Source organism: Zootoca vivipara, chromosome 2, assembly GCF_965207765.1.
Source record: "Zootoca vivipara chromosome 2, rZooViv2.hap1.1, whole genome shotgun sequence".
Taxonomy (NCBI): Eukaryota; Metazoa; Chordata; class Lepidosauria; order Squamata; family Lacertidae; genus Zootoca; species Zootoca vivipara.
This window is the reverse complement of record NC_142584.1, coordinates 112751263-112867211: the sequence shown is the minus strand read 5'-3', so window position 1 is coordinate 112867211 and position 115949 is coordinate 112751263. Positions and strand designations below refer to the sequence as shown.

Here is a 115949-nt window from a genome sequence, read left to right as displayed (position 1 = left end):
GCCATTATAAGAGAACAAGGGACATGTTCATGGTGAGTTATGGCACCTCTTTTTCCATAAAAATAGCACTGTCGTGTGTGATCTTAAAACATTATGGAGACTCAACATAACACTTAAATTCGCAGAGATAATTTTTAAAATAAAAGCTACACACACCCCCAACCCAATCCAGTAAGGACTCAGTGGTCGCAGCATTTTGACCGAGAGAGAAAAAGCCTCGGCAATTGCCTGGGAGCAGTTGGAGAAGCAAGGCAGAGGAAGATGTTGTCGTTTAGTCGTGTCCGACTCTTTGTGACCCCATGGACCATAGCACGCCAGGCACTCCTGTCTTCCACTGCCTCCCGCAGTTTGGTCAAATTCATGTTCGTAGCTTCGAAAACACTGTCCAACCATCTCGTCCTCTGTCGTCCCCTTCTCCTAGTGCCTTCATATCTTTCCCAACATCAGGGTCTTTTCCAGGGAGTCTTCTCTTCTCATGAGGTGGCCAAAGTATTGGAGCCACCTCATTGTGGAAGATACAGATATAAAAACATGTTGGTATAAAAACCACGTCCTCTGTTGGATGGATCATCTCGAGTTTCGCAGACTAAAAACTGGAGGAGCGATGGGAGTGTGTCTGGATCACCAGAGAAGCACCCCACATCACAACATTTTGTTGCAGGGCCCGCTCACTAGTTGCAACAAGTGTTTCAACATTTAAAACCCAGCTGCTGCCCAGCAGCATTTAAAGACCAAAGTGAAGATGTATAGCATGATCAGTGACCACAGTTGCAAGTGAGAGCCGGGAATCGGACTGTCTGAATGACCTGGTGAGGAAAAGCATGGTCCCCTGGCAATGGGGAAAGCCAGTACTTACCTGCCTCTGGTTGCTAGGCAGCCTGCGCCAGGCGCAAAACTGCATCAGCAACATCTAGAAGCAAGTTGGGAAACCTGTTTCTCTCAGATAAAGATCTGGCGGTTTCCCTACCCATGCTCTTGACTCATGTCACAACAAATAACCCATCTATCAACTGGCGCCACCTGTTGAGAAGGGTGGGTGAACTTTTGCAAAAACTGCTGAAGTATTACCAATGCTCCATAACAATAACAGCCACCCCTATGTCAGACATCTGAAGGCAGCCCTGTTTAGGGAAGTTTTTAGTGTTTTATCGTGTTTTTAATAATCTGTTGGAAGCCACCCAGAGTGGCTATTATTATTAATAAGTTGGCAGCTTGTTGATTTGGCTTCTGGTGACATCACAGGCTAATAGTCTTCCTCTTTTAACATGTAACCGATTTCATTATTGTCATGATATTTTTTGCAAATGTGAGGCCAGATCGTCCTCTGAATGTCAGAGTGGTGCCAGAACAATCAAAAGCACCCTAATCAATCCTAGAAGGGGTTAGAAGCCAGACCAATAATATTTATTTGTTTATTTATTTATATTTTCTATATACATATATAAATCTTAGGCAGCTCTTGTTTTATTTCATTTTCAAAACCGCTCCAAGTTGCGTAGAAAATAGTGTAACAACCAGGAACAGTTTAAAAACTTTTAAGTGAAAAGCCAAACAATAAGGAAAATGTACACATGCACTCTCGCACGATAATATTAGTAAATCGCCAAAACAGGGAAGAAGAAAGAGGTAGGAGAAACCGATCAATCGTGAAGCAGCCTTTATAATGTTTTCCTATGAAATGGTGTACATGGTATTGCTGTTGAAATCAGAGAGAGAGAGAAAGAGAGACTGCAGCCTTCATGAATTAAAAGTTGTCATCTGCTGGAGAAAGGTATATAGTGATGGCCAGTGTTCATGAAAACAGGTGTTTACCAGTAATAGTAATAACTGATCTTTCTAAAATTGTAGACTTGGAAGGGATACAAAGGGTCCCTTAGTCCAACTGCAGGAATCTCAGCAAAAGCATCCTTGACAGGTGGCCCTCCAACCTCTGCTTATAAACCTCCAAGCAAAGAGAGTCCACCAGCTTCTGAGGGAGACCGTTCGACTGTCCAACAGCTCTTACAGTCAGAAAGTGCTTAGTCGGAATCTCCTTTCTTGTGATTTGAAGCCATTGGTTCTGGTCCTTCCCTCCAGAGCAGGAAAAAGCAAAGTGCTGTCACATGGAAGATGGAGCAAGTTCGTTTTCTCCTGCTCCAGAGGGTAAGACCCAAACAAATGGCTTCAAGTTAGAAGAAAGGAGATTCCAATTAAACATCAGGAAGAACTTTCTGGCAGTAAGAACTGTTTGACAGTGGAACGGACTCCCTCAGGAGGTGGTGCTCTCCTTCCTTGGAGGTTTATAAGCAGAGGTTGGAGGACCATCTGTCATGGATGCTTTAGCTGAGATTCCTGTCTTGCAGGGGGTTGGACTAGATGACCCTGCGAGTTGTTGGATCCCTTTTCTTGTGGGCTATAAAATATTGTAAACCACCTGTGGACCTTGGATGAAGGGCGCTCTACAAATACAAACAAATACAGTAAGTTGGAAGGGAAAATTCTTGCATTGCAGGGGGTTGGACTAAGTGACCCTTTGTATTACTTCCAAGTCCACAATTCTACGATTCTATCATTAATGGCTTCTCCCAAAAGGGGTGTGGCCAGAAAGAGAATTCTCAGTTGGCACTGCCCACCTCTTCTAGTACCCAGTGAGGTGGCTCTTGTCTGAGGACATCCATAATTCAGGAACCAGCGACAGGCTCACAGCTCTTGAGCTATTGTTCCAAATAGCTCTGAAAACAAAGGCATTATCTGCAGCTTACAAAAAGGTCTGTCTCTCTCAAAACACACACACACACACACACTACACAAAAGGCCAGCGCATCTTTGAGAGCCACATTCTCAGAGTATTAATAAGGCCTTTTCCCCCAGATGGGTTTTCTCATGTCTGTTCAGTATGGCTCTCTGGGTGAAGCTTTCCCCGCAGGCCTGGCACCCGTATGGCTTCTCTCCTGTGTGGATCCTCTGGTGCCTGAGTAGCACCTCTTTCTGGTTGAAGCTCTTCCCACACACAGGACACTCATACGGCTTCTCCCCTGTGTGGATCTTCTGGTGCCTTACTAGCGAGTCCCTCCGGCAGAACTTCTTCTCGCACTCAGGACACTCGTACGGCTTCTTCCCCGTGTGGATCTTCTCGTGTCTGATCAGGCTCTCCCTCTGGCTGAAGCACTTCCCGCACTGAGGGCACTCGTGTGGCTTCTCCCCTGTGTGTGTTCCTCGGTGCCGGACGAACCCTTCTCGCCCGTTGAAGCTCTGCCCGCACTCGGAGCACTGGTACACTTTGGGCCTCGCGTGGATCCTCTGGTGTTTCGCCAGGTAATTCTTCTTCTGGAAACGCTTCCCGCACGCGAGGCACTCGTAAGGCATGGCTGCGGAGTGGACACTCTGGTTTGCAACCAGTCCAGATTTGCATCGGTACCATTTCCCGCCCTTCGAGTACAGAAATTTATTCACCCGTGCATGTCTCAAGGTTTCCTTTACTGCCCTGTGACTTTCTGCCACCTCGTTTAGTGCACCCCATCCCTCCATAGGCTTTGCCCCACATCGCTCATCAGATTCGCATCCGTGTTCGTGAATTTCGGCCACCAGAGAAGCCTTCCCTTGGGATATTTCCAGCGACATGCTGTATATTTCGTCTGGCTCTCTGCCTCCTTGTGGGGGACTCTCCTCCTTGATTTGAACTTCATCATCTGCAGAGAGAGAAAGAGAGATAACGGAGACAATAATTCGTTCAAACTGACAGTCCATAAAAAACCCCAAAGCCTTTTTGCTAGGAATACAGTAATGGGGATGGAGATCCTGAGAAAGCTGACTAATTTATTTATGTACGTGACAACAGCAGCTAGAACTTCATATGCGCAGGGGTGGAAATAGGAAGGATTTCCAATGAAGAAGGAATTGCTTACGAAACTGATGGACTATGCTGAAATGGCAAAATTAACTGCCAGATTAAGAGGACATAATGATGAAGTGTTTAAGGAGGATTGGAGACCATTGATACATTATCTATCAGAGTGTCACCCATACATAGTCTCTGGCAGGATTTGAAATATAAGCAGTGGATTAATGAAAGAACTGGAATTTTGATAGTAAAAACGTGTTGTAAAACAGCTCAGAAAATGGAGTCAAAAACAAGCATCAGGAAAGGGTGGGTGGGAAGTCAATTGGAAACTTTATGGGGTTTTTTTGTATAATGTTTTTGAATATTTTTGGAGTTTTAATTACATATATATATATATGTATGTATAAAATAAAAAATCAAGAATTCCTGTCATTATAATAATAATTTATTTATATATTTATGAAGCATTGGGGAAAAGTTTGCCTATACATATAGTAAATGTAGTAAGTTTAGGATCCTTGCAAATAGTAAACCAGCACACCAGGCAAAGGAGGTTTTTTTCTCTTTGATGTGCTAGATTTCTTCCTGCAGGGAGGTGCTGGCTCACTCATTTTATACAGGGAAGTTTTTAGTGGTTTGATGCTTTTGCTATTCTGCTAGGAGCCGGCCAGAGTGGCTGGGGAAACACAGCCAGATGTGTGGGGTATAAATAAATAAAATAAATATAATAACTATTATTATTATTATTATTATTATTATTATTATTATTATTACACGGGACCTTTAAAAAATGACATTTCCCCACCCAGTCTGAAGTGGTACAGTCTGTTCAACCACCTCAGAATTCTCCCACCTCATTCACATGTGGATTGGCTGAAGAAGCCATGTGGGTGTGGTCAACCATGTGGAACTTTCCCACCCAATCAGCACCCAGGACAAGAAAAGCAGGAAGTGGCACATGGAAAAACAGGCACAATGAAAGCAATACGAGGGTGTGTGATGCACCCCTCTGTAACTACCCCCTCCCAACTAAGCCCTGCCCTGCCTTTAATACCCCTCCCCTTTACCTGAGATGCTTTCTGCAAATACTTCGCCATCCTCAGAGTCCTGGATGAAACCCATGTCTCCTTTTTCCATTTGGGATACAGCCTCCGGTTTGGGAATCACAAACCCTCCTTAGAATAGAGAAAGAGACAGAGAAAAGGAACACTGAGAGAAATAGTCATTGACTGAACGTTTTGCGGGACAAAGAGTATTGGTGGATTACAACCTAAAAAGTTTCAAAATAAGCTGTCTTATGAAACTGATGGACTCTGATGAAATGGCAAAATTAACTGCCGGACTAAGAGGAGATAATGATGAAGTGTTTAAAGAAGAATGGAGGCCATTGATGGATTATCTATCAAAATATCACCTATACATGAAGTCGCGGGCAGGATTTGAAATGTAAGCAGTGGGTTACTGATATAACTAATGGTAGTGAAGTTTAGATAATAAAAACAAATGTATTGCAAAACAGCTAATAAAAAGCAAAAAACAAACACCAGGAAAGGAGCAGTGGGAAGTCAAGAAGTTATTTATGTTGAAAAATATGTTTTTTTGTATATAGGATGATAAATGGTTTGGAATATTTTTGGAGATTCAATAAAATGCAGTTTTAAAAATAAGCATAGAACACTTTCTACTTAGCCTGCTGGTTGGGGATTAAGCAGATGCGGTCACAGAATGAAATCCTCAGCCAGCCAAACCCTGTTCCATAGTACTCCATTTCATTCATCCTCCAGTTTTCCTCCTTCACAAATAGCCACCCAGCATTCCATGACCAATGAACATGGTCAATCTTCATTAGATTGGCTTTTGGGGGGGTGTTCTTCTGAGGGGCTCCCCCCACCCACAAAGATGTTTCGTGCTTGGCAAATCTTGGGGCATTACCCTAAGTTTACCGATGCCTCTCTCGTCTGTGTGGATGGGGCTGTTTCAGTTGCATTAGGATCCCAACTCAAACTATGAGCTTGCCATTAGGATATAGGATGAGGGCAGGGAGAAGGGTGCATCAGAGTCTGCCAACCCAAGCCCAGTTCCAACAGCCTTGCTGGGCTCAAGAATGTGTGTTCCTGCCGAACACACATTCTGGCTGTTGGGTCTCAGGCACAGCATCAAACTCCTTGTTTGGGCTGTTCTTCTCATGGAGGGATCGTTTTATTGATTGTTGTAGAAACTGCTTTGTGACCATCTATGGTGAAAATCGGTCCGTAAAGGATTGGAAATAAATAAAATGTATTTGTTCTCTCCCCCCCCCCCCCGCTTCTTTTCTACGGGGCGAGGACTTCCTTACCTAGAGAGCTGATGTCCTCAGAGTCCTCCTGCATGACTTCCCAATGCATGGTTCCTTGACTGGTGTTCAGCACAGCCCACTCAGCACTGCCCAAAGCCACAGTCACCTCGTTTAAATTCACACTTCCCTGGAACGATAAAAGTATCCCCTCCATTCTGCATTGTCCTGGGTTGGACTAGATGACCCTTAAGTATCCCTTCCAATTCTACAACTCTATGATTCTAATAGCTGTATAATTTTGGAGACTGGCCCTTTCCTCCTCTCCATTATCTCTCACCACTGTCAACGCTGTAGGCTCATTGAGGTAGAGGTCCACCTGGTTTGCCTTGTTCTGCCTCGAATTAGATCATGGCTGCAAAACATCAAGCTCAGGGGCCAAATGCAGCTCCCAGGCCATTACCTGGCCCTCGGACATTTCCCCTCACCAGCCCTGCTTCATACCTTCCCTCAGGTGTTTTTGGTTGCTTAGAATGTGCCCTTGAACTCTTAATAATGCTTCTTTGCTTGCCTGGATGAAAGACCGGGGATGTATGTGTGCACATAGAGAAATAGTCCTACTCTCCAAATGGCAAAATTCACGTTTGTTGGTCCATTCACTTTTGCCTCTGGCCCTGCCCACTACTGCTATGTGGCTCCTGGAAAGTTCCCCAGAAGGAAATGTGGCCCTCTGGTCAAAACGTATTTCACACCCCAGAACCTCACATACCTCAGAAAGTTCAGTGTCAACTATTTCTTGTTCTTCGGGAGGAAGCACCGGACTGGGATGACTTGGGGACATTATTCCGCTGGCTGTAAAGAAGGGGAATGTTTCAGATACCAATAATAGTGATTGAGTCAATTTCTTAACTGCCCTTCCCAATAAGGTCCTGGGCAGGTTGTAGTGATTTAAAACCCACTCTCCAGCTCTGGCCTTGCTTCATGTCGCCTGTCAGAAATGCTGCAAACGTCCCTGACTTCTGGACCCTGTCCAAATTTCTCACAGGACAAACTTTCCACTGCTTCGACCTCAGCAGTGCCACCTGCTGGTTGCAGTGATGCTTGGGATGACGCGGCATTCATCTCCCCTTGTTCCTCTTTCCGGTCTGGAGAGTCTTCCCCCAGAACAGGAATCTTCCTCCAAAACGCCTCCAAACATGACTGGAGCTTCTGGTGTCAGGAACCATTGCCTCCCACTCCATGTGGATGTCAGAGAGAGCAAAGTCCAGCCCTGTGAACATCTCCGGTATCCTAGACAGCCTGTCGCCATCTTGGAATGTCCAAGTGTGTCGCAGAGGAAATTCCTGCCGAACACACATTCTGGCTGTTGGGTCTCAGGCACAGCATCAAACTCCTTTTGCAGCTTTGGGAACAAAAGCACTGCTCCCCCACGTTCCCAAATTCACAGGGAATGTGTCAGGGAACTCCCAGCAGGTCCGTGGGAGGCAGGGCCATCTTAAGCCAATCCAGCGCCCTGGCGCTAGGTCCCTCCAGCGCCCCCCTCCATTGCCTCTCCAAGGGCCCGGGAGTGCCAAGCAGACCGCGGCAGCCTCCTCGTTTCCCCAGCGCTGGGTTCCGCTCAGTCAAGCTTCGCCACCCCCGCACGCACCACGGGACCAGCAAGAGCTGTTTGGGCGCTATGCACGCTCTGGTGGCGAAGCTCGACTGAACGGAACCCAGCGCTGGGGAAACGAGGAGGAGGCACAGCACGGAGTTCTTGGAGAAGGAGCGCAGTCCTGGCCAGATCGCCGGAACCCTGCGCTCACTTGGCACCCTTCCAGCGCCCGGCGTCGTGGTTCTCCGTGCCACTAGCCTCTATGGGTAGGACGGGCCTGGTGGGAGGAGAGGGAGGACAGATCGAGTTACAGGGAGCCTCAGCCCCTCCTCTCCAGCACCACCTCTTCCAGCTGGGATAGTAGCGAGTCATCCAATGGGGTGGAAGGAGGGATGGTCAGAAGGGTGGAGAGAGGGCTCGGAGATGATAGCAAAGAGCCCTTGCACTGCCTGCAACAGGAGTTTTCAGAAGGGGAGACGTTGCTTCCAGCGCCCTGTTTGCGCAGAGGGGTCAAGCGCAAAGAGGGTAGGAGGTGCTTGGGGGCCTCCCAAGTTCTTATGCTGGGGGAGGAGCAGGAAGGGGGTACTCCCGGATTCTGGAAGTGACTGAAATGGACGTGTTTTAGTTAGCTCTGCACTGTATATGGTATGCACAATAAACCTGTAAAAAGCCAGGTTGGAGTCCAGCGTTGTTACTCATGAGTAACCAACCACCTCACGCCCGTACTGAATGAATCAGAAGAATCCTATCTTCTTCTTAAAGTCCATATCTGCTACTTCTACGCAGCATCGGGGGAAATCGTTCCCTCCCCCAGTACAGTCTTGGCAAAGTCTTGCCTCCAGCGGCATGTCACATCTCCCTAACTCAGGGAATGGGACTTCCTCCCAGTTCCCTCCACATAAACTTAGGGAATGGGATCTTTAGACTTCCAAAAGGTCCATTCTGCAGTTTAGCTCAAGCTGGAATAACCTTTTATAGTCCTTATCAGACGGCCACTGCCTCTTCTGCTGGCCAAAATTGCCTGGCAAGAACTTAAAAGGCATCTTGCCTTTCTCTGTGCACAAGCTGCTGGCTACGGCACAAAAATACAGTCTAGCCTGTTTTACTTTCACTTTTAGGCATTCACTGTACTCACACAGTCTCCACGCAGCTTTCTTTTCTCTTCTGTCTCTGAAGAGGCCTGCTTCACGCTGCCAGTTCCAGGAGACTCCAACTGGGACAAAATCAGCCCCTGGTCCTTCCTCTGCTGGCACTGGGTCTTTGGCCCCAATCCCTGGGCCCATAACCGATGTTAGGAGTTGTCCTATACACTAGTAGGACCCTGGCAGAGACACATGCCTGACTGGCATGTTCTCTCCCTCCTGGTCAATCGTTTGTAAGCTTCAAAAGCTTTCTGCTGCTCGAACATCACAGCAACTGATGCCAACAGACATCAGCACACTCAGGGATCCGCAGAGTGCTCGCAATTCGCATAACAGACCTCAGCAACTCAGCATTTGGCTAATCTACTTTGTTTACATATAAACACACACACACGGAGCACTGCAACATGGCTCCCTCTCTCTCTAGCATCAGACAGCAAAGGGGGAAAAAACAAAGGACAACAATCCCATTTCACGGAACACAGTAACAAAAAAATCCTGTCTCCATCACTTTCCACTCTGTGGAATGTAAACATACACTGTTATGTGATAGAAAACAATCCCATGACTGCAGACACGGGGAATGAATCTCCAACATACCCCACCCTGAACTTCTGGGGTGAGCAGAACTACCAAGAGGGCCCCCTCTGCTTATCTTAACACCCGGGAGGGTCTGTAGGGAAAGAGATCATCTTAGATATTTGGGGCCTAAGTCATGACTAATGTGACATGTGAGCAAGCTCCTTGAAACAAACTGGCAACCGGTGCATCTGTTTTACAAGGCAGGATGCCACACTTTAAGCCCATAAATAACCAGCACAGATGTCATAGGAGTGCCAAATGGAACCCCAGCCATCTTTGTTTGTCCCCTAAAATAGCCTTCTCCAACCTGGTGGGCCTCCAGAAGTTGCTGGACTCTATCTCCCATCATCCATAGCCAGCATGGCCAGCAGTGAGGGATAATGGGACTTGTAGTCCTTCAATATTTGGGGGAAGCCACGACTATCTTTCAGCCGTTGCTAGTTTTCTCATCGTGAGTCCCTCTGAAAAGTCGCAGAGGGATCCCAGGAATCCAGTTTGAATAAATGCTGCGCTAGCCCAATGAATCCTCACCCAGCAAACAGAGGTCTTTGTTTGCTTTCTCATTGGCCTCTATGTAGATTTGCCTCCGATGTGCCCCCTTGGTTTCTGAGGGGCCCGTGGGCACTTTCTCCACCGGCATCTGAAAAAGAACAACACAGATCCCACTCAGGATGGGGAAGATGCAGGAGGGCTTGAGAGGAGGGCAGGAGGTGGACAAAGCAAATAACTGATGGGGGCAGGGGGGAGCTTCTTACAAAAGTAAGAAAAGCGCCTGGGCATTCTGTGTCACATCTATCGTCTGCTTGGCGCATATTGAAAGCCTTCCTTGTTCAAACATCCTTTCAAGTGCAGATTTTTACCCCAGCCTATACCCATATTGGATTTGAAATTGTTTTTATATTCCTGCTGCTGGAAGACAATGGAAGAGTGTGCCTTGGTGGGTGAAGTAAAACTGATGGAGAGTTACAGCATCTACTGCAGTATGGAATTGTTCTTAATTGCTTTTGCACGTGGAATTGTTTTAAAATTATTTTTATAATTGAGATATTTTTGGGAAAGCAATTCATAAATGGCATTAAAAATGGAGCAAAAGATGAGCTTGCCAAAGCCTCTATGACACACAGGGTAATAGATATACAGTGGTGCCTCGCTAGATGAATTTAATTCGTTCCATGGGTCTTTTCTTATAACGAAAAAATTCGTCTAGCAAGTCCCATAGGAATGTATTGATTTTTTTTGAATTTTTTTTTTTGCCTATAGGAACGCATTAATTGAATTTCAATGCATTCCTATGGGAAACCGCGATTCGCTAGACGAAAACGCATTCGTCTAGCGAGGCAACCTCCGCTCGAAAAATCCTTTCATTAAGCGGAAATTTCGTTAAGCAGGGCGTTCGTTAAGCGAGGCACCACTGTAGGACATAATATAGATTTTAATCTCTGGGGAAACCTTTGGAAAAGCCATTTGAAGTTCATAGCATGTTATTCTTTGAAGGAGAACTACTCAAAAATGATTTACAGATGGTATTTAACTCTGAGTAGGCTAGTTAAGATACCGTATATAAGACTGAATCAGATAAGTGCTGGAGATGCAAGGAGAACATTCTTTCATATGTGATGGACTTGTAAAAGGGTAAAAGAGCATTGGGAAATAATCCTAAATGAATGGGGAAAAAATGCTTAAAAGTACTTTACCCCCCCCCCCAAAAAAAGTCCTTTTTGATGGGGATAATTCAGACAGAAATCCCCAGGTGTCAAAAAAGATTATTTATGTATGCCACTACTGCGGCCCGTGTTTTGTTAGCCCGAAAATTGAAAAGGAGCTAGGTCCCAACCAAAGAAGAATGGCAACTTGACAGATTATGTGCAGTTTGCAGACTTAGCATATAGAATAAGACAACAAGACAAACATACCTTTAGAGCAGATTGGGAAAAGGTTTATTGAATATATGGGGGGAATTGTGTTCACTTGAAAACGTTGGCAGCATTAAGATAAATTCAACAGTGTAAATAAGTTTCGATGGATGTAATAATGGAATACTGAATGGTTTAGTTTATATAAACTATGCAGGGATTTATGGTATGAAAAATGAACCATGGAAAGAGAAGAAGGGAAGTCACTGATAATTTAAATTGTAAAACAGAAAATGTAATAAAAAATTATAGATAGATGATAGATAGATAGATGGCATTCACAAAACCTTTCTCTGTTCTTTTTAGTTGAAAACTGGGAACCAGGGAATTATGGTTTGTTTTGGGGGGGGGGAAGTGGCTGTTCTCCTCCCTGCTACTTCCACCTCTCCTGTCATGGATGCCCCATGTGCCGGCGCAAGTTATTTTGCTGCCTGAGGTGAAAGACTAGAAGAGACTTCTGTATGCAAAAGCAGGCCTGACTAGCCATTGAATTTTAGTTGAACACTGGCAATTGAATGTTACTGAAGCAGGAAAAGTTGTTTGAAGACCCCGCTATTCCCCTCATGCATCTACAATTTCCAGGTGACTTTAACTGTCAGGCTCTCTTCCCATGGAATGCTGGGAATTATTTATTATTATTATTATTATTATTATTATTATTATTATTATTATTATAATATTATTATTTATACCCCACCCATCTGGCTGGGTTTCCCCAGCCACTCTGGGCGGCTTCCAACAAAAATAAAACACAGTAATCTATTAAACATTTAAAGCCTCCCTAAACAGGGCTGCCTTCAGATGTCTTCTAAAAGTCTGGTAGTTGTTTTCCTCTTTGACATCTGTTGGGAGGGCGTTCCACAGGGTAGGCGCCACCACCGAGAAGGCCCTCCGCCTAGTTCCCTGCAACTTGGCTTCTCGCAACGAGGGAACCGCCAGAAGGCCCTCGGTGCTGGACCTCAGTGTCCGGGCAGAATGATGGAGGTGGAGACGCTCCTTCAGGTATACTAGACCAAGGCCAACTGTCGCTCCGTGAGGGGAATAGGGTCAGCGCCCTCAACAAACTGTTCCCAGGGTTCACTGGGGGGGGAGCCATGATGGCTTAAAGTGGTACAAGACTGCTTTAAAAGTACAGTGCAGATGGGGCCTCATTCAATTATTTTAAAACCCAGGAGCCGTCCAAGTAGCGCAGGGGTGGGGAGCCTGTGGTCCTTCAGCTGCCATTGGACTCCAACTCCCATCATGGCCGATGGCCGGAGACGATGGGAGTTGCACTTCAGAAGCATCTAGAAGGCTAACAGTTTCCCCACACATGAACTAAACGGTGACATGCATTAAAACCTCACCTGCCATTTCCAAGCCTTGGCCTCTTGAGAACTCCTCATCAGGAACTCCTCTGCCACCGTCTGGGTGCTGGTCTCCGGGTCCCAGGCCCTGATCCTACTCTGCATTTCCTGGGGCAAGATGGCCAGGAACTGCTCCAGGATCAGCAGCTCCAGGATCTGCTCCTTGCTACGCCTCTCCGGCTTCAGCCACTGGTGGCAGAGCTCCTGGAGCTGCCCATAGACCCTTCGCGGGTCCTCGACTTCTTGGTAGCGGAACTGCCTGAAGTGCTGCCGCAGCGCCTCCATTCTGCTGGCTTCCCCTCGCAAGATGGCCGCCTTCACCTTCCCATAGTCCTCCCTCTCGGCAGCTTCTAGGCCGCTAAAGGCCTGCTTGGCTTCTCCGCTGAGAGCAGGCAGGAGACGCGCCGCCCACTCTTCTCGAGGCCATTGGCAAGCTTCAGCCACTTGCTCAAAAGAAGCCAGAAAGGCCTTGGCATCGTCCCACGGCCCAAGCTTTGACCGTGGTGGGCTTCCCCATCCTAGGCGATGAGAGTCCAGGGCCTTCAGGAACTCCTGACACTGGGTTGCCCATTCCTGGGGTAGCCCATCCTCAAGCTGCTGCTTGCCATTTTGCAGCACTGCCTGGCCCGGTAACTCCTTCAGGCATGCCATCGTGACAACATGCGGTGGTGCTTGGCCTGCGGGTTCTAACCTCTCCTCCATCTTGGATTTTTGGTGTCCTCTGTGTGGGGGGGATTGGGACAAATATCCCACACTCGTAATGTCAAATTTTTGTTTCGGGTCTGTGGCTATACAGACAGGTTCTGTTCAAGGAGGAGACCCTACAGCATTTTGCAGAGACTGTCTCTGACGGTACCCCTGGGTGTCTTTCTGAACGGCAAGTGGGACCGGTCCCTGCGGAGAAGAAAAAGAACAAAACACCAAAGGGCATAAAGAAGGAGCCATTTTGGCAAATTGTGGAACCATAAAATTTAAAACACCACAATTGCCATAGTGGTTGAACTATCAATCCCTCTTTCCAGGGAACTCTAAGAATTGTAGGTCTGTGAGGGGAATTGGGGTCTCTCTGAACCGCTCCCAGCTCCTTCAACAAACTACAGCTCCCAGGATTCTCTGGGAAGGGAAGCCATGGCAGTTTAAAGTGATCATCATAGTGCTTTGAATTTATAGTGCCATTTACAACATGCACTCGAGTCCCAGAAGCTGGGGAAACAGAAGCCTGCTCAGTCTCAGACTCAAATTCCCCCTCCCTGATGTTGATGGACTACAACTCCCATACATTTATATTGGTTATTCCAACCACCTTTTCCCACAAACAGTGCCTGTTTTTGTCTTTCCCCCATCTCCTACAACCGGCATATGGCCCTCCGAAGGCTGCCTGGAAGGGAATGCGGGCCACGGGCTGGGAAAAGGTTCCCCACCCCTGCTGTACACTCTTTCCCCTGGAGTAGCAGCGGTTAGAGCAGGCACCCCCAAACTCGGCCCTCCAGATGTTTTGGGACTACAATTCCCATCATTCCTGACCATTGGTCCTGTTGGCTAGGGATGATGGGAGTTGTAGTCCCAAAACATCTGGAGGGCCGAGTTTGGGGGTGCCTGTGTTACAGTGTCGGACTAGGGAGATCAGGGTTCGAATCCCCACTCAGTCATGAAGCTCACTGGGGTGACCCTGGGCCAATCTCTCATCCTAACCTACCTCACAAGGTTGTTGTGGGGATGAAATGAAGAGGGACGAACCATGTGCAGCGCCTTGCATTCCTTGAAGGAAAAGGAGGGACAATAATGTTGGTGTGGCCTTTTGAACCACAGAGAGAGGAGCCCCCACTTCAATGATGATTTTTTTGGGGGGGAGGGGGTAACAGCTTCTAAATCATAAGACGGTGTTCCCAAATCAGACCCTGCCACGCCACTCTGCGTATGTTGTTGTTTCCAAACCTGCAAATCGACCATTGCCACAAGTTCAAAAGGTGCGGGCATGCAGTGGGGGCTTCCTACGCACCCACCCACCCCCGAACCTAGTTGGAAGCCCAACTTTCCCAGTCGCTCCGCACGCAGCCCGGACGAGGAATGCAAGCAACTCTTCCTTGCTCCATTTTCTCTGATCTGCACCAGCTCCCACCACATTTCGCCCAAATCTGCCCCTTTAAAACTCACCTCTCTCTCGCAGCCATTCAAAAGCAGGCATCCGTCCCTCTCAACAAAGCAGGAAAGAGAAGGGGAGGGAGCAAGAGAGTGAGAACTATTACACCACTTCCAGTTCCACCTCCCTTCTCAAATTTCCCAGTTCCTCCAGGAATCTGAGTTTAACCCTTTCCAGCAATACTTTCTCTCTCCATCACTCTGGGACAGGAGGAGGTTGCAGACCGGATCAGGCCAAACCTTAGCGGGGGTGGTTGGGGTTTGCAAGCTTTACTTTCCCGGGAAAGCTGCATTTAAGGCCGGATCGGGTTGCCACGCTTTTTAAGGAGGAGGGAGGCAAGAGGCAGGGAGGAGGCTGCAACAAACACGCGCCTCTTCCTCTATTTCCGGTCCCTTTTTGAACGGAGGGAGGAGGGGAAATCGCGTCCCCACCGCCGGTTCAGATGAAGCTGATTAAATGTCTCTCTGTGTCTTTTTGATTAAATTGCAAGATGGGAAGGTGCCTTCATCCATTGGACCCATCCAGCCCACTATTGCATGCACTGATTGGCAGCAGAGGTTCTCCAGAATTTCAGGCGAGAGAGTTTCCTTGACCTCCCTTTCCTGGAGATGCCAGGAACAGAAACAGACCTTCTGCATGCAAAGCAGATGCTCTGGCCACTGAACAACACAGCCCCATCGCAAATAGCAATTTGCATTTGATGATGTGGTCTACAGAAGCTTCTGTCCTTAAAATGAATTATTATTATTATTATTATTATTATTATTATTATTATTATTAAGCTGTTAAGCCCTAAAGGTGCTGGAATACCCCTTTTTGCAGTTTTAGGCTTGCAGGCAAGGGAAGACAAGTTAAGAGTTCCTCACAGTTCCACCAGTAGTTTCTTATTTATTTCGTAAAATTCATGCACTGCTTGATTGTAAAACAAACAAGCAAACCTAAAAACAGATTAAAACTTTCTAAATATTTTGGTAGGCTTGCCTAACAAATCTGTTTTTAGCAGGCACTGAAGGGAGCACAGTGAAGCCACCTGCTTGGTCTCAATAGGCAGGGAGTTCCAAAGTGTAGGTGGAACAGGTATTTTGTGGCACATGGAAGTGCCCATTCCGCTGACTGAAGTGGTAAGAGTGGGTGTAAATTGGGTAAGGAGATTTTGTAGGTTAACCAGTCCCAAGTTAAGGGGTTTATATACTAACAACACATTCAATTTGGCCCATTAGCAAATTCCCAGCCAGTGCAGATCTCTGAGTGCAGGTGCTATATGCTGACAAAGAATACTGTTTGAAAGCATAATCATTCCATCACTGTTACATAGCTAAAACGTCAGAAAAGGGGAGGTCTACACAACATTAGCATAAGGGTAAACAAGGTTAACGCTCAGGGCAGAAGCAAAATGTGGGATAAGTACCGGGAGGAACTTCTTGAGCACCCACAGAGAAAGAACAATAAGGTCCGGGTTTACATAGTCTTTCACCTGGGCGATTCCGGAGGGAAGCATTTGGCCAGTGATCTCTCAAATCGCCCAGCTATTACCTGCTGGGGTCCCTTCCTGCCTTCGTGACCTGTCTGAGTGTGCAGACGTGACTTCTCGCTTGCCATTTCATGGCAGGGAACTGAGTGATTTGAGAGTCCTTGACCAGAGTTACCAGAGTCCCTTTTTCAAGGGGGAAAAAAGGGTTGGAATGGAGGGAACTGGCAAAGGAGTTGATTTTATATGATTTTTAAGCTAGGTAACTTCCCTGAGCTGTCACGTCAAAATGATACACACATGCATAATATTTATAACATTTAACAACTACAAAGATGTGCCCCCCCCCGGTAATTTCCATAACAGAAGGAAGCTGCATTGAAACAAAACACCAGTCAAGTCAATAAGGAAAGGCATTGTGATTCAAAAACTATATGTCAAATTACCAGCAGAATGGATGGAAGAGATTGCTGCAATTGTAAGATGAAGTCCCAACATAGAGCGTGATAGGGAAAAGGACGGGGGGGGGGACTTTAGGGATTGAGAAGTTCCCGCTAAACAGAACTTTAGGGATTGAGAATGGTATAAATGCCCTCAAGGGGACCCGTCCGACCCTGCACCCTTATTCCAGTATTACGCAAACACAAACACCCTAGAGCCCCACCAGAACAAACCCCGTTAAATAAAGGTGGGCTTCCCTTCCTTTTCATCTGCATTCGACTCTGTGTAGCCATATTTCTAAATGAGCGATACCCTGTATCCATGAATGAACCCTAGTTACAGGTAGGCAGCCGTGTTGGTCTGAGTCGAAGCAAAATAAAAAAATTCCTTCACTAGCACCTTAAAGACCAACTAAGTTTTTATTTTGGTATGAGCTTTCGTGTGCATGCACACTTCTTCAGATACATGAATGAACCCTGTATTCGAATAAGGCTCCGTCTTAACCATGTCTTCCAGTTGCCTCCAGACTCTCCCAAGCGATAAACTGTCCACACCTGGGCCTCATTGTTCTTCCCCTGCGGGGTGCTCAAGGGTCCCCTCTCAATACTTTCCTGTACTTGCCTATCAATACCTTGGGTCGTTATATGTCATTGCCTTATGTTAATCCTGTTTACCTATATGTAAATGTCTCCTGTACCTCCCCTTTCCCTGACGTCCTAGCTGACCCGGCCACATGTTGCTGTGGTTCTTTCCTGTGATTCCCCCCCCCCCCGAATCCATGACATATTCTGCCTCTCCTCCCTCCACCCCGGCTCATCCAAGTCCCCCTGTGTTGTCCCTGGGGAGTGTTGGCCCCTCCCCCCTGTATCTCCATACCTTGGCCCCCACCCTTCGAAAAGGAACTGTCAGCTTATAGGTTCTATTTCCCAGCATGCACTTTTGTCTGAGCCTTCTGTTGTCCCTGGGGATTGTTGGCCCCTCCCCTATGTATCTCCATACCTTGGCCCCCACCCTTGGAGAAGGAACTGTTAGGTTCTGGGTTCTATTTCCCAGCATGCACTTTTGTTTGAGCCCTCTGTTGTCCCTGGGGAGTGTTGGCCCCTACCCCCGGTATCTTCCTACATTGGCCGCCACCCTTGGAGAAGGAACTGTCAGTTTCTGGGTTCCATTTCCCAGTATTTACTTTTGACTGAGCCCTTTGTTGTCCCCTCCCCCCTGTATCTCCATACATTGGCCCCTGCGCATGCATCGTGAACATTTCTATATATTTCGATTAAGGATTGGGGGTGATGATGCGCCCTGGGACCCAGAGAACCACTTTAAAAATCCCGACCGGGGGGGGTCAAATAGTGAAGCCCACAGCCCCGTAGCAACAGACAGGCCCAGACAGAAGGAGGGGGGGTCATATCAGCCACTTGGCGCGGGCCTCCGAATTCAAAGGGGGCCTCGGTTAGCATATTCACAATCAGTAAAATGAAAAAAGTAACAAAAGGGTTAAAAACAGGGCCACATTATCTACCTGGCCCGGGCGCAAGGGCCTGGCAACAGAAGGCGCGTTCTGAAGCACCCGAGTTGTTGAGTTCCATAAAAAAACCCAGGAAGTGGCAAGGGGAAGGTAAAAGGTAAAGGTAAAGGGACCCCTGACCATTAGGTCAAAGAGCACCACAGATCCTGGGGGCCAAAACAGAAAAGTTCCTGCTTGTTGCTGAGACCAGTCTGACTTATAGAAGTTGAAAAGTCTCACTTGTTGTTTTGTAGGAATTGATTTAGCCGAGTTTCATATGGGCATCCTAACTAAGACCTAGAACGTTTTAAGGCTTAACTAGTAAAAACTGGCACCTTGGATTGCAAACCTAAGCATGTCTTTACTGAAAAATATAAGTCACATTACGATCAGTGGGGCTTCAGAATTAGCTTGTAAGTATAAGAGGTTAAGTAAAAGAAGTCACGCCACTGATTTTGAAACTTCAAAGCCATTTTTAATAGACAAAAAGTAATTCAACAATTCCTCCTTGGCCTCCAGCTGTCACGTTTTAACAGAGCACACATAACTTTGCATATCTATCTGCACATGTATCAGAATAGGGTATTATAGAGCCTCTCTATTGACTCTTCTGGGTGTGTAACAAGATCTATTTTCCTTTTTGGTTAGAGCAGGGATAGCAAAGTGGTGCCTTCCACTTTTTGTTGAACTACAACTTCCATCATCCCTGCCCATTGGCCATGTCTGTTGGCTGTGGCTGATGAGACTTGGAGTCCCACGCTATTTTGATGACGCCAGCTTGACTATTCATAGATTCAAATGTCAATTACAGTACCATATGTATCTTGCTCACAAATTGGAGGATTTCACCCTTGTGCAGTTGAAATCCATCCAGTTGAAATTGCCCAAATTAATTGCATGTGAAGAGAAGAGCTTTAAAGCTCGTTTTGTGCTGGGCTTTCCTGGCGTGAAGAAGCTTTTAAGCTTTGTCTTGCTTACCAGGCTCTGGGAGGCTCTTGCAGGAACTCAGACAGACCCATCGGATCCCCAAGCTTGCTCACTGGGTTGGTAAGCAAGCTGGAGAGCTTAAAAGCTCTCTGCCCTTCCTTGGAAGGTAAGGATGGTCTCACGGGGGCAGTTCCAAGAGGGTGGTTTGCGTATGCGTGTTTTTGTATACATGCACCACCCCCAGAATGTAGCCCTTCTGCAAGAGGAAAGTTCTACAAAACGTTCTTCAGAGAAACAACCAGCAAGAAAGAGAAAATGGGTGAAAAGCAATATGTCTTCATATAGAAGTACAGGTCTGGGTTTACAGATTACAAGCCTCCACACCCAAGCAACCCATCACTCTCACCATTGCAAGAAGTGAAGTCAGATTCAGGTAGGGGGAAATGACAGAGTGGTGTTGGGGAAACAAGCGATGCTCTCTATCTCTCCTGCACCCATCAAATTTTACAGTCAGAGGTTTAATATCTACAACTTCCCACTATAAGCTTTTTCCTCACTCAAAGCATTCATAGGCTTTCTTTCCTGTGTGGAATCTCTGATGGCCAATGAAACAATGAAAGCAGGAGTAGGGAACCACCAGGCCAGTAGGGAACCATCAGACCTCCCTAATTTGGCTCACAAGGCCATTTTGGCACAGCCATGCCCATAGACCCTACACCCGATACCATGTTCAATCTAAATCAAGTTTAGTTTTGAACAATTCCTTGTGCGAGTGCGGTGTGTTCTCAACCCGGTTTTCCAACGAAAGCTTTTACCCCACACTCAGTACATGTGAACGTTTTCTCCCCACTATGGATCCACAAATGTTTGAACACACAGATTCTCCAGTGAAACTTTCCCCCACACAGTGGGCATCCATAAGTCATCTCCTATATGGACCCTATGATGATCTTCAAGACGGACCTTGTTCATGAAGGTTTTGCCACACGAGGGACATTGATAGGGTGCCTTCTCTGTAGGAGGAGTTTCCTGGATTACAAATCCTGGTGTGCTGGGGCACACAGTCCCAGGCTGGGAGGAGTACGACAATTTTTGCACCCACATGTGTGCCACTGTTTCCTTTGTGGACTTGCGGCCTTCTAAGAGCTTGATGGGCTCATTTTGTGTTTTCACCATCTTCTTTCCCTGCTGCCCTTCAGGTTCCCATTCTGGTTCTTGAGCCAGTGTCATCTTACTTTGAGGAAATTCTGCTCTCCTTCCATTAGATACACCCTCTCTCTCATTCCTTTCCTGCTGAGGAGTCTCCACCCTGAACTTACTTAGCCCCTCATTTCCTACAGGGATGGAGAGAAAGTTGAATTAGTTTGATTAATTCTTCAACACAGAGAATGAAACTTACATAGATGTGTTGTGCTGGGTGGGGCAAATCCATTATTATAACTTCCTGGCAGGTGGATTGCTGTTGCTTACCAGGAGGGAGAGGGGAAAGGTCAGTGTGGTGGAAAGGCACTGGCAGGAGCACTGGTCTGGCTCTCTCTGCTGGTGTGTTTGCACCATGCCAACCTCTTCATTCATCTATCGTCTGGTAAGCAGCAGTAACCCACATGCTGGGAAGCTGGCATAGCAACTCTGCCCCACCTACCAAGTCGCTTCTGAAAGGGCATAATAGGGGAAACATTTTACCGTTCCGTGTACTGTTTCATAAAATTAAAGAGTAACTTAACAAATGTATATAATACAAGGAAAACTGGGCAACTGGATTTGCCTCATTAGTGGTCAAATCTTAAATCAAAGTTGCAATTAAGTCCCCAGCAGCTGTTCTGAGGAAGCATTGTTTTGCACTCAGCTCCAGTTGCTGGACGCGGGTGGCGCTGTGGGTTAAACCACAGAGCCTAGGGCTTGCCGATCAGAAGGTTGGCAGTTTGAATCCCCACAATGGGGTGAGCTCCCGTTGCTCGGTCCCAGCTCCTGCCAACCTAGCAGTTCGAAAGCACGTCAAAGTGCAAGTAGATAAATAGGTCTACAGCGGGAAGGTCAACAGCGTTTCCGTGTGCTGCTCTGGTTCGCCAGAAGCGGCTTTGTCATGCTGGCCACATGCCCTGGAAGCTGTACGCCGGCTCCCTCAGCTAATAACGTGAGATGAGCGCCGCAACCCCAGAGTCAGTCACGACTGGACCTAATGGTCAGGGGTCCCTTTACTTTTACCTTTACCAGTTGCTGGACCCCCCCCCCCAGCAAAAAACCCCAACAAAGCAGGTTTCCACGAGTCTATTGTCTGGTCATAGCTGCAGCCTCAAAGTAATCTCTGACCTTTGGTGAGAGATGCCCTGGCAAGCAGTCGCTTCTTGCCTCTGGGATCCATCTTGGTCTTGTGGATTCTCAGGTGGCCAGAAAGGGCATGTACCCCACAGAAGGTTTTCTTGCACTCAAAGCACTGGTAAGGTCTTTCCTGCGTGTGAATCTCCCTTTGCTGAGCGAGGTTTGAGGAGCAAGTTCTGTACCCGCGCCGGAGTTTTTTCTCTTGTGGTAGATCTGCGATTCCTTCTGCAAACTCCTGGCTCATACCATGCAGAGTTGGCTCCCCCTGCTTCGTCCCTCGGCCACTCATTTGATGCCACATCACTCCAGGACTCAGGGAAACACCAGGACTCAAAGGAACAGTGTCCTGGGGTTCTCCTGATCGGATCACAGATGGGCCTTGTTGCTTGGGGCTTCCTTGCTGATAATTTTCAGTTTCCTTCCTGTTCATGCTCATGCCTGTCATGAAGGTGAGAAAACACAGGGGGGGATCATTGCTATTTTATACAAGAGCCAGTCCTGCACTGTAAAGAGAATTGAGCTTAGAAGCAGGAGGGCGAGAGTTCATTCTTAACTCTCTGGCACAGACCTACTGCCTGGCCTTGGGCAAACCCTGAACAGCCAGCCTCAATATCTGCTGTCCAGAGAAAATATGCCAGTTGGTCAGGTCCCGCTCATGGGATTCTCATGGGCATCTGCTTGGCCACTGCCAGAAAAATAGACTGGACTAGATGGTTCTTACGGTAGGCCTAATCTAGCAGAACTGTTCTTATATCTAGTCATGATGGTAATGTCAATATCAGCAGCAGTGTTGCATCTGGGTATCAGTTGCTGGGAATCATATGAGGTGGTTTCCTCTGCTCATGGTCCTGCTTGTAATTTTCCAAGAGACATAGTGGGGGAAATAAGGTGCTGGGCTAGGGTGCAGGATTTGATCATGCAGGGCTCTCTTTCTTACATTCTTCTCCTGTAATATGGGAATAATAGGGTCCACTATCCCCCTAACAAGATTACTGGAAGTACAAACACAGCCAATATCTCCATCTCAGACTCTGCTCTCTCTAACTACGGTAATAAAGGATCTCGAGAAGCAGGGGGATGGGAAAGGACCTTCTCTGTGTTTTAGACGCTGAAGACCTGCTGCAAGTCAGAGCAGATAGTATTGGATTAGATGGGGGCAAGACACTAATGTGGTTTCAGGCTGTTGCCTATGTACCGGGTACTCATCGCCACCAGGATGTAACTATGAAGTCTCTGTGATAACCCTTACCTGAGAGAGTCTTACCTGGGAATGTATCTTTATGCTCAGAGTTTGGAACAAATACTACTTTTTCTTGTCCAACCAGGCTGGGGAAGACCACTGGTCCTCCTACAGGTTGGAGACACAATTGATGAATGGGGAGAAAAGAGGAGTTTGTCTCACAACTGGGAGAAATATGGATGTCAGACAAATCCAATCCGCTTGTGGTGTGACAGCAGTGTACATATGCTTGATATATTTACCTGAGAAAGCAGCGGTCTCATCCTCCTCCTCCAAAACTTTCCAGTACAGAGTGCTCTGAATGGAATTGAGCACAGCCTTCTCTGCTGTATCCAACAAGACAGTTGCACTCATCAAATCAACTGTACCCTGAAACTACAAGAGGGTTTCCTGCTCTGAATACAGAACTGTAGACAGGTCACGTTCATGCCATACATTTAAAGCTAATTCCTTCCCTCCAAAGAAACCTGGACACACTGTTGTTTGTTATGGGTGCTGGGAATTGTAACTGTATGAGGAGTAAGCAGCAGTTCCCAGGATTCCTTGGCAGGTGCTTTTAAATGTATGGTGTCAAGAATGTGCTCCCTCCCCGCCCGGAGCACAGCAGAAGAGTTGGCCTCAGAAACTGAGCTAAAGGAACAACGGGCCGACTCTGCAGATGAGAGCTGTTTGTCAGAGTTTAGAGAGGACAGCCCAGCCCCGCTCCTTCCCAGGGAAGAAGTTGTTAGCTCCCAACTAGAGGAAGAGGAAGAGTTGGAAGTCAGCCAGAGCGTTGCCAGGCAACCATCAGATAAGCCAGAGTCTGAGTCTTTGTCTTCTGGGATTGGGGAGGAGACAAGCCAGCCGTTCAGTCCCCATACTAAAAGATGGGAGAAGCTCAGAGAACAACGGAAGGGAAGAAGAAGAATGGCTCGATCTTGGCGTTCTTGTTGGGGAAGGGACGATGAGACAGATTGAGCAACTACTGTTAATGAGAGCAGTCAGGAAGACCAGGCTCTGGATGTGTTTCTTCTTGTAAATAAACTTACATAAAACTGACGGGGAGTCGTTGCTGCTTGTTAGGCTGCTTGATTGCCAGAGATCATTATATATGGCATGAATGTGACCAGGAAAAGACCTTCTTAGCCAACCAGTCTAATTTCCTGCTCGATGCAGGAGATTCAGAGCTAGAGTTCTCAAGTTTCGGACTGAAGATCTCCAGCAATTCTTACCATCAAAATGTTTCTCCTCATGTCCAACCAAAATCTCCCTTCCTGCCACTTAAATCCCTTAAATCTAGCCCCTTAGGTCCCTCACTATCACATACGCATCTGCTTCCTACAGAAACTAAGGTTTTTAGCAAAGTGGCACCAGTACTTTAAAACACAGTTTGGAGAAACAAACTGTTGTTTGCAGGACAACCAATAGTTTGTTGAACAACCCAGTGGCGAAGCATCATGCTCTGGCACCCGGGGGGGGGGGAGCAGGCAGGGGAGGGGCTAGGGGTGTGTCCACCGGAATCGCGCTGCCAGGGGCAGTGCACTCCCCCCGCCCCCTCTTCCTCCTTGGGTTAGTGCAGCATTGGCAAACCTCAGCCCATGGGCTTCATTAGGCTGGGCAGGCCTCCATGGTCATTTTGGGCAAATCGGTAAGGAATAGGATAAACTAAAATGAGAAAGATGGCAGCTTCTGAATTTGGCAGCAAGGTGACAGAAAAAAGCTGCCCATTTCAAAAAACACACAGACTTCTTGATGCAAAGGAAGATTCAGGAGCCCGCAGGAAGAGGGGAGACATCAGGACACCTAACACATGAACCCACCTCATCCAAGACACCTTCTGCCAACTCTGATCCATCAGGGCAATGCAAGGGAACAGAGACACTTTGCGATGTTGTTCTGCTGGCTGTAAGAGACAAGAACAGGTTATGTTTTCAGAAGCAACATTTGTATCATCATTTTTTTCCCAGTCATTTCCATGATCCATCCCTTCTCAAAACATAATCAAAGCGGTGTACAAGTATCAGAGAGTTTGGACACACACAGGAGGAGATCCACTTGTGGTAGCCACAGATCACAACAGCCATTCCACTAGTGGACGCCCTGCACAACAGCCAAATCTAATGGGCTGCTTGGACCGGCAGAGGAGTTGTGTTAGCACTACCTATTTTGTCCTCTTCTGCACAACAAAAAGAGCTCGCTCAGCAACATCAAAAATTCCAGACCACCGGCCAACTCCCTGCCCCATTACCAATCCCCTCCCCTCATATTTCACCCCAAACTCCTCCCTCCCCTCCCAGTTTGTCCAGTCCCAAGATCCCTCAATTGCTGCTCATGTTTCTCCCCTTCACCCCCTCCCTTTCTGTCTGCACGCTTACTTCTATCAGCAGTGGCAGCTGTTGGGGTCAAAGGGGGGTGAGGCAGGCATAGAAAGGCCTGCCTCAGCCACCTGCCTGCCCCACTGCTCAGCTGGCCTCTGGCAAGTCACTTAACCCTTACACAGAAGCGTGGCACCACCATCCCCCTGCTGCTTGGCTTCCTTGCAGATCTCTCTCTCAGGGGAGTGGGCCGCCATCTTCTCTGCTCTCAATAAACTCTGGGTCATCTTCTGCAACGGCTCCTGAAACAGCAAGGAAAATTGCATCCCATAAAGTGGAATGAAACAGAAACATTAGGGACGGAGGCCATACTCAACTTCTGAACTCCTGTTTCCTTGGGGACGCCGCTCTGGAAGTGGCTTAATGTTGAGGGGAGTGCAGTTCAGTGGGAGGACAGGTGCTCTGCATGCAGAAGATCCCAAGCTAGGTCTCCATTTTAGTTTTGTTCTTTAAAAGGATCAGGTAGCGGGAAAGGGCTGCTGCTGGCCAGAGCAGGAGACAATGGCCTGACTCACTTGAAGTGAGCTGTATATCACTTTTGAAACTATTTATTTACTTTATTGTTTCCTTCCTTCAATTTAAATCCTGCCCTTCTTCCTAAAGGAGCCCAGAGGGGGAAACATATAAAGAGAAAACTACTGTATTTCAAAAAAATCCTAAAAACAGTTAAAACATTTGTGGCACAATGGGTCAGTGCACCTGGCTGTTAACCGGAAGGCTGGTGGTTCAAGCCCACCCAGGGACAGCTTTGGGCAGGAACCCTGCATTACAGGGGGTTGGACTAGATGACCCTTGGTGTCCCTTCTACAAATCTACAATTCTATGATTCTACAATTTCAAAACAGTGATCTCAGGTGTGCCAGGAACAGTGGTTTTCACCCACCAAATACCTAGGTAAACAGGAATGTTTTCAAGATTTCACCCGAATGAAGGACACAGACATACCTCGCAAGAAGGGAGGGAATTCTACAAAAAGGATACTTTATCATAGCCTTTCTCTGCACCATCTTAACAGTACCAACTTTGCAGCCCCCAGTGGTGGCACCAGCAAAATGGCCTTGATCTTATTTTGTTTAATTTCTAGCCTCCCCCGCCCCACAAAAGAAGTCAGCATTGGGCTATTGTGAGATTTTCCCCCTCCCTAACCCCCCCCCCCTTATTAAGATGCAGTTCCCTTCTACGATTGGATTGAAGATTTATTATACAAACTTGCAACATGTGAACAATCTGCATATAAATGCAGACTTGCCATGGACAAATTCAATGATGTTTGGAATTCATTCTTACAGCTACTGTAATAGGTTAAGAATTGGTGAAGTACAATAACCTTGCAAAATACACAGTTTTGGGTTCCCCCTCCCCCTCTTTTATTTTACCTTCTACACAGGTTCTGTTTCTCTTTTTCGCTTTCTCTCTTTTATTTACGTCTCACCATGTTTAGTGCACGTATAATTATGTACTTTTGAACTTTCAATAAAAATGTTTAATTTTTATTTTTTAAAAAAACATGTTTTGCATTCCCATGAGGTTTCTCCATTCCTATTGTGCCTGAACGAAGCTTATGGAGACTGGTGGTCCATGGACCAGTTTGGGAACCTCTGCTGTAGATCAAGCCTATATTAACAGCACAAGAGCAAGGCAGGCCTCTTTTCTCAGCAGTTGGCAACCCGCATCACCCCTCTGCGCTGGCTTCAAACAGACAGGCCATTAAGTTTTCACATCATGCAAATCTCACCTCCAGACTCCACATCTTGGCCTCTTGATGGTTCCTCAGGAGGTCTTCTGCCAGGGCCAATGCCTGGGCACAGGCTTTTGGGCTACATTTCTCCATCCTCTTCTGGGTTTCCTGGGGCAGGATGGCCAGGAACTGCTCCAGGACCACCAGATCCAGGATCTGCTCCTTTGTGCGTTTCTCTGGCTTCAACCACTGATGACAAAGCTCATGGAGCCGGCCATATGCCCACTGCGGGTCTTCCACCTCCTGGAAGCGGAACTGCCTGAAGCGCTGGCGCTGGACCTCCATTTTGATCGCATCCCCTTGCAAGATGGCAGCCTTCACTTTCCCATAGTCCTCTCTGTCGCCAGCAGCCAGCTTTCTAAAGGCTCTTGCTGCTTCTCCGCTAAGGGCCGGCACCAGCCGGGCTGCCCACTCTTCTCTCGGCCATCGACAAGCTTCGGCAACTTTCTCAAAGGAGACCAGGAACCCTTCAGGATCATCGTCCCACAATATGGGCTCTGTCAATCCTGGATTCTCCAGAATCAGCTTTGGGGGCTGGAGGTTCTTCAGGAATTCTTCAGATTGGCTCACCCTCTGCTGTGGCGGCCACTCCTGGGTTTGCCAGTTAACATTTTGTGGTGCTGCCCCTCTTGAAAACTCTTCAAAGTGGGCAATGCCTGGACCCTTTCCCAGGTCTTCACAGCTTATCTCCATTTTTGACCCTCAGTTCCCCCCCCCCCTTATTCTCTTGGAAAATCCTGTTAGTTACAACAGGTAGGTAGTTTTAAGTGCAGTTCTGAGGCCTTGAGCTCTTGAGAACATTCCCCAAGAGGGTAGTCTTGGATGGTGGGGATACTCCCTACAGGAAAGATATAAGAGTAGAAAATAAGTATCTGTTTAGTCACATGATATATACTTGAGGAAGAAGTCAACTTTTGTTGTTCTTTATTTCTACCAACTCTCCCCCCCCCAAAAAAAATAATAATTAAGAAACAGCTTGGACAGTGTCTTGCCAAAGGCAAGGGGCTTCTTTCTCTTGGATACAGAGAGAATACAAGACACAAGTGATGATAATGCTAAGGTTGCAGGTTCAATCCCTGTATGGGACAGCTGCATATTCCTGCATTGCAGGAGGTTGGACTAGATGATTGTCAGGATACCTTACAACTCTACAGTTCTAAGAAGTCTCAAGATTTATTAAACAGCAGGCAAATCATACATAAGAATATACCATACCAAGCAAGCAATGTCTTCTTTCAGCTGCTGGGAACCCCCACTGTAGCCTCGAATCCCAGGGGCCTTATAGGTTTTTCGAGGCTTGGTTGCTTAATTGCTTAATTACTTGCCACACACACACACACACACACACACAAACAGAGAGAGAGAGAGAGAGAGAAATTGAAATTCCTCACACCTGGGGTGGACTACATAATCTGGGCTGCAGCTGCCAAGAAAAAGCCTAACAGCACTCCAAGGTCATTAATCATGGGATGGGATACTCCCAACGTAATATCTCTTGCACGTATTAAACTGGCAGGTGGGGTGGACAAACTACACAATCTAGCAAAATTATGCTAACTGCCCACCTAGGAGAGCGGTGAAGGACCATATACTGCAGATGTTTCCCATGCAGACGGATTTTTTTTTTTAAAAAAAACCACAACTCTCCTCCCATTTTGAGATAACCTGTTTATTGCAGGGTTAATTAGATGGCATCAGCTCTTTTATGAACATACATTCATTGTTTGCATCGAGGAGAGATGCTGCTGCATCGGAACAAGTGCGTTTTCCTGTCACTTTCCTTATTGAAAAAAGCTTGGTCTTTTAGAAAATCAGGTTTCTTGTTAAAGACCTCCCGCTCTGGAAAAAAAACCTAGAATCTATTCTAGACTACCCTCAGTCAACAGAGCATAGGGCAAATCCACAGCATACATTTAAAGCAAATTCAATGCAGAGGGCCTTCTCGGTAGTGGCGCCCACCCTGTGGAACACCCTCCCATCAGATGCCAAGGAGATAAATAGCTTAACAGACCTGTATAGGGAGGTCTTTAATGTTTGATGTTTTATTAAGCTTTTATATTTGTTGGAAGCTGCCCAGAGTGGCTGGGACAACCCAGTTAGATGGGTGGAGTATAAACAAAACAGCAGCAGCAGCAGCAACAACAACAACAGGTACATCTGAAGGCAGCCCTGTTTAGGGAAGCTTTTAATGTTTAATAGATTGTTGCATTTTAATATCCTTCTGGAAGCCACCAGAAGGATATTAATGAAGGGGTATAACTAATGAATTACTACTACTACTACTACTACTACTACTACTATTGTGCAGGGCTTGCCTCAAAGATTCTTAGAAATAGGCGCTTCACCCTCACAGAGCTACAATTCCCAGCACCCTTAAACAACTTGTCCCATAATTCATTGGGGTAAGTCATGTGCTTTGAAAGTATAATGTTCACCTGCCATCAGTATTCAGGTGTGAGGAAAGACTGACCTGTTTTGTTGCTGTGGGACAATATATTCCACACAGGAATAGGGTTGCCAGACTCAATAGAGGACAGGACTTCTGTGCCTTTAATTGCCCTGCTCTCTTTTGAGTTTGGAAACCTTAAAGAGAAACCAGCAGACCCTTTGCTTGGAAATTAAACAAAGGGTCTGCTGGTTTCTCTTTAAGGTTTCCAGACTCAAAAGAGAGCAGGGCAATTAAAGGCACAGAAATCCTGTCCTCTATTGAGTCTGGCAACCCTACTTGGGTCCTTAGATGTCGAGGGACCTTTTTCTCCAAGAAGCTCAATCTGCCATACATGGTTCTCCTCTTTCTCATTTAATCGCCATAACAGGTCCCTGTGAGGTAGGTTAAGCTGAGAGAAACAGGGACTGGCTCAGGACTGAGGGGGGATTTGAACTCTAATCCCCCAGGTCCTAGTGCGATCCTTTTAACAACTACACCACACAGGCTAAGCTTTGAGGCTTTCTTTTTTTAAAAAAATAGGTTCAACACGAAAGGAAAAGTGCAGGAAAGAAAGAGCAAAATAAGCAGATTCTGGCACCCCTTTTCACATAATATTACATTATTCTTACAGTGGCCAAGTGGGGCAATTTGTGGAAGGGGCGAGCAGAAATGGCAACCTTCTGGTTCTGTTCAATTCCTGGGGTCGGGGGCAGCGTGCGTGCATGGCTTCATGCGCATGGTGCGTGTGGGTTCGCTGTGGCCCCAGGTAGGCCCTGAGAGGCCAGTTGCAGCTGCAGGAGAGCCCCTGCTTCAACATTTTGGGGGGCCTTCCCCTCCTCCATGGCACGCCTGCTGAACTACAACTCCCATCAGCCCCACTTGGCATGGTTAGGAATCAGGGATGGTGGGAGATGTAGTCCAACAATATGTAGGGGGTACAGGTACTACACTTTTTATTTTTTAATACAATGTTTTTTAATTAAAAAAATGGGCTAAAACTAAAACAGTATGGCCATTTGTTAACAAAATTAGATTTGAAACAATGCAGCCCAATTTGCTGGGCGTAACCTAAGCCAGAGTCATAGTTATTCCTGCCCCACTGTTCTCTCTCTCTCTCTCTCCCTCTGATGTTGGATTCAGGCAGGGAATTTGTTGATGAATTACCTCTGAGCACCTGCAGAATGCTAGGTCCAGAGCCGCCTCAGTAAATCAGCCAGTTTCCATGAGTCAAGGATAAGGAGCAAAGCTCATGGCTGGTTGCCAGGAAGTCTGTTGCTAAGCGCCCAGAGGGAGAAGGCCTAAGCCAGGGGTCAGCAAACTTTTTCAGCAGGTGGCCGGTCCACTGTCCCTCAGACCTTGTGGGGGGCCGGACTATATATATTTTTGTGGGGGGGGGATGAATGAATTCCTATGCCCCACAAATAACCCAGAGATGCATTTTAAATAAAAGCACACATCTTACTCATGTAAAAACATGCTGGTTCCTGGACCATCCGCGTGCAGATTTAGAAGGTGATTGGGCCAGATCCGGACCCTGGGCCTTAGTTTGCCTACCCATGACCAAAGCCAACTATCTGCAATGCCTTCTTTCTCCTTATTGGATCATTTCTAATTTCTGTTTGCCTGTTGCAATTGCATAGTGTAATTTTTATTTTCTTTGTTTTTAATTGCAAACTTTATAACCTAATATTCTTTCCCAATGGGTTTTGATTCTTTCTCAATATCCCATTGCCAACTTACATTTCCACCACATGTGTAAAAAATACCCCCCCCCCAGGCATTTGGCTGAGGGGAGAGAATAATTTTAATTTTTATCAGGGTTATATATCACTTAATCATTATTTCATAACAATTTTCTGTGATACCAGAGAACTTACTGTGCTGATGTCCAAAAATTCTTGCAGATCTCCATTGGAATATTTCCCCCCATATTCTATGCCCATTTTACCATGAAGTATTGAACGTAAGGAAGTAATAAATTTTACATGCTTGCCAGCCGGTTTTTTGTTTAATATACTATTCCCCCCACTAAAAAGAAAATCAGTCAATTTGCTAATTAGACCAGGGATTTCTAGACTATTCTTGTACTTGGGATAATGGGATATCCATTTCAAAACATTCAAACCACAGTTATCAAACTGCCAATATCATAATGCCATTACAGTATACAGATCTGTGGCACAACCCACACTCTAGGTAATACTCTGACTCAAAAAGGATATTGTAAAAAAGAAAAGAAAAGGATATTGTAGAGCAGGAAAAGGGCAACTAAAATGATCAAGGGGGTTGGAGCGACTCCGCTATGCAGAAGAGTTAACCAAAGTTTGGGGCCTTTTAGTTTAGAGATAAGGCAAGTAAAAGGAGATGTGCTAAGATGTGCAAAAGAGGTGCTGGATCTAAACCTTAAACACCTCCCTTGTTCTCTTACATTGGCAATGGCGCCCACCTGATAGATGCCGGAACAGAGTCCTGGCGAGACCTGGCTGAAAAAAGCCCTGGACGTAATAACAGCCAACTCAGATGCCTTTAAAAGGGAATTAGACAAAATTGTGGATAATAGGGCAATTAATGGTTACTAGGCATGGTTACTACTGCCCTCCAATATCGGGCAGCAGGCTCCTGCAGTGCAGGGCCGTCTGAAGGGTATCCAGCGCCCTGGCGCAAAAAAAATTTCGCTGCCCCCCCACTTTCCCTCCGGCCTGCACGGCTCTCAGGGATAGGAACTCACCTCCGGAAGGGAAAAGGTGCCAGTTAGGTAGGTGTTGATCTGGTGGCTCCGGATGCTCCCCTCCTGGTGCCGCTGCTTGGCGGCATTCAGCTCTAGGCGTGTGGGCCAGCCCAGCTCACCCAGCTCTGCTTCCCTACCCAGTGGAGGCTTGAGGCCTACGGAGGAGCCGCCGGGCGAGCTCGGGAGGCTGCTGCGAGGGGAGCACGACTCCGCCGGCCTCCCCGAGCTCCGAGTCCAGCAGACCCCGTCGCCCCAGGAACAGCCAGCCCAGTGCCCCCAGCGCTGCTACCAGCAGGGCCGCCGCCGCCAAAGCCAGAGGCCCTCCAGCTCAGGACACCTGCGAACGCCGGCCCTGCCGCATCTCTGCTGCGCCGCCGCCCGAAGCCGACGGGGGCCTCGCTTGAGGAGCGCGGGGTAGGACCCAAGGAGGAAGGGTTGCCCTGCCGCCGCCAGGCCCGGAGCGAGGAAGTGGCCTTATTTGCAGGATGAGGCGGCGCTGAGGGAAGGAGCAGCCGAGGTGCCTCAGAGGCCGCGCGGCTCCTGGCCTCGGAAATTTGACAGCCTTCCCGCCAACAGGGATGACCCTGGTGCTGAGTTTCATTGGTAGAGCTGCTGCCATGTGGCGTCGCCTCTACCAATGAAACACAGCGCCGGGGTGAGGGATTACCCTGACGCTGCAGAGCAGAACAGGGTCCTAGAGCCCCTGCTCCGCTCGCTTACCTCCCTGCTCTCCCCTGAGCGGCGCGGCTGGCGGAGGGAAAAGGGAGGCCGCCGCGCAGCTCCCCCACTTGCTGGGGCGCCCCTCAGCGCCCAGGCGCCGTGGTGCCCCGCGCCACTAGAGCCAATGGGCGAGCCGGCCCTGCTGCAGTGGTGCCCTTCAAGGCTGGCGTCTCAGTCCCAGGAAATAGAAGCTTTTTAGCAAAGCACTTAACCAAGACAGCACAGTTCTAGGGAGAGCAGTCTCCACAAACGAAGCACAAGGAATCTGGAAAGCTGTGTTGTTTCCAGAAGGCGCAAGAGGGATACCCTATATCCTGCAACCTCCCAGACCCCACCATGTACACCTGCAAGGCTTCATGTGGCAACAGCTCCCCAGCACCAATCCACCCAAAAAACAATTGAAATAAAAACACTTTTTAAAAAATCAACAACCAAATTTTTATATACCATTTTTTACAATAAAAGACCCCTTTATTTATTGCTTTCTCAAGTATACAGTTCCCAAGGCACCAATCAAAAGAAATAAAAACTCACAAAATCGAAAACACTTAAAAGCAACCATCTAAACACTCTTTTTCCCTAGTCTCTCCATCCCATGAATAACTTGTTAGAGAAAAGCATGCGTGTCTTAGTTTAAGCACAAGGGCACTATTTGTGTAGCAATCCAGAGAGCACTTGTTTGTAGCTCTCTGTTAACTCCACCCTTAAAAGCTAAACCATTTGTTTGTTATTCTTTCTCAGCTTGTTGAGTCAACATGTCTGATACTTCCACTCCTCCTGTAAATAAATAGTACCTGCATGAATAAACTCCAGAAACTGTAAATGATTATTCCAATCTATTTCATCCAAGCTGCAGGGTCTGCTAACAAAATGCATGGGCCTGCTTTTGGTTTTTGTTCAAAAAGTTGGCACAAAAACACATTCCCTCTCACTATTGATCAAGGAGTTGAACAATTATTTCCTTGGGATGGAAATATTATTTTCTGTTTTGTAAATATGTGTGGAATGTGTTTGCTCTCTATAGGTTTGGGAACAAGATTAATTTTTTAAAAATCTTTCAGCATTAACTGTTCTATATCCAAGATGAATTGTCTGGTGTCTATGTAATGTCTTCTTAACCCTAAAGCTTTTGCCACACTCCGGGCATTCATATGGTTTCTCCCCAGTATGAATTATCTGGTGCTGAAGCAACGCATCTCTCCGATAGAACTTTTTCCCACACTTGGGGCATTCATGCACTTTCTCGCCCGTATGGATCGTCTGGTGTCTCGAAAGGTTTGTTCTCCGATTAAAGCTTTTCCCACACTCAAGGCATTCAAAGGGACTCTCCCTGGTGTGGATTTTCTGATGTCTAAGAAATATAGATCTTGTATGGAAGCTTTTCCCACATTCAGAGCAGCTGTACAATTTCTTCCCAGGCTGGATTCCCTGGTGTGCCAGAAGGCATGTTTTTTGCTGGATGCTTTCCCCTGATGTGGGAGAGTGATAGTGTTTCTCTCCAGCCTGTTTCATGACACATCCTAATCGGTAGTTGCACTTTTGGCTGTACTTGGAGACTGAGGGCTTCTTGGGCCTCAAGTGCACCATGGAGATTTCATTACCAGAAGCTGTAGGACCTTCTGGGAACTTCCTGGCTTCATCCTCCTGCTCTTCTGGCTTCCTCCCCTGGTCCCTGTTGGACTCACATCTTTCCTCATCAATAGCTGCTGTCACTGGCATGTTCCATTGAGAAATTTCTGTTAATGTGTTATGCACCTCGTCCTGCTGAGAGTTCTCCATCTTGATCACACTCCTCCTCTTGTCACCTGAAGGGACAGAGAGAGGAATTTTTCCATGGTCCGGTCACCTCTTATTTACAGTCATGCAACTACCTTCTTGTTGGCCTGCCCCAACCCATCCCATCCCATCCCTCCTTTTCCAGATGATTCGGGATATCTCTGCTACATTCATCTCTCTCCTGTCTAATTATATTTTCACCTTCATCCTTAAGAAGACCCCTGAAGTTGGACCAGGCCAAAGGCAGCTACTGAGAGTGGACACCGAGACCACATACTGGTAACACTGATCCTAAAGACCTACCATGTTTCTCCAAAAATAAGACACCGTCTTATATTTATTCCCCCCCCCCCAAAAAAAAAACCCACTATGGTTTATTTTCAGGGGATGTCTTATTTTTTTCCTCCTCCTCCTGCCGCGGCCAGCATTGCTGCTGCACCTATCACTATGTCTTATTTTCAGGGTATGGCTTATATTCCTTGAATGCTTAAAAATCCTGCTATGCCTTATTTTATGACTAAGTCTTAAAATAGGGGAAACAAGGTACATTGACTCCCAGTACATTTCTGAGCACAATTCAAAGTGTTGGTGCTGACCTTTAAAGCCCTAAATGGCCTCGGCCCATTATACCTGAAGGAGCATCTCCACCCCCATCGTTCAGCCCGGACACTGAGGTCCAGCTCCGAGGGCCTTCTGGCGGTTCCCTCCTTGCGAGAAGTGAGGTTACAGGGAACCAGGCAGAGGGCCTTCTCGGTAGTGGCGCCCGCCCTGTGGAACGCCCTTCCATCAGATGTCAAGGAAATAACAACTACAGTGGTACCTCTGGTTAAGAACTTAATTTGTTCCGGAGGTCCGTTCTTAACCTGAAACTGTTCCTAACCTGAAGCACCACTTTAGGGGCCTCCTCCTGCTGCACCGCCGAAGCACAATTTCTGTTCTCACCCTGAAGCAAAGTTCTTAACCTGAGGTACTATTTCTGGGTTAGCGGAGTTTGTAACCTGAAGTGGTTGTAACCCGAGGTACCACTGTATCTGACTTTTAGAAGACATCTGAAGGCAGCCCTGTTTAGGGAAGTTTTTAATGTTTGATGTTTTATTGTATTTTTAATATTCTGTTGGGAACCGCTCAGAGTGGCTGGCGAAACCCAGCCAGATGGGCAGGGTATAAATAATGTTGTTGTTGTTGTCGCCACCATCATCATCATCATCATCTTCTCACAATGACCAACCAGATGCCTGTTATGAGAAGCTCTTTAAATCCAGAGTGGTGGTTGAGCTACAAAGTGGAAAACTGAATTCTGCAGAAACACAGATGCTACTGTCCTTTCTTTGAGTCTTCTCCGTTCCCCTGCTCCCTGTTGAGAGTTTTCCATCTTGAGCTGATGTCTCTTCTTATCACCTGATGAGGCAGAGAGGGGAACCTGGTCCACACTCTGATCTTATTTTATCCAGTTACTAGATTTCTTTTTTTTCTTTTTTAAGTTTAAAAATCCTTTATATATGTCATAGACAATTGTTCTGAATAACCATACATCAATTTTCATGAAGAAGAAAGAAGAGAAAGAAAGAGAAGAAAGAAAAGAAAAGAAAAGAAAAGAAAAGAAAAGGAGAGAGTTGGAAACGATGCCTTATGAGCAAAGGCCTGGAAACGATGCCTTATGAGGAACGGCTTAGGGAGCTGGGTATGTTTAGCCTGGAGAAGAGAAGGTTAAGGGGTGATATGATAGCCATGTTCAAATATATAAAAGGATGTCATATAGAGAAGGGAGAAAGGTTGTTTTCTGCTGCTCAAGATAAGCGGACATGGAGCAATAGATTCAAACTTCAAGAAAGAAGATTCCACCTAAACATTAGGAAGAACTTCCTGACAGTAAGAGCTGTTCGGCAGTGGAATTTGCTACCAATGAGTGTGGTGGAGTCTCCTTCTTTGGAGGTCTTTAAGCAGAGGCTTGACAGGCATATGTCAAGAATGCTTTGATGGTGTTTCCTGCTTGGCAGGGTTGGACAGCGTTCTCGAAGCTACGAACATGAGTTTGACCAAACTGTGGGAAGCAGTGGAAGACAGGAGTGCCTGGCGTGCTCTGGTCCATTTAAATACATGGAGTGTGGAAAGAGAGAGGATAAACAATTTGAAAGTATGGAGTGTGGAAAGAACTTCAGTCAGAGTGGAAACCTTAGAATTCATAAAAGGATTCACACAGGAGAGAAACCATTTAAATGTATGGAGTGTGGAAAGTGCTTCAGTTGGAGTGGACTTCTTACAAAACACCAACAAACTCATACAGGGGAGGAAACCATATTAGTGCTAGGGAAGTAGTTAGTATGGACTGCTTTTCCAAAACATCTACCAAATTCCATGCACCATTTAGAGTGCAGAACATGTTTCTCTCTTAATTGACACTTTTCAGTAACAGGAAATCAATCTTAGATGCAGGCAGCATACATGAGCTTTTGTTGTTTGTATGTAACATTGTTTAGACATGTATTTAAAGTAATGAAGGTAACATTTCACAATAGTAAGCATAATATAATATTTAGATAGGGAGAGGGAGTGTGTACCGTGTTTCCCCTATTTTAAGACGTAGCCATAAAAGAAGCCGTGGCAGGCTTTTTAAGCATTTGTGAAATATAAGACACCCCCTGAAAATAAGTCATACCTCCGCGCTGCGCAGAGGGAGACCGCAAGCACCCAGCCAGCCACCAGCAGCAGGAGGTCTGCCGGGTCAGTGCCCGGAACCGGCCGCGGCAGGAGGAAGCAGGCGCCTGGAACCGGTGGCTGCTGCAGCCCCGACAAAGCGTGCGGCAGCACTGCTCGCCCCGAGGCAGCGGGACCCAGCAGCAGCGTCGTCCTCGTCCTCCCGCTGCCTGTTGCTGCTGCTGCCGGGCCAGGCAGAGGCAAGGCCGCTGCTCGCCCCTGGGGGCCGCGGAGGAGGCTAGGCGAGGACAGCCGGAGCCCAGTCGGGCAGCAGCAGCGGGAGGACGAGGACAGCGCTGCTGCTGGGTCCCGCTGCCTCGGGGCGAGCAGTGCTGCCGCACGCTTTGTCGGGGCTGCAGCAGCCGCCAGTTTCGCGTGTCTGCCGTGGTCAGCAGCAGCGCCGTTCTTGTCCTCCCGCTACTGCTGCTGCCCGGCTGGGTTCCGGCTGTCCCCGCTTTCCCACCACCACCACCCGCAATGCCGGGGCTGCCCAACTGGGTTTCAGCTGCCTCCGCTTTCCCACCACCACCACCCACAATGCCAGGGCTGTCAATCGCACCCCGAGGGACCGGCTCCAAATGTCCAAATGTAGATTGCTTAATTACAAAAAAAGACACCCCCCAAGTAAAATAAATCTAAGACTGTGTCTTAAAATATGGGAAACACGGTAGTTATCATTTTGGGTTCTCTATCCCCTTACCTGAATCTTGACTTGGGAATCCTTCACTTTCCACAGGAAACCGGACAAAGATCTCCTCTTCTTTTTCAGGGTGGGAGGCAGGGTCAGGTTTAGGAATCAAGAGTCCCTCTTAAGTTTGAGAGAGAGAAATAATAATAATTATTATTATTTCTGTCACAAAGAACATGCATTGATTATTCCTGGCAGTTTTTGGCTTTAAAAAAAACACCAATTGACAACAAAAAGGATCTATTGATAAGAAAATCAATTTGAACTCAAAACGGTTTAATGAAAAGCAGTGAGGGCTTGGCGCTGCCTGAGTATTTTTAGAAACCAACAAATATTGTGGTTTGCATTGAATTGTATGTTTGGACCCATCATGCAAAAAATCGATATATCAGGGCTTTAATGGAGCAGAGACTTACCCAAAGATTCTGTATCTCTATCTTCTTCCTGCATGACTTGCCAAAACATGGTCCTCTGGCCTGTCTGGGTTGGAGGGGGCTCGTCCATGTGTGAAGTTTCCTCGAGATTCATTGGCCCCTGAGAACGGGAGATGGACAAGACTGCTTATAGGGCGACATCAATATGCACGGACCTGGCAAGAGCTCCCTATCCAGAGGTGCGTCACAATTTAGGATTTGACAGAGAGGAAAAACGCAATGATGTGCGGCTATATTCTTTGGGATGGTTATACAGTAATAAATCACTTAGAAGCTATCCTGGCAAGTAACCCGCATATACATAAATTAAATAGTTTAAACGACTGAGAAAAATACAACCTAGGTATTGCTCCTTAAAAGTGAACGTACCTTAGCCTGACACAACATGGACGTTTGGAGTCCTTCAGGAGGAAGCAAGTTGCTGTGATCCCTTGGGCCTTGGCTTCCACTGCCTGCGAAGTACAGAAGGGAGATATTTTTTTATCCTCCTCCTCCTCATTTTATGAATTGCCTTTTACTTATGTGTCAGTGGGATTTACAAATGCATCAGAAGGACAGCCAAAAAAAAATAGTACAGAAAACAAACTGAAGACGGGTTTAAGAACGATGCAAAATGGACGCTAATGGCAGAGGGAAATTTACCCATCTGGGGCAGCTTGTTGGAACAAAAACATCTCCTGCTGTTTCCAGGCAGTGCAGACAGTGACAGGAATGCTGTTCCACAGAACAGCTGCAGCCACACTGCAAGCCCTACTCTGAACTACCGTGGAGCAGATTTCTGACATTTTGGGGGGCTGAAGGGGAAACTCTCCTGCAGAAGGCACTTACCGGGTGGTGGCGCTGTTTCTTTCAAACACAGGGCCTTCAAAACTTTAATCTTCCTTCTGTCATCTCTCAGGTGGCACATCCCCCTTTTCTGAATTTGCAGCTCCTTCTGCATATGCTTCTGTAGGGCAAACTCTGAAGAAGCATGTGTAAGGGGATCATAGCCTTAATGCCAAAGGGGAAGCCTTACCCAGCAAACAGAGACCGTTGCTACTGCTTTGCTCTTCTGTTTCCTCAGCCTTCAGGGAACCCTCCTGCAGTGGCTTCTGGAAAAAAAATTGATCTGATTGGTGAAGAATTTAAAGATAGCCTTATTATCCATAGGACTTGAAGGTTCTCGTAAACGTAGAAGGTGCCCTTTCTGCATTTGAACTTATCTCTTATAATCATCAACCTTGTTTGGGTATCTCTTTCAGCATATAGACTGCTTATATTAATTCATCTATTTAAGTCAGGACTGGTGGATTACTTTAACCCTTAATGTGAGCAGATTGTGTTTCTCTCTTTTTTTCTTTTTGTTACATTTGCAAAACAAAAAGGCATCTAAAAAGCGAAGGTTACATTGGACATTTGCAGTCATTTCAGCCTCTGAAAAACAGGGCTGCCAGCTTTTCCGTCAGCCTCTTCCTGGGCTTAGCAGCAGCTTGATTTTACTGACACTGGCAGGCAATTGCTGCTTTTCTCCCTCCGTGCCTATCCCTGCATTTCAAGCAGCTGCTTAAAAGCACAAGAGCAGGGCAAAGCTGGTTAGCTGACAACCCTCTGTGTGTGTGTTCCCAATAGGGGTACTAATATTTTACTAAGAGTTACCTCCTTGAATTCAGAAAACAGCTCTACCGCCACATTCACACTATACATTAAAGTGGTGTGACACTGCTTTAATCAGTCATGGCTTCTCCCAAAGAATTCTGGGAACTGTAGTATGTTAAGTATGCTGAGAGTTGTAAGGACCTACAATTCCCAGGGTTAACTGACTGGGAAACCACTTTGAGAATTGTAGCGGAGTGAAGGGAACAACCCTTGATGAACTACAGCTCCCATAACTATTTGGGGGAAATCCAGGAGTGTTGAAAGTTGTGTCGCAGTGTTTAAGTGGATGACATGAATGTGGCCGAAGGCTGAACCAGTCAACGTTGAGCACCCTGGATGATTTTGTTCCCATATCCTAGTCTTCCCCAATCTGCTGCTTTGCAGGTGGTTGAAAATAGAAACACCTTATCAGCCCCAGGGAGCATGGCCAATACTCAGGGATCACGTGAGTTGTAGTTTGAAACTTCTGGAAAGAAACTACTTGGGAAAGGTAGCGTTATCCTCTTCAAAATTCTGGATATGAAACCTCAAACCCTCACCTGCCATTCTGCAGCCTCGTCCAAGTCTTGCTGGCCGGCCATCAGGAACTCCTCTGCTAGGGCCACAGCCTGCGAACACGACTCTGGTCCTCCTGCTCGGATCCAGCTCTGCAGTTCTGGCGGGAGGCTGGCCAGGAACTGCTCCAGGACCAGCAGCTCCAGGATCTGCTCCTTGCTGCATCTCTCTGGCTTCAGCCACCGGTGGCAGAGATCCTGCAGCTGGAGCTGGATCCTCCGGGGGTCCTCTACCTGCTGGCAGCGGAACTTCCTGAAGTGCTGGCGCTGCACCTCCATCTTGATAGCATCGCCTCGCAAGATGGCCGCCTTCACCTTCCCAAAGTCTTCCGTCTCCGGCTTCTAGGGCGACGAAGGCCTGTTTGGCTTCCCCGCTCAGAGCAGGCAGGAGCCGGGCTGCCCATTCTTCCCTAGGCCACTGGCAAGCTCTGGCCACTTGCTCAAAGGAGGCCAGGAAGGCCTTGGCGTCGTCCCATGGGGTGGCCTCCAGTGACAATGGGTTCTCCGTCGTGTGAGGAGACTGCAATGTTGTCAGGAACTCCTGCCACTGGGCCTCCCAGCGCTGTTGAATCCCGTTGCAGGGCTCCTGCTTGGTCTCTCGAGATGCTCTCCATCCTGGCTGCTCCCTCACACAGTCTGATTGAACCACACTGGAGGGCTTGTTATCCCCTCCCAGCCCTCCTTCTCGTTCTGGGCTCACAGTTTGAGGCTCCATTTCCCCACCCAGCCTGCGAAGCCCTGAATCTGGAATCAGGAGGTGGAGGAGTGGGCTTGTTGGCAGACTAATCCCAGTAGAGGCCTCTTTCTCCACCACTCTCAAATTTCTGTTCTCACAAGAGACTTTCTGAACTTTAGGCGGTTGTTATCTCATCGCGTGAGGCTGAGGGTGTATAACAAAGGACCCGATGCAAAAAAAATGAATTTGCGACAGAAATTGACACGCCCAAGTGAGACCAATAAGGATCGCAGGCAGATCGCTGGTGCCTTTTCACATTGTCTGGCAGAAGTTTATTTCGTTTAGAAATCGACCTGACATAGATTATCCTCCATAAGCAGCAGTAAAAATAGGGACTGTTGGTGGTTAAGAAAGGTCTTTTGGTGGTTGTTTTCTTTTATTATGCCTTGTTGGTGGCTTGTTGGTTTCTGACCCCACGTGGCACCTGAAAGACAAAAATATTTACCATTGACAAATGATGGCTGTTACAAACATCCAAGGTGATGATGGTTCTACTATTGGATTTTTGAAATGTGCCCAAGGACCGCAGGGTTCAAACCTCTCCCCATTTTTAAATTAAAAACCCCACACACACATTGATTTGAGTGTTGCATCACCTTTGAATATAAACAAACTTTTAAAAGAAAATGAGAAAGAGCAGAATTCTGGTCAAGAGGCCTCTGCTCTGGGGAAGAGCTATCGCTCAGTGTTAGAGGAATCACTTTGCAAGCAGAAATCATAGTAAGATCATCTAGTCCAACCTCCTGCAATGCAAGAATATGCAGCTGTCCCATACAATGATTGAACCTGTGACCTTGGCATTATCAGCACCACACTCTAACCAACTGAGCTATCCAGGAGGATCTCAGGTTCAATCCCTCAGCATCTACAGGTAGGCCTTGGAGGCAAAGACCAGGATGCCTATGGTCTTTTGTTGGAGGCTTCACTCCAGGTTTTCAAACAAGTCACATCCTTGACCTTGGGTACTGGCTAAAATTAAAAAGGGGGATAGGGCCCATTTTAATACTTTCAGCTTTCAAGGACGTGCTGAATCTTAACGCTGGAGCAACCCCATCTTGGAATCAGGAAATGCTACAAGTTACTGAGAATTACGGCCTTTCTTTGGACAATTCTGAGTTCCTTAGACTTTGAGGTGGCATCTTGCCTCGTCAAATCTGCCGTTTTGAAGCGTTATTTTTGTGGTGGCCTCACGCCTAAGCTTGTCTGTCCAAAATTTGCCCCTTGGTATGCCAAGCTACCCATTCAGACGCCCTGCCCTCACTTATGTGACCACCACCAGTAGCAAATGGAGAAATGCCTTTATGGCTCTGCGACTCCAGTCTGTGCACTTTGCCACAGTGGAATGATGCTATCGCCAGATCCCTTATAAAGAGAGAGTTTGCCCATGTGGAGGCAAGTATTATTATTATTATTATTATTATTATTATTATTATTATTATTATTATTATGTCCCACTGCTTCCTGGTCTGCCCAATCTACACAGACATTAAGAGAAGCCTTGTTCAAAGATTTAAATCTCCCAGTTGGGAGATCAATTGGGTATTTGATTCACTTTTAATAAGGTGGCAGGTCCCCCTACACTTCTGGAAAAAGTGGCCGGTTTTGCCTTTCGAGTGGCAACTTTGAGAAGAAAAGTTTGTGGGGATGATGTAAAGTTCTTCAGGGGAGCAAACTGTCATCTCACAGAGTGTCTGCTTTTAATAATCATTTTAACTGAGTAATATATTTTATTCCGTTTCTATTCTGTATTCTGTGTTTTATCTTTTGTAATGGCTTTGGCTAAAGTAAACAAACAAACATCTCCATCCTGGCTCTTAGCCCCTGATAGCCCTTATCCTCCAGACATGTCTATTTTAAAGCCATTCAATACCCAGGAAAGGAGTGAGCAGATCTCCCTCTTAAAAGCACAAGAGATACCACCCCTCCAAGCTTCCCTTACCCACAACCAAAAAAACCTTTTAACTCCAGCTGCACCTTCAGGGAAACAGGGGAAGCCTTTTCACAGCACGGAATTGTTGGTTGTTTTGTTTTTTAAAGAGTATTATTTTGAAGCATCGGGTGCTAATTAACTTGCAGGCGAGGAGGCTGCTCCTAAAAGAAGACCACCGCCAAGCGCACTTTTTTTTTAATAAAAAAACCGATATATTCAAATATTGTACATAAAACCAAGCCCACTTGTCCTCGTTTGAACCCACGGCTTCCCCAGTTTCTGTTTTTTTCCCTGTGCGCAAAGGAGGGGTTGAAGTTGGTCTGCAGATGTTGATGATGGAATGCAATTAAATGATGATGATCAAATGCAATAAAAGGGAAGGAGGCGGAGGGGAGTTCGGACAGCAAGTGAGACTCACCTTTTTAGGGAGAAGGGAAGCGCGGCTCCCCGGGATTTTCCGGCGGGAAAAGGGGGAGAGGAAGGCGGCTGCGAGGTCTCTGGAGCGATGGAAGCTGCTCTCGTTCCCGGTCGCCGCCTGTTCCTTCCTCCTCCTCCTCCTCCTGGAGGAGGCGCTTGCAGAGAGGGAGCCGAGCTTCCTGCACGGGAGAATTGCTGCCCTCGACTGGAAGGAGCTGCTCATGCCTCCTTCTTCCACCCAAAACAATTTGAGTCATTAGTTGCTGTTTAATTATGATTACATTGCCCCTCTCCCCCGCCCCCAAGGACCGAGCTCAAAACGGCTTGCAAAAGCAAAGTTTTGAGAAACAGATATTAAACACGAATGAAAGCAACCTACAACATGCACACCAATATGTAAAAGTTCTTTTGTTTAGTAGTTGTAACCCGCTCTGGGACTTTAGGTAATGCAAAGGTTGGGTAGCCATTTTGCTTTTCGTTGAGTTTCCTGCATTGCAGGGGGCTGGACTAGATGACCCTTGGTTGGTTGGGGGTCCCTTCCAACTTACTGTATTTGTTTGTATTTGTAGATCGCCCTTCATCCAAGGTCCACAGGTGGTTTACAATATTTTATAGTCCACAAGAAAAGGGATCCAACAACTCGCAGGGTCATCTAGTCCAACCCCCTGCAAGACAGGAATCTCAGCTAAAGCATCCGTGACAGATGGCCATCCAACCTCTGCTTATAAACCTCCAAGGAAGGGGAGTCCATCACCTCCCGAGGGAGACAGTTCCACTGTCCAACAGCTCTTACCGTCAGAAAGTTCTTCCTGATGTTTAGTCGGAATCACCTTTCTTGCAACTTGAAGCCCTTGGTTTGGAGGCCACCCTCCAGAGCTGGAGAAACAAGCTTGTTCCATCTTCCAAGCAACAGCCCTGGAGATGTTTGAAGATGGCTATCATATCTCCTTTCAGTCTCATTTTCTATGCTAAACATCCCCAGCTCCCTCAACTGCTCCCAAGGCTTGGTTTCCAGACCCTTTATCTTCTTGGTTGCCCTCCTCTGCACGTTCCGGCTTCTCAACATCCTTCTTAAATTGTGGTACCCAGAACTGGACATAGTACTCCAGAACAGAGTGGGACTATGACTTCTGATCTGAACACTATATCTCTGTTGATGCAGCTCAGAATAGCATTAGCTTTTTTCGCTGCTGCGTCACACTGTTGGCTCATGTTAAGACCCCTAGATTCTTTTCACATGTGCTACTGGCAAGCTAGATGTCTCCTTGCTTATATTTGTGCAGTTCAACTTAGTCAGAAAGCCCGAAAGGACAACTCTCCCTTATGTTTTGGAATGTCAAAACTTCTCATTGATTTTTTTTTTTTAAAAAAGTATTGTCATCTTTTTAAAGATATAGCTGTTGGCTTCTTAAACACTCCACCATTTTATGCAAGAGACACATCCTGTCATGGCCACCCCGGCACTAATCCAACTCAAGCTTCTCTAGAAAGGAAAAAGGAACAAACAGGGGCACCATCTGTGCAGGGCCATGAGGGCCACTTCAAAAAAAAATCAATGAAGGGACTGTCCGTCCGTCCCCCCCAAGTTGTGGCGGCCGGATGCATGCTGTGAAGTGTACTGGCGTCATATGTGCACGCTTGGGAACAAACAAATCAAACAAGAACAAACATTCAACTGATGCAGCCTCCACAAAAGGTAAGACAATATGCCCCTGCCTCCATTTCAGAACTGGAGTCTTATTTTTCTGTAATCTCGCAGTGAGCCTTTACAAAACAACAGTGCTACACTCAGAGTTTATTATTAATTAATAATTAATTAATTTTTATTCACTTTCAAAACCTTAACAAATGCAACAAAACGTAACTTGGGGGGTTCCCCTCCGAGAAAATAGGAGGCTTGTCAAAGGAGAAATAAAGGTCACAAAAGTGCAAACCAGAACAGGTCGTGCCTTTGAGGCGGCCTTCTCATAAGATCTTCTCGAGGCATCTATAGGATGAATGGTTGTCAAACATGCACAGAAGGATAATGGATCGGGGAATCCGAGATAAGGTGCCAACTGTGAGGAATTATTTCTCCCTTATCTGTGAGGTAAGATGGCAGGGGCTTTTTGGACCACAATGTTCCCCCACTGTTCATTTGAGAGCACAATCCCTAAACCAGTGGTTTCCAACCAGTGTGTGGGGTGCCTTGAATGATGGTCAGAGGTGCCACGGACAACACTGGTCTCTGGCCCTCTTTCCTTCCCTTCCTCCTTGGATGCCCTCTCATGTCTCTGCTTCCCAGGCCCATGTGGGGCAGTGTGAGGAGGCACCTCTCTTTGGGACGGAGGGCAGCAGCTCAGAGACCAGGGGAGGCAGCAGCGACTACCCGGAGGACTTCCAAGGAGAGGGGAGAGAGAAAGCCGAGTCTCCCCGTCAGCTGTAGGGCAGTGAGGGACAAGGCGGCGGACACAAGTCCCACACTGCTGTTTCAGGCATTGTGGAGCTTGCAGGCGCCCAAGCCAGCACGTCACTCCCAGGAGAGTTGTGTGGCTCAGGCGCACAGCAGGTCCCGCAGTAAGTGCTGCCCCCACAGTGTGACGGCCAGTGCCCCCCTCCCCAGCCAGCTATGCCTCTGGGAACACTCCACAAGAGAGCAGAATTAAGCACTCAATGGCAAACCTTCAGAGGCCATAAGCTTTCTGTTCACCTGTGACACAATGTCTGGCTTTAAGAGGATGTGCATAAGCTGGTTAAAGTGAAGCCATGGCCATGGACTGATTAAAGCTGGAGATGGAGGGAAGACCCTAGACCAGGCACCCCCAAACTTCGGCCCTCCAGATGTTTTGGACTACAGTTCCCATCTTCCCCGACCACTGGTCCTGTTAGCTAGGGATCATGGGAGTTGTAGGCCAAAACATCTGGAGGGCCGCAGTTTGGGGATGCCTGCCCTAGACCCATGCTGTGGGGCCTACAGTGTCGGCAGAGCTGTTACTGCCTCCCTGCTGCTAGATGTTCTGCTTTCAACAGCAGCTGCAGGAATTCCTGCAGTGGGATATATTACATGTTCTCAGCCCTGCTAAGCATCTTCTTTCCCTCTGGATTCTCTGATGTGCAACAAGCCAATGTGCAAACCGGTGTGTTTTAAGTAGGCACAGAAAAATAAAATGAAGTTGGGATGAAATGCCTCCACGGAGAAGGTATTCCATAAGGACTAGAACAGTGTGTTCCTAACCATGTCAGTCCTACTGAATTCAATGGGGTTTATGTCCAGGATAAAGTGGGGTTGGGATTGCAGCCCAAGTTATGCGATTTATAGCCACAACTACAGTATTCTGTTTATGCATGGCTTCCTCGCCAGTGGTAAGCTTTTAGTTTCAGCATGCATTATGTATATTGATGGGCGGGGTATAAAATTATTGATATTATTATACGTATATGGGTAACTGGTGCCTTGTGACTAACACATTTGAGACTTAAGAGTCTAACTGAAAGTGGACATAGTTGTTCTTTACTACGGTCTTTCAGAGAGCTTTTTGAGGCCTAATGCTGGCTACTCCCAAAGGGAATATGGCCACTGGTACAGGTGTGGTGGGGGCCTACACAGCGAACATGCTGCCCCAATTTGAACTCTTCCCACCCTCAGAGGACGCAGGCCTCGGGAGCGTCCTGCGAGTTCTCTGGTGTCTTATCAAAGCATCTCTCTGAGAAAAGCCCTTCCCACATTCGGGGCATGGGGCCAGTTCCCCATCCTCTGGTGCCTTGTTAAACCTCATCTGGAAGTGAGAAGTGAGAAGTGAGAAGGGGACAACTCAGAATCAGACTCTGGGAATTGTACATCAAGAGGTCAGTACAGACCTCTGGACTGCCAAAAGACTGCCCGCCCCCCCAAAAAACTTCAGTTCCCAATGCTCCTTGAGGAAAAGCAATGACAAGTAGAATGGTTTAATCCCAAGCAGTTTGACACCTGAGATATTCCACTAACTATGTCCCAGTATGCAGTTTTTAACAAGTATGCAGTTTTTTGACAAGATAAAAAAAGGTTTCTGGAACTTCCTTCACTAGGAGAGACTGCTGCTGAGGAGCTGTGGGCAAAAACAGTTCCCAGTGGCCACCCACTTGCTATCAAGAGTATCGAGAAAGTGGAATCTGTGGTGATAGGATCTGATGGCAGGCAATATTAAAGGTGCTCTGGTGCTTAACCAATCTTTTCTGGCTTTTCCTGCCCTTGTGGCATTTGTAAGGTCTCTTGTGAGTGCTCTGATGAACTTGAAACAGTTACTCTCTGCTATGGGTCCTCTGATGGCCCATCAGGTGCTGTCGCCGCCTGAAGCTCTTATCGCACTCGGGACATTTGTACGGTTTCTCTCCCGTATGGATTCTCTGATGAATCTTCAAGTCCCCACTCTGACTGAAACAGTTGCTGCAGTGAGAACATTTGTACAGTTTCTCTCTAGTGTGGACCCTCCGGTGTCTCCACAGGTTTTCTCCCCAGCTGAAGCTTTTCCCACACTCAAGGCATCTGTAGGGTTTCTCTCCAGTATGAATCATCTGGTGCTTAACTAAGTGCACTCTCTGCCGGAAGCTTCTCCCACACTGAGAACATCCGTATGGTTTCTCTCCCGTATGGATTCTATGATGTCTTGCTAACTCTGCTCTGAAGGTGAAGTTTTTCCAGCACACAGAACATTTGTGGGGTTTCCTTCCTGAATTATTGTTCCGATGTCTAGGTCTGAAGCGTTTCTCATATTCGGGGCATCCATGGGAGCTGTCTTCTGTGCGGCTGTCCTGGTGTCCAACAAATTCCTCTGTCCCACATAAATTTTCCCCACATGCAGGCAATGTATGCTGTTTCTCCCCCCCTAAGTATTCCCTGTAGTTTCTCAAGGCAACATACCGACTGGCTGTCTCTCCCTGATGTGGGGCACTCAGAAGGGTTCTCTGACTTATATTTTCTCCTGCAGGGCTTTCCACTGTCTGTGGCCACTGCTGAGGTTTCGCTAACAGAGACTGCAATAACTCCGGAGAGGCCACTGCATTGTGTTTCTCTCTTCACCGGCTGCTTCTCCTGTTGCCCTTTGGAATTATTTTTCTGCTCAGGAATTCCAGGTGTCACAGCTGAAATATCCCAGCGAAATTCTCCCGCTAACTCCCTGTGCATTTCTTTCGGCAAATTCTCTCCCAACTGGGATTTCTCCATCTTCATCCAGCACCTGTCTTGTTCACCTGAAGAGAGAGAGAGAGAGGGGAATTTTGTCCAAGCTCTGGTCACCTCTTTTCTAGACTCTGGCAACCTCCTCCCTCCTGGCTTTCTCTGTTCTGCCAGATCTCCCTTTCTAGGCAATTCTGAATCTTCTCTGCTACACTCAGCTTTTTCTCTCAATTTCTAGCCATGTATCACCACTCTCTCCACAAGTGAGGTTCTCCTCTTCACTCGGTTCTGCTCCTGGGGGAGGTGCCTTTTGGGACATCTCTAAATTAAGATGTTAAATCCAAGTGCGCCTATTCGGGTCTGCTTGCACTAAATCCGTGTCAACTTGTCGCAGAGGAAAGTCACCTTCCACACTGAAAATGAGACCGTCCCCTTCCATTCTGTCAGCCATTATCTCTCATCACGGCTTTATAAAGGGGCAAAGACATAAGTTCCAGGAGTTTTGCTTTCTGAAGGAAACATGATACCTCTGGTTCCTCAGTAGGTTTCAGCGCCCCCAGAAAAAGCAATTCCTGGGGTACATTGGGGGTAAATGAGGAAAGCAACTATGCATTATAGTTTGTTCTAAAGGCTGGTATCAAAAGCCTGTAATTTTAATTAAGTCCACAATGCCAGGTGACAGACGTTTTTTAGGATTACAGTCTAAACCTGTCTACTTCTTCCTAATAGCTAAAGTACTTTATGGATAAACGGTTACGTTCATAGGGGCCAGCAACAGCAGTTTGACTGGCTAAATCAGCTGTGGGGAACATTTGACCCTCCAGATGTTGCTGAACTCCAACTCCCATCATCCCTGGCAATGTTCAGCAACATCTGGAGGGTCAAAGATTCCCCACACTTGGACTAAGCCCCACTCCCAAGCGTTCCGTCTAACACAGTAGTCTCTCTCTCTCAAATATGGCTATTTTGGCTTTTTAAAAATACAAAACCAGTTTCAACTAATCACAAAGAAGATATATTTGGGGCACTGAAGACCCTGATCACCTGCCCCCTTTCCATACTATCAGCCATGTCTCCATATTATGGTTTCCCTGTTGAAATGAGAAGGGGACAACTCAGAATCAGACTCTGGGAATTGTACATCAAGAGGTCAGTACAGACCTCTAGGCTGCCAAAAGACCGCCCTCCCTCAAAAAACAAAACAAAAAAAACCACTTCAGTTCCCAATGCTCCTTGAGGAAAAGCAATGACAAGTAGAATGGTTTAATCCCAAGCAGTTTGACACATGAGATATTCCACTAACTATGTCCCAGTATGCAGTTTTTAACAAGTATGCAGTTTTTTGACAAGATAAAAAAAGGTTTCTGGAACTTCCTTCACTAGGAGAGAATGCTGCTGAGGAGCTGTGGGCAAAAATAGTTCACAGTGGCCACCCACTTGCTATCAAGAGTATCGAGAAAGTGGAATCTGTGGTGATAGGATCTGATGGCAGGCAATATTAAAGGTGCTCTGGTGCTTAACCAATCTTTTCTGGCTTTTCCTGCCCTTGTGGCATTTGTAAGGTCTTTTGTGAGTGCTCTGATGAACTTGAAACAGTTACTCTCTGCTATGGGTCCTCTGATGGCCCATCAGGTGCTGTCGCCGCCTGAAGCTCTTATCGCACTCGGGACATTTGTACGGTTTCTCTCCCATATGGATTCTCTGGTGAATCTTCAAGTCCGCTCTCTGACTGAAACAGTTGCTGCAGTGAGAACATTTGTACGGTTTCTCTCTAGTGTGGACCCTCCGGTGTATCCACAGGTTTTCCCCCCAGCTGAAGCTTTTCCCACACTCAAGGCATCTGTAGGGTTTCTCTCCAGTATGAATCCTCTGGTGCTTTGTTAAACCTGCTCTGGAAGTGAAGCTTTTCCTACATGTGGAACATTCATGCTTCTTCCTTCCTGAAGGAACATTTTGATGATTCTGCAGCCTGCATCTGAAACTTTGGCCACCCTCAAGATTTTCCTTGGGTTCCTCTTCTGTGCAAATATTTTGGTGGCCAACAAAAGAGCTTCTTCCACACTCAGCAGGTGAATGTTGTTTCCCTCCTGTAAGCATCCCCCAAGGTTTACAGAAGCAATGCTTTGTCTGGCTTTCTTTGCCCCACGGAGGACGTTCGCTGGGGTCCTCCCCAGGGTGACTCACAACAAGCCCTGACTTGTCGTTGCATTTCCTCCCGTACCCAGAAAATGGAAGCTTTCCCCCCTCTATGGGCCCTGAGGAGGTCAGGATAACAACACCTGGAATAAGTTCTGTGTAGTCGTTGCGTTCTCCCTCTCTCCCCACTCGCTTCTTCTGTCGCCCTTTCCCCTCACATCGCTGCTCATGAGTTTCAGACGTCAGAGGAAAATCCCACTGAGGTACTTCTGCGCATGCCCTGTGTATGTCCTCTGGCGATGTCTCTCCCCGCTGAGATGTCTCCTTCTTGATGCAGCAACTCTTTTGTTCACCTGAAGAGACAGAGAGAGGGGTTTTGACCATGCTCTGGTCTTTTCTAGATGCCTGCAACCTCCTTCCTCTCCTCACCGTTTGCCCTTCCGCATCATCGAAATATATCTGCTGATCCCAAGCTTTATTTCTCTCTCTCTCCCTACCCCCAGCCAGATATCAACCCCTCTCCTGACATCCCAGGCTGTGTGGATTGTTCGCTTAACCCAGGTTGGTTTGTGGCCTCTCTAAATAAAGGGAATAAATACGGCTATTTTGTTCTATTTGTACAGAAACTGCTTCAGCTAATCCTGCACGGAAGGAATTTGGGGCACTGAACGCTATCGGGCATATCTCACACGATGGCTCCTGTTTTGAAGGGGCAAAAGGGACACCTCACACTCAAGTCCTGGGAATGGTGCTATTTGAAGCAAACCAAGGCCTCTGGCTTCCCAAGAGTTTTCAACACACTCAGAAAAAGCAATTCTGTCATCCAGCCTCTGCTAAAAAACCTCCAAGGAAGGAGAGTCCACCACCTCCCGAGGGAGACTGTTCCACTGTCCAACAGCTCTTACTGTTATTCCTAATGTTTTTGTATTTATGACTTGTACTGCAGTACATAGAATTTCTTCCTCTTTCAAATTCCAAAAATGGCAGGTTGTTTACAGGACTTGAGCCAGGGGCGTAGGAAGATAGGAACGGTGGGGGCAGGCCACCCCGAGCAGCACGATCTCAGGGGCGCCATCGCAGCTGCCCGCCACGCCCCCAAAACGCGCGCCATGCCCCCCAGAATGCGCGTCACGCCCCTCTGGGAGGCGCACCACACCCCCGGAACGTGTGACACACCCCTCCGGGAGGCGCACCCCACCCCCAGAACGGGCGCCAACCCCGCCCCCGGTGCCGGCGCATGAAGCTCCGCCACTGATTTGAGCGACCCTTACCAAAAGACAGGACATTCCCATCGTCCTCTGGCAGGACTTGCCAGAACGTAGTCTGTTGGCCTGGCTGTGTTGGAGTCCTTTCAAACATGTGCAAAGGCACGCCTGTCTCCTTGGAGTTTGGCAGTCCCTGGAAACATAAAACACCCCAACACCGCCATCAGATGCAGTTGCATAAGAAACATTGCCAATGCACAGAATCATGATAATGTCCTTCCCGCCCCCCCCCCCCGCCCCACAAAAAAACCCCAGACCCATTAAATAAGAGTTTCAGCTCTCAATCCACTTTAGCTGGGCTCGGAGAGTTGGACACGACTAAACGACTAAACAACAACAACAACAACAACAACAACAACAACAACAGGGCAGAAATGCCCTGAGGCAGAACAAGAGGGAAAGCAGCAAACTGGGGTAAAAGCGAGGCTTTTACCTCCTCTACTTGCACACCGAGACCCCGGCCACAGGAAGCATTGCTGTGCTCTCCAAAGCCCACCTTGCTCAGGACAACTTCAGCCATCTCCCGTCCTTCAGGAGGAAGCAACAAACCAGAATTACTTGAGCTTTTGATGTCATCACCTGCAAAGGATGGAAAGGACAATTTCAGAAGGGAAACCTGGCCACCCCTTCCCTTGGAGGTTTTAGGCAGAGGTTGGATGGCCACCCGTCATGGATGTTTTAGTTGAGATTCCTGCATTGCAGGGGGCTGCTGGACTAGATGACGCTTGGGTCTCTTCCAACTGTACAACTCTATAACTGGATGCCAACAGCTCACGTCATGCCTAGCTACAGCATCCTACAGAGGACCTGCCCTCCAAATTCTAGTACTAGATCAAGTCACAATCATAGAATCACAGAATCAGAGAGTTGGAAGAGACCACAAGGGCCATCCAGTCCAACCTCCTGCCGAGCAGGAAACACCACCAAAGCATTCTTGACATATGCCTGTCAAGCCTCTGTTTAAAGACCTCCAAAGAAGGAGACTCGACCACACTCCTTGGTAGCAAATTCCACTGCTGAACAGCTCTTACTGTCAGGAAGTTCTTCCTAATGTTTAGGTGGAATCTTCTTTCTTGAAGTTTGAATCCATTGCTCCGTGTCCGCTTCTCTGGAGCAGCAGAAAACAATCTTTCTCCCTCCTCCATATGACATCCTTTCATATATTTGAACATGGCTATCATATCACCCCTTAAGCTTCTCTTCTCCAGGCTAAACATACCCAGCTCCCTAAGCCGTTCCTCATATAAGGCATCGTTTCCAGGCCTTTGACCATTTTGGTTGCCCTCTTCTGGACACGTTCCAGCTTGTCAGTAAAATTGACTAGAAAATATGGAAAACCTGGGCCAGACTTGAATATGCAGTTACAGTATTTGGATGATTGGTACTTTGTGGTTGCTTCGTCTGAGCATACAACAAATTACTTTGGCGAGATGCTAGTTTTGGCACCTCTGAAGCGAACTTGCGCTGTTGTGTAGAATAGGGAAATTCAACAGGTGCAGTGTTTCATCATCCCTGCATGACAAATCTCACCTGCCAAAATCTCATCACCAGGCAGCTTAAAGGCACAAGAGACTTCTGTTACACCTGGTTGTCCAAACTGTACCACTAATACAAACGGTGCAAAACTCTTAGGTCCCCATCTCTTCCTTGGAGTAAGCCCCGACTTACTTCTGAGCAGACACGGTTAGGACTGCGATCTTAGTCGCTCTTGTGAATCCTTACCTAGCAAACTGATCTCCCCATCTCTGTCTTTGTAGATCCGTCCTTGAGCAACGTCCGATGGCACCTCCTCTGCATCCACAGAATCCACGCATGTATCCTGCATCGGTTCCTGAAACTACAAAGAGCAAGTGGTAGGCAAAAGAGACGCACTCTGCACCCATCCTATTCCATTCCAGGATTAATTCAACTAGCAGTGGTTTGGGGGGAGCAAATAAAGCTCATTGGCTCTCATGAGATTGTTCCAAGGCCAAGCAAGCTATATAACTGTGAATACTGCATAGGGTTGGCAAAACAGCACAAACACACACAGAGCCAGTGTGGTGTAGTGGTTCAGAGCGGTAGACTCGTAACCCGGGGGACCGGGTTCGCGTCTCCGCTCCTCCACATGCAGCTGCTGGGTGACCTTGGGCTAGTCACACTTCTCTGAAGTCTCTCAGCCTCACAGAGTGTTTGTTGTGGGGGAGGAAGGTAAAGGAGAATGTTAGCTGCTTTGAGACTCCTTCGGGTAGTGATAAAGCGGGATATCAAATCCAAACTCCTCCTCCTCCTCCTCCTCTTCTTCTTCTTCTTCTTCTTCTTCTTCTTCTTCTTCTTCAGGTGCGGGTTCACATCCAATGCTAGTCCTACTCAGAGGAGACACCTTGAACTTAATGAGCATAGCTGACTTCATTGGGTGGAATTCAATCACATTCAACCTGGAGAAGATCTACTCAAATTAATAAACATGACTAAGGTCCACCTATTTCAGAGGCTTTGCTCTGAGTAAGCCCGCGTTTACCACCCTGCATGAGAGATCTGCCTGCACAAGGATTTCTGCTTGGGCAGTGGGGCTTCCCCAACCCCCTCTGTGACCCTCCACAATTGGTTCTGGAGCGGGGAACCTGAAAAGCTTAAGCCAATGGAAAGATCAGAAGGGGACAACATTGAAGACCTCCATGCTGTATTGCCATGCTGGGGAAAGTGACAAATGTGGCCTTTCTGTCCTGTGTTGCAACTTCTAAAGGCACAGTTGCCCTGCCAGTAAGAAAATGTGGCAAATTTGCATTTACGTTCCAGGGTCAATGTAAGGCTAACACAGCAATCCTAAACTAGAACTCTGTGGGGTTTACTTGGACTTACAGCCCAAACCAACACTTTTTTAAATTACAAAACAAAAATGCTGACCTTTTTCCCCTCTGCCTGTCTTGCCAAAACCCCACAGGAATGTTCCCCAAATTTCCTGGCTGGAGTCATGAAAAGTTAACACTCTTTTTCAGAGGGGATACATGTAAACACTTTGCACATGCCTAAGACACATTCCGTGTGTCCAGTTAAATGCATTATTTTCCCACCTGCCACTCTTCAGCCTCAGCCAAGTCTTGCTGGCTGGCTATCAGGAACTCCTCTGCCAGGGCCACAGCCTGCGAACACGACTCTGGTCCTCCTGCTCGGATCCAGCTCTGCAGCTTTGGAGGGAGGCTGGCCAGGAACTGCTCCAGGACGAGCAGCTCCAGGATCTGCTCCTTGCTGCGTCTCTCCGGCTTCAGCCACTGGTGGCAGAGATCCTGCAGCTGCAGGTGGATCCTCCGGGGGTCTTCCACCTGCTGGCAGCAGAAGTGCCGGAAGTGTTGGCGCTCAGCCTCCGTCCTCAGGGCGGCCCCTCGCAAGATGGCCGCCTTCACCTTCCGATAATCCTCTCTGTCTCCGGCTTCCAGGCTCCGGAAGGCCTCGTCTGCTTCCCCGCTCAGCGCAGGCAGGAGCCGGGCTGCCCACTCTCCTCTGGGCCAGCGGCAGGCTTTGGCCACTTGCTCAAAGGAGGCCAGGAAGGCCTTGGCGTCTTCCCAGGTGGCAGACTCAGTCGTCTCTGGGGGGCTTCTGCCTTCTGGGTGAAGGGTCTCCAGGGTCTTCAGGAACTGCTGCCACTGGGCTTCCCATTGCTCTTGCCTCCCCTTGCCAGGTCCCCCTTTGCTGCCTTCAGACGTTCCACATCCTGACTGCTTGGTCATATATTCAGAATAAACTGCTCTGATAGGCTCTGTTGCTCCTTCTGATCCCGCTTTAGGTTCAGTGCCTGCATATTTTTGCTCTATCATCTTCATTCCAACCCTTTCAGCTAAAAAGCTGGCGATAAACCTTTTGGCTTTTTGGTTCCAGGGGAAGGAAGATCCTTGCCAGTTCTTGATATTGCTGGAAACAGAGAGATGGTTAGTCCAAGGAGCTCTAAGAGAAGAAGGTTCAGATCTGATGAAATTTGCTTGGTGACAAAAGAGCTGCAATTGGCTGAGGGGACCCCAGTAGTCTGAAGACCCTGGGGGTCTTCCTGAGCTGAAAGGGGCGTTTCTACCTGGGCTAAAGAGACACACAAACACACACACAATGGAGTCAAGGAAAACAAACGCAAAAAAGTGGTTAGCAATCAGGGTGGGGGGGCACATTCAGTATTAGAAACTGAGATATGAAAGCTAGGAGCTAAATGGCTGCTTAAACCTAGGTTATGGGCGCAACAATAGAATGCCTAGGCGGTTTTTTAAATAACAAGAATACAAAGCTGAAAATGAATGAACTGCAGCTAAATATTATGTTCATTTTTCACATTGTCCAGTCCTTCCCCTGTCGTCATCCCCCCCAGCCACCCCGTAATATTCTTAAGAGGGTCTCTTCAGGGAGTAGATGGAAGTGTGGAGGCAGAAAAATGTCCTCCTTTCCTTCCACTCTGCAGTTTTAGTCTGAAATCTGCGCCCAGAGCTCAGAAACTGCTCCCTGTTGTATAATGCACCTAGAACAAACGGGGCACATTCTCTAGTAAAAGTGGACTATCAACTCCCATATCAATAGAGAATCATAAGTCAGAAGGGATCTTGACGGTCATCTAATCCAACCCCCTGCGATGCAGGAATCTCAGATAAAGCATCCCTGATGGATGGCCATCCAATTTCTGCTTAAAAACTTCCAAGGAAGGAGAGTCCACCACCTCCTGGAGGAGACTATTCCACTGTCAAACAGCTCTTACTGTCAGAAAGTTTTTCCTGATGTTTAGTCGGAGTCTCCTTTCTTGTAACTTGAAGCCATTTGTTCGGGTCCAACCCTCCAGAGCAGGAGAAAACAAGCTCGCGCCATCTTCCATGTGACAGCCCTTGAGATCTTTGAAGATGGCTATCTTATCTCCTCTCAGTCTCCTCTTTCCCAGGCTAAACATACCCAATTCCTTCAACCGTTCCTCATAAAGCTTTCTATACATCACATCACTCTTTTGCTAAGGCCCTGCTTGTGCGCTCCCTTAAGGCAGCGTTTCCCAAACTTGGGTCTCCAGCAGTTCTTGGACTACAACTCCCATCATCCCTAGTTAGCAAGACCAGTGGTCACGGATGATGGGAACTGTGGTCCAAAAACAGCTGGAGACACAATTTTGGGAAACGCTGCCTTAAGGGAAGGAAAAGTACCTTGCAGAAAACCTCGTTGTTCATTTTATTTCAGAGTTAAAAGTTGAGCAGTGAACTTCCTGGTTCATAGATCTAGTGTGGCTAACAGGCTAGATCAGGCCTGATCTAGCCTGTTAGCCACACTGGCTGTTAATGCTCCCATTAAGGTACAACTGTAGTTGTTTATTTCTTTAGTGTCTGATGGGAGGGCATTCCACAGGAAAGGCGCCACTACCAAGAAGGCCCTCTGCCCAGTTCCCTGTAACTTCGATTCTCGCAGTGAGGGAACCGCCAGAAAACCCTCGGAGGAGGACCTCAGTGTCCAGGCTGAACAATGGGGGTAGAGATGCTCCTTCAGGGCCATTTAGGTCAGCACCAACACTTTGAATTGTGTTTTAGAAACGTACTGGGAGCCAATGTAGGCCTTTCAGGACCAGTGTTATGGTATATGGTCCCGGCAGCCACTCCCAGTCACCAGTCTAGCCACATTCTGGATTACAGTCATACCTCGGTTTAAGTATGCCTCGGTTTGAGTATTTTCAGTTTAAGTACTCCCGCGGACCTGTCTGGAATGGATTAATCCACTTTCCGTTACTTTCAATGGGAAAGTTCGCTTCAGGTTAAGTACGCTTCAGGTTAAGTACGGACAGGGCCGGCTCTAGGTAGAGCCCCGGTGGTGCGGTGCGCCAGGGTGCCAGGCTGGTAGGCAGGGCGCTGCACGGCGAAGCCGCGCGGAAACCATGCTCCGCTCTGCGAGGGCGGGGGCACCGGAGCGATCTCCGCCCCTCAGCGCCAGGGTGCCCGACCTGCTCGAGACTGCCCTGAGTACGGACTTCCAGAACCAATTACACTCATACTTAGAGTTAAGTACGCTTCAGGTTAAGTACACTTCAGTTTAAGTACTCCACGGACCGTCTGGAAAGGATTAATCCACTTTCCATTATTTTCAGTGGGAAAGTTCGCTTCAGGTTAAGTACGCTTCAGGTTAAGTACAGACTTCTGGAACCAATTGTGTTTGTAAACCGAGGTACCACTGTAGTTGGAGTTTTCGGGTCACCTTCAAAGGTAGCCCCACACAGAATGCATTGCATTTTGAGAGGAGCAGCAGCAGCAGCAGCAGCAGCAGCAGCAGCAGCAGCAGCAGCGAGCCGTTTGCAGGAACATTATAATAAAAATCTGGCGTTAATATCCATTGCATATTGGCGGTGTGGGGGGTGGGGCTAATCTGAGCAACAGCAGCTTTTAATTATAGGCTTCTCCCATAATCTCGGGTCAAGGGCGGGCTGAGAGTAACTGGCGACAACCCGTGGTTGGAGCAACATACTAGTACCTGGGGGACCTGTGTTCAAATCCCTCCACTCGGCCATGAAGCTCACTGCGCTCAGCCTAATCTGTGTTTTCCTATCGTAAACCGCCCTGTGATCCTCGGACGGAGGGAGGCATACTAATAATACTAATAATGACCTACCTCTTGGGGTTGTTGTTGTGGGGGCCAAACGAGGAGGTGGGTGGGGACGTGTGCGCCACCTTGAGCTTCTGGGAGAGAAGAGGTGGAGCGGGACTGCAGCAAAGAAACCCTGCGACCTACTTGTTTTTATTGCTTCCCATACTACGTACGCGGAGAACTGAGGCGGGGGGGGGGGCGACTTAAAGTGGGGCAGCCGGCGGCCACGTGGGGCTTCTACGATTAACCGCGGGGCTTCCCACGTGCATATTTGCACAGTCCCGAAAGCGACAAGGAGACACGTGTGCGTGTGCGTGTGCGTGAGAGAGAGCGGGAGAGAGCCTGGTGCAACTCACTTCTCTAATCGATCCGCTTTGCTGCTGCTGCTGGGGCGCCTATGACGCTTCCCCGGACGCTAAAATCTTCCGTCCCCGCTGCCAGCCCCCCCTTTTCTCCACCCCACCCCTACCTAAAATGCTCCCTCCGCCTCTTCTTCTTCTTCCTCGGTGTTTTAATGGCGGAGCAGCAGAGGCAGAAAGACGCTCCTCCGACCGCCCCCTGTTGAAGGACTGGGTGGCTACAGGAGAAATATTTCTTATAAAGCAAAGCAAAAAAAACTGCAGACGGATGTCACTGTGCATATTTGCTTATTCCCTGCATCTAAATATGCACATTTGCTTATTCGTTGCATTGCTGCGTTTTATATACTGTAAAGCGCCCTGTTCTCCTCGGGTGAATGGCGGGCGTTAGGGATTTAATACACAACGACAACAATCGTAATCCCCAGCTTTTTCAGAAGCTCAAAGGTGACGCTCGTAGTTCTCTTACCCCCCGCTTCGTTTAATCCCTAACAACAACCCTGTGAGGCAGAATAAAAAAATTCCTTCAGTAGCACCTTAAAGACCAACTAAGTTTTTATTTTGGTATGAGCTTTCGTGTGCATGCACACTTCTTTAGACACACAGAGAGTGGCTGGTTGGCCCAATGCCACCCAATGAGCTTCATGGTCGCATCAGGGGATTTGAACCCCGGTCTGATGCTCTGACCACTATCACCTTGGACTAGGCGGCAAGTATTGTTGAATCCAGGGTTGTAGTGAGTGAACCTGACCAGGATCTGGCAGTCCAGGAGTAAAGACACATTAACCTTTAGATGACCTAAGCACTGTGGGTGTGGGGTTGGACTAGATGCCCCTTGGGGATCCCTTCTTGGGGATCCCTTCTACACAGTGTATCTGAAGAAGTGTGCATGCACACGAAAGCTCATACCAATGACAAACTTAGTTGGTCTCTTAGTTGGTTAGCCGGAATTAAGATTGCCGGAAGAAATATCAACAACCTCAGATATGCAGATGACACAACCTTGATGGCAGAAAGTGAGGAGGAATTAAAGAACCTTTTAATGAGGGTGAAAGAGGAGAGCGCAAAATATGGTCTGAAGCTCAACATCAAAAAAACCAAGATCATGGCCACTGGTCCCATCACCTCCTGGCAAATAGAAGGGGAAGAAATGAAGGCAGTGAGAGATTTTACTTTCTTGGGCTCCTGGATCACTGCAGATGGTGACAGCAGTCACGAAATTAAAAGACGCCTGCTTCTTGGGAGAAAAGCAATGACAAACCTAGACAGCATCTTAAAAAGCAGAGACATCACCTTGCCTACAAAGGTCCGTATAGTTAAAGCTATGGTTTTCCCAGTAGTGATGTATGGAAGTGAGAGCTGGACTATGAAGAAGGCTGATCGCCGAAGAATTGATGCTTTTGAATTATGGTGCTGGAGGAGACTCTTGAGAGTCCCATGGACTGCAAGAAGATCAAACCTATCCATTCTTAAGGAAATCAGCCCTGAGTGCTCACTGGAAGGACAGATCGTGAAGCTGAGGCTCCAATACTTTGGCCACCTCATGAGAAGAGAAGAATCCCTGGAAAAGACCTTGATGTTGGGAAAGATGGAGGGCACTAGGAGAAGAGGACGACAGAGGACGAGATGGTTGGACAGTGTTCTCGAAGCTACGAACATGAGTTTGACCAAACTGCGGGAGGCAGTGGAAGACAGGAGTGCCTGGCGTGCTATGGTCCATGGGGTCACGAAGAGTCGGATACGACTAAACGACTAAACAACAACAACAAAGGTGCTACTGGGAGGATTTTTTATTTATTTATTTTGAATTCTCCTCCTTTGGAGGGTCAGACCCGAACCAATGGTTTCAAGTTACTAGATGACCCTTGAGGAATCTTAAGATTCCTGTAGAAGAATTATTGGACTAGATTATGCAAAATGACTTGGCCAAGCTAAGGTCATTAAGAAACAATAGGGCCACTGAGTGCCATTGGCAATGCAAGAAAAAACGGTCCCCTGCCTGACTCTCCCCCCACCCCACCCTGAGGTGTCAATAGAGACTGGGGATTTGGAGGGTTGCCAGGGCAACTGGATGTGAGGTTAGAAGAAAAGTATGTCTTTAGAAGAAGAAGGGAAAAGAAAGACAGAGCTCCATCTTGGGCTGGCTAGGAGAGATGCCCTTGGCTCCAGTGCTGCAGTGCTGAGGTAAATATGTGAGACTTTAGAAAATGCCCAACCCTTAGCCAAAGACCACCCAAGATCATCATGCAAACATCACAGAAATGCAGAAATGTAAATCAGGCAAAGCTCAGAACTCAGGTTTGCCATAGACAAGCCTGTCACTCAGATTTTAACAATGCAAGCTAATTGTTTTCCTGGGCTTGCCAGAGCATCTTATTGAAATGCTGAATACACAGGTACAGAATCAATTGACTAAGAATGGTTCCCATTCCTACCAAAGATGTTTATGTATTAGCAGGGCTTGAGACATTTGCAAATGTAAAGACTGCTGGCTGTGGAGGACTGATTTTAGCAAGAACTTCCTTCTGTCTGTTTGGAAGGGGGGGTCTTCAACTGGAGGCTAAAGTTGGTCTTGCTTTTGCTCTGTGAACTGTCTGATACATTCAAAGTGTCTCAGAGAATATTTCCTAATTTTGAAGGGCAAAGGATTGGTTTTCTGTGGCACGAGCCGCAACTTACAAGTCATGTAACAGTATCTTAATCTTAAAACACCCGGCCATTTAGGCAGATGATTATTGCCTTTGCAGCAGTCCTCACATCACTCCACCCCAAACCTCCCTCAAAAGGGGAAGGGGGGAAAGCAGACTCAGCATTCTGGTTCATAAAATTATGCAAGGGGAAAGATAAAAGCTTTTTTTCCTCTCTCTATCATGACCCTAGAACTTATTGGCAAACAACAAAGCAGATTGTTGGAAGATAAAATAAAATTCTTCATGCAGCGCAGTTAATCTGTGGAACTCTCTCCCACCGGAGGCAGTGAGGGCCGCTACCTGGGATGGTTTTAAAAGGAAAGGGGATTAGACATTCATGGAGAGGGCTACTGATGGCTACTGCAAGCATATCCTAAAGGTATTTTTCTTTAGGGCAGGTGCATAACTTTCACTTAAATTACGTATTGAATTATTTTCACATGTATGACTTCTTTTAAGCTAGGCCCCGTAAGCACTGAGTACTTAAAGAAGTATTACACCACTTTTTGGAAAATAAATTATTGGATCATTTAGGACAAAAAATAATCATTATGGGAGATATGAATGGTGTGACAGACCCAGCACTAGACAGAACAAAAGGTAATAAAAAGAAGAGAGACAATAGATTACCTAGGAATTTTACGGAAATGATGGAGAATCTTGAAATGATAGATTCCTGGAGATTTAAACATCCTATTCAAAAAGATTACACTTATTTCTCCACTGTGCATCAATCGGCTTCTAGAATAGATAGCATATGGATACCAAAAGAATTGATAACTAGAATTGAAAAAGTAGAAATACTACCTAAAATTATGGCAGATCACAACCCAATCCAAATTATAATAAAAGGGAAAAACCAATATATTACAAAAAAATGGAGAATGAATGTTTTTCTACTAAATAATGAAAAAATTGTCCAAGAAGCCTCTAAATTAATGAAAGAATATTTTGAAATAAACGGAAATGGAGAGGTAGATTTAGAAACAGTATGGGATGCGGGAAAGGCAGTGATACGGGGTTACTTTATCCAACAAAATTCGATCCAAAACAAAAAGAGAGAAAAATTTAAAATGGACTTATTGGAAGAAATAAAAAATAAGGAAAAATTATTGTATAAAACAGGAAGGAAAGAAATTAATCAAGAGCTGATTATATTAAGGACAAAATATGAAAATATGGTAGACCAAGAAATGGAACGTCAAATCCAATATTGGAAATATAGAAATTTTAAATGGGCAAACAAGCCAGGGAAATTATTAGCCTGGAAAATAAAGAAGCAACAAAATCAAAAATTTATAAACCGATTAAAAAATCAGGGAGAAATTATTGATAAGCCCCAAGAAATTGTGAAACAATTTGAAAATTATTATAGAATATTGTATCAAAATGAGGACCCGACAATACCAGAAATTGAGAATTTTTTAGAGAAATATAAAGTGCCCCAAATATCACCAGAGAAAATAAAATTATTAAATCAAGAAATCTCGGAAAATGAAATCAAAATAGTGCTACAGGAACTAAAAAAGGGGAAAGCCCCTGGCCCGGACGGCCTACCAGCGGAATATTATAAATGTTTACAAGAAGTAATATTACAACCATTAAAAGATCTTATGAATAATATTATGAAGCACGGGAAACTGCCAGAAACATGGAAAGAAGCATTGGTATCACTGCTGCCTAAGCAAAATTCAGATTTAGAAAATCCAAAAAATTATAGACCAATTTCATTATTAAATTCGGACTACAAAATATATGCAAAAATATTGGCCAACAGAATAAATTTGATATTAAAGGATATTATACATTCGGTTGTATATTGTCTCCCTGCTTATTTAACTTATATGCAGAATTCATCATGCGAAAGGCTGGACTAGATGAATCCCAAGCCGGAATTAAGATTGCTGGAAGAAATATCAACAACCTCAGATATGCAGATGACACAACCTTGATGGCAGAAAGTGAGGAGGAATTAAAGAACCTTTTAATGAGGGTGAAAGAGGAGAGCGCAAAATATGGTCTGAAGCTCAACATCAAAAAAACCAAGATCATGGCCACTGGTCCCATCACCTCCTGGCAAATAGAAGGGGAAGAAATGGAGGCAGTGAGAGATTTTACTTTCTTGGGCTCCTTGATCACTGCAGATGGTGACAGCAGTCACGAAATTAAAAGACGCCTGCTTCTTGGGAGAAAAGCAATGACAAACCTAGACAGCATCTTAAAAAGCAGAGACATCACCTTGCCGACAAAGGTCCGTATAGTTAAAGCTATGGTTTTCCCAGTAGTGATGTATGGAAGTGAGAGTTGGACCATAAAGAAGGCTGATCGCCGAAGAATTGATGCTTTTGAATTATGGTGCTGGAGGAGACTCTTGAGAGTCCCATGGACTGCAAGAAGATCAAACCAATCCATTCTTAAGGAAATCAGCCCTGAGTGCTCCCTGGAAGGACAGATCGTGAAGCTGAGGCTCCAATACTTTGGCCACCTCATGAGAAGAGAAGAATCCTTGGAAAAGACCCTGATGTTGGGAAAGATTGAGGGCACTAGGAGAAGGGGACGACAGAGGACAAGATGGTTGGACAGTGTTCTCGAAGCTACGAACATGAGTTTGACCAAACTGCGGGAGGCAGTGCAAGACAGGAGTGCCTGGCGTGCTCTGGTCCATGGGGTCACGAAGAGTCGGACACGACTAAACGACTAAACAACAACAACAATACATTCGGATCAGGTGGGATTTATAAAGGGTAGGCAGCTAAAAGATAATATTAGGAATATTATAAACATTTTTGAATGCCTTGAGAATAACCGAGGTAAGAAGGCAGCAGTGATATCAATCGATGCTGAAAAAGCTTTTGATAGAGTCTCCTGGCTCTTTATGAAGAGACTAATAATAAAATTAGGACTAGGCAATAATCTATGGAGGGCAATAGAAGCAATTTATACAACCCAAATAGCAAAATTGATAATAAATGGCAATCTCTCGGATAATATTGATATAAAAAGAGGGACGCGACAGGGGTGTCCCCTATCCCCCCTACTTTACATAATGGTGTTGGAAGTACTATTACAAAGCATAAGAAATGAAGAAGATATTAAAGGTGTGGTAATTGGACAAAAAAGATTTAAAGTTAAAGCCTACGCCGACGATGTTATTATAACAACAGAAGATCCCATTAATAGCGTCCCCAAGGCATTACAAAAAATTGAAGAATATGGCAAATTGGCAGGATTTAAGATAAATTATAAAAAAACGAATATGATGGTAAAAAATCTAGAGTTAGAGGAAAAAGAACAATTACAAAAATTGACTGGTATACAAATTAAGAAGAAAATAAATTATTTGGGAATCCAAATAACTGCAAAAAGCATCGATTTATATCAGGAAAATTATGTAAAAATTTGGAAAGGGATTAAAAAGAAAATGGAAATTTGGACGAAGTTAAAATTATCATTATTGGGACGCATCTCTCTGATCAAAATGGCAGTGTTAGCCAAGATGAATTATTATTTTCAAAATTTACCCATCTTAGGCGGAAACAAATGCTTTAATGAATGGAAAAAAGATATTACCAAATTTATATGGGGAGGCAGAAAACCTAGAATAAAATATAAAGTGCTAATTGACCATAAGAGCAGAGGTGGCCTGGACGTACCGGATCTGGAACTTTATCATAATGCAGCTGCCTTATATTGGATGAAGGAATGGGTGGAGCTTAAAAATGATGAAATATTAGATTTAGAAGGCGAAGGACTCGGATTTGGTTGGCACTTTTATCTAATACAAGAAAACCTAAGACCCCAAAATATATTCTTTAACAACATTATCAGGAAATCCATCTATAAAATTTGGAAACAATATCGTAGAATTCTAGAAACAAAAACCCCAAAATGGTTATCGCCACTGGAAGTCGTGGCAGTCAAAAGACGTAATATGGGCACAAATTGGCCAAATTATAAGAACATATTAGAAGAAGTCGGGGCTGAATTAAAATTAAAAAGCTACAATGAACTTAAACATCTCCTAAGCAGCTGGTTGCAGTACTTCCAAATAAATCAAAGACTCCAAATAGATAAAAAAATAGGATTCAATAAGGAAATTTCCCAATTCGAAAAAATTTTAACAATTGGCAGGAACAAATATATAAAAAATCTATACAGCTTATTATTGGAATGGGAAACAAAAGAAGAATTAACCAAAGCTTCAATGATCCGTTGGGGACAAGATTTGGGGAAGGCAATCACGGTAGACAGCTGGGAGAAATTATGGAACAGGGATATAAATTACACGCCAAGCTACGACTTAAAAGAAAACTTAATTAAAATGCAACATAGATGGCACCTAACACCACAAAAATTATCCAAAATGTATAAAGGAGCTGATGAGAAGTGCTGGCGATGTCAAACAGAAATAGGTAGTTACATCCATATATGGTGGAGATGTAATGAAATAAAGCCCTACTGGGATATGATTTATAGAGAAATGAAAAAAATTCTTAAGTACTCATTTAAAAAGAACCCAGAATTATTCCTCCTGGGTATACTACATGATGAAATTCGGCCCAAAGATAGAAGCATTGTAATGTATGCTACAACAGCAGCCAGAAATTTGATTGGTTTAAATTGGAAAAGCAATAAGGTACCAACCAAAGATGATTGGCAGAAAAAATTGCTAACATACTACAATTCAGCAACGAAATATGCTGAAATTAAAGGAATTAATGAGGAAACCAGAAATAAAGATTGGGAGAAATACAGAAATTATATAATGACAATGATGGAAAAACCCTCATTTGCAGAAGCCATTTGATGACTCAGGTACGAAAGACCTATTAAGAGATAAATAATAATGTTTCAGGTATACAGATGACTGAAAAAAAAAACACAAAAGGCGCAGAACGAAGTTGGCTGGAAGCACAACTTTCACGTGTGGTGGGTGGAGGGTGGGATGGTGGGGGTTAGAAAATCGTAAACTATATATACACACACACACACACACACACACACACACATATATATCTTTTTTATATATAATTCTTTATTTTTCTTCTTTTAGTTACCTTTTAATCTCATTCTCTTTATTTATGTTTTTCTTTAAGTTCCCTTTGTTGGTCATTAATTTGTTGAAGTTTACTTTTATATTGCTATAATATGTTAAATGTATATGATTTACCATTTTATATGATTTCTTGATTTATAACAGCTTATAATCCATAATAGGTTTCTTATCCTTCTTTTTCCCGTCTTCCTCTGTTGGTGTCGATATAATTTGTAATGATTTGAAATGCAAATAAAATAAATAAAAAAAAAAAAATAAAAAAAAAAGAAGAAGTATTACACCACTTTAAGCAGTCATGGCTTCCCCCAAAGGGAGCTGTAGTTCGTTAAAGATGCTGAGAGTTGCTAGGAAACCCCTATTGCCCTCATGAAGCTATGATTCACAAGAGTTCCTTGGGGCAAGGGATTCTTAAACCAGTCTGGGAACTGTAGCACTATGAGGGGAATAGGGGCCTCCTAAAAACTCTCAGCGCCTGTAACAGACTACAGTTCCCATAATCCTTTGGGTGAAGCTGTGACTAGTGACATAATACAGTACTGCTTTAAATGTATGGGGCAGATGGAACCTCTGTCTCTCATTGTCACTCTTCTGCATTGTTATAACTAGACGGATGGGCGTATAAGACGACCCCCCAACTTTTCCAGTTAAAATATAGAGTTTGGGATATACTCGCCGTATAAGAAATACGACCCGGCGTATAAGACACCCCCAACTTTTGAGAAGATTTTCCTGCGTTAAAAAGTAGTCTTATGCGCAGGAATATACAGTAATCATTTAATGCAAGCGAATAACAACCAGAGACGAAGGCCCCGCTTGCAGCATACATGTAAAGCACTCTAATAATAATAATTTATACCCTGCCCAACTGGCTGGGTTGCCCCATCCACTCTGGGAGGCTCCCAACAGAATATTATAAACACGATAAAACATTAAAAACTTCCCTAAACAGGGCTGCCTTCAGATGTCTTCTAAAAGTCAGATAGTTGTTTATTTCCTTGACATCTGATGGGAGGGTGTTCCACAGGGCAGGCGCCACTACCCAGAAGGCCCTCTGCCTGGTCTCTATTGCCACTTTAAGCCGTCATGGCTTCCCACATGAGTTTTAATCCTCAATGTTCATAGCACAGAGGCAAGCATGAGACTCGGCCACGATTAAAGGAGACAGTACCGGTAGGTACCCAGTCAGAATTCATTTTATTATTGTACTCCTTCAGAGCTTTGCAAACAGGGATTCTGAAGAAACAGGTCTGCTCACGAAACGCCACGCGATGCATGTTCTTTCTTGTACTGCACAGGTCGCAGAGGAAATTTTCAGTTAGAGGCTTGGCATCTCCTTTTATTTACAGTGGTATCTCGGTTTTCGAATGTCTCCGTTGACAAACATTTCAGTTTCTGAACACCGTAAACCCAGAAGTTAATGCTTTGGTTTTTGAACACACCTCGGAAGTTGAACATGCCATGCGGCTGCCGTATTGAGTTTTAGGTTTTCAAATGTTTCGGAACTCGGTCTTCCGGAATGGATTATGTTTGAAAACTGAGGTACCACTGTATTTATTTCTCTGTGGCAATGCAACCTGCTTAAAAGAGGCTTTCGGGGACGGGAGCTCGAGTCCCTGCTTCCCTCCTGACTGTGGAAAATGTGTTGCCGTCTAGAGAGCAGTCTCTCAGCACCCTTCTTGGAGGCCCTGGTGTTTTGCCAGCGCTGCTCTCTGATCGAAACTGTTCCCGCCCTCCGGGTGCGAATAAGGCCTTTGCCCTCTGTGGATTCTCTGGTGCCTGATCAGCTTATCCCTCCGAGAGAAGTTCCTCCCGCACTCGGGGCATTTGAACGGCTTTTCTCCCGTGTGGGTTTTCTGGTGGCACATCAGGTGCACCCTCTGCCTGAAGCACTTTCCACACTGAGGGCATTCGTACGGCTTCTCTCCCGTGTGGATCCTCTGATGTCTCAGTAACGGCTCCCGAGAGGTGAACCCTTTCCCACACGCGGGGCACTCGTGCAGTTTCTCTCCCGTGTGAATTTTCTGGTGCTTAGCCAGCGTCTGCCTGTGTCTGAAGAACTTCCCGCACTGCGCACATTGGTATCTCCTCCCCTCTGTCTGAATCCCTTGATCCCGCTTTAATGCCTTTCTGTTCCCGAAGCTTTTCCGATCCTCGGGACATTCGTAGGGATCCGCTTGCGTGCGACTGTTCTGATACCCGATCAAACCGTCCCCACGGCGGACGCCTTTCCTGCCCTCAGAGAGCTCATGTTGCCTCTCGCCTGCAGAGATTCCTGGATGGTTATCCAAGAAACATTTCAGCTGGACGTTTTCTTCCAGCGTGGGACTTTTATAGGCGTTCTCCCTGTTAGGGATCATAAGAAGTCCCGATTTGTAGCGGGATTTTCTGACCTGCTTAGAGAAGAGCTTTCCCCCCTGTGTCTGCATGGTGCTAACAGCAGGTGGGAGAATTTGTACAACCTCTGTGTATTCATTCTTGTTCTCCATCAGCAGCTGTTTCTCCTGATGCTCTTTGGATTCCCATCGGTCCTCATAAATTTCAGATGCCTCAGGGAAATCCCATTGGGATGTTTCTGCTAACGTCCTATGTGCTTCTGCCAGCAAAGTTTCTCCTAGCTGAGATTTCTCCATCTTGATCCAATGTCTTTTCCCATCACCTAAAGAGAGAAGAAGAGAGGGGTTTTGTCTATGTTCTGGTCACCTCTTGTCAAGAGAATCCTTATCGCTGCTCTCCCTGCCTTTTGTATACTCTAATTCAGTGGTTCCCAAAACTCTCCCCCCACGGACCACTTGAAAAAGGCCAGACTTGTCAAATCACTTAATGTCGCTACTGCAATGTGCTAGATGCTGTGCAATTTTTAATTGTATTTCTATTGCTTCTCCTTTTCTTGTGTTACGCAGTATGACAATTTACGTTCCATAGAGTTCAAATTGCAGCACAACAGAGGAAATAAAAAAAAGCAATAGAAATACAATTAAAAATCAATTTGGACATTTAATGCAGACATGCCATGAACTGCTTGAAGGAAGCTTGGCCACATTTTTGGAACCCCTGTTCTAATTCATCACGTCGTTACTGAGCTACAGTATTTCCCCCCTCCCCACCACCTCAAAGATCACCCTCTCCATAAAATAATAAATGTCAACGTTCCCAGATTCTGCTCTTGGGAAAGATGGATGTTGTAGCTTGTGTTGTTGTTGTTGTTGTTGTTGTATACCCCGCCCATTTGGCTGGGTTTCCCCAGCCACTCTGGGCGGCTCCCAATAAAATATTAAAAACACAATAAATACATCAAACATTAAAAAATTCCCTAAACAGTTAAATTAGCTAAGCCAATCAAGGCAAATGGGTTTATTTCCCCCTCTTTTGCATAATAAGCTATTTTCTATTTTACATGTTTTCTCTGTTCAAGCGGAAAGGGGACAACACAGAGACTCAAACCCTGGGAATTGTGGGTTGCATCCAACATTAGCCATACTCACAGTACACCCATTGAAAATAACGAATGCGCCCATTAATTCCAGTGGGTGTACTCTGAGCAGAACTAATTTTCTGGGGCAGGTCAATGGGCATCCAAGAGATTTCAGCAACCTCCCAAAAATGTGTTCCTGAGGTGTTCAGGAACCCAGTCTATTTCTGACACTTGACAGAGGAATTTTGTGTAGAATAGGATTCTTGCAGAATATGCTAGGGGTCAGCAATAAATGGACCCACCTCAGATATACATACCCTCAAACAGACACAATTCCTGATCAGGGGATTTCAGCCCCATCACTGCCCTACATGGAGGTTCTAACATAGTCGTTTCCAAACATCCGTTCCTCATGGACTTGAAAATTGCGGATGGACTTGGCTTAATGTTGTCTCTGCCTCTCCTAGCAATTGAAATGTGCGGTCTTAGATGCTGTAGGGCAGGGGTGCCCAAACTTTTTTCAAAGAGAGCCAGATTTGATGAAGGGAACACACATGAGGGCCGACTAAAGTTGCTGAGCTTTTTGTAAAATTTTGTACAATTTCCCCCCGAAGTTGTTGAGCTTTTTCTTAGGACTTTGGACATCCCTGCAGTGTAAGGTTTTTTTAGTTGTGCTTCTATTGTTCCTTTTATTACTTACACATTTTATTTCATCACACAGGGTAATTCACATTCCACAGAATTCAAACGGGAACATTGTAAGATACAACATAAGAAACAAAAGACTGAATAAAAAATACAGCTGAAAATATTAACACTGACTGCAGACATGCTGCAGACCGCCTGAATGAAGCTAGCAGATTCTTGGCAGCCCACGAGTCACAGAGTTTGGGATCTCCTTTAGCTCTCGATCCCTGCTGGCGGTCTGCTACACAGTAGTGGACCAGATAGCCAATGGCCTCACTCTGTATAACTCAGTCTCGTATCTCGAATTCCCTCTGACCCCTTGGAGGAAACCTATGATAAGGCCAAAGGTTTATTTTTTTTCTGTTTCTCACAAAAAGTCTGCCTATGCTCTCTCAGATCATCAATTCTTGTTCATGTCACAGAATGATAGAATCATAGAGTTGGAAGGGACTCTGAGGGTCCTCTAGTCCCAACCCCTGAGGCGTTGCAGGAATCTCAACTAAAGGATCCATCCAACCAACCTCTGCTTAAACACCTCCCATGAAAGAGAGTCTATGGATTCTTTGATGGAGGAGCTCTGAGTGTCTGAACCCAAAGTTTTCCCCCTCTTGGGACCTGATACGCTTCTATGTTTGTGAGTTCTTCAATGTCTGATCAGCTCAGATTTCCGGGAAACTATTCTGCCACACTGAAGTCATTTGTGATGTTTCCCTCCCATGTGGGTTCTCAAATGTCTCCTCAGGTGTTCCTTCCGTACAAAGCTTTTCCCACACACGAGGCAAGTGTGAGGTTTCTCTCCCGTATGAGTCTTCCGGTGCCTTGTCAAATCTGATTGCCGTAAGAATTTTCTCCCACACTCCAGACAAATGCAAGGTTTCCTCGCTATGTGGCACTGCTGATGTTTAAGGACCTTAGTTCTCTCATGGAAGATTTTCCCGCATCTGCGAGACTGGTAAAGTATTTCACTGGTACGTTGCCTTCTCTGATCGCCTAGGTGCTGCCGGACGATTCCCACCAGCATATGACAGTCAGACGAGTCTTCCCCAGCATGTTTCGTAACAAGTCTTGGTTTGTGCCGGGAGCTTTTATCACACTTGGCGCGCAAAGGCCTTTCCTCCCTGGTGCACAACATGTGTTTTTCACTCCAAGACTCCTCAAGACCTTCTGAGAGGCTACTGGATTCATTCTGAGCTGTCGGTGGCTTCTTCTCCAGTCCACTGTTGAACTCAGATCTTTCCTCGTGGACCTTGGCTGCCATGGACACATTTCTTTGGTGTAGGAAAAACCACTGGGCCAGTAAGATACAATCTGAATCAAATCCCTTATGAATACACAGTGGAAGTGAGGAACAGGTTTAAGGATTTAGATTTGGTGGACAGAGTGCCTGAAGAACTATGGATGGAGGCTCGTAACATTATACAGGAGGCAGCAACGAAAACCATCCCAAGGAAAAGGAAATGCAAGAAAGCAAAATGGCTGTCCAACGAGGCCTTACAAATAGCGGAGGAGAGGAGGCAAGCAAAATGCAAGGGAGATAGGGAAAGATACAGGAAACTGAATGCAGATTTCCAAAAAACAGCAAGGAGAGACAAGAGGGTCTTCTTAAATGAGCAATGCAAAAAAATAGAGGAAAACAATAGAATGGGGAAAACCAGAGATCTGTTCAAGAAAATTGGAGATATGAAAGGAACATTTCGTACAAAGATTACCATAATCAAGGACAAAAGTGGTAAGGACCTAACAGAAGCAGAAGACATCAAGAAGAGGTGGCAAGAATACACAGAGGAATTATACCAGAAAGATATGGAGGTTTCGTACACCCCAGGTAGTGTGGTTGCTGACCTTGAGCCAGACATCTTGGAGAGTGAAGTCAAATGGGCCTTAGAAAGCACTGCTAATAACAAGGCCAGTGGAAGTGATGATATTCCAGCTGAACTATTTAAAATTTTAAAAGATGATGCTGTTAAGGTGCTACACCCAATATGCCAGCAAGTTTGGAAAACTCAGCAATGGCCAGAGGATTGGAGAAGATCAGTCTACATCCCAATTCCAAAGAAGGGCAGTGCCAAAGAATGCTCTAACTACCGCACAATTGCGCTCATTTCACACGCTAGCAAGGTTATGCTTAAAATTCTACAAGGCAGGCTTAGGCAGTATGTGGACCGAGAACTCCCAGAAGTGCAAGCTGGATTTCGAAAGGGCAGAGGAACCAGAGACCAAATAGCAAACATGCGCTGGATTATGGAGAAAGCTAGAGAGTTCCAGAAAAACGTCTACTTCTGCTTCATTGACTATGCAAAAGCCTTTGACTGTGTCGACCACAGCAAACTATGGCAAGTTCTTAAAGAAATGGGAGTGCCTGATCACCTCATCTGTCTCCTGAGAAATCTCTATGTGGGACAAGAAGCTACAGTTAGAACTGGATATGGAACAACTGATTGGTTCAAAATTGGGAAAGGAGTACGACAAGGTTGTATATTGTCTCCCTGCTTATTTAACTTATATGCAGAATTCATCATGCGAAAGGCTGGACTAGATGAATCCCAAGCCGGAATTAAGATTGCCGGAAGAAATATCAACAACCTCAGATATGCAGATGACACAACCTTGATGGCAGAAAGCGAGGAGGAATTAAAGAACCTTTTAATGAGGGTGAAAGAGGAGAGCGCAAAATATGGTCTGAAGCTCAACATCAAAAAAACCAAGATCATGGCCACTGGTCCCATCACCTCCTGGCAAATAGAAGGGGAAGAAATGGAGGCAGTGAGAGATTTTACTTTCTTGGGCTCCTTGATCACTGCAGATGGTGACAGCAGTCACGAAATTAAAAGACGCCTGCTTCTTGGGAGAAAAGCAATGACAAACCTAGACAGCATCTTAAAAAGCAGAGACATCACCTTGCCTACAAAGGTCCGTATAGTTAAAGCTATGGTTTTCCCAGTAGTGATGTATGGTAGTGAGAGCTGGACCATAAAGAAGGCTGATCGCCGAAGAATTGATGCTTTTGAATTATGGTGCTGGAGGAGACTCTTGAGAGTCCCATGGACTGCTAGAAGATCAAACCTATCCATTCTTAAGGAAATCAGCCCTGAGTGCTCCCTGGAAGGACAGATCGTGAAGCTGAGGCTCCAATACTTTGGCCACCTCATGAGAAGAGAAGAATCCTTGGAAAAGACCCTGATGTTGGGAAAGATTGAGGGCACTAGGAGAAGGGGACGACAGAGGACAAGATGGTTGGACAGTGTTCTCGAAGCTACGAACATGAGTTTGACCAAACTGCGGGAGGCAGTGCAAGACAGGAGTGCCTGGCGTGCTATGGTCCATGGGGTCACGAAGAGTCGGACACGACTAAACGACTAAACAACAACAACATCTGTGGAAGAGACCTAGGTGATTCCTCCAGTTCATTTCCTCCATACTGAGAACACTCCATCTTGATCCAGTTTCTCTTGCTGTCACCTGAAGAGACAAGAGAGAGGAATTTTGCTGGTCTTCCTTCTATTGTACGGCATTACAGGCTCCATTAAACATCTCTTCTCCCGCAACCCCTTGTATCTAGAATGTAAGAATAACCTGCTAGATCTGGCCAGTGGCCCATCCAGTCCGGCATCCTGTTCTCACAGTGGCCAACCAGATGCCCCATTGAGAAGTCCACAAGCAGGATCTGAGCACAACAGCACAGGACTCTCCCAACTTGCGATTCGCAGCAACATGCATTGAGAGGAACGCAGCCTCAGGCAGTAGTGGCAGAACATAGCGCAACGTGGCGCTCGAACCCACAACCCTGAAATGATGATGATGGTGATGATTTATTATTTATACCCTGCCCATCTGGCTGGGTTTCCCGAGGCACTCTGGGCGGCTTCCAACAAAATATTAAAATACAATAGTCCGTCAAACATTAAAAGCTTCCCTAAACAGGGCTGCCTTCAGATGTCTTCTAAAAGTCTGGTAGTTGTTTTTCTCTTTGACATCTGATGGGAAGGCATTACACAGGGTGGGTGCCACTACTGAAAATGCCCTCTACCTGGTTCCCTAGTAACCTCACTTCTCGCAGTGAGGGAACCACCAGAAGGCCCTCGGAGCTGGACCTCAATGTCCAGGCAGAACGATGGGGGTGGAGGTGCTCCTTCAGGTATACTGGATCAAGATAAAGAGTCTCACGCTCTACCAACTGAGCTATCCCTGTCAGCAGCCTTAGGGTAGCCCTGAGATCTGAAGAAGCACAAGACAAACCTTTAGAAGAAAGAAACATAAAAGGGGGAAGGGGAGCAGCTTGATGAAGACTGCTCCAGTGTACACACCACACATTTAATTTTTAAATATATATATATATTTATAAATTTTCACAAATAAAATACAACTAATCAAAACATTTTCCAGTATACATTCACTTTAAAAGTCAACTCCCCCCCGACCCCTCAATGTCTTTCTCCCGATTATCTTTCGATGCTGCACATTGCAACTAATCTATATCTTCTTTTCTCAGCTTTATTCTCAAAATAACTTTTACTGCTGAACTTATTTCACACGTGCTAGCGTGCTGGCATATTTACAACATTTTAAAAAGAATAATCGGCAAAGGTTTTCCATTCCTCCTTGAAAACTCTTCCACTTTGTTCTCTGATTTTACCAGTTCAACTTGCTAATCCTGCACATTCCATCAAGTTCAACTGCCACCCCACTTCATGGGTACTGCCTCCTCGTGCCATTTTGGGGCACATAAAACTTTCACGGCAGGAGTTGCGTACATCATCTAATTCCTTTGCGTCTTTGGTGCTTTAAATGAGGAGTGTGCAGGCATTGGCAGAGAGTTGGACTAGATGACTCTTGTGGTCCGTTCCAGTTCTATGATTCTATGACAGCACCATCAACACCCCTGGAGAAGGTATTTTGGTTATGTGACCTGGTGCGAAGACTAATGCTCAACCAGAGGGGGAATGGTTGCTTAAAACTTGTTCAGAGAAACTTAAAAGGCAAGCAAGAAGTCTATAAAACGGCACAGAGAAAGGGGACACAGGAAAATTTTCCTCCGTCTTTCAGAACACCAGAACTCGTGGACATCCAAGGAAGCTGAATGCTGGGAGATTCGGGACGGATTAAAGGAAGTCGTTCTTCACGCAGTTAAGCTACAGTGATGGCCACCAACTTGGATGGCTTTTAAATATGTTCAGACAAATTCATAGCGGATTATGCTTTGAACGACTACCAGCCACGACGCCTCCGCTCTGCCTCCACAGCTGGAGGAAGCAATGCTTCAGAATACCAGTTGCTGGAAACCATGGGAGGGGAGATGATTCTTGTTCTCAAATCCTGCCTTCAGGTTTCCCATTAGGGCATCTGGTTGGCCACTGTGAGAACAGGATGCTGGACTAGATGGGCCACTGGCCTGATCCAGACAGCTCTTCCTTTGCAGTTTCTGCAGGCCCACTAGAAACATGTTCGCCCATAACTCCAGCTAGAATGAGCTCTGCTGGTGCCCTTCACAGGTTCTCTGCTGGCCGATCAGTGCCCCTTGGGGCTCAAAGGCCTCCCCGCACTCAGGGCGCACTGTCAAGCGCTCTGACATTTGCGAGTCCTCTGATGCCGGAGCAGCTGATCCTTCCGAGCGAAGCTACTTTTGCAACGGGGGCACCTGTGCGGTCTCTCCCCGGTGTGGATTCTCCGATGTCTCATCAGGTTTATCCCCTGAGGAAAGCAGCTCCCGCACTCGAGACATTTGTATGGCTTCTCTCCGGTATGAATTCGCAGGTGGTGCTTCAGATGCGATCCCCGAGAGAAGTTCCTCCCGCACTCGGGGCAGCTGTGGGATTTCCCTCTTGCTTGGCTGCTCTGTTGTCCAAGAAGATCCTTTCTCGGATGAGAGCGTTGCCTGCTCTCCGAGCGCTGGTATAATTTGCCCCCCGCATGCCTTTGCTGACGGTCTGGATTCTGCAGGAAGCAGCCCACCATCGCGGGACGTTCGGAACAGTCCTCTCCAGCACATTTCGCAACATGTCCTGATTTACAGCGGGTCCGTCTACCATGGTTTGAGAACGAGAGGTTCTCTTCCCCGGTATCAACAGAGCAATTTCCTCTACCTACGACTCCAAGACCTTCTGAGAACTTGTTGGATTCATTCTCAGTTTCTAGAGGCTTCTTCCCCTGCTCCCTGTCGGACTCACATCTTTTCTCACACAGCTCAGCTGCTATTGGTCCATTCCCTTGGCCCATATCTGGTTGTGGCTCTGCCTCATTTCCTCCATACTGCGAATTCTCCACCTTGAGATCACTTCGCTTCCCATCACCTAAAGAGACAAAAAGAGGACATTTTGTCCATGTTCAGATAGGACTCTGTTACAGATTCCTGCCACCTCATTGCTTCTGCCTCATATCACCATCAGAAATTTATATCCTGCTGGGTCATTCCACACCAAATCACCTGATTTTAATACTTGAGCGTGCTGTCATGTTTCAGATTTTGTTCAATTTTTGTGTGTGTACATACCTATTAGATACCCTCAAATTAATTTTTTAAGATTTTTTGGTCCAAAATTTTCGCACAATTTAGACTAATGCAGGCATCCCCAAACTTCGGCCCTCCAGATGGTTTGGACTACAATTCCCATCATCCCTGACCACTGGTCCTGTTAGCTAGGGATCATGGGAGTTGTAGACCAAAACATCTGGAGGGCCACAGTCTGGGGATGCCTGGACTAATGCAATTTCTGCGTCAGTTTTGGAAAAAACTTCCTGTTCGGCTTATTTTTCAACCAATTGGGCTTATTTTGGTATCAAAAGAAAGCTATTTTTTGTCTCTTTCGAAATCAAGGTACAAAAGTGGTATTAAGTGCCAAAAATTCTGAACAAAATCTGAGATGTGAGAGCACATAGCACCAGCTGATTTGGCGTGGAATGACCCTGCCCTGTTTCCCAAACCTACAAATGATAAAGCAATGAAAGCACCTAAAAACATATTTAAAACAATTCGAACACAGACATAAGACTGGGAATGATCTCAGCTTAAAAGGTTTGTGGGAAGAAAAAGGTACCAAAAATACCAAAGAGATAGTGCCTGTCTAAGGGCCCACAAAATATTTTCTAGGCATTCCCTTTACCCTGTGAAGCATTTTTTTTGGTGGTGGTGGTAGTTGGGGCGTGCGCAAGAGGACAGAGAAAAGGGAGGTTCTGTTGCAAAAGTGCAAGACCTTGTAGGCTTCTTTGGACACAATGCATCATAGTTAAACTTGATTTAAATCTTAAGTGGAAAGGAGCTCATTGACATTTCCATACGTTTTCTGCATTTTGGAAAATAGAGAATGCACGAGGAGTCAGTCCTGTTCTGCATAATTTTTTTGGTTCATCCACTAGTCATCAGAAATGCTGATGAACCTGTGTACAATGACCTTAAAGGTAAAGGAACCTCTGACCATTAGCTTACCTTCCAAGTCCCGGACTGCAGAATCCGGGACCGGCAGCCGTGTGACACCGGAAGTTGCATCGACGTAACTTCTGGTGTCATTTTGCCCTTCTATGGGCACCAAAAATGGCCGCCGCCGGCTTCAAAAGTCGCTTCTACGCATGACTGGAAGTGCGTCGACGCAACTTCTGGTGTCATCCCGCCCATCTATGGGAACCAAAAATGGCCGCCGCCGACACCGGAAGTCGCGTCTACACACTTCCGGACATGCGTAGATGCGACTTTTGAAACCAGTGACGGCCATTTTTGGTGCCCATAGAAGGGCAAATCAGAAAGGAAAAAAATGGCCGCCGGCAGGAGAAAATGACGGAGAAAAACGGGAGACGAAGTGATACGGGGGACCACCGGGAAAAGGTAAGTAAAAACAGGGGTTTCCCGGGGAAAACGGGGTACTTGGTAGCTATGCATTAGGTCCAGTCGTGACCGACTCTGGGGTTGCAGCGCTCATCTTGCGTTATTGGCCGAGGGAGCCGGCGTACAGCTTCCAGGTCATGTGGCCAGCATGACAAAGCCGCTTCTGACGAACCAGAGCAGCTCATGGAAACGCCGTTTACCTTCCCGACAGAGCGGTACCTATTTATCTACTTGCACTTTGACGTGCTTTCGAACTGTTAGGTTGGCAGGAGCTGGGACCAAGCAATGGGAGCTCACCCCGTCACGGGGATTCAAACCGCTGACCTTCTGATCGGCAAGCCCTAGGCTCTGTGGTTTAACCGACAGCGCCACCTGCGTCCCCACAATGACCTTGGGGAGAGGCGGAAAAGAAAGAAAAAAGAACGGCCTTCAGCTCTGCATGGCAAATGCAAATAGCAAACGTAGCCAACCCCTTACCCATAGCTTGGTCCGAGGGTCGTTCACATCGCACTGAGAACTGGTGGAACATCTCATCCTCCTTTTTGGGGTGGGAGGGGAAATCTGGTTTGGGTGCCAAAAATCCCTCTTGAGTGGAAAAGAGAAACACAGAGAGAATGATGTCTAGCTCAGTTCAAAACCCAATAACCATGCTTTTCAAAGCTCCTGCAGTCAATCGGAAGCCGCGCCTTGGTTTTCGAACAGTCGAACCGACTCCCGAAATGGATTAAGTTTGAGAACCAAGGTACCACTGTATATATAAAAAACTCACACCAACTTTATATTACAGAAGAATACGTGTTATATGCCTTTAATCAAATAATAATAGTGGGGGAATGCTCTTTTTGGGAAAGGCATGCACTAGACAAAATTAAGTTTCTTCAGAAACTTCACCTTTTGCTATGTGCTATCAATTCTATCCATTTGAAGCTGAACAAAGCCGTGTTTTGGTTTCTGAATGTTTTAGAAGTCGAACGGACTTCCGGAACGGATTCCGTTCAACTTCCAAGGTACGACTATACAATAAAAGGAGCCAACTAATCTAGAAAAGAAAGAAACTAAGGAAAGGAGGTAAAGAAACAGAAACTACAAGATCCTCCCTCATCAGTATAGCTCAGGCATCCCCAAACTTCGGCCCTCCAGATGTTTTGGACTACAATTCCCATCATCCCTGACCACTGGTCCTGTTAGCTAGGGATCATGGGAGTTGTAGGCCAAAACATCTGAAGGGCCACAGTTTGGGGATGCCTGGTATAGCTTAACAGAGAAAGGTGTGCCCTCTCAGCTGTCCCTTGGGCTCATGCCTCTCTTCTCAAAGCTGGTGATATCTCCCCTTGCCCATCTCTTACACAGGGTCCTCAAACTGTCATTCCCCTTCATCTGTGTCCAGTTCTTACCAAAGTACAATGAGAGAGAGAGTAATTATATAAGAATAACAATAAACTAACATGGGAGATAATAGTTACCGTGTTTCTCATATTATAAGACACGTCTTATATTTATTTTTTCCTCAAAAAAACACACTATGGCTTATTTTCAAGGGATGTCTTGTTTTTTTCCTCCTCCTCCTGCCATGGCCGGCATTGCTGCTGCGCCTATCACTATGTCTTATTTTCGGGGTATGGCTTATATTCCTTGAATGCTTAAAAATCCTGCTATGGCTTATTTTATGGGTATGTCTTAAAATATGAGAAACAGGGTAGGAGAGAGAAAATGGAAAGAAATGGATTAAAGGAACTCCATCTGTCAGTTGTGTATGCAATATTTATTCAAAGGAGTCAAATACTCAATCTAGTTACTCAATTATTCCGCCCTCCTTCTATATATTCCAAAGAGGGCCATCAGTTACGCTAGCATCCACAGCAGCTCCTGGGGCCTGAGATTGACAAAGCCTTACCCAAGGATTCTGTCTTCCTATCTTCCTCCTGCAGGACTTGCCAGAACATCGTCTGTTGGGCTGGCTGGATCAGAGTCGGCTCCACTAGGTGCAAGGAGACACCTGCCTCCTTGAGGCTCACCAGCCCCTGGGGAAAAAGTGAAAGGAACCACCACTGATTTCCCCAGTCAGATCTTGTTGCACAATAAATAGCATTTAGAGCTATTCATTGCACATGGAATAACTTCCATGAGCACAATGAAACTTTTCCTCCTTCTCCTCCAAATCGGCTCCAGAGGCCTGGAGGAAATTGGGGGAGGCATGCGCTCATCGTTGTGCTCATGGAAGTTGATCCCTGCACACAATTATTTAGTTGGATCCCACAGTCTTTGATCCACTTGTAAAGCATAAGGGAGGGGGGACACCCACTTTTCTTGCACTCTTTACAGTGCTATTCAAGCCCCACTGCCCAATATGCAGGTAAATGTGGGCAGGGTTCCAGCCTTACAGGGCAATCTACTACAGGTACAGTGGAACCAAATGCCTTTGAACTCAAAAGTTTCGGCTCCCGAACAATCGAAACCTGAACATCTGATGTGGCTTCCAATTGGCTGCAGGACGGTCCTGCAGCCCATCAGAAGCCACACCTTGGTTTCCAAACTGTTCTGGGAGTCAAAGGGACTCCCAGAATGTATTAAATTCGAAAACCAAGTACGACTGTATAAACCATGAGGACTAGGAACTCAAGTAACTCCAGTGCACACGTGCACTAGAAAAAGGATTTTGCTTTTTGGCCAACTTGTTTTTAACTTATGACCTTCATCAAAGACTTTAACGTACATTTTACATTTTATGTGAACAGCTTGCAGGTTTTTTTAATGATTTGTGAGTACCCAAAGTCTGTTAAATAAAGGCTCCTTCCCTCTAAATGAGCAAAAAAATGAACCAACAGTTTACCAGGACTGTTAGAAAACCAGGAAAGAGGAATCATCGCAGCATCCACTGTTAGCCTGGCTCCTCTATAGTCTTAACACACCACACAGAAAAGCTGACCCACCCGGACGTCTCGTACCTCATTCAGACCTGATTCAGCCATCCTCTGTCCTTCCGCAGGAGACAAGGAACGAGAGTGACCTGAGCACTTGATTCCGCTGCCTGCAAAGGGCGAGGGGAAATTTAGAAATGGGGAGCAAGTTAATCCCATCACCTTTAGGGCGTCTGGATGCAGCAGAGCATGGTAAGTTTCCTGTTCTGTTAAGAGTTGCATAAAGGAGAGAAGGGGAAGGTTTTCATGCAGTGATGGGGAAAGAGACCCAAAGTCACCAATTCCCCTTTTGGCACACAGCTGCTAAAAAATTGCACAGACCTTGCTTTTGCTCAGCTTTCTCCTGGAGCAAGATTTCTGCTGTTAAGAGATTAGTAATAATAATAAACCAGATTTAGTATTATTATTTATGGATGGCTCCCTATGAAGGATCTTGAAGCCATTTCACAATACTGCACGATATAGATATAGATATAGATATAGATATAGATATAGATATAGATATAGATATAGATATAGATATAGATATAGATATAGATATAGATATAGATATAGATATAGATATAGATATAGATATAGATAGATATAGATATATTGTGCTTGGGCTATCCCTCTCTCATGCACATGTATTTATAAAGTTAAAACGATTGCTGCCTATGGACAATTGCATATCCAAAAACAATTAAATACCTTACATATATAAAAGTGGACCATAAAGAAGGCTGATCGCCGAAGAATGGATGCTTTTGAATTATGGTGCTGGAGGAAACTCTTGAGAGTCCCATGGACTGCATGAAGATCAAACCTATCCATTCTGAAGGAAATCAACCCTGAGTGCTCACTGGAAGGACAGATCCTGAAGCTGAGGCTCCAATACTTTAGCCACCCCATGAGAAGAGAAAACTCCCTGGAAAAGACCCTGATGTTGGGAAAGATGGAGGGCTCTAGGAGAAGGGGACGACAGAGGATGAGGTGGTTGGACAGTGTTCTCAAAGCTACGAACATGAGTTTGACCAAACTGCGGGAGGCAGTGCAAGACAGGAGTGCCTGGCGTGCTATGGTCCATGGGGTCGTGAAGAGTCGGACACGACTAAACGACTAAACAACAAAATATAAAAATGGATTTCAAATCCAACACAGGCACAGACTGGGATGATGATGATGATGATAACTTTATTGTTTATACCTGGCCCATCTGGCTGGGTTGCCCCAACCACCCTGGGTGGCTTCCAACACATAAAAAACATACTAAAACATCAAACATTAAAAATTTCCAAATGCAAGTATTCAGAAAGAAATTGAAAGAAAAAAGAATCGGGTTTCTAAAGCCCTCACATGCTGGTGGGATTTATTCATTTCTATTAAATAAAATCTCGACTTGGAAGACTTGGGCAGCCGTTCTGATTCCCCAAAACAAAAGAGTTCCTTCCTTCTACAAGACTGAGGCAGCCCAAATCTTGTCCCTCTCATAATCCATGAAACTAGAACGACGTGAAACACTAATTTGGTGACTTCTTACCCAGCAAGCTGATCTCCCCATCGCTGTCCTGCTTCCCTTCGTAGCAGACCTGCCCCTTGGTGGCATGCGAGGGCTCCTCAACTGCATCCAGAGAACCCAAACACACCTCTTGCAGCGGCCCCTGAAACAGGCACAGAAAACCCCTCTCAGAACAGAGGCACAGGAATGATAAGGGCTCTGCACTCCTAAACCCCCTCCCCCTTCGGGTATTAATTCGAGGAGCTATTCGAACCAAATAAAGCTTACCTATCAAAAGTCCTGCTGGATCAGACCAAAGCCCCGCCTAGTCCAGCATTCTGTTCCCACAGTGGCCAACAATATGCCTATAGGAATTGGGCAAGCAGGATCCAAGAGCAAAATTTGTCCTGGTGGCTGCCAATTCAAGGTCAGACCAGAATTCTACTTGAAATTTGCAGTAATTGGTGTTTTATGATTTCACCTGAGAGTCAGCACAATATTCTAGTCCTCAAGGCGAGTTGATTCTATGATTCATTCCACCTCTGTCTTCTGAGTTTCCTTCTCAGTACTCTGCTATCTCTATCAAGCCATAAGCTCTCCATAGGCCCTGTGTCATTTGACCTGGGGCCACTCATTAGAGAGGTTAAGTACATTTTGTTACCGTGTTTCTCATATTATAAAACACGTCTTATATTTATTTTTTCCTGAAAAAAACACACCATGGCTTATTTTCAAGGGATGTCTTATTTTTTAATTAAGTACCGGTACCTGTATCTGTAAGGACCACAGACCTGCTCCCACCGGGTCTTCACGCGCGGCAGGCAAAGGCTGCAGCCAGGTCCTGGGGTTGCGCATGCGGCAGGCAAAGGCTGCAGCCAGGTCCTGGGGCTGCGCGTGCGGCAGGCAAAGGCTGCAGCCGGGTCCTGGGGCTGCGCGCTGAGGCTACAGCCGGGTCCCGGGTGTCCGCGCGCGGTGTGCAAAGGCTGCTGCCGGGTCTTGGGGCTGTGCGCTGAGGCTGCAGCCGGGTCTTGGGGCTGCGCGCGCTGCACGCTGAGGCTACAGCCGGGTCCCGGGTGTTCGTGCGCGGTGCGCAAAGGCTGCAGCCGGGTCCTGGGGCTGGGCGCGTGGCAGGCAAAGGCTGCAGCCAGGTCCTGGGGCTGCGCGCACAGCAGGCAAAGGCTGCAGCCGGGTCCTGGGGCTGCACGCTGAGGCTACAGCCGGGTCCCGGGTGTCCGCGCGCGGTGTGCAAAGGCTGCAGCCGGGTCTTGGGGCTGCGCGCGCTGCGCACTGAGGCTACAGCCGGGTCCCGGGTGTCCGCGCGCGGTGCGCAAATTCTGCACCCGGGTCCTGGGGCTGCGCGCGCGGCAGGCAAAGGCTGCAGCCAGGTCCTGGGGCTGCGCGCTGAGGCTACAGCTGGGTCCCGGGTGTCCGTGCGTGGTGTGCAAAGGCTGCAGCCGGGTCTTGGGGCTGCGCGCGCTGCGCACTGAGGCTGCAGCCGGGTCTTGGGGCTGCGTGCGCTGCGCGCTGAGGCTACAGCCAGGTTCCGGGCGTCCGGGCGCGGTGCGCAAAGGCTGCAGCCGAGTTCTGGGGCTGCGCGCTCTGCGCTCTGAGGCTGCAGCCAGGTCCCGGGGGTTAACGCGGCAGCAGCAACCCTTCTTTGCCACAGACCTGCTCCCACCACCTGGTACGGCTTATTTTCGAGGTAAGCCTTATATTTTTCCACCTCAGGAAAATCCTGCCATGCCTTATTTTGTAGGGATGCCTAAAATATGAGAAACACGGTATCTGGTTTAAATTTTGTTAGCTGGAATATGTGCAGAGGAGGGCGACCAAGATGATAGAAGATGTGGAAACTAAGCCTTATGAGGAACAGTTGAAGGAGTATATTTAGCCTGGGAAAGAGGAGACTAAAAGAAGATAGGATAGCCATCTTCAAATATCTCAAGGGCTGTCACATGGAAGATGGAGCACACTTGTTTTCTGCTCTGGAGGGTTGGACTCGAACAAACAGCTTCAAGTTACAAGAAAGGAGATTTCGACTAAACATCAGGAAAAACGTGGAACACACTTCCTTGAGGGGAAGGTGGATTCTCCTTCCTTGGAGGCTCTTAGTTCAATGGCCATCTGTCAGGGATGCTTTAGTTGAGATTCCTGTTTTACACGGGGTTGGACTAGATGACCCTCAGGTTCCTTTCCAACTCTACAATTCTATGATACTACAGTTCTGTGCTGCTATGGTCTAAGGCAGGGGTCCCCAGACTTACCGCGCGGCGGGCCGGTGCCCGCCGCGCCGACCGCGCGGTGGGCCGGAGGGCAGGGGAGTGCGCGCGCAGCGGGCCGGAGGGCGGGGGAGTGCGCGCCCGTGCGCATGCGCACACGCACACGGGCGGGAGAAAATCGCCGAAAATCACTTGTGCGCATGCGTATGGGCCTCCCCCGACCCGGAAGTGCACCAGAAATGATCTCTTCCGGGTCGGGAGAGGCCCATACGCATGCGCACAAAGGATTTTCGGCGATTTTTTGCCGATTTTTTAGATCGTCGCTGCGCCGCGCGCCGTGAGAGCGGGCGGCGGCAGCGGGCGGCGGGGGTCGTCGCGGGCCGGATTGGAAGGCCGATTGGGCCGCATCCGGCCCGGGGGCCGTAGTTTGGGGACCCTGGTCTAAGGAATAACACAATGAAAGTTATTCTATTCTACTGAAAAAACTTATTACAATTTGTATTAATCCACCTTTTCATTTAGTTTGACATTCATTTCAACCCTTCCCTGTGCCAGTAGCAATAGTACCAGTCATAAAATGTCAACAAAAATAAAAATAAAAATGTCAACTGGCTATCTACACATGGTGTTTAATAGGAATATTTTATAATGGTAATGGAGCAGTTGTGAACATTTCATATGGCTGCATGTATGAAAAATTCTTGCCATCTGAAGAAACATATTAGCATCTTACAAAAAGCATTCAGAGATACCCCAATGATGTTCAGCAGATCCTGCTAAGCTAAGTGTCCTTAGCTTTGGCTATGCTGTGGGAAAACATCCAAATGTATACATTTAAGATGTATGCGCAAAAAATAAAGCATCAAAAAGCTATTGAGGTGGAGGGGTTTTGTAAAAAATAAGCCAAGAGGCCTTTTGATTTATGAAAAGGCCTTCTTCCACCTGCCTTGCCCCACCCTCCAGTCTCTGCTTTTCAATTTGCATTGCATTATTTTATGCACTGTGACTTGCCGTTGTTTTTATTGATTATAGTTTAGAAAATATTTATTATAATTGTTAAGAGTGGATTTCTGTTTAGTGTTTATATGCTGGAATTTAATATTATTCTATACTATTCTAATGGATTGTTGAATATTACTTTATTTGATATAAGTTGCTTATTTTAAAGTTGTTTATTTTAAAGTAATGTTTTATTATCATATTTTTGTATTGGATTAGATGCTTATAAGGAGTACATTCTTTGTTTCTTCTGCTTATTTTAAAGTAATGTTTTATTATCACATTTTTGTATTGGATTAGATGCTTATAAGGAGTACATTCTTTGTTTCTTCAGCTTGTAAACCGCCTTGAGTACTGTAAAATAGAAAGACGGTATACAAATTAAAAGTGAAATGAAATGAAGAAAAGAGAGAAGGAATTTGTTGATGAGGCCTGTATGACCTCACTGAATCCGGATATGATACTTTCCTGTGTCTGGTAAAAAGTGTTGCCTGGGTAACCAAAAGCTTCCATTTTTAAGGCTGCATATGACCTAGAGATGCATGCTTTTTGCTGAGATACATAACTTGCTAACTTATAAAATTTAACCTGATGCTTTGGAATTTTTAATTCCCTCAGTGCTAATAACCAATAAGGCTATTGATTAGCTCAACAACCTTAGTGTGGTTAATTGAAGAAAATTCACTGCACCTCCCTGCTAAATATCCCACCCATTGCTAACTGAACAATTGCAGATGACGGCAAGAATCCAGTTCACTGTTTCTTGAGAGGGACTCCAGGGATGAAAACCCTCACCTGCCATTTGTCTGTTTTGCCCACCTGCTGGCTGGCCACCAGGAACTCCTCTGCCAGGGCCACCGCCTGCGAACACGACTCTGGTCCTCCTGCTCGGATCCAGCTCTGCAGCGATGGCGGGAGGCTGGCCAGGAACTGCTCCAGGACCAGCAGCTCCAGGATCTGTTCCTTGCTGCGTCTCTCCGGCTTCAGCCACTGGTGGCAGAGATCCTGCAGCTGCAGGTGGATCCTCCGGGGGTCCTCCACCTGCTGGCAGCAGAAGTGCCGGAAGTGTTGGCGCTCAGCCTCCGTCCTCAGGGCGGCCCCTCGCAAGATGGCCGCCTTCACCTTCCCATAATCCTCTCTGTCTCTGGCTTCCAGGCTCCGGAAGGCCTCGTCTGCTTCCCCGCTCAGCGCAGGCAGGAGCCGGGCTGCCCACTCTCCTCTGGGCCAGCGGCAGGCTTTGGCCACTTGCTCAAAGGAGACCAGGAAGGCCTTGGCGTCTTCCCAGGGGGCAGACTCAGGCGTCTCTGGGGTGCTTCCATCTTCTGGGTGAAGGGGCTGCAGGGTCTTCAGGAACTGCTGCCACTGGGCTTCCCATTGCTCTTGCCTCCCCTTGCCAGGTCCCCCTTTGCCGTCTTGAGGCACTCCATATCCTGGTTGCTCCATCCTAATTCCAGGCAGGAGCACCCTGCTTGCTTTTCCTGCTGGGTCTGGTCTGAGTTCCAGTTCCGGACCTGTAGATTTTTGCTTCTTCATCGCTTCCAAAGTTCACTGGGCCAATCTAGAAGCCGGATGATTGACAGGAAACTATCTTTGCTCTCAATCCCTGAAAGTCTGGCCAGAAATATGAAAGAAGGAACAACTATCTTCTTGGTTGATCTTCTAGTCCTTTAAAGAATTGGATTGTGGTCAATGGGGTTCAACCGTCATATACACCACCTGCCCCTGACCATTCCCTGGCAGTGATGCTCAGTGTTTAGGCGATAGTCTTCCTGAGTGAGAAACAATGGACTGTTTAAAACACAAGTGGGGAGGGAGAGAGGAGATACAGGGAGAACTGATGACCATAGCACATACTGTATATTCCTGCGTATAAGACTACGTACTTTTTAACCCAGGAAAATCGTCTCAAAAGTTGGGGGTCGTCTTATACGCCAGGTCGTATTTCTTATATGGCGAGTATATCCCAAACTCTATATTTTAACTGGAAAAGTTGGGGGGTCGTCTTATACGCCCAGAATATACGGTACTCTTAAAAACCCAGAAAAAGGAGCCAAGGTGTGCACGTCTCAATGTGAATTAAAGAAGAGAGATGCCAATTAGCTACCAAGTTCAGCATCTTTAAGTATTTCATTAATTCATTAATTTCCTTGATTGCATTATTATCTTTTTAAAATTTATATACTGCCTTTCATCAAACAATCTCAGAGTATCTGAAGAAGTGTGCATGCACACGAAAGCTTATACCAATGACAAACTTAGTTGGTCTCTAAGGTGCTACTGGAAGGAATTTTTTTAATCTCAGGGTGGTACGCAAGATAAAAACACAAAGTGAAATCACAAATAAATACTTAAAACAGAAACAACAAAGCCATAACACACACACAAACACATTAAAAAGGCTGTAGAGTATTAATCAGCCAAAGGCCTGGTTGAAAAAGAATGTTTTTGCCTGGCACCTAAATATATACAAGGCGAGCCTCCCTGAGGAGAGCATTCCACAAATGGGGAACCATCGCAGGAAAGGCCCTGTTCTCATGTTGCCACCCTCCAGACCTCACATGGAAGAGGCACACACACACACACACACACACAAGCTGGCCGACATGGCTCTCTACTTCCTCATTTAATCCCCACAATAGTCTTGCGAGGTAGGTTAGGCGGAGAGGCAGTGACTGGCACGGGGACACCCAGCGAAAGCTTCGCAGCCAAGTGGGGACATGAACCTAAGGTACCTAATGTTTTGTATGCTTAATGCCCCAGGGTTTGAACCCTGGCATCTCCAGGTGAGGCTGGGGCAGCCGGCCAGTGCAGGCAGTCTTGGGCTGCATGAACCATTGGTCTGGCTTGGTATAAGCTTAGCTTCCAATGTCAGTGGGATATAAACAAACAACATTTAGCATGCAGGTACGATCCCTTGCATCTCCAGGTGAGGCTGGGACCGTCCGTCCCCCCGCCTGAAACCCTGGCGAGCCGCTGCCACTGCCAGCCAGTGCAGACAGTATTGGGCTGCAGGCAGGCGCTAATGCGGGCGGCTCATCCAGCTCCCGACGGGATTTCCCTCTCGCAGGGAGGGCTGCAGGGCTTCGATAGAAGCTGCCACAGCGACAAAACCGGAGCGATCCCGGTTCCTACCGCGATCGATGGCCATCCCGGTTCGTACCGGCGCTGCTCCCCGCTCGCTCAGCTCCGTTTCGGCGCCCGCGGGCGCGAACTACAGTTCCCTGGCACCGTCCCCGGCTGGAAGCGGGGCGCGTCGGAGGCTGCAGCAGGCGATCTCTGCAACTGCCCCGATCTCTCGCTTTAAACCTGCAGCCGCTTCCTCCTCCTCTTGCTCGGAGGTTTAATGGCGGAGTCGCAAGAGGCAAAACCCGGAGGATTCACACGATCGCCCCCTTCAGAACGCCGGGATGCGTGCAACTCTCCCACGCCAGCTCCGCCCCGAAGCGCGCGAGGAAGAGGAAGAGGAGGGCGCCTAAAGAGGGACAGAGAGGGGATCCGCGGCTGCAGCATCGTCCTCTGCAGGGATCGGGGTCTCCTCGCCCGCCAACCTCCCGGACGGAGCCTTTTTTTGCAGCCATTTGAAGGGAGCCGAACAGCCGAGAGAGTCGCAGCAGCCTCCTCGCCGCTTCAGGTACGGTTCTATTAGAAATGTTGCTTTGGAGGGGGCTCCAAGGGTCGTCCAGTCTAACCCCAGGCAATGCTGGAATCTCAACAAAAGCAAGGGTATCCAACCTCCCGAGGGAGCCCGTTCCACTGCCGAACAGCTCTGTATTTTATTTGTTTTATGATTTTCAGTTACATATGCATTTCAGTAGTTTTACAATCATTCTGACATTTCAAAACTCCCTTCCTCGCTTTCTGCGGTTCCTTAAATTTTATTTTATTTTTTACATTTCCTGCATGTTCTAAATTAATTTAACTTATTCCTTTATCCATCTACTTTAAATATAGGTAAAAGGTAAAGGTACTGGTACTTTAAATATATACTCTTATGAAACTGCAGGTTTCCTGCCCATTTACTAATCTGTTTACAGTTTGTTTGTAAATATTCAATTTCCACTCTTTTATAAAAAGTTTGTTATCTTGATTTCTTTTCCCCTGCCATTTCTACGTATTCCACCAGTTTTTGTATCCATTCTTATAGATGACCCTTGGGGTTCCTTCCATCCCTACAATTCTATGACCTGCCCACTTCACCCTAAGGTCTACAACTTTGGGGCTGCCACAAAAAAAATGCCCTTTCCCGGGTCAGCTCCTCCTGCCAGGGAGAAGGTGGAGGAACTACCAAGGGGGCCTTCTCTGCCAATCTCAGCACCTGAGAGGCCCTGTATAAATGAGATGCTTATCTGGTGCTTTCTGAATACTGCAGAAATAAGAGGATAAGGATGGTAGTCTTAAGCATGCATCCTCTTAAAACCCTTGTTGCATGTGGCGACTCCTCTCTTCCTTTTTTCTTTCTTCTCCATTCCAATATATGCCACTTTTAAAATAAATTTATCCTTCCCTGCTTCTACAACGGCAGGCTGATCTCTCCCCTTTTTTGCTCCCTTATGGTATCTGACGCTTCCATTGTATCTCTCTCATTCAGGTAGAAACTTCTCTTGGGCTGCTGTGATTCTCTAGAAAATTACAGCTCTGTTGTTGCCCGTCAGACTTCATGAAACCTGACTTGCTGAGTGCCAGCAAGATTTCAAATGTTTGAGTGACAGCAAATTTTGGGTTTTTTAGTTTTGGTCAGTAATCAACTTCCTGGAAAGGTCGTCACTTGCTCTCTAATGTCTAAATTTGGGTAGAAATAAGAGAGAAAGGCATGGAGGAGCCAAAATCTGCAGGCCCGGAACTAGTAATCAAACCAGACAAAGCAAATGGCAGCCACACGGTTGAATATACCATGGAGCAACAAGGATGTGGAGCGTCTCAAGATGACAAAGGGGGACCTGGCAAGGGGAGGCAAGAGCAATGGGAAGCCCAGTGGCAGCAGTTCCTGAAGACCCTGCAGCCCCTTCACCCAGAATGGGGAAGCCCCCCAGAGACGCCTGAGTCTGCCCCCTGGGAAGATGCCAAGGCCTTCCTGGCCTCCTTTGAGCAAGTGGCCAAAGCCTGCCGCTGGCCCAGACGAGAGTGGGCAACCCGGCTCCTGCCTGCACTGAGCGGGGAAGCAGACGAGGCCTTCCGGAGCCTGGAAGCCAGAGACAGAGAGGATTATGGGAAGGTGAAGGCGGCCATCTTGCGAGGGGCCGCCCTGAGGACGGAGGCTGAGCGCCAACACTTCCGACAGTTCTGCTGGCAGGAGGTGGAGGACCCTCGGAGGATCCACCTGCAGCTGCAGGATCTCTGCCACCGATGGCTGAAGCCAGAGAAACGCAGCAAGGAGCAGATCCTGGAGCTGCTGGTCCTGGAGCAGTTCCTGGCCAGCCTCCCTCCAAAGCTGCAGAGCTGGATCCGAGCAGGAGGACCAGAGTCATGTTCGCAGGCGGTGGCCCTGGCAGAGGAGTTCCTGATGGCCAGCCAGCAAGACTTGGCCGAGGCTGCAGAATGGCAGGTGAGGGTTTTAATGTGAAAGAGATTGTTGGGACCACCTGCAGATTGTCTGCACTGGCTGCCAGCGGCTTGTCAGGGGTTTCAGGTTGTGCGGGAGGTGGACAATCCCAGCCTCGCTTTTTCTTATAGTCCTATCCCATTTCAGGGAAGCTACACCGTTCATGTCTCCCATCAAAATTATCTTTTCATTGATGCAAGTTTTAATCTGTTTTTAGTCTATTGTTATTTTTACTCTTTGAAAGCCTTAAATTGTTACTGTCATTAACTTATTGATAGTTTTATTATTTTCTTTTTTTAAAACTGCAATATATACATGTATAGCAATGTATAAATTTTCAGTTGGCAAGGGGAAAGTATCCTTGAGAAAATCCACAGGTGTAGCTTTTCCTGGTGTGTAGATGTGTTAATGCACAGAACAGTGTACCTCTTGTACCTCTGCCAGTTTTGGCCAGGAGCAGCAACGGGAAGGGAAGAATTTAGGGGGAACTCTGGGTGATGATCAGACATACATATCTTAATTGGCTGCACAGCAAACCTCATGTTGACGCTGTTGATATTTGCCCTTTGAATTATAACCACAAGAGAATAGGAATGAGGGGAGCAGAATGTGTCTCTTGCTTACAGCAGTTCCTCTCCCAGCAATTTCTCCCTAACCTGATGGGGATCTTTCTCCATTTTTCAGGGGCATCTTAAGGAAGAGCGCATGGATTCTCCGGGTGCCATACAGGACCAGATCTATGAAGAAGCCAAGCAAAATGACGGCGGGGAGATTGGTGTTCCTGGTGAGGATTCCTAGGGCAGCTATTCAGTACTGTGTACTCTTCTGTGGGGAAAACCTAAGCCAATCAGGTGAAAAGGAAAGGCCGGAGCTTCATTACTTGTTATCAAAATAAAAAAATTCCTTCCAGTAGCACCTTAGAGACCAACTAAATTTGTCATTGGTATGAGCTTCGAAAGATCATACCAATGACAAACTTAGTTGGTCTCTAAATTGCTACCGGAAGGAATTTTTTAATTTTGTTTCTACTAGGTCAGACCAGGATGGCTACCTACCTGTTACTTGTTGTCAGTCTGTGGAAAAGGGATTGTGGGCCATTGCACCTTCACTTTGCAGGTGACGAATTTAATTTTCCACTTCACTACTGCTGTGGAAGGACCAGAAGGATTGGCTTCTGCAGCTCTTTTTGCATGTCCTCCAACATGCCACATTTAGACATTTCCACAATCTGGGCTCCACAAGGAATACTCTCCACTTATTTCCTTGCATGCTGTGCAGATGCCACAGGGCAACGGCACTGCTGAATGTCAGGCAGAAGATTTCTGCGGGGGCATCATCCTTCCTGCCCATGGAATCACAACCTCTCTGCCACAATTTCCCTCTTGAGAGAAGGGATAGGAAGGCCCATAGCTCAGTGGCAAAGAGAGAAAGCCCCAGATTCAATCCCTGGTATCTCCAGGTGAGGTCAGGAGAGACTCCTGATCAGGGGTCCCCAGACTTACCGTGCGGCGGGCCGGAGGGCAGGGGAGTGTGCGCGCAGCGGGCCGGAGGGCGGGGGAGTGTGCGCCTGTGCGCATGCGCACACGCACACGGTCGGGAGAAAATCGCCGAAAATCGCTTGTGCGCATGCATATGGGCCTCCCCCGACCCGGAAGTGCATCGGAAATGACCTCTTCTGGGTCGGGAGAGGCCCATACGCATGCGCACAAAGGATTTTCGGTGATTTTTTGCCGATTTTTAAGATCGTCGCCGCGCCGCGCGCCGTAAGAGTGGGCGGCGGCAGCGGGGGGCGTCCCGGGCCGGATTGGGAGGCCGATTGGGCCGCATCCGGCCCGGGGGCCGTAGTTTGGAGACCCTGCTCCTGATTGAAATTCTGGAGAGCCACTGCCAGTCAGTGTGGGCTGTATGGACCCATGGCCTGGCTCAGTAGAAGGCAGTTCCCTATGCTCCCATTCCAGTCTTCCTTTGTATCTGGCTAGACTATAAATGCAGGCACGGACCAGCTCTGCGTGTCTGAAATCTCCCTTCCATCTTTTGCAGGCAGTGCAATCCAGAGCTCAAGTCACTCCCATTTGTTGCTTTCTTCTGGAGGACATGGAATGGACCAGGCTGGTGAGAGGGAGGTATGTGGCCTTGTGGTGGGTTTCATATCTGCAAGGTGGTGGGGAGGCAGGAGATCACAGTGTGTGTCCTAAAGGCTGTCCTCAGAGATAGAACTTTTTGATTTGGGTGATTTGGGTGGCTGCACTGCACACTCCATACAGCCCCCTAAGAGTGTTTTGTGCCTACCTCGTGTCGTTAAAAAAAGAAAAAAACAAGCTTTACTTTAATATTAATAATAGTCTTCCTCGCCAAGATCTGACTTGGTGGAGATGGCTGTCTTTCCCCTGTTTGCAGGGACCGATGGCTCTCAAGGAAACAGGTGTCCCATTGCAGATCGTCAAGCTGAGCGTGACACAGCCAGGCCCACAGACCCTGGTCTGGGAAGTTCTGAAGCAGGAGGAGGAGGAGGATGGGAACGGAGATTTTCTGGGTAAGGAGCTCTCTCCCTCAGGTCCAGGAAATCCAGTAAACCTCACCTGATCCGTTTTTGCCTTTTGTAGAATTGAAAAGAGCTGGAAGACAGGCAGAGGGAACCTCTAAAAGGCTGCAGCACAAATATCTGAAAAGAAGTATCTGAAGAAGTGTGCATGCACACGAAAGCTCATAGCAAAATATAAACTTAGTTGGTCTTTAAGGTGCTACTGAAGGAATTTTTTTATTTTGCTTCGACTCAGACCAACACGGCTACCTACCTGTATCTGAAAAGAAGAGAACTTAAGTATTAGCAAATGGCTCCCATGTCATCCTTATTGTTGCTCAGAAGGCATTAGGAAAATGGACCAGATGGACTGTAGCTGAGAGGCCTCTTTCTCTTGGGTTATGGCCTCCTCTCTATCCCTTTCTCCTGTCCTACCCACCCCCCTCCCTGCCCACTGCTGGGACTCTTAGGCATGACAGCCTTTGTCGCTTTGTGTAGTCTGAGGTATGTGTATGGGAACACATACAAATTGTTCTGAGATGAGGGTGGGGATTTGTGTAGGGGCTGGTTATGTCACAGAGGCACCGATGACTCCCTAAAGCAGGCAGAGGCAGTGATATTCCCTATAATAAATTGTTAATAAATTGTAATAATAATAATAATAATCCTATAAAGTGATCCAATCTACTAGTCCTCACTGCATCCAGTGTGGAAGGGAATGCCATAGATCTCTTGTGCATTGTGTAAAGCTCTTCCTTTGTCAATCAATTTCATTGGATGACCCCAAATCTGGAATTATGTGTGTGTGTGAGAGAGAGAGAGAAACTCCATTTTGATTCCTTCCTTTGTACCATATGTTATACCTTCAGCAGTATAACTCTTGATTATCCTTTGCTGTTGGCTGTGGGGCTGCAGCTGGAGCAGATGGGAATTCATGATCCGTTGAAAAACACCACATTGGCTTCCTCTGTAGTGCACAATGCAGCTGCGTCATGAGTTTGCGTAATTTCAATATTGTTTTGTTTGTTTTATAGCTTTCAAGACTGACTTTTAAGTCAAAAGGATTTCAATGATTTCAATGAAATGCAATAAAAGGCAAACCATTGAAAGGTTTGAAGAGCCAGCATAAAGGAAGGCTGACATAGGCCACACAGAGATAAATATCTTAAGAGTGGAAAAGCCTGGCAAAAGGAGGTTTCAGGCATCCTGAAAAGAGGTCCCTAGAGCATGGGCAAAATTTTCTCTCTCTCTCTCTCTCTCTGCAGATGATGGGAAAGGAAGTGAAGTCAAGGTGGAGAATTCTCCGTGTGGAGGAAATGAGCCAGAGGACATGCCCTGGACTCCCCCGGAGATAAGCCTCGGGAATGGGCTGGAGCCCAGCGAGATTAAGGAGGAAGGATGCCGATTCAAAGATGGGAAGAACCCTGTGGAGAGAGGGAATGAATGCAATGAGCTCACAGAAGGTCCTGCAGTTGTCATTAGCCAGACTTCCACAGTTGGCAAAAGGGGGGGAACGGCTTTGTTCTCCAGGTATGGCAGGAGGTATCGCTACCAATCAGAACATGCTATGATGCAAACAGTGGAGGACGAGAATGAGCATCCCATGTCACAGGAAGATGTCCGGCAACAGCAGAGAACCAAAAGAGGAGAAAGAAAAGCTGAATTCTCTTGGAATAGGAAAGGAAGCGGAGGCAAGCCCTACAAATGTTCCCATTGCGGGAAATGCTTCAGGCTGAGTAATTATTTGAAGGAACATCAGCTGATTCATACTGGAGAGAAACCACATGAATGTTCTCTGTGTGGGAAAAGGTTCTATCAAGAAAGAGTTTTGCGGAGACATCAGAATATCCACACCGGAGAGAAATCATACAAATGTTCTCACTGTGGAAAACGCTTCACAGAGGCTTGGAATTTGAAGCAACATCAACGGATTCATACTGGAGAGAAACCACATGAATGTTCTCAGTGTGGAAAAAGGTTCTATCGAGAAGGTGATTTGCGGAGACATCAGAATATCCACACTGGAGAGAAATCATACAAATGTTCTCACTGTGGAAAACGCTTCAGGGAGACTTGGAATTTGAAGTCGCACCAGCTGCTTCATACTGGAGAGAAACCACATGAATGTTCTCAGTGTGGGAAAAGGTTCTATCAAGAAAGAGTTTTGCGGAGACATCAAAGTGTCCACACTCCAAAGAAATTATGCAAATGTTCTCAGTGTGGAAGAGCGTTCTCTCGAAAAGTAGATTTGCAGAGACATCAGAAAGTCCACACTAGAGAGGAATCATACAAATGTTTTCAATGTGGGGAATGCTTTAGCCAGAGTGGGGCCCTGCTAGAGCACCAGAGAACTCACACAGAGGTTCCTCAGGGCTTAAACGTGTTGACATTTGTACAAAAATGGCTCACTGGAAAACAACAGGATTCTGCATGAAACGTTGGCTAGATAAAATATGAGGCAAGGCATTGTTAGAAAGAGTTTGCTTACAAGAGTTTTATTGTTAGAGGAATTGCCAAAAATAGTACAAGCTCAATATAATATGGTGACCATTTATATTTTGTACAAATAAGGGTGAGAAATAATGTCATGTCACGGAGGGCTGCTATCAAGACACTGTTCTGCTTTGAAATATTATGTCTCAACATTGTATGCATTACTCTAATGTACTTTACATGTACTTTGTCAATTTTAGTACCTTTTTCATATCTGGTTTCTATACAAACTCAATAAAAAAATTTTTGCAAAAAGAGAGAGAGATAACGCATACCGGAGAGAAGAGAAAACCATATGAACGTTCTTGGTTTGCAAAAAAATTCTGTGACGAAGTAAATTTGAACAGACATCCAAGAACTCACAGTGGAGAGAGATGATCTGATATTCTGTATGTGGTAAATACCGGTAACGTCAGTGAGAGAGAAGAGTGAGAGAAATGAGGGAGTTATTACTGACCATATAAATCAGGCATCCCCAGACTTCAGCCCTCCAGATGTTTTGGACTACAATTCCCATCATCCCTGACCACTGGTCCTGTTAGCTAGGGATCATGGGAGTTGTAGGCCAAAACATCTGGAGGGCCGCAGTTTGGGGGTGCCTGATATAAATGTTCTTGGTGTGCAGAAAGTTTCAGCTGGAGTAATCGGGGGACCCGTCCTGGAGAGAGAGCGTTCAAATGGCCAGAGAAACGTTTCTTGACAAGACAGATAGACTGATTGGACATCAAGATACCCATGGGAAACGGACCTTATGAATGCACCTGAGTGTTGGAAGAGTTTTGTTTGGACCAGGGTTCCTAAACTAGGGTCCCAGCTGGTTTTGGACTACAACTTCCATCATCCCTAGCTAGCAGGACCAGTGATTGTGGAAGGTGGGAACTGTAGTCCAAAAACTGCTACCAAAGTTTGGCAAAGCCTGGTTTGGACAGAGAAATTGAATCTACAAACCAAACTATATATAGACATCTTGAGCTTCTGCATTGGATGTGGGCATTTGGTTTGCACCCCTAAGTTCCTGACCCCTATTTTTTACCTCTAGTAGTGTATGAAATTCTACCCAAAGCAGTTACAGCTAATGTCACCTTGTTAGTGGCAAATGGACTGACATAGGCTGCAATCCAAAGCATGCTGACTGAAAGATAAAGCTCTGCTTCACCTTAACAGGACTAATGGCTCAGTTGGTTAAGAGCATGGTGCTGATAATGCCAAGGTTGCAGGTTCGAGGCCCGTATGGGACAACTGCCTATACCTGCATTGCTGGGGGTTTGGACTGGATGATCTTCAGGGTCATTTTCAACTCTAATATGATTCTAATAAATCTTCTAATGAAACCATACTTCTTTTCATCGTTTTCCCAAAAGGATTTTCCCATTTTCCTTGGGAGCCCAGCCCAGGGAAGACGCAGAAAACTCTGCAGTTCACAGTGAATGGAGGGATCACAAAATATTGTTCTTATACGTACCACAACTAATAGTGTGTGTTGAGGGAGAAACATCTACAAAAAACACAGAAAACATGAATTCAAGAGAAAGCAAGTCGGAGAAGCATCCAAAATAATGAGACAGGATTTGACTGCTCATTGAAATATCGTGTTAACTTTCAGAGTGTTACCGGAATTGGGGAGCAACTCCCCAATGAAGAAATGTTGCAGAATGTAAGACTTATTAGCTTGGAGAAAAGGTGAGTAAGAGGCGACATGATAGAAGTATTTTTCTCCCTCAATGCACTAGAACTTGCGGACACCCCACAAAACTGGGTGCTGGAAGTTTCATGGAAGTCAAAAGAAAGTCCATCTTCTGGGTGAAGGGGCTGCAGGGTCTTCAGGAACTGCTGCCACTGGGCTTCCCATTGCTCTTGCCTCCCCTTGCCAGGTCCCCCTTTGCCGTCTTGAGGCACTCCATATCCTGGTCGCTCGATTCCAGGCAGGAGCACGCTGCTTGCTTTTTCTGCTGAGTCTGGTCTGAGTTCCAGTTCCAGACCTGTAGATTTTTGCTTCTCATTGTTCCAAAGCTCACTGGGCCAATCTAGAAGCTGGTTGATTGACAGGAAACTATCTTCTTGGTTGATCAACTAGTCCTCTAAAGGGTTGGATTGTGGTTGATGGGGTTCATTCGGGGATGATAGAGTTGTGAATTAAAGAAGAGTTGGGGGCCGATGGTCTACCAAGTTCAGCATCTTTAATTAATTAATTTCCTTGATTTAATAATTACCTTATTTTATTTACTGAATTTATATACTGCCATTCATCAAATGATCTCAGGATGGTTCACAAGATAAAAACATGAGATGAAATCACAAATAAATGCTTAAAGCAGAAACAATGAAACCACAACAAACAAACACAAATGCATTTAAAAGGCTGTAGAATATTAATCAGCCAAAAGCCTGGTTGAACAAAAACGTTTTTGCCTGGCGCCTAAAGGTGTATAATGAAGGCGCCAGTCGAACCTCCCTGGGGAGAGCGTTCCACAAAGGGGAGCCACCGCAGAAAAGGCCCTGTTCTCGTGTTGCCACCCTCTGGACCTCACATGGAAGAGGCATACATTTATATCCCACCTTCATTTCCAAGGAGCTCAAGCCAGCCAACATTGCTCTCCGTTTCTTCATTTAATCCCCACAACAGCCTTGCAAGGTAGGTTTGGTGGAGAGGCAGCGACTGGTATGGGGACACCCAGCGAAAACTTTGCGGCCAAGAGGGGATCTGAACTGTGATCTGAACTGTGTCCTTCCACATAAGGTAAGTAAGATATGAATAATCATATGTTTCGTATGCTGAAAGCCCCAGATTTGAATCATGGCATCTCCAGGTGTGGCTGGGGCTGCCGTCCAGTGCAGACAGTCTTGGGCTGCAGGGACCACTGGTCTGGCTTGGTTTAAGCTTCCTACGTCAGTAGGATATAAACAAACAACATCTTGCATGCAGGTACGATCCCTCGCATCTCCAGGTGTGGCTGGGACTGCCGTCCAGCGCAGAAAGTCTTGGGCTGCAGGTCTGGCTTGGTTTCAACTTCCTTATGTCAGTAGGATATAAAGGAACAACATCATCGGCGGCTCCTCCAGCTCCGAGTCCCGACGAGACTTCCCTCTTCCTGGGCTGCAGGGCTGCAAGAGAAGCCACACAGCGACAAAGCCGGAGCGTCCCCAGTTCCTACCGTCCGGCGCGGGGGTCTCTGCAACGGCCCGTTTTCTCGCTTAACGCTGCAGCCGCCGCCGCCTCCTCCTCCTCTTGCTCGGTGGTTTAACGGCGGAGTCGCGAGAGGCAAATCCGGTGGATTCACACGATCCACCCTTCCGAACACCGGGATGCGTGCAGTTCTCCCGCGATGCCCAGAGCACGCAAGCTCCGCCCCAAGGCCAGCCAGCTCCGCCCCGAAGCCCGGGGCGGAGGAAAACGAGGGCAAGCCTGGGATCGGCTATTTCAGCCTCCCCTTTCCCCACGTGCAGGGATCGGGGTCTCTCGGCCGACTTCTTCCCGGACGGAGCCTTTTTTGCAACCATCCGAAGGGAGCCGATCAGCCGAGAGAGTTGCACCAGCCTCCTCGCCGCTTCAAGGTATGGCTTGGGGTGCTCCGTCGAGCTCTATGGGAAAGGTTTAGTTGGAGGCGTCTCCAGGGGTCATCCAGTCTAACCCCCCGCAAGGCTTGAATCTCAACTAAAAAAAAGGCCATCTATATCCCGAGGGAGCCCGTTCCGCTGACGAAATCGAAAGTTTCTAGACGGCTCGAGCATCGAGGATGTAGAACAGTCCTGGGCTGGGCTTGTTGTTGTTGTTTAGTCGTTTAGTCGTGTCCGACTCTTCGTGACCCCATGGACCATAGCACGCCAGGCACTCCTGTCTTCCACTGCCTCCCACAGTTTGGTCAAACTCATGTTCGTAGCTTCAAGAACACTGTCCAACCATCTCGTCCTCTGTCGTCCCCTTCTCCTAGTGCCCTCCATCTTTCCCAACATCAGGGTCTTTTCCAAGGATTCTTCTCTTCTCATGAGGTGACCAAAGTATTGGAGCCTCAGCTTCACGATCTGTCCTTCCAGGGAGCACTCAGGGCTGATTTCCTTAAGAATGGATAGGTTTGATCTTCTTGCAGTCCATGGGACTCTCAAGAGTCTCCTCCAGCACCATAATTCAAAAGCATCAATTCTTCGGCGATCAGCCTTCTTTATGGTCCAGCTCTCACTTCCATACATCACCACTGGGAAAACCATAGCTTTAACTATACGGACCTTTGTAGGCAAGGTGATGTCTCTGCTTTTTAAGATGCTGTCTAGGTTTGTCATTGCTTTTCTCCCAAGAAGCAGGCGTCTTTTAATTTCGTGACTGCTTTCACCATCTGCAGTGATCCAGGAGCCCAAGAAAGTAAAATCTCTCACTGCCTTCATTTCTTCCCCTTCTATTTGCCAGGAGGTGATGGGACCAGTGGCCATGTTCTTGGTTTTTTTGATGTTGAGCTTCAGACCATATTTTGCGCTCTCCTCCTTCACCCTCATTAAAAGGTTCTTTAATTCCTCCTCACTTTCTGCCATCAAGGTTGTGTCATCTGCATATCTGAGGTTGTTGATATGCTTGTATAGGAGAGTAAACTTATTATGATGATCGAAACAAAATTAAAAAATTCCTTCCAGTAGCACCCTGGAGACCAGCTACAGGTGAAACTCGGAAAATCAGAATATCGTCGAAAAGTTCATTTATTTCAGTAATGCAACTTAAAAGATGTAACCAATATAGGAGATAGATGCATGACATGAAAAGCAAGATATATCAAGCCTTTATTTGTTGTAATTGTAATTATTTGTCGTTAGGCGGGTCAATTATAAATGGAATGTAATTAATGAAATGTAATAGCGATGTTTATTTTTGTAATTATTGTAACTATTTGTTTTATTACTGTGGAATTTCCAAAAGAAAGCATTTGTAAAAATAAAAAATAAAAAGTTGCATTACTGAAATAAATGCACTTTTGTTTGATATTCTAATTTTCCAAGTTTCACCTGTAAGTTTGTCATTGGTATGAGCTTTCGTGTGCATGCACACTTCTTCAGATACACTGAAACATTACACAATGGGGTGCAAGCCTGGGCAAAGCTTCTAGATGGCTTGAGGATGTAGAACAGTCCTGGGGGGCTGGGCTTGTATAGGAGAGTAAACTTATTATGATGATGATGACCATCATCATCCTGGGATATTGTAGGGAAGTCACTTTGCGTTAGTCCCCCACTCGCCTCCCGCCTTCTTGCAATGTAAGCAGCACCCCAATGACCTCTCTGGGGTGCAAGCCTGGGCAGTGTGTCTGGAGGCCCTGGTCTGGCCAGACAATAAGACCCCTCCCCTCGGCCAGGTGCCACCCAACCATCTTAGGGCTCCTGTAGGGCTTACCCCTCAGCCTTTTCTTCTCCCCAAGATGTCCCAGTCCCACAATGCAGCGGAGCTTTAGGACCCAAGTTTTCCTTCTTCTTAGTCTAGAAGGGCTACCTTCCCAGGTAAAGGAGCCCCACCTGCCCCTCAATTCCCTCTAGACTCTAGAGCATGTGCAGAAACTGCCTTCCAGACCGTAGGACCTACTTTTGGTCTCGAAATCCACCGGAGCCTGTCTTCGCATGCAGCTGAAGTCCCTAAATCACCAAGGGTTTGAGACACATCAGATACCCTTACCTGGTTTAGCCAGCCGGTGGAAGCCATTTCCTGGGATTGTGGCCGCTGTTGCATGGTGACAGCTTCTAGGAGCCACAGGTGAGAACTTGGGTGCAAGGTGGGGGCCCAGACAGAGCATAATGTGTCCCCCACCAGATACAGCACCTCCCCTAACAGCCCATATACAATATTTAGGGAATAATGCTGGATATGGGTTGCCCCAAGCAGCCTCTGTGCTATTTTCCCCCTCCACATTCATTAATATAACACTAATACTAATACTAATATAATTTTCCTTCAGGACAGCTCAGCTGGTAGACATGAGACTCTGAATATCAGGGTGGTGGCTTTGAGCCCCATGTTGGGCAGAAGTTTCCTTCTTTGCAGGGGGTTGGACTAGATGACCCTTGGTGTTCCTGTCAACCCTACAATTCTATGATTCCATGACCTGCCTCCTTCACCCTAAGGCCCCAGGGTGGGTTGAAGTACCAAAAAAGAAAACCCATGGAGCCAAAATATTAAAAGCAGTGTGTGAAACAACTTAAAATTACAAGACTAAGTTGGGCCTTGAAAATATACATCTCAAATGTCCAAAGCCAGGGTTAAGGGGTGTGTCTTCCGCATTCACCTAAAGCTGTATCACCTGGGGGTGGGAGGAAGGGAGGTCCACAACTTTGGGACTGGCTGCATGTGGCGACTCCTCCCTTTTTTCTGTTTCTTCTCCATCGCAATATATGCCGCTTTCAAAATAAATTCATCCTTCCCTGCTTCTACAACAGCAGGCTGATCTCTCCTTTTTGTTTCTTCCCTCATGGTATTTTACACTTCCATTGTATCTCTCTCATTCAGGTAGAAACTTCTCTTGGGCTGCTGTGGTTCTCTAGGAAATTACAGCTCTGTTGTTGTCTGTCAAACTTCATGAAGCCTGACTTGTTGAGTGCCAGCAAGATTTCAAACGTTTGAGTGACAGCAAATTTGAGTTTTTTTTATTTTTGGTCAGAAATCAACTTCCTGGAAAGGTCACCACTAGCTCTCTAATGTCTAGATCTGAGTAGACAGAAGAGAGAAAGGCATGGAGGAGCCAAAATCTGCAGGCCCAGAACTAGTAATCAAACCAGACAAAGCAAATGGCAGCCACAAGGTTGAATATGCCATGGAGCGACCAGGATGTGGAGCGTCTCAAGATGAAAAAGGGGGACCTGGCAAGGGGAGGCAAGAGCAATGGGAAGCCCAGTGGCAGCAGTTCCTGAAGACCCTGGAGTCCCTTCACCCAGAAGGCAGAAGCCCCCCAGAGACGCCTGATTCTGCCCCCTGGGAAGACGCCAAGGCCTTCCTGGCCTCCTTTGAGCAAGTGGCCAAAGCCTGCCACTGGCCCGGAGGAGAGTGGGCAGCCCGGCTACTGCCTGCGCTGAGCGGGGAAGCAGACGAGGCCTTCCGGAGCCTGGAAGCCAGAGACAGAGAGGATTATGGGAAGGTGAAGGCGGCCATCTTGCGAGGGGCCGCCCTGAGGATGGAGGCTGAGCGGCAACACTTCCGACAGTTCTGCTGCCAGCAGGTGGAGGACCCCCGGAGGATCCACCTGCAGCTGCAGGATCTCTGCCACCGATGGCTGAAGCCGGAGAGACGCAGCAAGGAGCAGATCCTGGAGCTGCTAGTCCTGGAGCAGTTCCTGGCCAGCCTCCCGCCAGAGCTGCAGAGCTGGATCCGAGCAGGAGGACCAGAGTCATGTTCGCAGGCGGTGGCCCTGGCAGAGGAGTTCCTGATAGCCAGCCAGCAAGACTTGGCTGAGGCTGAAGAGTGGCAGGTGAGGGTTTTAATGTGAAAGAGTTTGTTGGGATGGGACCACCTGCCTTTGTAAAGGGGAAGCTTGTGAAAAAACTTTATTTCGTCTGATGCATGCCTTTCCAAAGAGGAGCATTTCCCCACTATTATTATTTGATTAAAGGCATATAATACATATTCTCCTATAACATAAAGTTGTTGTGAGATATATATATTTGCCCCTTGAATTGTAACTACAGTGGTGCCTCGCTAGACGAATTTAATTTGTTCCACGGGTCTTTTCTTATAACGAAAAATTCGTCTAGCGAATTCCATCGGAATGCATTGAATTTTTTTTTGCCCATAGGAACGCATTAATTGAATTTCAATGCATTCCTATGGGAAACCGCGATTCGCTAGACAAATTTTTCATAAAACGAATTCGTCTAGCGAGGCAACCTCCACTCGAAAAATCATTTTGTTAAGCAGAAATTTCGTTAAGCAGGGCATTCGTTAAGCGAGGCACCACTGTACAAGTGAATAGGAATGAGGGGAGCAGAATGTGTCTTTTGCTTACAGCAGTTCCTCTCCCAGCAATTTCTCTCTATCCTAATGGGGATCTTTCTCCATGTTTCAGGGGCATCTTAAGGAAGAGCCCATAGATTCTCTGGGTGCCATACAGGTCCAGATCTACGAAGAAGCCAAGCAAAATGGCGACGGGGAGATCGTTGTTCCTGGTGAGGATTCCCAGGGCACCTATTCAGTACTGTGTACTCTTCTGTGGGGAAAACCTAAGCCAATCAGGTGAAAAGGAAAGGCCAGGGCTTCATTTCCTGTATCAGCCTGTGGGCCACTGCAGCCCAACATTGCAGGTGACCAGATTTAGACATTTCTACAGTCTGGCCTCCGCAAGGAATACTCCCCCCTTATTTCCTTGCATGCTGTGCAGGTATGTTCACAGGGCAACTGCACTGCTGAATGTCAGGCAGAAGATTTCTGCGGGGGCATCATCCTTCCTCCTCATGGAATCACAACCTCCCTCTGCCATAATTTCCCTCTTGGCCTCAAGGAAAGAAGGGATAGGAAGGTCCATAGCTCAGTGGCAAAGAGAGAAAGCCCCAGATTCAATCCCCAGGTGAGGTCAGGAGAGACTCCTGATTGAAATTCTGGAGAGCCACTGCCAGTCAGTGTGGGCTGTATGGACCCATGGTCTGGCTCAGAAGAAGGCACCTCCCTGTGCTCCTACTCCAGTCCTCCTTTGTATCTGGCTTGACTATAATTGCAGGCATGGACCAGCGCCGCCTGTCTGAAATCTCCCTTCCATCTTTTTCAGGCAGTGCAATCCAGGGCTCAAGTCACTCCCATTCATTGTTTTCTCCTGGAGGACACGGAATGGACCCGGCTGGCGAGAGGGAGGTATGTGGCCTTTTGGTGGGTTTCATATCTGCAAGGTGGTGGGGAGGCAAGAGATCACAGTGTGTGTCCTAAAGGCTGTCCGCAGAGCCAGAGCTTTTTATTTGGGTGGCTGCACTGAACGCTCCATACAGCCCCCTAAGAGTGTTTTGTGCCTACCTCATGTCGTTAAAAAAAGAAAAAGCAAGCTTTACTTTAATATTAATAATATTCTGCCTCGCCAAGATCTGACTTGGTGGAGATGGCTGTCTTTCCCCTGTTTGCAGGGACCGATGGCTCTCAAGGAAACAGGTGTCCCCTTGCAGATCGTCAAGCTGAGCGTGACACAGCCAGGCCCACAGACCCTGGTCTGGGAAGTTCTGGAGGAGGAGGAGGAGGAGGAGGAGGAGGAGGAGGAGGAGGAGGAGGAGGAGGAAGAAGAAGAAGAAGAGGAGAAGGAGGATGGGAACGGAGATTCTCTGGGTAAGGAGCTCTCCCCTTCAGGTCCAGGAAATCCAGTAAACCTCACCTGATCCGTTTTTGCCTTTTGTAGAGCCTTGTCATGATGTGGAAAACTGAGAAACAGGGAGAGGGTGAAATGGGCAGATTTCCCATCCCTCCTCAGTCCTGATTATTCAAGTACCATATTTTTCGCTCCATAGGACGCACCTGACCATTGGACGCACCTAGTTTTTAGAGGACGAAAACAAGAAAAAAATATTTTTCTTTATTGAATTGTCCTAGGCATAGCAGCCAACTCCTAGAGGCCTAGGTGCCTCCCCCCCCCCCGGTTAAATATTCGTGGAAGCTTCTTTTGCAAAGGGGGAAAGCTCCATTTTCTAAAGAATCAGTTCAAAGTTGTGCAGCTTTTTTTGCAAATGGGAAAAACCCCATTTGGGGGGGGGGGTCAACTCAGAGTTGTGCATCTTTTTTGCAAAGGGGGAAAGCTCCATTTTTTAGGATCAGCTCAAAGTTGCTGAGTTTCTTTGCAAAAGGGGGAAAATCCTGTTCAACTCACAGTTCTGCAGCTTCTCTAAGAAATGAAAGAGACCCATTTCTACAGTTTCCAGACAGATAATCTAATCAGCCAGTCCCATGTCTCCCTCTGCAGACAAGTGAGGCCTAGGCAAGAGAGCTGCTGAGCCGGTTGTTTGTCTTTCACTCTTGTTAGTCTTTAGCTCTTCCTTAAAAAAAAAAAAAAAGCACGATCTGCCTTTAGCCCCTGGGCAATTCGGTTCCAGGGACCAGGCGTTCGCTTCATAAGATGCACAGACATTTTAGGAGGAAAAAAGTGTGTCTTATGGAACGATATACAGTAAAATTAAAGCTTTTGCTGATTATGAAATTATAACTATGGAAGATCCACTAAATAGCATTCCATAAGTGCTCAAGAAAATTGGCAGGTTTTAAAATTAATTATACAAAAACAAATTTGTTGGTTAAGAATATGGAAATAGAAGAAAATAATAATTTGTAAAAGTTAACAGGCATCAAAATAAAAAAGAAAATGAAATATTTAGGAATTCAAATGACAACAAAATGTATTGATTTAATTCAAGCAAATTATGAAAAAATTTGGAAGGAAATTAAAAAGAAAATGGAGAATTGGTCCAAATTAAAAATTTCATTATTAGGCCGAATATCAATTATTAAAATGTCTGTACTTCCAAAAATGAATTATTATTTTCAAAACTTGCCGATATTGGGCGGGGCAAAATGTTTCAAAGATTTGAAGAGAGGTGGCGCTGTGGTTAAACCACTGAGCCTAGGGCTTGCTGATCAGAAGGTCGGCAGTTCGAATCCCTGTGACGGGGTGAGCTCCTGTTGCTTGGTCCCAGCTCCTGCCAACCTAGCAGTTCGAAAGCACGTCAAAATGCAAGTAGATAAATAGGAACCGCTACAGCGGGAAGGTAAACGGCGTTTCCGTGTGCTGCTCTGGTTTGCCAGAAGTGGCTTTGTCATGCTGACCACATGACCTGGAAGCTGTATGCTGGCTCTCTCGGCCAATAATGTGAGATGAGCGCGCAACCCCAGAGTTGGTCACGACTGGACCTAATGTTCAGGGGTCCCTTTACCTTTACCTTTACCTTTATTTCTAAATTTATCTGGAGTGGCAGGAAGCCAAGAATCAAATATAAAATATTAATTGATCATAAAAGAAGAGGAGGATTTGGTTTACCGGATTTAGAGCTGTACCATGACGCAGCGGGGTTGAATTGGATCAAGGAATGGATGGAATTAAAAAATGATGAGATATTGGATCTAGAAGGGGGGGGGTCTGGGATTTGGCTGACATTGGTATCTAATGGGGGGGAAATCTAAAAAACCAGAATATTTTCATGAATAACACCATAAGGAAATCCCTATATAAAATATGGAAGAAGTACCGAGGCATACAAGAACCCAAAACACCGGGATGGGTGTCACTGTTATAAGCAAAAATCTGCCCTTATTCCCTTTGAATTATGGTGCTGGAGGAGACTCTTGAGAGTCCCATGGACTGCAAGAAGATCAAACCTATCCATTCTTAAAGAAATCAGCCCTGAGTGCTCACTGGAAGGACAGATCGTGAAGCTGAGGCTCCAATACTTTGGCCACCTCATGAGAAGAGAAGAATCCTTGGAAAAGCCCCTGCCTGATGTTGGGAAAGATTGAGGGCACTAGGAGAAGGGGACGACAGAGGACGAGATGGTTGGACAGTGTTCTCGAAGCTACGAACATGAGTTTGACCATACTGCGGGAGGCAGTGCAGGACAGGAGTGCCTGGCATGCTATGGTCCATGGGGTCACGAAGAGTCGGACACGACTAAACGACTAAACAACAACATTCCCTTATGGGGTACACAAGAGCCCTCATTGAGTTCTCCATCGGTCAGAGAAAATAACAGAGGCCAACCAGAGAATTTTGAGAAGCAAAGCCTTTTATTTTTGCTGTTGCAACAGGGTCCTTCCCCTCACACAGGAGAACAAGGAAGGAACCCAGAACAAAAGACAACCTCCACTTTTATCAGTTTTCCCATCACCAAGAAACACCCCCAAAATACATCATTCCTACATCACAGCTATGTAATCAATACCTCACAAAAAAGGAGGGTTCAAGGCAGAAATCTGAGCACCTTTGACACCTCTCCTAGTCCTCCTCTCACCCCTCCCAGCTGTGAATTCCTAAACACAAAGAGAAATTAACATTTTCGTAAGAGTTGATCACTGTCTTTTGTTCGGAGGAGTCTTCCATTGTGAATGAGATGGCTAGCAGTCTGGCACCGTGGATGGGGAAATTAGCAGAGCCTCCAGTTTACAGGATTATGGCTCCCAAGTTGATAGTCATGTGGAAATGTGTGTGTGTGATTCAATGGGGTGGGGGAAATTCCTACAACAAGATGGATATCACTTTAATTCTTGAGACAATGGAAAAGTTCCTTCACCCCCCCCCCTTTCCTTGCAGAGAAACATTTGGTCAGTTTGGGAGAGTCAAAATGGTTTTCAGGCCTATCTTCCTGTACTGTTTGCTTGGTACATTTATGAACATTTATTATATATGTGTGACCTCAAAATTCTTACAACATCACCCTTGGAAATTGTGGCTGTGAGAAGGCGGAATATGGGAACAAATTGGCCATCCTATAAAAATTTAGTAGAAGAGGTAGGTGGGAAATTAAAATTAAAAGAATATAATGCAATTAAATCTTACCTGAATAGCTGGCTGCAATTCTTTCAAATAAATCAAAGATTCCAAAAAGATTTTTAAAATGGCTTTAATAAAGAAATTTCTGAATTAGAGAAAATATTAAGGGGTAAGGATAAATATATAAAAATCTTTACGATTTATTATTGGAATGGGAAAATAAAGGTGAGTTAATAAAAGCAACAATGATAAGGTGGGGACAAGATCTAGGGAAAACAATCATGTTAGAAAAATGGGAAATTTTGTGGAAGAGAGATATGAGTTTTACAGCCAACTATGATTTAAAAGAAAACCTACTGAAGATGCAATATAGGTGGCATTTAACTCCGGAAAAGTTAGCTAAAATGTACAAGAGAAGCAATAATGTATGCTGGAGATGTCACAATGAAACCGGTACATATATATATGGTGGAATTGTAAAGAAATTAAGAATTACTGGGAAATGATCTATAAGGAAATGAAAAAGATACTCAAATATTCTTTTAAGGAAAAACAGAGTTATTTTTATTGGAAATGCTGGATGAGGAGATCTTAGCGAAGGATAGATATATTCTAATTTATGCGACAACAGCAGCTAGTCTACTTATAGCAAAGAACTGGAAGTGTGATAGAATACCCAGCAAAGAGGATTGGCAAATAAAAATGATATTATATTATAATCTGGCAACAAAAATAGCAGAAATTAAAGGAATAAATGAACAAAAAAGGATAAAGATTGGAATAAATTCAAAGATTATATAGCAAGTTTTGTGGAGAATTCTGACCTCTCAGTAGACTTATGAAGACTTATGAAGGCTCAAACAAATGAATATCAAAATGGAAGGACATAGGTATATATATATGAGTATGGGACGCGGGTGGCGCTGTGGGTTAAACCACAGATCCTAGGGCTTGCTGATCAGAAGGTCGGTGGTTCGAATCCCCACGACTTAACCCGTTTGCCACTCCTGAATCTTCCAACCTTCAGCTTCTTTGGATGACTACGTGTTCTCATATTATGAGAGAGGGTGACGCTGTGGGTTAAACCACAGACCCTAGGGTTTGCTGATCAGAAGGTCGGCGGTTCGTATCCCCGCGATGGGGCGAGCTCCCGTTGCTTGGTCCCAGCTCCTGCCAACCTAGCAGTTCGAAAGCACGTCAAAATGCAAGTAGATAAATAGGAACCGCTACAGCGGGAAGGTAAACGGTGTTTCGGTGTGCTGCTCTGGTTTGCCAGAAGTGGCTTTGTCATGTTGACCACATGACCTGGAAGCTGTATGCTGGCTCTCTCGGCCAATAATGTGAGATGAGCGCGCAACCCCAGAGTCTGTCATGACTGGACCTAATGTTCAGGGGTCTCTTTACCTTTACCTATATATATGAGTAAAGAACAAAAAATGCACAATATAAGATTGGCTGGAAAGCACAACATGGTGGGTAGTGGGATGGGTGGTGGGGGTGTCTAAAGAGTTGAAAATTGATTTTTACTATGTATTGATTATTTATTGTATTTTTGGTTTGTCTTTTGAAATTTTTGTAAATTTTTGTAAATTCTTGTATGAAAAAGAAATTAAAAAGAAAAAGAAAGGTAGGTTTGAAAAGCCAGCATAAAGGAAGGCTGACATTGCGCACACAGAGAGAAATATTTTCAGGCATCCTGAAAAGAGGTCTCTAGAGCATGGGCAAATTCTCTCTCTTATCTCTGCAGGTGATGGGAAAGGAAGTGAAGTCAAGGCGAAGAATTCTCAGTGTGGAGGAAATGAGCCAGAGGACACGCCCTGGACTCCCCCGGAGATAAGCCTTGGGAATGAGCTGGAGCCCAGCGAGATTAAGGAGGAAGGATGCCAATTCAAAGATGGGAAGAACCCCGTGGAGAGAGGGAATGAATGCAATGAGCTCACAGAAGGTCCTGCAGTTGTCATTAGCCAGACCTCCACAGTTGGCAAAAGGGGGGGAACGGCTTTGTTCTCCAGGTATGGCAGGAGGTATCGCTACCAATCAGAACATGCTATGATGCAAACAGTGGAGGACGAGAATGAGGATCCCATGTCACAGGAAGAGGTCCGGCAACAGCAGAGAATCAGAAGAGGAGAGAGAAAAGCTGAATTCTCTTGGAACAGGAAAAGAAGTAACTTGCCTAGACATCTAGGCCACCCAATGCAAGCGAAGCCTAATAATTCTCCTGAGTGTAGTCAGAGCAATACTTCTACAAAGTCAATCAAGGGAAGCAGAGGCAGGCCCTACAAATGTTCTCATTGCGGAAAATGCTTCAAGCAGAATTCTCATTTGAAGGAACATCAACTGATTCATACTGGAGAGAAACCACATGAATGTTCTCAGTGTGGAAAACGCTTCAGGAAGACTTGGAATTTGAAGTCACACCAGCTGCTTCATACTGGAGAGAAACCACATGAATGTTCTGAGTGTGGAAAAAGGTACTATCGAGAAAGAGATTTGTGGAGACATCAGAATGCCCACACTAGAGAGGAATCATACAAATGTTTTCAATGTGGGGACTGCTTTAGTCAGAGTGGGGCCCTGCTAGAGCACCAGAGAACTCACAATGGAGGTTCCTCAGGGTTCAAAAAATTGTACATTAGTACAGTGTTACCGGATGAGTCCTGGAATGCTTGAGGTATGATGCCTTTTTAAGACAACGTCACCCAGAATTCAAAAAGCAACATTTAAAGTTATTTCAATCTATTTGTTGTTCACGATCCAATCTCCTGTTAAGCCTCAACTGATTCATTGTTGACCTGGATTCCCGCTTCCATCTGTGGCACAAATGGGTCAACGGAAAACAACAGGATTCTGCATGAAAATAGATAAAATATGAGGCATGGCATTGTTAGAAAGAGCTGGCTTACAAGGGTTGTATTCTTAGGATGGGGACGTAGATTCTCTGGGTAAGGAGCTCTCCTCCTCAGGTCCATGAAATCCCAGAGGTGATGCAGCTTTCAGTGAACGTGTAAGACACACAACTTAACCCTGGCTTTGGATGCTTGAGATGTATATTTTCAAGGCCCACCTTAATTTTAGGTAGGTAGCCGTGTTGGTCTGACGCAGTCAAAACCAAATAAATCCTTCCAGGAGCACCTTAGAGACCAACTAAGTTTGTCATAGGTATGAGCTTTCGTGTGCATGCACATTCTTCAGATAGGAAGGATTTTTTTATTTTGTTTTGACTGCGTCACACCTTAATTTGGTAACTTTAAGTTGTTTCACACTGCTTTTAATATTGTGGCTCAAAGGGTTTTCTTTTTTGGTACTTCAACCCGCCCTGGGGCCTTTGGGTGAAGGAGGCAGGTCATGGAATCATAGAATTGTAGGGTTGGAAGGAACCAGAGGGGTCATCTAGTCCAACCCCCTGCTATCCTGGAGGAAGAGTCTATTAGTAGTATTAGTATTAGTATTAGTATTAATATTGTACTTTGTCAATTTTGGTACCTTTTTCATGTCTGTTTTTTAATACAATCTCAATAAAAAAAATAATTTGCAAAAAGAGAGTGAGAGATAACTCATATCAGAGAGAAGAGGCATGAGAAACCATATGAACATTCTTGGTTCGCAAATTTTTTTTGCAACGAAGTAAATTTGAATAGACATCCAAGAACTCACAGTGGAGTTCGAGAACACTGTCGAACCATCTCGTCCTCTGTCGTCCCCTTATCCCTGTGCCCTCCATCTTTCCCAACATCAGGGTATTTTCCAGGGAGTCTTCTCTTCTCATGAGGTGGCCAAAGTATTGGAGCCTCAGCTTCACGATCTCTCCTTCCAGTGAGCACTAAGTGAGCACTCATTTTTACCTCTAGTAGTGTATTAAATTCTACCCAAAGCAGTTACATGCTGACTGAAAGATAAAGCTCTGCTTCGCCTTAACAGGACTAACGGCTCAGTTGGTTAAGCGCATGGTGCTGATAATGCCAAGGTTGCAGGTTCAAGCCCCGTATGGGACAACTGCCTATTCCTGTATTGCTGGGGGTTGGACTGGATGATCCTCAGGGTCCTTTCCAACTCTAATATGATTCTAATAAATCTTCTGATGAAACCATTCTTCCTTTCATCCTTTTCCCAAAAGGATTTTCCCATTTTCCTTGGGAGCCCAGCCCAGGGAAGATGCAGAAAACTCTGCAGTTCACAGTGAATGGAGGGATCACAAAATATTGTTCTTATACGTACCACAACTAATAGTGTGTGTTGAGGGAGAAACATCTACAAAAAACACAGAAAACATGAATTCAAGAGAAAGCAAGTCGGAGAAGCATCCAAAATAATAAGACAGGATTTGACTGCTCATTGGAATATCGTGTTAACTTTCAGAGTGTTACCGGAATTGGGGAGCAACTCCCCAATGAAGAAAGGTTGCAGAATTTAAGACTTATTAGCTCGGAGAGAACCTGAGTAAGAGGCGACATGATAGAAGTATTTTTCTCCCTCAACGAACTAGAACTTGCGGACACCCCACAAAACTGGGTGCTGGAAGTTTCATGGAAGACAAAAGAAAGTCCATCTTCTGGGTGAAGGGACTGCAGGGTCTTCAGGAACTGCTGCCACTGGGCTTCCCATCGCTCTTGCCTCCCCTTGCCAGGTCCCCCTTTGCTGTCTTGAGACGCTTCATATCCTGGTCGCTCCATCCTTATTCCAGGCAGGAGCACCCTGCTTGCTTTTCTTGCTGGGTCTGGTCTGAGTTCCAGTTCCAGACCTGTAGATTTTTGCTTCATCACTTCCAAAGCTCACTGGGCCAATCTAGAAGCCGGTTGACTGACAAGAAACTATCTTCTTGGTTGATCTACTAGTCCCCTAAAGGGTTGGATTGTGGTTGATGGAGTTCATTCAGGGATGATAGAGTTGTGAATTAAAGAAGAGTTGGGGGCCGATGGTCTACCAAGTTCAGCATCTTTAATTAATTAATTTCCTTGATTTTATTTTTACCTTTATTTTATTTATTGAATTTATATACTGCCATTCATCAAATGATCTCATGATGGTTCACAAGATAAAAACATGAGATGAAATCACAAATAAATGCTTAAAGCAGAAACAATGAAATCACAACAAACAAACACAAATGCATTTAAGAGGCTGTAGAATATTAATCAGGCAAAAGCCTGGTTGAACAAAAACGTTTTTGCCTGGCGCCTAAAAGTGTATAATGAAGGCGCCAGTCCAACCACCCTGGGGAGAGCATTCCACAAAGGGGAGCCACCGCAGAAAAGGCCCTGTTTTCGTGTTGCCACCCTCTGGACCTCACATGGAAGAGGCATACATTTATATCCCACCTTCATTTCCAAGGAGCTCAAGCCAGCCAACATCGCTCTCCACTTCCTCATTTAATCCCCACAACAGCCTTGCGAGGTAGGTTTGGCGGAGAGGCAGCAACTGGCATGGGGACACCCAGCGAAAACTTTGCGGCCAAGGGGGGATTTGAACTGTGTCTCCTCCCATATAAGGTAAGTAGAATATGAATAAACAATATTTCGTTTGCTGAAAGCCCCAGGTTTGAATCCCAGCATCTCCAGGTGTGGCTGGGGCTGCCGTCCAGTGCAGACAGTCTTGGGCTGCAGGGACCACTGGTCTGGCTTGATATAAGCTTCCTATGTCAGTAGGATATAAAGGAACAACATCTTGCATGGAGGTGTGATCCCTCGCATCTCCAGGTGAGGCTGGGACTGTCCCCCCTCCCGCACCACCTGAAACCCTGGCGAGGCGCTGGCAGCCAGTGCAGCCAGTATTGGGCGGCAGGCGCTAATGCTCCGAATCTGGGTTCGGCGGCTCCTCCAGCTCCGAATCCCGACGAGACTTCCCTTTCCCTGGGCTGCAGGGAAAGCCCACACAGCGACAAAGCCGGAGCGATCCCAGTTCCTACGGCCCGGCGCGGCGGTCTCTACAACGGCTTCGTTTTCTCGTTTTAAGGCTGCAGCCGCCGCCGCCTCTTGCTCAGTGGTTTAACGGCGGAGTCGCGAGAGACAAACCCGGAGGATTCACACGATCGCCCCCTTCCGAACACCGGGATGCGTGTAGCTCTCCCGCGATGCCCCAAAGCAAGCCAGCTCCGCCCCAAAGCAAGCCAGCTCCGCCCCGAAACCCGCGAGGAAAAGGAAAACGAGGGCAAGCCTGGGATCGCGACTCCAGCCTCCCCCTCCCCTTTCCCCACGTGCTGGGATCGGGGACTCTCGGCCGACTTCTTCCCGGACGGAGCCGTTTTTTGCAGCCATCCGAAGGGAGCCGAGCAGCCGAGAGAGTTGCACCAGACTCCTCGCCGCTTCAAGGTATGACCTGGGTGCTCCGTCGAGCTCTATGGGAAAGGTTTAGTTGGAGGGGGCTCGGGGGGTCATCCAGTCTAACCCCCCGCAAGGCTGGAATCTCAACTAAAAACAAGGCCATCCATCCATATCCCGAGGCAGCCCGTTCCGCTGCCGAATTCGAAAGCTTCTAGATGGCTCGAGGATGTAGAACAGTCCTGGGCTGGGCTTGTATAGGAGAGGAAACTAATTATTATGATCATCATCATCCTGGGATATTGTAGGGAAGTCGCTTTGCGTTAGTCCCCCACTCGCCTCCCGCCTTCTTGTAATGTAAGCAGCACCCCAATGACCTCTCTGGGGTGCAAGCTTGGGCAGTGTGTCTGGAGGCCCTGGTCTGGCCAGACAATAAGACCCCTCCCCTCGGCCAGGTGCCACCCAACCA

The 115949-nt window shown here is 46.5% G+C and overlaps 7 protein-coding genes across 12 annotated transcripts; 2 read left to right on the top strand and 5 right to left on the bottom strand.

The window, feature by feature from the left end:
• Positions 1-1382: 1382 nt before the first annotated feature.
• On the bottom strand, positions 1383-15132 carry LOC118081199 (zinc finger protein 202). Of its 2 annotated transcripts, none has more exons than XM_035107507.3 (7): positions 14824-15132; positions 12670-13563; positions 9942-10050; positions 6862-6944; positions 6156-6282; positions 4888-4995; positions 1383-3668 (listed from the first exon to the last, which is right to left on the bottom strand). In XM_035107507.3, exons 2-7 carry the CDS (start codon positions 13369-13371, stop codon positions 2821-2823), a joined length of 1977 nt encoding a protein of 658 aa, XP_034963398.3. In that variant the 5' UTR covers positions 13372-13563; positions 14824-15132; the 3' UTR covers positions 1383-2820. The 2 variants fall into 2 exon arrangements, with proteins under 2 accessions (XP_034963398.3, XP_088520003.1); XM_088663877.1 differs by lacking the exon at positions 14824-15132 and adding an exon at positions 14366-14789.
• A 3549-nt stretch (positions 15133-18681) lies between these two features.
• On the bottom strand, positions 18682-27638 carry LOC118080243 (uncharacterized). Its single transcript, XM_035105183.3, has 7 exons — positions 26798-27638; positions 25184-25304; positions 24508-24590; positions 22951-23083; positions 22733-22816; positions 21460-21906; positions 18682-20483 (listed from the first exon to the last, which is right to left on the bottom strand). The coding sequence occupies exons 1-7, from the start codon at positions 27491-27493 to the stop codon at positions 19999-20001; spliced, it is 2049 nt and encodes a 682-aa protein (XP_034961074.3). The 5' UTR covers positions 27494-27638; the 3' UTR covers positions 18682-19998.
• A 5487-nt stretch (positions 27639-33125) lies between these two features.
• On the bottom strand, positions 33126-43750 carry LOC148687083 (uncharacterized). The gene is given in 8 exon segments (XM_088663896.1): positions 33126-34481; positions 37847-37954; positions 38251-38368; positions 38638-38720; positions 39284-39359; positions 40443-40794; positions 40796-41617; positions 43542-43750. Coding segments are annotated over 7 exon segments (1881 nt in total). The 5' UTR covers positions 41173-41617; positions 43542-43750; the 3' UTR covers positions 33126-33714.
• A 3699-nt stretch (positions 43751-47449) lies between these two features.
• Positions 47450-58799, bottom strand: LOC118081215 (uncharacterized). Of its 3 annotated transcripts, none has more exons than XM_088663507.1 (6): positions 55126-56295; positions 53795-53909; positions 52506-52651; positions 52079-52205; positions 50951-51160; positions 47450-48745 (listed from the first exon to the last, which is right to left on the bottom strand). In XM_088663507.1, exons 1-6 carry the CDS (start codon positions 56206-56208, stop codon positions 48264-48266), a joined length of 2163 nt encoding a protein of 720 aa, XP_088519633.1. In that variant the 5' UTR covers positions 56209-56295; the 3' UTR covers positions 47450-48263. The 3 variants fall into 3 exon arrangements, with proteins under 3 accessions (XP_088519633.1, XP_088519634.1, XP_088519632.1); XM_088663508.1 differs by lacking the exon at positions 47450-48745 and adding an exon at positions 58661-58799 and having other exon boundaries at positions 49925-51160; positions 55126-55960; XM_088663506.1 differs by lacking the exon at positions 47450-48745 and having other exon boundaries at positions 49925-51160; positions 55126-56304.
• Positions 58800-66702: 7903 nt separating this feature from the next.
• LOC118081160 (uncharacterized) lies at positions 66703-89667 on the bottom strand. Of its 3 annotated transcripts, none has more exons than XM_035107421.3 (8): positions 89399-89667; positions 87062-88035; positions 83091-83211; positions 81599-81681; positions 80548-80674; positions 79131-79238; positions 77005-77127; positions 66703-69397 (listed from the first exon to the last, which is right to left on the bottom strand). In XM_035107421.3, exons 2-8 carry the CDS (start codon positions 87797-87799, stop codon positions 68406-68408), a joined length of 2292 nt encoding a protein of 763 aa, XP_034963312.1. In that variant the 5' UTR covers positions 87800-88035; positions 89399-89667; the 3' UTR covers positions 66703-68405. The 3 variants fall into 3 exon arrangements, with proteins under 3 accessions (XP_034963312.1, XP_034963317.1, XP_088519639.1); XM_035107426.3 differs by having other exon boundaries at positions 67896-69397; positions 87086-88035; positions 89399-89626; XM_088663513.1 differs by having other exon boundaries at positions 67896-69397; positions 87086-88031; positions 89399-89622.
• Positions 89579-106724, top strand: LOC118081161 (uncharacterized). Its single transcript, XM_035107427.3, has 11 exons — positions 89579-89897; positions 90855-91808; positions 92490-92589; positions 93846-93928; positions 94203-94338; positions 95592-96758; positions 100264-100371; positions 103498-104249; positions 104844-104969; positions 105886-105966; positions 106710-106724. The coding sequence occupies exons 2-11, from the start codon at positions 91077-91079 to the stop codon at positions 106722-106724; spliced, it is 3300 nt and encodes a 1099-aa protein (XP_034963318.3). The 5' UTR covers positions 89579-89897; positions 90855-91076.
• Positions 106725-108432: 1708 nt separating this feature from the next.
• On the top strand, positions 108433-112027 carry LOC148687082 (uncharacterized). The gene is made up of 2 exons (XM_088662485.1): positions 108433-108469; positions 110971-112027. The coding sequence occupies exons 1-2, from the start codon at positions 108433-108435 to the stop codon at positions 111894-111896; spliced, it is 963 nt and encodes a 320-aa protein (XP_088518611.1). The 3' UTR covers positions 111897-112027.
• Positions 112028-115949: the final 3922 nt, after the last annotated feature.

Excerpts from the sequence above, each read along its gene's own strand:
- LOC118081199 (XM_035107507.3), bottom strand. The coding sequence starts at position 13,371 with ATGGAGGAGAGGTTAGAACCCGCAGGCCAAGCACCACCGCATGTTGTC. Across the intron at positions 6,945-9,941 it reads CAAAGACCTCTGTTTGCTGG|CCAGCGGAATAATGTCCCCA; the intron begins GTGAGGATTCAT and ends CCTTCTTTACAG. Across the intron at positions 3,669-4,887 it reads ATTTGCAGAAAGCATCTCAG|ATGATGAAGTTCAAATCAAG; the intron begins GTAAAGGGGAGG and ends CTCTCTCTGCAG.
- LOC118080243 (XM_035105183.3), bottom strand. The coding sequence starts at position 27,493 with ATGGAGATAAGCTGTGAAGACCTGGGAAAGGGTCCAGGCATTGCCCAC. Across the intron at positions 25,305-26,797 it reads CCAAGATGTGGAGTCTGGAG|GAGCCGTTGCAGAAGATGAC; the intron begins GTGAGATTTGCA and ends TTGCTGTTTCAG. Across the intron at positions 22,817-22,950 it reads TGAGACCGCTGCTTTCTCAG|GAGGACCAGTGGTCTTCCCC; the intron begins GTAAATATATCA and ends TCCAACCTGTAG.
- LOC118081215 (XM_088663506.1), bottom strand. The coding sequence starts at position 56,208 with ATGTGCCCCCCCACCCTGATTGCTAACCACTTTTTTGCGTTTGTTTTC. Across the intron at positions 52,652-53,794 it reads TGGGGAGATCAGTTTGCTAG|GTGATGACATCAAAAGCTCA; the intron begins GTAAGGATTCAC and ends CATCCTTTGCAG. Across the intron at positions 51,161-52,078 it reads TGGGAATGTCCTGTCTTTTG|GTGAACAAAAGAGTTGCTGC; the intron begins GTAAGGGTCGCT and ends CTGTCTCTTCAG.
- LOC118081160 (XM_035107421.3), bottom strand. The coding sequence starts at position 87,799 with ATGAAGAAGCAAAAATCTACAGGTCCGGAACTGGAACTCAGACCAGAC. Across the intron at positions 79,239-80,547 it reads TAGGAAGACAGAATCCTTGG|AGGGATTTTTGGCACCCAAA; the intron begins GTAAGGCTTTGT and ends TTTCCACTCAAG. Across the intron at positions 77,128-79,130 it reads ACCCTCGGACCAAGCTATGG|GTGATGGGAAGCGAAGTGAT; the intron begins GTAAGGGGTTGG and ends TTGTCTCTTTAG.
- LOC118081161 (XM_035107427.3), top strand. The coding sequence starts at position 91,077 with ATGGAGGAGCCAAAATCTGCAGGCCCGGAACTAGTAATCAAACCAGAC. Across the intron at positions 93,929-94,202 it reads ACCAGGCTGGTGAGAGGGAG|GGACCGATGGCTCTCAAGGA; the intron begins GTATGTGGCCTT and ends CCCTGTTTGCAG. Across the intron at positions 104,250-104,843 it reads CTGAGGCTGAAGAGTGGCAG|GGGCATCTTAAGGAAGAGCC; the intron begins GTGAGGGTTTTA and ends TCCATGTTTCAG.
- LOC148687082 (XM_088662485.1), top strand. The coding sequence starts at position 108,433 with ATGGGGTACACAAGAGCCCTCATTGAGTTCTCCATCG. Across the intron at positions 108,470-110,970 it reads CCTCATTGAGTTCTCCATCG|GTGATGGGAAAGGAAGTGAA; the intron begins GTCAGAGAAAAT and ends TTATCTCTGCAG.